We start from the raw sequence: 121971 nt of genomic DNA on the forward strand, positions 1-121971 counted from the left end.
AAACGATGTGAGATAATAATGTTCATTGTTTTGAGCTGCTATGTTTTGGGGTAACTTGTTATGCAGCAATAGATCATCAATACAGATAGTTAGTCTCTTTCCTGTGTGCCCTTCCTGTTCCTGATTACTACTCCTCACATCAAGAGATGAAGTTTAGGGGCACTTGGGTGGCTCAGTTGGTTAAGTGCCTGACTTTGGCTCAGGTCATGATCTCACAGTCCATGAGTTCAGTCCCTGCATCGGGCTCTGTGCTGACAGTTCACAGCCTGGAGTCTGCTTCAGATTCTGTCTCTCTCTAATTCTGTCTCTCTCCTGCTGGTGCTCTGTCTCTCCCTCAAGAGTAAATTAAACATTAAAAAAGAGAGAGGGAGAGGGAGAGAGAGAGAGAGAGAGAGAGAGAGAGAGAGAGAGAGAGAGAGATGAAGTTTATTTTTCCTCCACTTAAATCTGAGCTGGCCCTGGGACTGATTTGAGCAATAGAAGGCTGCAGGAGTGACATTCTGGAATTTCCTAGCAGCTTCCACTTCCCACCACTTGGAACTCAGACACACGCAGTGAGCAACCAAAGCCACATGGAACGCACATGTGGAGGAGAGCTGAGGTGCTCTGTTTGGCATTCCCAGTTGAGCTTCTAGCCAACAGCCAGCATTGACCGTGTACCACGTCTTGGACATCCTACCCAATTGAGCCCTCCAGATGACTGCAGCACCCCCCCCCCCCATGCCATGTGAAACAAAACTGTCCAGTCAACTGAAAGAATTGTGAAAAATAATAAATTGTTTTTGTTTTTTTAAGTTACTAATTTTAGGGGTAGTTTTTATGCAGCAATCGATAACCAGAACATACTGTCTTAGGCTATTAAATTTATTCTTTAATGACTGTATTCTGAGCATCAGTCCATAAGTGAAGTATAGATGTCTGTCCAGAGAACCTTTCTAGGCAAAGAATTCATGCCATGTAACATAGTCCTGCACCTTGTATCTCCTTCACACATCTCATGATGTGGGTATCCACCAGAAGCCCACTTAGGCTTTTTACATTGGCTCTCTGGATTTCATTCCAGCTTCGAGTAACTACTTGAATAGCTACCACTTTCTGAGCTCTGCTAGGCCCTAGCACTCTCCTAACTACTTTTCTTAATTTATTAAATTATTATAGCAATTCTAAGAGCTAGGTCCTATTGTTAGCTCCATTCTCCAGATGGGGAAACTGGGACTCCAAGAGGTAAAGAGCTTGCCCACAAGCTCACACAGAAATAATACACAGTGGAACCAGCAGTGAGATCTGGACAGTCCACCTCCATATCCACACTCCTAACCACTATCCCGTACCCCCATCCGTTCTATGAGGTAAGGTAGATGCTTTTATTACCTCTATTTTAGGTACAAGGACCTGAGGCTTAAAGACAGTGAGTCCCTGCCACAAAGTTCACACAGTTAATACAGGGAAAAGCTAGAAGGAAAACTTCCTCTAACACCCATGTTCTTACATATAACTGTGTTCTGCGCTCCTATGTTTGGAGAATGTGCAGATTGTAGCAAGGTCTGGCCCAGTCACATAATCTCAACTCTTAGAGACTCTACCTTATCAGGTATTTTAAGAACAAGGTCAGTGAATCACGTATCTGCAGAGTAAACTTGGTAGCTCCTTAATCCTCCCTACCTTCCTTTTGGAGGAGATCCTCAGAACTTAGCAACATTCCCTTGAGTTCTTTAAATACTCTGAAAACAGCTGGCTCATTTTCAGGGACTCAGAAGAACTCACCATATTTAGAAGTTCTGAGAGAAGAAAAAAAAAAAGAGCAAACTCACAGATCTGCAAGAGAGAAGTATTCCCTCTGTTACTACTCTCATCCTGAAAACCCTTTTGCGCTCTTTTCATTTTAAATATGAACATCCTGAAACCCCTTTTGCTCTGCCTTTGTTTTAACTATGAACATCTCTATCCAGGAAATTTTCCACATCTACACCCTACAAACAGTGAGAAAATTAAAAGAAAACAAAATTTCCCCTACACTATTTCATCTGAGGTTCATAAGCTTCTTTTAATAGCTAAAGGTATTTTAACATACATAGCCTGATGATTTCTTGAGAATTTACTGCAGAATAATAATCTACTGAGATATTTCTGTGTCCATTTCTCCTTTGTCTATCAGGAAGGAATGAGTGGTATTTACCCCTTCCCAAAGGGCCTTTGTTCCAGGACCAAAAAGGAAAGCTGCTTGAGATGGGTGGAAGGGGGAAGGCCCTGATTACAACCCCAAATCAGACTTGTAAGTCCTGGAGGCCTTGTTCAGGGTCAGGAGAGACAGGCTCTTTCTAACAGAGCTGTAAATACTCAGCCGGCTTCCCAGAGGAGATTTGGGAAAAACAGTCTTGAAGCAAGTAGTTTGCAACTAACTAGGTTGATCCAGAGTGGAGAGGAATAGTAGGTTACTTGGTCCTTTGATGCTTTGAGGGTAATCTGAGGTAAGACTCCTCAGGCTTGTGGGTGGAAGATAAGGAAGAGTTGACCCTCTCCATACCTAGGGCCTGTGAGGTACAGGACTGGCATGGCCTCAGGGACCTCAGCAGCAATCTGTTCATCTTTGGGTGATACTTTAATAGAGGTCAATGCAAAGTATCTTGGGGAGCTCCACTAGATTTTAAAAGGTCCCGTATACATGGTTTATAACTGCCATCTATATAAAGTTGAGGGTTCATGTTGCAAATAAAAACTATTCAAGCTGTATTTGGTCAAAAATAAGATTTTTTTTATAGAATAACAGGATGTTGGTTTCTTCTCTATCAGTCAGACTTCAATCAGATAACAGAACAACTATCAATATTATAGAATGGGAAATGTATTAGTATAGAAATGATATTTGCACAATTGTGGGAGTTGCTGGGGAAGAAAAGGTCTGAGAAGACCAACTAGAGGATCAGGAAAGTCACTACCTTCCCTGAAGCCTAGCCTGGGGGGACAAGCTGGGACAGTGGGAGGCAATGAGGGTACCATAAAGCGTATGCCTACTAATGTCTACTTGACATTGCCTGTTATATCTCTTCTCCTCTTGTAAGGGTCCCACTTGTACCCATCGAAAGAATAGAAATGTACTCCAAAATTCTACCGTTTGGAGGAGTCATGACGCTATGGCTTACATTGGAGTGAAAAGGGTCCTCATTCAAACTCCTCATTTTCATGCCTGTATGTACAAAGTGACTACACTATTTTATTTCTCTGCAGGAGTCCTTGTCTCACTCAGAATAGGTGTTCAAGTCTCAGCTTAATTGATTTTGACTTTATTGATTTCACAAAACTTCCAGAACAGTGAATGGGTGAGTGATGGTTTTGAAACATGTTTGCAGGTTCTCCCACAAAATGTGGAATCGAATTCAACCTCCCCTTGATTATGCACTGACCCCCGATAAGTGGCCTCTTCAAAGGGACAGAGTGCAGCAGAAGTGATGCCATGAGACTTGGGAGGTTAAAAAATAAAAAGCAATATAACTTCTACTTGGCTTTTTCTCTCTCCTTAGAACACGTACCCCTGGGGCTCTGCACCATTGTGTATGAATTCCAATTACCCTGAAGCCACCATGCTAGAGAGATTACACAGACCTTGCAGAGCTAGAAAGAGATGTCAGAGGAACCCTGGTTTATCCAGCCCCCAGCTGTTCAAGATTCCTAGCCTAGGCAAGGAGTAGCTTTCAGATGCTTCCCCTCTCCCGCTGCCAAGTTGCTCCGGCCCACACCAAGGAGAGAAGAAATGAGCTTTCTCCGCCATGCCCTGTTCAAAATACAGATGTGTGAGCAAAATAAATGTTGTTGAGAGGTAAGTCATAAGTTTTGAGGTGGTTTGTTATGTAGCCATTTTCACTGAAAGAGGACGCAAAGCAATTTTCCAAATAAGCTATAGAGTTCTAACTTAGAATAGCATCAAGTAAGTAGAGCTGCCAAAGATAAAACTGCATATATCCCAATACATCACTATGGAAGTGCATTCATCTGAGTCACTAATCTCTCCATCCAACAAATGTGTATGAACTGTCTGTGTGCTAAGGACTAAGCAGCAAAGACAGAAGTGGTCTCTGCCTTGATGGAGCTTTCAGACTAATGTGGATTAAAGAGACATTGAAGGAGTAATTTATGAGTGTCACAAAAGGGGAAGCCCAGGAAGCTCTGTAAGATAAGTCACATGTCTTTTCTGGAAACTTCTTGAGGATATTTTCCCATTAATTAGGAAGAATCCTTTAGATACTGGCAATGTTCCAGACATAGAGAGCAAAAGAAATCAATTTACAAGTTCAACAAATGCAGGCTACCTGTGTTACAAAGGTTTATGATGGCTGCTTTTGACTATGGCAATCAGCTGTCCTTTCTCTAAATCAAACATACATAAGCAAGATGTTGATTGTATGCTCTTTTCTGAGCCTACTTCGAAATTATTTATAATGATGAAACTCTAAGATCATCTTGTCTAAGAAACACTGCTATGCAGAGTGGCCATAGTTTGGTTGCAAATCGAAATCATGCATAAGATCTATATTAGAAGCTAAAAGCTTTCTCATCAGGCTTCTGATAATGAAGTTTGCTAACCATTCTAGTGCATAAAGTAGAATTATGAAAACTGATTCAGTCTAATTATCAAAGGGTCGGAGTTTTTCCGCTATTCTCAAAATGTAGCCATTGAAGCGGCTTGGAAACTCGTTGTCCGGAATTTAAATTGCCTATTGCCAAGGCTCACTGACTGTTCCAGGAATGAACAAAAGTACTTAAAATCTCCGGACTGTTTGATTACAGGTACCTATCTGCCGTTTGCTCGGTCATGTACAACTGTGCAATTAAAACAAATGGTGGCACATAAAAGGCTGACTGAGGTAGATTTAGCCTGTGGGCAGAGTGCCAGTCTGTTAGAAAGAAGTGCCAAGCATGGTGGGGAAAACAATGAACAGAAGATACAGGGGCCCCCATGCAACATACCCTCTTGGGGCTTACAGTCTAGTCGGGGAGAAAGACAAGTAAATGGCATCAATAGGACAGTGTATAACAGCAGTGTATAACTGCTTGCAAAGGAGCAGTTGAGTGTGGTGAGGGATGAAAGAAAGCTAACTAAGGAAGCAACCTCTAAGCTGAAGGTTGTATAGAAGTCAGCAAGGCCAAGGTGTGGAGGAAAGGAGAAGAAGGCATGGTTCAGGCTGAGTCAGGTACAAGCTATGACACTGGAAAGAATCAGAATGTCAGAGAAACTAAAAAAAAAAATCAGAATGGTTGGAAGATTAGGAGACAAAATGGGGAGAGATAAGGCTGCACAAGTAGGGAAAAGGGCCGGCTGGGTCATGAAGGGCCTTGTAAGCCATTTTAAAGAGGTTCAACTTACTGTGCCTTAGATTTCATTCCTAACACGAAAAAGACAAGGTTAGCTAGCATCTCAGAATTGTTCTTTAAAAAGAGATTCACTTTTATGAGGATCTCTAAAGATCAAGTAAATGGAAGAATCTGTTCTTCTTTGGTCTTAGGTCAAGACTTCAGAGAACATGGAGTTAACGTTCTCATGCTCACATTTTTGTCTTCCCAAGACTGGGAGCTATTTACTCCTTTACCTACTCAGGCCTGACCTCTCTCTGCCCAGCAGATTAGAGAGGAAGGCTACAGAATGAAGTCTGAAAGATTAGAAAATATAATTTTCTGTTCTTAAGAAGGAATCATGCAGCAAAAAGGATAAGGATTACTTGTTTCAGATAAGCACAAGACTAAGTAAATACTGAGAGTTTAGAATTGTCAAAGATTTTACTTTTCGTGTGAGGAAGACTCCTGCATAGAACATTTATGCCTTTTATCTGGGTCTCAGAAAAATCATGTATCTTATGGTTTAGTACACAGAACGTGTGAATACACTACTACCACTTGGTAATCAACCATTTTTACTGTAGGCAAAGTGATTACACACTTGTAAATTTACTCAGTTATGGAATGACCACCTCTCCTGAATGCTGCTTGGTTTGCAGAAAGGACCTGAGCCAAGTGCAGGATGCCTGTCTGTTTGAGTGCTAGACATTTAGTGTACCTAGCTAGCATGGTACTAAGGGGAAGAAAATAAGAGATGAATTAAATACAGCCACCGTCCATTGGAAGTCCAGGCACAGGCTTGATGACATGGGGCAGGCAGGTCTTCCAGAGCAAATCAAAGTCTGAGTTCTGCAAAAACTTTACACTCTCCTGTTTCCTGGACCAACCAGAGTAAACTAACAATAAAGAAACCCCTTAACACTGAACATAAAGACAAGTGTATTAGTTCTCTACTGCTGCCATAACAAATTACCACAATTTAGTGTCTTAAAACAACACAAATTACCTTATAGTTCTAAAGATCAGAAGTCCAAAATGAGTCTAATGGGCTGAAGCCAAGGTGTCAAGAAAGCTGTGTTCCTTCTGGAGGCATTAGGAGAAGAGCCATTCCTCTCCTTTTCCTGTTTCTAGAGGCTGCCTACATTCCTTGGCTCATGGCCCCCTTCTCATCACTCTGTCCTGTTATCTCATCTCCTTTTCTGACTCTGCTGCCTCCCTCTTTCCCTTATAAAAATCTTTGGAATTAGATTGGGCCCACCCAGATAATCCAGGATAATCTCCCCATTTCAAGATCCTTATCTTACATCCATGTTTTTCTTCTTCTTTTTTTTAACCTCAATATAAATATAAAAAGGTGGGGGAGGAAGATCTGTAACTTAATCACATCTCAAAATCCCTCCTGTCATGTAAAGCAATATAGTCACAAGCTCCGGGGATTAAGACATGGACATCTTTAGAGGGCTATTATTCTGCCTGCCACAACAAGAAGGGAACAATCTGTGAGATATGAAAGAGTGAGATTCTGTCTGGTTTGTTTGACATCATCCCCAGCATAGTACCTGGGCTCATCATCAGTAATCAGTGTATACCTATTGAGCAACTGAATAAATGAATAAGGAAAAAGAAAACATGTGCTACTTCCTGCATTAACCCCTCATGTGAATAAGTAATAGAAGTTTCCAAAATCTGTAACTTGTGTCTCTTAAAAATTTGAAGGACTGAATGGGTACTTAGTGTCAGTTTGGAAAGATGAAAAAGTTCTGGAGATGGATGGTGGTGACGGTTGTACAACAAGATGAATGTATTTAATGGCACTTTAAAATGGCTAAAATGGTCAATGTTATGTTATGTATATTTTACCACAATAAAAGAATATGAAGAAGTCAAGAAAAAAAACATACAATGGGCCTTAACAAAAACAGTAACTGACTTGGATATCCCTCTTACAATAATTTCTGGAAAGAAAGTGTGGAATATCCTCAATCCTTGGGCCAAATTTCCTTCTTATCATCTTGTTTTCCTCCTAAAGCATTAGAATTTGTGACAGGTCATGTTCATTATGCCAAAATGTTTTCCATTTGCTTTTGGAGTTACACTAATGTAGGAGAGATCAGTCAAGCGAGCACATTTTTATTTGGGCCTTTGGTTAGTTTACTTTTCTAAGTATCTTCATGTGTCTGCATCACAGTTTTAAACTCATACTCATCCATACACTTCCTCTAACACATAAACACAGTTACATACACACACATAAACCTGCGCAAGAAGTTAGTGTTGCTCAGACCCAACGAGTCTGTGAAGTGAATTTTTCACTGATTTATCAGTTCATTTGAGCAAACTGCAGACACAGCCTCAGAAAGACCATTCTCAGAATAGATGATCAACTTTTATCCCAGAGCAACAACTAGGAACCAATTAGAGCCATTCTCTTCAATGGGGCTTATTATTAGTGTTAATCTGTGAATAGAAGAGTCCAATTGTGAGGAAGGTTAGCAACCCCAAATAACATGCCAGTAAGGTTTATTAGGCTTCCGCCAACACCTTTAGGCTGCCTTAATTGTTTCTTCAGGGCTGGTTTCACACAGAGAATGGAGTCATTTCCAGTGCTCCAGCCTAGTTTCTCAGCTTCAGGTGCAAAAGGCAGGGAAGAGCCCAGAAAACTTGGGTCTCTCTACTAAACCTATCAGAGAGGTATTTTAAGGCACATACACAATGTTGCACATCTAAAATCAGTAGAATAGAACCTGGAGCCCAAATCTGTCTTACTCGAAGTCTATTACATTTATACTACATCACACACTGACCCACTGCTGAAGAGTCAGTCCTCAGAAAAAGACCAAGCCAATGTATGCCTTCAACAACTCTTCTTCAGTCCTTCCCCTATATCCTGGCCCCCTTCCAGCAGCCCTCCCTCTCATTCTTTTACAGGAGCCTAGTCCCCTGCCATACACACCCATTAAGGAATAAGGCAGTCAACCTCAAGCCAACCTTTCAAGCCAACCTCATCTAGAACTAACTGGGTGCTTTACTTTGGGCCTGAACCTGTGTTAAATGTCTCACATATGTTATGAAAAATATTTTGTAAAATCTTATTCTTGGATATGATTGGTGATGCTGAGGTCTGAGAAGTCATCAGCAAAACCAGAGCCTGAATTTATGACACCAGACCAAGTTCCAGGCCTTTCTATTCTACCACATTGCCCTTGGGGCCAAAACTTACAACTCCATCTTCCTTACCACAGTGAATGTCAGTAAGTGGAGTATAATATTGACTTTGTCATATAAACAAAGCAGGCAAGGGAGAGAATGGAGACGGCAGAGAAACAAGGAGCCCTTAGCCAAGGGAAGAAAGGACTTTTCTATAAACAAAGCTCTCTTACATTTTGCTTTCAAAGAATTTCTTTATAGCCGCAAGGACTCTATGAAATACATTTGTGTTGGAAAGCACAAGAATGTATCAATATTTCTTCTGTGTTTTCTATGCCTTGGGTTGAAGGAGCTTGGCAAAAATTGTTCCTTCCAGCAGGAAGCTGACCCTGATCCCAGCAGATAAATAAGGTAAGATGGATCCAGAGCCAGTCTTGATAGTGTCCCAAAGCCCTCTCGCTCCTCTGACCAATATCTTAGAAAACGAGATCAGACGTTTCCCAAGAGATTTGCCCACAGAGGCTCATTATTCTTTGAATCAGTCTGGAGTAAAAATCCCTCTGTGAAAACAGCCTTCCCTTGGAGAGCTTAATGTTATTTCCTGTCTCAAGATCGCCAGGGCTGAGAGTACTCACTCATGAGCACCCCTTTGCAAAGTTGGGAGCGGTGTGGTGTGCAGGGAAAGACTTTTTATAGAGATTCAGGTCAAGGAGCAAGAGAAGATTCAAGCTGGATCTTGATTTTTCTTTTCTTTTCTTTTCTTTTTCTCAGCCAATAAAACTATCCAAGAAATTGCTTCCACAGACCAACAAACTGAAGGTTTGAAAGGAGGGATTCTAAGCTCTTAAATCTTTTTCTCTGAAATTAAACACAAAAGCAAACTAACACTACCAAACAGGTAGTAAACAACTTTGATGAAAACTAATCAGTCAAATCAGTGTGGCAGGGATATTTGGTCTCCTTTGAAAGTGCCAGAAAATCATACAGTTATCAGACAGTAAGTCTCTAGCCTGCAACCCAGGACAATGGAGGAAACTTGCCGTGGATGAAATTGATACACAGAAATCCCTCCCTGGGCAGCATGTACTTACCAGGGAAGTTGGTGCCTGAGCTTGGGAAGAATCAGAGTCAAATGTAACAAACAGTTCCAGGGCAGAGCTAAGCTGACCAACAACATGTGTTTTGTTTGTTTGTTTGTTTGTTTGTTTTTGCCTATTTTACAAACTCGAGTTTGTAAAACTTATGTTACAAACATAGTTTGTAACTATGTTACAAACTCGAGTTTGTAAAATTTAAAGAGTTGAAGAGAAGAGTTAAATCTTCCACTGACAAGTCTCCTGGAGAGCTTGTTTCTATTCTCTTGCTGGTTATGGCATTTGAAAACCCCAAGCCAAGTGGTCCTCCTCGTGGAATGTGCAAGGAAAATTCCACTTCATCTGACTGACACCACACTAGAGTCAAATTGTAAAGCTGGCCGAAGCCTCATGATATACGCGGAAAACAAAATGCCTTGGGTTCCCATACTGGCCTTGCCACCATGTCCATGGGAGATCAATGCGAGACCTTATTTTTCTCCTCTGCAAAATGAGGCTTTGGATTAGATCATCTCTAGCATTCCTTTAAGCCTTCACAATCTAGATTTCTAAATTTGTCTCTGGTCCTTTTTATTTCCCTCTATTCCAAGTCCTTCTCCCCAAGTTTTGTCACTTGCCTACTACATTCTAAGGCAAAGGACAAACCCAGACATTTCTGTAAATGGTAATGTCTGTAAATATTATGATTTAAAATACACACACACACACACACACACACACACACAAAAGGATAAAGGTTTTGTGATCTTTGTTTTGCGGATGCAGAAGCTGAGAGAGATTAAAGCACTCGCCCAAGGTCAAAGGTCAAGGAGAGGGTTGTGTCTGAATTTGAATTCAGGACCATCAAACTCTGAAGTTCACATTCTCTTCGCTATACCCTGCAGTCTCCCTCTGTGGCCCTGGACCTTTTCTAAGAGTCCCAGGGCAAATGGCTCTTTTTTTTCTCAACTTGAAATTCCTAAGGAACAAACCTCTGTTCCCCATCAAAGCTTATATGTCCTATCTCTCACTTCCTCAAATGCTTATCAGTTTTGCACACATTTTCTTTGTAACTGAGATAGAATAACCTATTCTGATAACTTATTCCAACCCATTTATAAAAAAGAGGAAGAAACTGAAGCCCAGACAGGAAGCATTTTGCTCATACTCACAGAGTATTTACACATAAGACCCAAATATAGCCCATCAAACAAGCCCAGCAGTCACATTTTAAACTTTTTAAAGCTTTAATTTGTCACACAGCCATGACTACTAAAATGTCACTGAATTACCTCAATTAACATATTAACTCTCATAGGTAATATTTTTTTATAAATAAGATATGTTCTCTTTCATAATAAAAATAATACATGTTTATTTTTGACAATCTGGAAATTAAAGCAAAATAGGACAAGAAAGAAATCCATGTACAAATCACCCAAAAAAGAGGAAAGTTAATTTTACCAAATTTACTTCCAGTACTTTCTCTTTCTTTTCTTTGGCATCATTTCAGTTTTATTTTTTATAAAACTTTTTTTTCTGATTTTAAAAATATGTGGTCCACAAAGAGACACCACTGCACCCCCATCAGAAGGACTAAAACTTAAAAAAAAAATTTTTTTTAAAAGACTGACACCATCAAATATTGGCAAGGATATGGAGCAACCAGAACTTGCTTATATTGTTGGCAAGAGTATAAAATGATACAACCACTCTGAGAATGGGCCTGGCAGTTTCTTACAAAACTAAATATATACCTACTCTATGACCCAGAACTTCACCCAGGTACCTACCCAAGAGAAAAACATATGTCCATAAGTGACTGTATAAGAATGTTCATAACAGCTTTATTTATAATAGCCCCAAACCGAAAACGGACTAGGTGTCCGTCAATAGGAAAACGGAAATACCAAAAGTGATACATTCATACCACCCTCACAACAGAGAACAACAAGCCTCTGGTACATGCAATAGCATGGTTGAATCTCAAAACATGACGTTGAATAAAAGAAGCTTTACACAAAAGACTATATACTATACGAATCTATTTACATGAACTTCTGTAACAGGCAAAACTAATCTATGCTGGAAAAAAGGAGAACAGAAGTTGCTTTGGGGAAAGGGATTGACTGGAGGTGAAGGAATTTTCCAAGGTGATGTCAATGTTCTGTGTCTCGCTGCGGATTTGTCAAGTGGATGTATTTTCAGAACCCACTGAATGGTACATAGAATCTGTGCATTTTATCACAAGTAAATACTACCCCCTAAGGGAAAAAAAAAGTACCCAAACAAATTCTTAATTTTAAAAAATGCATAATGAAGTATTTGGGCAAATGTATAGAGGCCAACGATGTTATCTTGAAACGCATCAGAAAATAAAATGGATAAACAGAGAAATGGATAGATCAGTGATAAAACAAATATAGTAAAATGTTAATTGTAGAATCTAGGTTGTGGGTATATGGGTATTCACTGTAATTCTTCCATATTTTCTGTATGTGTGAGAACTATCATAATAAAATGTCTGGGGGAGGGGCGCCTGGGTGACTCAGTTGGTTAAGTGTCCGACTTCAGCTCAGGTCATGATTTCGTGGTTCATGAGTTCGAGCCCCACGTTGGGTTCTGTGCTGATGGCTCAGAGCCTGGAGCCTGCTTCAAATTCTGGGTCTCCCTCTCTCTCTGCCCCTCCCCAGCTTTCACTCTGTCTCTCTCTCTCTCTCTCAAAAAATAAATAAACGTTAAAAAAAATTTTTTTTAATGTCTGGGGGAAAACTTAAAAAAAAAAAGTAGAATATATGGGAAACTCAAAAAGTTCAAAGAAAATAAGCCTCTCCCAAAACACTAATGCCCAACAACAATATTGAAAACAACAGTGAATTGCCTTCCATCCTTTTCTTCTGGATTTATGGGTTAGGTGGGTGTTTTTACAAAATTAGTATCAAGCAGATATAAATCTTCCTAGTATGAAGTAGCAATTTATGAATGACACTTTCCCAGATCATTAAATACTCTTCAAAAATATTGTATTATAATTTATTTAAATTTATTTTGAATATTTTAGGTTAATTTTCCACTACTATAAATAACACTTTCATGAACATAGACCAGTAAATATGCATTTTGTCTAGGGCCTTACAGCCACCCCACGCTATTACCAAAAGGAAATACTTTTCAAAACAATATAGCATTGTTGTTTAACAGGTGGAAATATGTCTACCTCCACCACCTACTAAACGGAAATGTGCTAAGTCTCCCTAGGTCTATTTCTTCTTCTGGGTTCCAAGGTAGTTATTACTGGAAGTGCCTAGCACTGTGCCTGGCACATAACTAACTCCCAATAAATGGCAGCTATTATATTTCACCCAGTCATGTTACTTGTGCACTGTGACAGCTAGTTGAGAATATTTCTGACAAAGGAAATATTTGGGGAAACACTGCAAGAACCATAGACATAACAAAAGCCTGTCTGATTTGACTTAGTATCACCACATCTCGCACAGTTTCAATCCTATAAGAGGTACTCAATAAATATAAGCTAAATAAATTAGTAATGAACGAATGCATAAATAAAGGGCAGCTACCTGACTTTATTTCACCTAGGTGTGATGGCAGCCTCAACTTCCCCTGTAAGTTTTTTTCTGCCTCTGTCCCTCTGGAAGCAGCTGAACACATCTATCCTTTGTTAGCTGAAATTGTATGACATGCCTCAACCGGGAGACCAGAGTTCAAAGTCTGGTTCTATCTCAAACTAGCCACGTGTCTTTGGACTGCTAAAAACATACCCATTTTTCTATTTGACTATTACAATAGTCTGTAATGAGGGAGGGGTAGAGAGCATGTCATTATTCCCCTTGTTCAGATGTGGAAACTGAGGCCCAGAGAAGTGAAATGATTTGTCCAAATTCCCTCCTCTCCTCCAGACCAGGAGGCAGTCAGGTAAACAATTTCCACAGGCCTTTCTGGCTGTAAGGGGCTTAGGCTGCATTGTTTCCTTTTGACCACTGCCTGGTTGCAAATAGATCCCCCCATCTACTGTTCTTCATGCTACATCCTCTTGTGTTCCCTCTCCCTGCTCCCTTTCCCACAGCCAGCTGTGTCAGGTTGCGCTAGGGATTTTTGACAACAGAGGGGGCTGCTGAGCCAAACTGGGCTTTCTCCAAATAAGGAAGAAGAGCTTGCCTGCCTGCTTAGATGTAGCCTGAGTTCCTCATTCCATCCTGAGTTCTGTGAAGCCTCTTAGGTCACAGTAGCACAAAATATTCTAGGGATTTGTGGTACAAAATATAATCCACGAAGAACATGTGCTCTGGTCCTAGCTCTGCTAGTAACAACTTGTCACCGCAGGAAAGTCCCTTCATAGAAATGTAAAAAAAGTCCTAGCGCAGGGGCTCTTAAACCTGGCTGCACATCAGAATCTCGCAGGCTGCTTACTGAAACACACAACCCTGGCAGATGCCCACACTACCCAGCTATGGTCATCCCCTCTGTGTTCTTAGACATTGTCAGGCATGGTGAACCCTTGGGCCATTACTCCTTCGAGCTGTTTGCAAACAAAGCTCTAAAGACAGCAGAAACCATTTATACTCTGAGCACCTGGAAGAAAGAATTTGGAGAAGGAATTACAGAGTTATTCTGGGATTTCTGTGCCAGGATGGTGACTTCACATGCTTTATTGGCACTGGTGGCACGTCCTTCTATGGGGAAAAATCTAATGGTGAGAATTTCATCCTGAAGCATATGGTCCTCAAATCTTGTCCATGGCAAATGCTGGATCCCACACAGAGTTCCCAGTTTTTCATCTGCACTGTGAAGATTTAATGGATGAATGGCAAGCATGTGGTCTTTGGCAAGGTAAAAGAGGGCACGACTTTTGTGAAAGCTAATGGAGCACTTTGGGTCCAGGAATGGCAAGACCAGCAAGACGATCACCATTGCTGACCATGAACAAATCTAATAAATTTGACTTGTGTTTTATCTTAACCATCAGACCATTCCTTCTGTAGTTCACAAAAGTACCCCTTCACCCTCATCTGCTCAAAATAACCTATAATCTTTGTGATCTCACTGCAAAGAATATGGGTTCCATATTTTTCTTATCCCCCTCCAAGTCTAGCTGGATTGGAGCGTTAAGTTTATTATTATGAAATAAAAACTAAACACAAGAAAAGGAAGAAAATACACAATCCAGGGCCCCATCTCAGACCTATTAACCAGAATCGCCAAGAGTGGAACCTGGAAATCTCTAATTTTATAATTTCAGATCCCAGGACTTTCTGATACAGAGACATGTTTGGGAACCACTAAATTACATAAACTCAAGCTCTTTTTTTTCATTCTAGATGTAAACTCGAAATGTCAACCTCTCTTCTGCTCCCCAAAAAATACAACTCCTTTAATTTCTGGTTTATTGGTCATTGAATGCCTAAAGAACTGTCTTAATAATGATTTGAAGGCAGCATTATACAGTGGAAACAGAACATGAGCCACAAATGTGAGCCACATTTATAATTTTACATTTTCTAGCAGCCATCAAAAAACAATGTTAAAAGAAATAGGTAAAAGTAAGTTTAATAGCATATTTTAATTATTATATGCAAAATATTATTTCAACTTGCAACAGATATAAAATTATTGAGATATTTTACATTTTTTTCTTTTGTGGTGTCTCCATGATCATTATGTATTTTACTTGTACAACATTCATCCATTTGGACTAGGCACATTTCAAATGCTCTGTAGCCACATGTACCCAGTGGTTCCCCATTGTAGGGCTGGTAAGCTGCATCAATAGCGGATAGGGCAATAATCAATTAGCAGTATCCATGATGAGCAGGATATTGCAGGCGAGACACATGTGCCCTATAGTTGTCATCACTGGGTAGTAAACACCAAATGACCTAATTTCCAGTTCTCTAGAGATCAGGCAAAAGGACAAAGGTCAAAGAAGACTCCGCCTACGACTCATTCATGATGAGGAGACAGGAAATCCACACTAGCGGTTAGTGGTTAGAAGCACTGCAATAGAGTGTAACAAATATTAAAATAAGTAAGACAAAGACTTAGCCAGGAGTGGGTAGAATAGCCCAAGCACTAGCACTTGAGAATATATGATCTTCCTAACTCAGGGTCAGTATAATGTGCCTATTGAAGGGCTATTGATTGATTTATACGGAACATTCCAGTGTGGTTGAATATCCACTATGAGAGATAGCCAGCTGATACATTGCAGAAAAAGGAGGGGAGGAAGGTACCTAGGCCACGAAAATAATAACATAATCAGTAATAACAATAGATCACATTGAAAAATTATAATTTTAAAAAGCACTTTATTATCCATTTTCATTTGTTCTTTATGACATGGGCAGGCAGATGAGATGTATGTGCCCATTTTAGACTGGGGAACTGAGGTTCAGAGAGGTATGTGTTTGCCTAAGTCTCAATAGCCAGGGAGTAAATAGCATAGTTTCTCCACATGAAGCTCTCTGGTCCATATAGGAATTCAATCCTGGTCTCATTATCAGTGAACTCTGGCCAACTACTTACCTGATGCAGCTATAAATATCATTAATTCACTTTTCAAAGGCCTTTCTTCTTCTAATAGATTAAGTCCTGTTAGCTTCCTATCCACTCCCTCCTCTGTGCCTGCGTCTGCCACCTCCTCTGCCCCTCTGCTGTCTCTAATCATTCATCTCCCTGGAAGGTGTAAATGCCTTTGCCTGGGGCAAGGATGTCTTTTCTACAGCACCACGTGGAGCTGACAGCCCACTGGTAATACAGAAAGCAGCACTTTCCTCTGCTGGCTGAGCCCAGATAACAACTTGCAAAGTCACTCGCGGAGGCATGGGAAGGTTTTGAGCATGTGATGAAATGAGCCGATGTGTAAGGCAGACGAACAGTTGAAGTGGAAAGAGGAAGAACCAGAAATAAAAAGAGGAAGAAGGAAGGAATAGTAATAGTCAATATTGGTTCTTTTTCCCATTCAGCTCTTAGCTTCTATTAGTTCCTCAGAGAGGCCTTACCTGTATAGGCTACCCATCACGTCACTCTCTATCAGATGATCATCCTTTGGTTCTGCACAGCATCTGTCACTCTCAGATGTCTTTGTTATTACCTGTCCCCACCCCAGATTGACTATAAAGTCCATGAATACACAAATCATATCTGTTTTGTTCACTGTTCTATCTGCAGATATTAAAACCACACCTAGACCATAGTAAACGCTCATTAAATATTATTTTAATGAGTGAATGAGAGGTTGGGCTAAGTACTTAACACCATTTACAAGTCATATCATTGAGCCCTCACCTTAATCCAAGGAATGAAGTATTAACCATCTGCATTTTACATGTTCCAATAATCTAAGCATGAGGTGATAAGAGTTTATAACCTATATACTGTAAAGTCACTAGTAATTTCCTAATCCCTCAAATCCAAGCCCTTTTCTCAAAGAAACCTTTTCTCATTCATCCCAGCCTTGTTTTAACATTGGGAGACTGTTGACCTTGGGTTCCTCCTAGAAAATCTCTTTTGGATTCCACACATTCAGTCATTTAACAAAAGTTTATTAAGCACTGACTATGTGCCAATCGCTGTTACAAGGGTTGAGGGTGCAAAGTTTTGGCCAAGTAGAAATTAAGAAGGGACCTAATACAATAATGCTAGTTTTCTCTCCATCATTTCTTCTCAACTTCCTCCACTTTCAGGTCCCCATTTTTCCTCAATCTCTCACATGTGAGTATCCCCAAGGTCCAGCTGTAGGCCTCTTTTTATGCACATTCCCACCTGAAAGAAAATGGTGATTTCAATCTACCATTGCCTCTTAAGCAGTCACCTATATGCAAATGCCTTCGAAATCAATAATCTCCAATGCAAACCTTTCTCCTAAACTCCAAATCTACATCTCTTTTCTACCAGGACATCCCATAATCACCTCTTCTCAACTCTACAACCTGCAAATGGAATCCATCAAGTACCCTGCCCTCCCAAACTGGCCTGAATTCCTGGCATCTATTACTACAGAGAGGTCACAAGGAAGAAACCAAAGAGACCCAACGATTTTTAGCTCCAATTAAGTTTATTATCAGCAATAGAAGCATCTGCTCCCTACCAGGTCTCTAACCCTGCCCTCCACCTCTCCAAATGTCATGGCAACCAAAAAAGAAAAAAAAAGGTAAGTTTTCCATGGCTCAGCATGAGGAAGAGTATCCATAATGCACTGAGTCAGTCCAGTGGTCTGAAATAACTGAAATAGCAAACTAGTAGTAGGAGAGCTGGCCTCATAAGGTGACATACAGATTGGGAGAGTGGTCAAGTGCACTAGAAGTCAGGGCTGTAAGTACAATGGACGCATTTTCAGCTGCACTGTAGAGTCAGCAGAGGGCCCAAGGCCTTAGGCTTCAAGGTAGGAGGTGGGAACAGGGGCTCTACAAGAATGTTAAAATCCTTGAAGTTAAGTCATTATGTACTATTTAAAGGCTCTATTACACTGAGTCCACTTTGACCCCCATGCAGGGATGTGCTAGAGTCAAAAATGCACATAGAATTTGAGTTGCAAAACAAGTGGAAAATCCTTGGCTTAGCAGATTCTGGTGTAAGGAATGAAAAGTTGACAGACTTTAGCATTAGAAAAACTTTTGCAAGTTAACTCAACCCCTTGGAGGAATTCTCTCTACTGCAGAAAAGGTAAACTGAGTTTGAGGACCACCAGTAATAAGTAGTATTAAATAAACAGGACCACTGCTAATAAATAAATAAATAAATTATAAATAAATAAATAAATAAATAAATAAATAGTATCTATGTATACATTCTTTGAGAAAGAATGGCATGATTGATGATTTCTGCCATAACAAGGAATGAGAGGCAAGGTAATAACAGGATTATCCCACCTATTTGCCATCCCAAATGGTCAGGCATTTTTAGATGTATTCTGCTAATCATAGTCAATAAACAACAACATTTTATTTTTTTTACTACACAAAAATGTGGATTTAACTTAACAAAATACATTTTATTTGAATCAAGTTAAGGAACAGTTGCTAACATTCCATATTGCTCAGGACAAAGCCATGGGTTCAGTCTCTGAGGGCTAGTTAACTTTGCTCTGTCAAGCAATACCTGATTTCATCCCTTAAAAAGTCATAGATTTACTTATAAATATGTACTATTCCATATGGGAAAAACAGATCAAAATGAAATGCACTGTCAATATTAAGATGTCAACTCTTCCCAAATTCATCTACAGTTTCAGTGCAATCTCAGTCCAAAATCCAAGCAAGAAATTTATTATTTAAATTTCTATTCAATTCTAGAAATTGACAAACTGATTTTAAAATTTGTGTTAAAATGCAGATAGGCCAAATAATTTTTTAAGGAACAAAGTAAGGGAGCTCACACTACCTGATTTCAGGAATTACTATAAAGTTATTACAAACAATAAATATGATATTGATGAAAAGACATACTTATAGATCAGTAGAACAAAATAGAGAGCTCAGAAACAGATCCACACATACAAGTTCAACTCCTTTATAACAAAGATGTCAAGTCAGTCCAATGAGAGAAAGGATAATCTTTTCAACAAATGGTACACCAAAATTAACCACACCCTTACATTATACTACACACAAAAATAACTCAAAATGAATCAAAGAGCCAAATGTAAGAATCCAAACAATAAAACTTCTAGAAGAAATCATACAGGCTTTGGAGTAGTCTTAAATCAAAACATGAATTTAATAAGTTGGACATCATCAAAATGAAATTTTTTTGCTATATAAAAACCACTATTAAGAAAATGAAGGCAAGCAAGCCCCATACTAGGAGAGAAGATCAGCAAAATAGATTGAGAAGGATTGTAAACATATATAAAGAATACTTACAACTCGGTGATTATTAATAAGAAAAACCAATTAGAGCCTAAATAAAATATTTGAACAATCATTTCACCAAAAAAATACATACACACACACACACACACACACACACACACACAGATGGCAAACAGGCACACAAAAATGTGCTGATCATTATTAGTAATTAGGGGAATGCAAATTAAATGACAATGAGATATCATTACAATTCTTAAAACGGTTAAATAAAAAAACGGACTATACCAAGGGTTGATGAACACATAACTGAAACTTTCATACACTGCTAGTGAAAATGCATAATGACAGAACCACTTTGAACAGTTTGGCAGTTTCTTAAAAGTCAAAAATACACAGGGTGCTTGGGTGGCTCAGTCAGTTAAGCTTCCGACTTTGGCTCAGCTCATGATCTCACGGTTTGTGAGTTCGAGCCCCGTGTCGGGCTCTGTGCTGACAGCTCAGAGCCTGGAGCCTGCTTCGGATTCTGTGTCTCCTCTCTCTGCCCCTCCCCAACTTGTGCTCTGTCTCTCAAAAAAGAAATAAATGTAAAAAAAAAAAAAAAGAAAGTCAAAAATACATCTGCCATACCATTCAGGCATCCCTCTCCTAGGTATATACCCAAAGAAAAAGAAAGCATATATACATACAAAGACTTGTATGTGAATGTTCATAATGGCTTTAACTGTAATAGCCCCAAATTGGAAAAACTCAAATATTCATCAATATGTCAATGGATAAAGAAATCAGAAATCCATACAATGGAATACAACTCAACAGTAGAAATGAACAGATTATTAATACACACAACAGGGATAAACTTCAAAATAATTACGATGAATGAAATAAATCAGACAAAAAACACTACATACATGTTTGATTCCATTTATATGTAATTCTAGAAATGCAAAAATAATTTACAGTAGCATAAAACAGATAAATAGCTGTTGGAGAATATGGTTGGGGAGAGAAGAAGGAATTTTTTTGAATTTTTTTAAAGTTTATTTATTTATTTTGAGAGAGGGAGAGAGAGAATCTCAAGCAGACTGCACGCTGACAGCACAGAGTTTGAGGTGGGGCCTGAACTCAGGAACCATGACTGAGTCGAAATGAAGAGTTGGTCGCTTAACCAACTGAGCCTCCCAGGTGCCCCAAGAAGAAGGAATTATAGTGAAACTAAAGAAACTTTTGAGAGGTATGTGTTCATTACACTGATTTTGGTGATGGTTCACAAGTATAGAAATACATCTACACTCATCAAATTGAACACTTTACATACATGCAGTTTATTTTATGGTTTTTATATTTCACAAAGCAGTTTTAAACATTTTTTTAACGTTTATTTATTTTTGGGACAGAGAGAGACAGAGCATGAACGGGGGAGGGACAGAGAGAGAGAGGGAGACACAGAATCGGAAGCAGGCTCCAGGCTCTGAGCCATCAGCCCAGAGCCTGACGCGGGGCTCGAACTCACGGACCACGAGATCGTGACCGGAGCTGAGGTCAGACGCTTAACTGACTGAGCCACCCAGGTGCCTCTCACAAAGCAGTTTTAAAAGCATGAGTAAAGACTAGAAATTTAAATAAACTAAAATGTTTAAAAAATTATATTTTATTATTGAAGTACGGATATCATGTATTTTATACATATTTCCTTTGCTCTATTTGCATTTTCCAAAATTGTAATACACTATTTTTAAGTGTTTTTCTTTTTTCTCAAATATACCTTTGTATTTGCTCTTTAAAAAAAATTTTTTTTAATATTTATTTATTTTTGAGGGAGAATCAGAGCATGAGCAGGGAAAGGCAGAGAAAGAGGGAGACACAGAATCCGAAGCAGGCTCCAGGCTCTGAGCTGTCAGCACAGAACCTGATGTGGGGCTCAAACTCATGAGCTGTGAGATCATGACCTGAGCCAAAGTGGATGCTTAACCGACTGAGTCACCCAGTCACCTCTGTATTTGCTCTTTATAACAAGGATAAACAACAAAGAAGTTTAAAAGGCAAAATCTACTTACCATACTCATCATCACTGTCAAATCCCAATTCCAAATTAACCACCATTAACAATTTCATGTGGGGCTTTCCAGGGTTTTATCCATGAATATAAACTGACAGAAATTGTGTGTGTGTGTGTGTGTGTGTGTGTGTGTGTGTGTGTGTGTGTTAGTTTGGCAGTAGGATTTGGTGGTGGTAGTGAGTAATGGCCCCTCTTAACTTAAACCTTCCCAATCTCACAAAGCTCCTCTTTTGGCCAGCTTTAACATAGGATCATACAGGGAAGGGAACTCTGGGAAACAATTCTTAGCTGAACCAAGCAGACCCAGTATAATCTAACACATATAATACAGTATATCATGCTTTATTTCTTTATTCCTTTATTGATTATATGTATTTAAGTTGATTCTATGTGTTTGCTGTTTAAAATTGCTATTGGGGAGCCTTGCTGGCTCAGAAGACCATGCAGCTTTTGATCTGGGAGTTGTGAGTTCAAGCCCCACCTTGAGCGTAGCGATTACTAAGTTAATTAATTAATTAACTTAAAAAAAATAAAACAAAATTGCTACAATAAATGCCCTTGAGTATTTCTATTTTTGTACCAGCGTTCTTTTGTAAGATAAATTCCTAGAAGCGAAATTGCTAGGTCAAAGGATATGTGCACTTAAAGTATTTATAGATAAGTCCAAATTGTCCTCCAAAATGGTTGTGGTAGTTTACTTCCTTTTCTATATTGCTTCTTTGTCAACACTGGATATTACTTACCAATATGATAGAGGGAAACAGTACCCTGTTTCATTTTGCATTGCTTAGCATATTAAAAATGATTTATGTTTCATATGTTTAACAGGTTTATTTTTCTCCTTTGGGTTGCCTGTTGATATTCTTTGCTCTTTTTTTATATATGGAATTGTCATTTTCCTGTTTTCTTGCTGTTCTATTGTGCTTGGCTTTTGTTTTATTTTGTTTTGGTTAGGGTCATATCAACTTATTTTATAATAAAAAAAAATTGTAATGTGTGCTGAAGGACTAAGTCATTTAAGTATGGTTCTATTAGTGTAAGGATTCTCCACTTCTAGAAAAACCAGAGATATGCAGATTCTGTTGGTGGCAGGTCAGATGCTAAGCCATCTCAAATGAAGCAAAGAATTACAGTTGACCCTTGAACAACATGGGGGTTAGAGGTAACCCCCCATACAGTAAAAAATCCACATATAACTTTGGACTCCCCAGACACTTAACTGCTAATAGCCTACTGTTGACCTACAGCTTTACCAATAACATAAACAGTTGATTCACATATTTTATGTTATATGTTTTATATATTATATACTGCACTCTTAAAGTAAGCTAGAGAAAAGAAAATGTTATTAAGAAAATAAGGAAGAGAAAATACATTTACAGCACTGTACTATATTTATCCAAGAAAAAATTTGTATAAAACTGAGCCCACAGAGTTCAAATCCTATTCAAATCATGTTATTCCATAGGTCAACTGTAGAGCTATTCTGCACTGAGCAACCCAACTATCATTTTGGGGAAATCCACAGAATTCTAACTCCAAATATAGATACTCTCTCTGAATGTTTAACCAATATTCACATTGTCTGAGAACTCTGCTTGGAATTTTTCAGAGCCTATTCAACCAAGGAATACTAAGAATGAGGCATCCATACTATCATCACCACCATCCCCTTTTTGCACTCATGGTAGACCTTGCTAATTGATCACTCTTTCTTCCAGAGCTCAGATGTAGCCTAAAAAGCTTTCTCTATGGGTGCCTCGCTGGCTCCTTAAGCATGTGACTCTTGATCCTAGGGTTGCGAACTGGAGCCCCACATTGGGTGTAGAGATTACTTAAAAATAAAATCTTAAAAAATAAAAAGCTTTCTCTATGCAACATCCCAGGGAGCTGCTACCAATCAATCAGAATTGGTGTTTAAGATAAAACTTGTTTTGCTGCCCTGGTTCTAGTTCAAACTTCTGTTTTTTAGAGAAAGAAATGAAGACCCAGGGTGGGGGTGTGACATACACAAAAACACGCAGCAAGTTACTTGCAAAGCCAGAACTCAAAACTAGCCTTCTGCTTCCCAGCTGAATGCTTCTTCCCTGGCACCATTGTGTCCTATCTCTTCTGCTACCACCAGGGAAAGCCTTTTCATGGAGCATTTGGTGAAGAAGACCCTTTTACAGAGTGACTAATACATGCAAATGGTTTGATCACACATTTGTGTCAACAATATCCTGATAGGCTTACAGCTGGATTAAGAAGGGGACTAGTAGGGCAATCAAGAATCTATTAAGGGGCACTGAAAAAGAGGGGCAAATGTAAGAAAGTGGAGAACTCGTCTCAGCAAGACATCCTATGGAATTGAATGAAATATCAAATACATTGTGGTGGAAGTGGGGAGCTAGGGTCCCCTCAAAGAGCAGTCTCAGTAGCAACAGATGGTCTCTAACCAGTAGTCTGATTAACTTATTTTGCAGAGTCGAGCAATAACAAATCCTTGGGGACAATAAAGAAAAGAATAAAGACGGACAAAAGCTAGCCTTCTTCTCTCTACTTCCTCCATGCATGCTCCTCTACACTAATATTGAACAAATATCTGACTATCAATTTAAAGGAACACTATATTTTTGGTGTGCTCTGAGCATCAAATCATTGATCCTCAAGGTGCAGTCATATGTCTCCAACCACCTTTGTTCCCTTACCCCCACCCCAACTCCACCCATCCTTCCATCTTACCTGCTCTGCAAAGGCTTCCCTAATTTGCACACTGCCCGTGGTTATGGGTTTCTCCTTGGGAGTATCATCTGCATTTTAATTAGGCCTTGGGAGCACACCACCTGTTATCAGCAAGTATCTCTGTATGGAAGGACAACCTGCTTCTTCTCTATCAGGCACAAACTGTGCCTTTTCTTATTTGTATGCCATATAGCACCTGGTTGATTTTGCCACTGCTCAAAAAGTATTTGGTGACTAAATGGCAGAAGGAAAAACTCCCGTTAACTTCTGGGTTTCACTTTCAAAGGGTCCATGGAGATCTTGGCAGCACACAGAATTTCCTTTCCTCAAAGGCCTATCTGATTGGGTCCTGTGTCAGTCATGCAAGGATTCTGCTTGGAGAGGCATGATTTTGGCTTGCCAAAATTCTTTCGTTCTTTCTTTCTTTCTTTCTTTCTTTCTTTCTTTCTTTTGTTATTTTTTTTTTGTGACTGACTCTCATTTTATCATAGTATCATAAAAATTTGTTTCTACTTTCTCTCATGCCTAGGCTAACAACAGTTTATGGTGAGGCCTACAATGTAATTTATTTTACCCTTTATCTGAAGGCCAGATATAGAGAGAAAGAGGAAAAAGAAAGAAAAGGGGAGCAGGAATGAGAGAAGTATGAGAATAATGTGAGTTCAATGATAAATGCAAATCTTTATCTAGAATAGTGGTTCTTAAGTAGGGGGAGAGTCTGTCCCCCAGATAGGTGCCAGATTAAATATAGTACCCCCAGTTAAACTTATACATTCTAAAATTTATTCATTATTTCTCTGAAATTCAAATTTAACTAGGCATCCTGTATTTTTATTTGCTAAATTCAGCAATCCTATCCCAGGGGACACGTGGCAATGTCTAGAGGAATTTTTGATTGTCATGACTTGGGGGTTGTTAAAAGATAAACTGAGACATATTAAAATTATTAAGAGTTTGAGCAAAAATTGATTCAAATCTGTAGCACCCAACTATAAGTGGCTAGAAGCATTCCTCCAACAAGCTCTAGTGGCAAGACTTTTATGGAGAATACATGCAAGAAATGCAAGGATTGATTGGCTGTAGCTTGAGCTGTTACCTTATTTGGGAAAACCTAGTTGGCTATTTATGGTTGGTTGTCCTCAGGTTTTGATTTCTTAACCTTGAGGCATTTATAGGCTTAGGTTTTGGTTTGCTTATGTAGGCTGCTAAGGTTTTAGAAACACCTCAGTCTAATGGCCTCCTTGTTTAATCAATTTAACAGGGTGCTACTGGCAACTAGTAGGTAGAGGCCAGGGATATTGCTGAACGCTCTATAATACCCAGGACAATCCCCCCACAACAAAGAATGATGTGGTCCAAAATGCCAATAGCACCACTGTTGAGAAGCTTTGGGTAACTTTTATGTCTGAAAAGCACGCAGTCTGGCTAAAATGGCATCGTAGGAAAACAGTACTCATGCGGGTATGGATAAGCATATATTTTTCCTCCAGAAAACTATTTGCAAAGTTTCTTTCTTTTAAATCTACGTACTATGATAATCTAGAGTTTCATAAACATAATTTCTCCAATTTCTCCCTGGGGAAATGTGACAAAATTCAGATCACATTTGGGGGGAAAAATACTCAGAAATATTAAGTGATTTTCCAGGACCCCACAGAGCCCAAGGAAAATAGAATTAAAACTCAAAACTGCTAAACACATCGCTCATTGCAATAAAGCCACCCTATCTCACTTCTCCTCCATTCTCACCAGACTCCGAATAAGGCAATTGCAACAGAGTTTTAGTTTTCAAGAGGAGATCAAAAGTTTTCACAACTGATTAGCATCCATCCAGAAAGCAATAGCTTCCCTTAACCTTGAGATGCAAATAGCCAAAGATTGTCAAGGGATCTGAAGGGCTGGAGGATTTGATGGAAGATCAAATTCCCGACATTTCCAGGGCAATTAGTTTCACATGCAAAGTCACAGGAAGGTCCTGCCTACTCTCCAGGAGCAGTAAAGCTGTAATAAGACCCTGCCTGAGCTTTACAAACTTGGACTAATTGGCCTGCATCTACCCAGCAGAATACATTATCGTTATCCCCATTTCATAGAACACAGAAGGTGGGTAGAAATCTTTTTATGCCACCACCACTAGGCACAGGCTTCTTTAATATTTCCCACTATGGATCACTATACATAAACTCTGGGTACTGGGACTGCTTAGCTAATTATTCATAGTAGTGGAAAGGAAAGACCTGAAATTAAGTCAAATCTCTTTGCAGGTGCCTCTTAAAATTCCACTTGAAGGTGAATCCTGGCCTCAAAAGGGTTTAAAACAGTTTAACATTTTTATCTGATAGTTAAGGAAACCATGGAGGAAGTTGTCAGTTACAGCCAGGACTTTGGAGCATGAGCTAAATTGATTTTGAAAGATCTGATTACTGAACCACTTCCCTCACACTGGCGGCCAGGGCTGGAGCCACGGCTGACTTCTCCGGACGTGCTGTGGCAGTCAAGATCCAGCCAGGTGGCCGCATCCATTTGGTGACTCAAATGCAGCCTGTTGTCATGATGGATTTTCTGCTCACAAATGTACAGTTATGTCTGCACGTCTTTTTGTTACCGCCATGGTTCTCTCAAGGACAGCATGTTCGCTTCCTCCAGGGCCATTTAATGACTGGGGAATCTTCCACTGGGTGACCCTGCCTGACTGACAAGGGATATGACAACCCCAAATTCTCTAGGGCTTTCACCTTGATGCTTCTTTTCCTCTAGCACTGATGAGGCTTCACCTTATGCAAGCTGGCAGCCTGCTTTCTCAAATCAGCCAAAGGACACTGGTTGCAAAGACTTGCCCAGAGAGAATGTGGCCAGCCAAAGATGCTGGTGGAATCCTTGCTGGCAAGACTGACTCCTGACTGAACATCTTAACATTGAACTACCTTTCATGAGACAGGTAGGGCTGATAACAGGAGGTCTAGGTCCTACAAAAGTTTCTGGCTTCTTTACCTCTCAAGGATGCTGAGTCAGGTGTTATGGTTAAGAACAGGGTGCAGTCTCTGACATTTTACTAGCTTTGTAACCTTACACAAGTTATTTTTTAACTACAGTTTCCTCATCTATAAACATTGGATAATTGGGACATCTGGGTGGCTCAGTTAAGTGTCCAACTCTTGATTTTGGCTCAGGTCATCATCTCAAGCTCATGAGTTTGAGCCCTGCATTTGGCTCCACTCTGGACTGTGAGTCAGCTTAAGATTCTCTCTTTCCATCTCCCTCTGCCTCTTTCCTTCCTTAAAAAAATGTGAGATAATGATACTGAGACTGCAAAGAGTTGTAGGGAGCAATAAATGAACCACTGGCACATGGTAAGAGCTCAATAAATATGACCTTATATTTATTAGTGGTGGTGGTAGTGATGGTGTTAGTTTGGGCTTCCACTATAAATCAAAGGTACAGGCAAATTCAAGCCTTCAGGTCCACTCTATAGCACCCACAAAAATGAAAGAAAAGAAAAGAGAAAAGAAAGAATGAGTCATAAAGGGGATTAAAAAAAAAAAAAAACCAAAAACCTCCAAGTTGCTGCATTTCCTTATTGCCTGTTGCATTCTAAAACCTCTCTCTACCTCCACCCAGTCCCAGTGCCCTCCTCCTGCCCTGTTTTTACCAGAAATCTATACCACCCATTGACCTTTACTTAGCCCTCTGACATGTGCCCTGGCACACATTAAACTCCTGCTGTCCATAACATCAAAGCTCCCACTAGCTCATTGCTCGGGTCTCTGCCATCACAGTATGCTCACTGGAACAGCATTGCATACTGGCAAATAACAATGCTACCTTCAAAGGGTGACCTGAGGAGTGCCAGGAGGCCATGCTTGCCCAAGAACCTCCCTGTACTGGTATGCAGTAGACCTTCCTTTTGTCCTTACTGGCCTGAAATGTCCAGTGTGAAATTTCCAGTTTAGGCAACATCATCCCGTGGACTACTACAGAGAGAAATCATTTATTACATTAGAGAAAAGCCACTTCCCTTTCTAAGTACTCAGTAACACACTGGTTCACAAGAATTGAGCTGATTAGAGAGTCGAGTGAGACCTGGGCCACAGGATGAGGAAGTTTTGATGGTATCTTAGAGAGAAAACATTTTACTGCAAGAAAAGCAGGCAGCTCTGGAGACCATAATTACTGGGGGAAGAATAAGGGCTTGATATCCAGGAACTTAGAAGGTAAGATGCCCAACATTGTAGGGCAGATATATAGGAAAGGTCACCTTCTCCCACTTTTCGTAGATGCGTCTTGTCTCCCTGAACAAGAAGGTAATGCTGTCTGGCTGCGTATGCATATTCATGGCCCCACATTGCTGCAGATAGAAAGGCATGAATATCTTAAATCTATGCTTTCTGTTTCTGTCATGAGTGTGGAAACTTTTGCAATCACATTGTGGAAGGCAGGAGGTTTGAGGGGAGAAATCAATTACCTTTTGAGCTTTAAGAGCAATAAACTTTTTCACCTGCAGGGTCTGTTGGGTAACTGATATCAAAAAAAAGGGGGAGGAAGTGGAGAGGGGTGCTCCATGTGGGGCTTTTATCATGTCCCTGTAGTGGGTCACTTTATATGGGAAAAGGACCTAAGGTAGAAAGAGCAGTAATAAATGCAGACCAGAACAGTCCAGACTTCTAAAGTATCTCAATTTATAAAGTCATTACTTTGGGTTACCTGAAGCACCTGAATTATCAAATGTAATTTTTATTGGCTTGCATAGATGCCATTAACGTTTGGCACCTAACTCTTCCATGCCTGCACGCTTAAAAAAAACAATCAAAGAGGGGGAAAAAAGGCAGGCAGATGTATGAGGATAACACCTCTCCCCACAAAATCTCAGTGATTTGAGAGATAAAGGCTTATTTCTCATTCTCATCACAGTCCAATGTGAGATGCAGTCCCTCGGGTACCCAGATCCTTCCAGTGGATTCCCTCTTTGGAATGGGTCAAGAAGGAAGAAGGAGAGAGCACAAAGAAGGCTTCTCTGTGCTTAACCAGCTCAGCCCAGAGGCAACTTACATCATTTCAGCTTATATCACATTTGTGAGAACCAGTCAGATGCCCCAGATTTAATGCAAAGTGCTGGAGAAACAGAGTCTAGTATGTGCCCAGGCAAAAGAGAAAATGGATTGGTGAGCACTTAGTCTCTACCATAGCAAGTGACATTAATTTTAGCACCAAGCCAGTTTAACATTTGGTTTTCCCTTCATTAACACAATATATAATGCAGATATGACTGGGCTGAGCAAGATTCAAATTCACAGTAGCTGAATCAGAGAAATAAATCATCTTTCCCTAGATTGGCACGTCTTTGGAAGACTTACTGTCACTTCCTATTTCCTGACCATGGCAGACATAGCTAATTAATTATGAAGTTCTCCCCTATAACTCTGGTCACAGCCTCATAATCGCCTCAGTATAGAACTGCAGATGTTCACAACCAAGGGGTCAGAGTCAACATACAAAACAAAACCTATTTTTGTCCCTGATTCTTTCCACCCCTCATATTTTATAAAGGATGAAACTGAAACTTGGGAAAGTAGAATAACTTCATTTATTCATAGACAGAGTTCTATTTTGTCCCTACTATATACTAGACATTATGTTAATCTTAGACAATATTCCTTCAAACAAGATGCAGGCCTGCCCTCAGGAACTTAAAGGAGACTAGGAAGTCAGATGAGAAGACAGGTAATTACAATACAGTATGACTACTGCCATGAAGGGGGTAAGGGCAGAACACTATGGGAGAACACGGCAGCGACAGCTAACCTACTCTTGATGAGGTTAAGGGCAATCTTGCTAGCTGTCTAGCATTCATGAAAAACGAATAGACTTTAGCCAAGTAAAGGGTGATGCTGAAGGGCAAGAACCAGCCTGTGCAAAGACCAAAAGTAAAGATGAAGATGGCATATATAGAAAACTGGAAGAAATTTATCCTGACTGGAGCCATAGTGCAGAGAGACAGAATTAAGGGTGTATCAATTAGTCATCGCTGCGTAACAAACCATCCCAAAACTCAGCGGTTTAAAATAAAGAGCATTATTACTGCTCATGAGTCTGTTGGTCAGCTGAGTGGTTCTTCTAGCCTCAGCTGGGCTCATACACATATGAGCAGTCAGCTGAGAATAGGGCAGATAGCTCTCTCTCGCATGTGTGGGCATTAGCTGGCTGTAGCCTGGTTTCTGATAGCCCTGGCTATCACAACTGGGCTCTCCTCCAAGTAGTCTCTCATTTCCCAGCAGGCTAGCTGGCTTTGTCCACACAACAGTGGCAGGATTCCATAAAAAAGAGCAGAAGCACTCTAAGCCTCTGCTGCCCAGACTCAGAATTGACTCAGTGCCACTTCCAGTGCATTCAGTAAGCCAAAGCAATTCACAAGGACAGCCCAGAGTCAAGAGGTAAGGAACCAGACTCCACCTCTTGATAGGAGAAGCTGCAGTCTTTTTGCAAAGCATATGGATATAGGGAGGGAGAATTTAGGCCATTTCTTAAAATCAATCTACTACAGAAGGAAAACAGTGGCAAGAAGTAAACCTGCAAAGAACATAAAATGGGCTGTTTTCCAAACTCAGGTGCTTAGAGAGACAATAGAGAGCCATGGAAGAGTGAGATGTTCAGATACAAACTCTACAAAAGCATTGCTTTTTTATTTTTTATTTTTTATTTGAGAGAGAGAGAGCGTGCGCACACACAAGTGGGGTGGGGGAGAGGGAGAAGGAGTGGGAGGGGGAGAAAGAGAGAGATTGTTCAGGCTCCACACTCAGCACAAGGTGAGGCTCGATCCCACAATCCTGGAATCATGACCTGAACCAAGATCAAGAGTGGGATGCTCAACTGACTGAGCCACCAAGGCACCTCAAATCCAAAAGACAGTTGATAAAGGACTAGATCATGGCAGGAAAGATGCACTGCATAGTGGTTAGGTTCAAGAGAAATTATAGATACTACCTATTGTGGGGGTTAAAAGAAAGAGAAGCCTCTACAATTACATAGCTGGTGAAAGAGCTAAAATTAAAGCCAGATCTTCTACATCCCAAACTGATGTTATTGCCATTCTACCCTAGGTACAATATGTTAACTTCAGAAAAATTTCCACTACTCCCCTACCAGTTACAGTGTTTCCTTAACTTCTTTCTGAATCCATCACCAGAAAACAGGGACACCAAGGTCATTCTAAGAAGTAAAACTCATTGAGATATGAAGCCCTGCTTATCACACTAACGGTCAGTAACAGAAAGCTTTTAGAGATAGAGAAATAACAATAGACCCTAATAACTAGCATGTCTACTAGGTGTGGTTTAAAGAATCATTAACCATTGTTAGATAAATAAATGAAGGCGGTTACTTACCCAGAAGCATGCTTCTCAGAGTTGCTTATGTGAGAAGAATCTCAGTTGCAAATCAACACTTGCTATACATCCACCCTTTTGACCTTCAATTTAGGGCTCCCATTGAAACCAGTTTACTTTCTCTGCCCACACCATCTCCATCCCTTGGCATGTCTCTCCCAGCCAGCAGCCTGCAGGCCTCAGTTTAGCATCAACTGCACTAGAGAATGACTTCTCCCGAGCTCCTCACCGTGAATCACATGCATGCCAAATAAATATTGCCTATATTTTGTCTAATCATTGCAAACCTACCCTCCAAATCTGATTAAGTCTATCTAATCGATTTTGTGGGTCATGTGATAATAGAAACTACCTCTGTTTATGTTTCATGGATACTTGCCCCTGTCCTCTCACTGTACACTGCACTTTTCTGCCAAGGGGATCAAAACATTTTGTGAATGTTGTTTCATTTGACATTAGATCTTTGGGGTTAGGCTCACATCAGCTGTCATTACTCCTTTTCTTCCCCCAGGTCCAGTGTGACAGTTGATTGCAAAGATGACCTCAGTAATTCTGCCCATCCCTTATACTGCACACCCATCAGCAGCAACTCCCACCAAAAGGTGGAGTCTCTGTCCCCACCTCTTGCATCTGGTTTGGCTTTATCATTTGCTTGAACCAATAGAAGTTGGCATATGTGACACTGGGCAACTCAACAGGCCCTGTAGCTTCTGGTGTGTCTCTCCTGGAGCTGAGGCCATGGTAATTAACAAGAGGCTGCCAGACAGCCTGCCAAGCTACGTTGCTAGAGGATTAAACAAGAGGATGTGTGCTGGGTCCCCAGCACATACTTGGTGTTACAGTCTGTGTGAGTTTCTTGCCTCATTTTCTATAGTAATCAGTTTCTATCCAGGTAAAGCTTGAATTAAATTAGTCATTTTTGCAACCTTTCTTTTTAAGAGTAGGAGAATAGTTTCCCCCTCTTCCTTGCTCGGAAATGTACTAAGGACCTGGTGTGATGATGGCCAGTTGGTATGTCAAATATGATTACAATCTGAAGGACAGAGGCAAAGCTCTTCAAAAACCTTCTGCCCCTTACTGAGAGAAAGGGTTCACTTTGTAATATGTTCTCAAGCAATGAGCACAAAGAGGACTTTGAGTTCTGAATACTAAGTATAGTTCAAACATCCAACTCATTGGAAGCAGAAAGGAAAATCACAGGCTTTACAACAAAGTCACTCTTCAGGTTCTCAGAATCACTTGAAAAGACCAATTTTACTGTTTGCCTGCCAAACCTGAGTTTTTTGTCCTATGGCTGCTAACCATGTAGGTCTCCGTGGGTCACCAAGGCCTCAGAAGCAGAAAGACTGGGCTGTGTGCGGTAGCAAGAAAAACCAGTCAAACTGGTGGAGGGCAGAGCAGCAGGAGGCAACTTGCTCCTTCCTTGGAGTTCTTTGAGGTTTACAGGAGAAAGGGGTGTGGTGGGCAGATGGGGGCAGTGGAGAGGGTGGTCTGGCAGTGTCTTGCCAAGACTGTATGTGTGAGGGCAGCAGCAGCAGAGCTGATAACGGTCTAAAGCCATTAACAGAAAAAGATACAGTGCCTGCTAAAATATCCAGACCACCAACAGGAAATACAATGAACCAGGGTCAGCCGTCTCCAGAAGCACCCACCCAATGCTCCCATACATGTTCCTCCCAGCACATAGGTACTGTGGGCACTAGGGACAGAAAATGGAGAAGGAGAGAACGGAGAAAATCAATAGCCCCCACAATGAGATGTTTTTGTTGGGGTGGTAGGGTGGAGAAGGCTACTCTTATGCCAGTTTTCTTTGGCATCTGAGTTGATGCTTGCCAATACTTGCAATGAATTGAAGTCTGTATGAAAGTTATTTTAATGAGTAGAAATTGTGACTCAATACTCCATTTTTGAGCAATGTCATATGTTTTTATTTTTCTAAACTACACAGAATCCACCTTCCTGCACCATGCAATCAGGTCAGTGAAAAGACTGGTATCTGTCATTTTTGTGGCTTCCTCTCTCTGCCTTGGTTTGTGTCAGAATATGGGGAAAAATGGAGATAAGAGCTCTAGTTCAGTCCCCATCGGTCACTGTCATCACACTAAGCCCTCTAATATGCACACATGGCTGACAGCTGTTCCGTCCATTTATTTGTTGGCACTTGCTTCTCTGCCTCTTCCTTCATCCTTCCTCTCCCTAGGTCCTCAGGCCACAGAGGCTGAGACACTCTTCCCAAGAGCACAGCATCCACACAACCACCTGCTGGCCAAGGGCCTGCCATTTTTGAAGGGCTTTGAGCAAGAGGCAGCCTAGAATTCAGACACCCTACACAGAAGTTTATAATCCCTATCCCTGCCAATCCCCAGGACAGAACTTCATCACAGCCCTCCTGGCTGGAAAATGAAGAAAGTTGTCAATGCACCTTTGGATCAGGGAACCTAAAATTCAAGTCTGTCTGCCCTTCCTCAGATGTGAATGGAAAATTTACCTATTCATTCTTTGTCTCTGAGTTTACCACAATGAATAAAACAGAGCATAAGCTAAATAATAACTTTTAATGCTTATTTATTTTTGAGAGAGCACAAGCAGGGGAGGGGGTAGAGAGAGGGAGACAGAGGATCTGACAGTCTGACAGCAGCAAGCCCAATGTGGGGCTTGAACTCACGAACCATGAGATCATGACCTGAGCTGAAGATGGATGCTCAACTGACTAAGCCACCCAGGTGCCCCAAGTTAAATAATTATTAGTGACAGCCTGCTTGATGTCAAACCAGGGTAATTTCTCTGCCCTCCCACTTTGGGTAAATAATAGTAAACCTTCATTGATAAGCATAGAAATGCAAAGTTGCTTACACAACTTGTTCATGCTTTCTTTGTTCAAGTTAGTACCGTCTCTAAGACAGTAAATTCCCTGGGAGTCATCATCAGATCTTTACTTTTCAGTATAATGACAATATGATGCACAACTAGGCAGCTATTTATGATAAACCCTTCTAATGATAGTTGTCATCATCATTATTGTCATATAGTTCCACTTACTGGGAGCATATTTTGCAATAAACAGTACAACAAGAGTTATACATGCATTACCCCATATTTCATCCTCAGAACAAATCATACAAGTAGGCATTATTATCCCCATTTCATAGCTGTGAGAATTAAAGCTCAGAAGAATTACATTGCCCATGATCACTAGCTAATACATATAAGAACTGGGATCAAGGACACAAGGTCTGACTTAAAAGCCCAAGCATTGAACCTCTGTGATATGTAGTCTTCCTACCACATACAGGACATGTCCAAGTGTGGCTCACAAAGTTCCTGCCCACATTTCCAGATTTATGGACAGCCACACATCATATTTCAGGTCTATTAGAGAACACTCAGACTCTGAACACACTCTGCTGTTTGACACATTGGAGCCTGGTTCATATGGGTCCCTCTGGTAGGATCACTTGCTTCCCACTCATTTTGATCATTCATCTCACAAAAATCAGCTGAGACATAGGGTCCCTAGAAAACCTTCCCCAATCCTTTCCCCAGGCTGAGTTTGTGTCTTCACTCTGTTGTCCCCTAGTACCAAAGGCATTCCTCTGTCACTGTCCTTACCACACAGTATTGTAGTATTATATTTCCTGTTTATTTGTCCTACTAGACTTTAAGTTCCTTAAAAAATAGGAGATGTGTGTATATATTAGATACACACACATATATATACACACACATATACATATCCTTTTATACATAAATGCATTTCTTATTATATATAATATATATCCTATTACCTATAAAATATATTTAGGTATATTTCATATATTCATAATATACACATAGTTTTAATCTCCAACACTTAATATATTCTTTATTATGTATCAGATACTCAATAAATATTTTCTGACTTGCATTGTCAACAACGTTCAGTGATTTTCCAATGCTTATCTAAAAGTATTACCCACAGCTTTGGAACAATAGGTAAAAAGTGATCACCTTTTAATTCAACCAATATTTATCACAAAATCACTTATGAAAAGAGCATGAAGGGACTTTGGAGAAAATTTAGTTCCAAATGGTATATAGATGAAAGACTCTGAAACGGGAAACAAGGAACTGAGTTCAAGTCCCTCAGAGCTACTTTCCAGCCCAGGCAAACTTGTGACTGCTCTACATTTTGGGTTGCTTATCTATGGAATAGTTAGATTAAGTTAGATTAAGTAACTTGCCTAAGATTCTCCCTAGACTGTAAACTCACTGACAGCAGAAGGTTTTCGTTTTGGTTTTTTGTTTTTGGGTTTTTTTTATCCCCAGCTTCTATCACAGTGCCTGGCCCATGGTAGGTGCTCTGTGAATGTTTATGGAAGGAAGAAAGGAAAAGAGGAAAGGAGGAATGTCATACAACTAGTAGTAACTGAAAGCCCCAGAGTGCTGATTCTCAAGTCATAGGTTTTTCCACTTGATCATGGCAAGAGGTGCTGTAGGTCAGTGGTTCTCAGTGTGGTCCTGAGAATCAGCAGAATCAGCATTACTTGAGACCTGAGAAATGCAAATTCTCAGGCTCCATCTCACACTTGCTGAATCAGAAACTCTGGGGGTGGAGTAGAGCAATCTGGGTTTGAAGAAGACTTCCAGGTGGTTCTGATGCGTGCCAAAGTTTGACAACCATTGCTGGAGGAGAAACTCTTCATTATCTGCCTATATTTGAGAATAAATGGACAGAAAAAAGGTGAATTTATTTATAGCTTTTAAATAATTTATCCTAGAAATCTAATGCACATTATTTTCATTGTCATTTCCTACTAACTTGACACACTTATGATACAAGGGGGAAACATTTCTGGAAAGATTACATCAATAATGCAATACATTTGTGGTTAAAAATAACATTTAGTAAATTGTTTTCTAAGCATAGAAGACTACATAATCATGGTTAATAATATGGATAAAAATGAAAATTGTAATGACACTTATATAGAGCTTACTGTGTACCAGGCACTAGTCTGAATCTTATTACTCAGAACAATTCCATGAGACAGGTACAGTCTTTATCATCCCCATTTTATAGGGAGGAAATTGAGACATAATGTAGAAGTTATGTAACTTGCCAAAGGTCACATGGCCTCATAGATCCAGGATTTTTATCCATGCAGACCAGCTCCAGGGTCCAATAGATTAACCACTATGCTATACAATAAATCATCCATAATTGAGAGATCATCACTGACTATTATCAGTTACGGAAAATTTGGTATTTTCCTTCAGCTTAGTAGATGTGTGTGTGTATGTGTGAGTGTGTGTGTGTGTGTGTGTGTGTGTGTGTGTGTATACATCTGTGCATATACAAATGTATATATGCTATATTGGTAAATATATTTATTTATAATTGCTATATTTACATGTAAATAATTTTAACATAGTTTTTTACATTTTTAACATTTTAAAAATATTAACATATTTATTACAATTTAAAAAATGAAATCAGGTCATCTGCTACTGTAAGCTAATTCCTTTATTTAATAATACATTGTAGAGGTGCCTGGGTGGCTCAGTGGGTTAAGCATCCGACTCTTGATTTTGGCTCAGCTCATGATCTCATGGTCCATGGGTTTGGCCCCACGTGGAGCTTGGGCTCCATGCTATTAGCAAAGGGATTCTCTCTCTCTCCCTCTCTCTCTGCCCCTCCCCTGCTCTCAAGTGCATGCACACACTGAGTTGTTTTCCAAGTGCTCACACAAGCACAGGCATACTTGCTCAAAAATAAATAAACTTAAAAAATGATATAATGTAAATAAATACATTCCAATATTATAATTCTAAAACAATTGTAATGCTGTACTTAATTCTCTTCTATGATTTAATCAATTCTCTAGCAGTGGATAATAAGATCATATCCAATGTTTTGTATGATAAATAACATGTTAATGAACATCTCTGAACTCAAAGTGTGATGATTATGCACTTCATTTTTGAATCTCTGAATAAGACTCCAATGTAGGCTCACACAAATAATGAAAGATAACTCTCTCCAAATAGTGCATATGGTCCTTAAGCTTTCTTACTTAAAAACTTTATGATAAAAAAAAAAGGGGGCGACTGGGTGGCTCAGTCGGTTAAGCGTCCAACTTTGGCTCAGGTCATGATCTCACAGTTCGTGAGTTCGAGCCCCGCGTCGGGCTCTGTGCTGACAGCTTAGAGCCTGGAGCCTGCTTCCAATTCTATGTCTCCCTCATTCTCTGCTCTTCCCCTGCTCATGCTCTGTCTCTCTCACCTTCAAAAATAAATAAAAACATTAAAAAAAAAACCTTTATGATAGCAAAATTGAATTATACCCCAGATCCTAGCAACTAGACTATCTGATAATTATATTGGTCATTTAAAAATACTCTGAATGACAATTTCATTAGCTTTATGTTAAAGAAACCACAGATACTGTATCATCAGAAATTCAGAGATGCAGTGATGGAAGAACTGAATAGCAGTCAAAGGTCAAAATATTTGTGAAGGATATAAGAGCTCTCCTTGCATGTAGATTCATCACATGGTGAAACAGTATCTAGAACATAGCAAATGTTTTATAGCTGAATGAATATTAAGGCCTAGTAAATAGATGAAAACGTGAGGGAAACTATAGACCAGGAGAAGAACATAGGCCCTCTCTCCTGACTTCTCTGAAAAAGCTATTCATTACACTGTGGCAAATAACTTCAATATTATTCACATACCAACACTATAGAGAAATATAAATAGCAAAGCATTTCGTTTACATACAACCACATTCCTGGTACAGACTTCTAAGGCCTCAGCAAGTTTGGGTTTGGCCTGAGGTCTCCCAAAACCAATTTCCCGAGGAGTTTGAAGAAAACCAAAATACTTAAGCCAAACTGGAGGGACCCAGAATGTATGCTACAGGCCCCAAAATTAGGATTTCTGTGTTCACACTTATTACAGTAGGAAGGAGAGGCATGATTCTGCTAGACTTAACATGATTCTCCAGACTTAACTAGTGGGTCAGTGCTGGGGAAATACATGGGGAGGAGAAAGGCTGATAATGCCAAAATTTTCAGGAAAGCCCCTCTTTCTTTGCTGTGGGAGTGGGGGGGGCGGGTAGCAATCTGGATAATGAAATACCCCAAAATTCCCAAAGTCAAAATGATGCTGTCGTACAGGACTAGGGCTTATACTCAGAGTAGATATTATACATGAAATGGGAGAAGAAAAAAGTCATTGTTAAAATAAAGATATATACCGCCAGAAGAAAGCAGGTTATTTTGGTGTCAGAACCTAAGGAGACCTTTTTCCCCTTAATTATCTCATTCACTTTTGCAATCCAGAGAGATGGGTTCTTCCAGTATAACTGATCTTCTTGGATCATGTAACTTTTAAAGGCGTGCCCTTGATGTAAATGTTTGAGAATCCTTAAATACTGAAATTGGAAGGACTTTCATATTCAACAAATCTCATTCTAATATTTCTCAAATGAGAAAATTAAGGCCTAAAGGGATGAAGTAGCTTTTCCAGAATCGCAGAGCAAGTCCAGAGCAGAGCCAGGATGAGGTTCACAATCTTGATTGCCACTCCTACACCACATGGCCACTGCCCCATGTCTGTGGTCTTAGCCTAATTATATTACTTCCCTCAGACCATCAGCCAACAGATATTATTTTAGCCGAATGCTGCTTAATTCCTTTGCATTCCTTATTCAACACCTATTTCTGAGTACTTTCTACATATCAGTGTCCTAAAGGCAGGTGAGAAATTAGCAAGATAGGGCAAGCATTCACAGAGTAGGGAAATAAACAGGCAATAAGCAGGTAAACATATAAAGAAGATAATTTCAGGTCATAATAAATGTTATGAAGACGACATAATAGATTAACATGGCAAAGGGTGTCAGGGATTGGAAGAGGCTACGTGAGACAGAGTGGTCAGGACAGGCTTCTCTGAGCAGGTGACATTTGTGGTAAAACCTGAAATATGAGTAGGAGTTGGTCAATTAAAGATCTAGTTGAACAGCATTTCAAGCAGAGAAGAAAATAAGTGCAGAATCCCCGAGGCAGGGGTTCCAGTTCCAGGTGCGATGCAGTAAGCACATTCCACTCTATCTCTCCCTCCCACTACACATAGCTAGACACCAGGGTAGCTGTCTTAATTTAAACAGCAGAAGGCAAATTGAAGAAGACTAGAATTTAAAGCACCACCAGGCTAGCTATTAATTTCCTTTTCTTCTTTTCTGGTGTCCCAACCTGATTTCAAGGTATTTTGATATCTGGAGCTGGGCACTGAGCACAGAAAAAGGTCCAGAGGAAGCCCTCCAGCTCTGGCCTCAGGAGACAAAGGGGAACTCCTAAGGCTAAAGGAGACTGTTAAAATTGTTTGGAATTGTTCTGTTCTCTGTCCTCTCATGCACCAGCCCCCAGGTCATCCCATGGTGGCAACGAAAAAACAGTTTGACAGTAACAGCAGCCAGGGACTACAGATGCCTAACCTTGTGAGGAGAAGTGCCTTCCTCTCTGATCAGAGAGGCAGTGGTCCCAGGGAGGTGGAGAGAACACCTGTTGCTTCTTTTGTCTCTCACTGTCCTCCCACCATGTGGCCCCGACATAGGGGAAGCTGCAGGAGTCCAGCACTGAGTGTTGTACCTAAAGGCCTGATGACTGAACAGGCAAGCACCAGGAACCTGGAAAGTACTGGAGATTATGGAAAGGGAGGAGCCAGAAAGAATCCTCCCTTCATAAAAAAAAAAAAAAAAAAAAAGAAATGCAAATGATTCAAACATACAAAAAAGATGCTCCATCTTGCTTATAGTGAGAGAAATGTGAATTAAAACAATGCTGAGGGGCACCTGGGTGGCTCAGTTGGTTGAGCGTCCGACTTGGGCTCAGGTCATGATCTCGTAGTTTGTGAGTTCGAGCCCCACGTCAGGCTCTGTGCTGACAGCTCAGAGCCTGGAGCCTGCTTTAGATTCTGTGTCTCCCTCTCTCTCTGCCCCTTCCCTGCCCGTGCTCTGTCTCTCTCTGTCTCTCAAAAATAAATGAATATTAAAAAAAATTTTTTTAAACTGCTGAGATACATTTCTCACATATCTTTTGCCACCTATTTGGCAAAAAATCTAAAAGATGAATGACATATTCTGTACAGATACTTGGGGGAAACAGATTCTTTTATTCCTTGATAATGGGAAGGCAAAATGATACAACCTCTATAGAGGTGAATTAGCAATATATTGAAAGTTTTCATTTTCTCTTTAACCCAGAAATCCCACTTCCAAGTATCTATCCCAAAATAACACTTATGAAGTATGAAAAATTGTATGCATATTTTGCCAAGTGTAAACTGGCATTATTTGGAATAGCAAAAAAATGGAAACAACCCAAAAGTTCACCAGTAGGGAGCTGGCTGCATAAATAATAGTACGTGCCTGCAGTGGAGTTCCCTAAGCTGTGAAAATGCTGTGAAGTGATCTCCAAAGTATAACAATGAGTAAGAAAGCAAAGCAGAGAAAACTTCTTTTAGTAAACTCCTGTTCAAATACATACATACTTACACAGACACTATGTCTATGTATAATGCTTATATACATTTAAAACACATTGTTACCTATTTAGGAGGGACAAAACAGGGTAGAGGTGATAGATGACAAACTAGACTTCCAAATATAATTTGTTTTGTAGATTTGACTTTCAACCATATAAATATCAAATGATTAACTAACAAAAATAAAAATAAAAGCACTCCCAAAGAAACAGAAACAAATAAAACAAAAGCTAACCATATATTGAAAAATTATTTCACGTGACTTAAAACATAGTAATTTGACCATATATCCCTGGTGGAGAAAAAGAACTGCAAATACTTCCTTCAACTATTTTTAAAAATCATATTGTTAGCAATAATATTGCTATGATTATCCTGAAACTATTATACTCATGGTAGAATAAAGCAAACACATAACTGTTGATAGGAACCAAGATTTTCAGAATAAGAGAAAAGAAAATCAAATATATAAACCAAAGAAGTTAAGTAATATGCTGTAATAATAAACTTTGAATTATTATGAACTCATAATGTCTTTCTTCTTTAAACAAAAAGTATTTCCAAGCTCTTTCCATTGAAAAGTCCTAGAAACAATAAATCCAATAGTAATGAGTACTTCCAATCTTCAGATTGTGGCCTCTAAATATCATCTCCTTAAAAAAATGGCCAAATCCAGGTTGGGATGGGAAATATAAAAGATACCCTGCATAACTTGTCATAATAAAAAACAAGGAAGCAACAACAAAAAAAGTCTAGCATGAAGTCAAAATGACTCAGAAACCATAGTGAAAAAACTCCCCCTGGCCAAAGTTGGGATAATTTGAACATCAAAATGAATGGTAACAATAGTAACTGATTAAAATAAGTCAAATGTATTAAACTCCAGGAGTTCATTTTTAAAAATTAAAAAAAGAAAAGGTGGGGGGGGCGCCTGAGTGGCTCAGTATGTTGAGCATCCAACCCTGGCTCAGGTCATGATCTTGTGGTTGGAGGGTTCAAGCCCTGCATCAGGCTCTGTGCTGACAGCTTGGAGCCCGCTTCAGATTATGGGTCTCCCTTCTATGCTTCTCCCCCACTTGCACTCTGTCTCCATCTCTCTCAAAAATAAATAAATATTAGTAAAAACAATTTTTTTAAGGCTTCTTATTTTTGAAAGATGCTAGGGAATGAACTTATTCTTCTCATCACTGGTGAATAGAGAGTATCAAGCATTTATCCTTGTTCTCAGAGTTTCCAAATAGTTGATGAGAGAAAAATTTCTCTTTAGAAAAGAATTCCAGTTAAATGGAGAAAGAATGATAGAATTAGACCATGACCATCTTTGCCAACCCTAAATGAAATAATGGATCTAGGCAGTAATCATCAATGGCAGCTAGTATTACCATGGAAGAAGACAACCTCTCACTATATGCCTCTCAATGGAAATTCCCAACACCACCTATATTAGTTTTCTAGGGATGTCACAATAAAGTACCACAAACTGGCTGGCTTAAAAACAGAAATGTATTTTCTAACAGATCTAGAGGCTAGAAGGGTGAAATCACAGTGTCAGCAGGTTTGGTTTCTTCTAAAGCCCCTCTCTCATCTTGGCCTGTAGATAGCCATCTTCTTATATCTTCACATCGCCTTCCCTCTGTAACTGTGTCCAAATTTCCTCCTTTTACAAGAACAGCAGTCATAGGTTAGGGCCCACCCTAATAGCTTTATTTTATTTCATTTTTCCTTATTATTTCTTTAATGTGTACATTTTTAAATGAAATTTATTGTCAAATTGGTTTCCATACAATACCCAGTGCTCATCCCAACAGGTGCCCTCCTCAATACCCATCACCCCCCCTCCCTTCCCTCCCACCCCCCATTAACCCTCAGTTTGTTCTCAGTTTTTAAGAGTCTCTTATGTTTTGGCTCTCTCCCTCTCTAACTTTTTTTTTCCCTTCCCCTCCCCCATGGTCTTCTGTTAAGTTTCTCAGGATCCACATAGGAGTGAAAACATATGGTATCTGTTTTTTTCCCTGTATGACTTATTTCACTTAGCATAACACTCTCCAGTTCCATCCACATTGCTACAAAAGGCCATATTTCATTCTTTCTCATTGCCACGTAGTATTCCATTGTGTATATAAACCACAATTTCTTTATCCATTCATCAGTTGATGGGCATTTAGGCTCTTTCCATAATTTGGCTATTGTTGAAAGTGCTGCTATAAACATTGGGTACAAGAGCCCCTAGGCATCAGCACTCCTGTATCCCTTGGGTAAATTTGTAGCAGTGTTATTGCTGGGTCATAGAGTAGATCTATTTTTAATTTTTTGAGGAACCTCCACACTGTTTTCCAGAGTGGCTGCACCAGTTTGCATTCCCACCAATGCAAGAGGGTTCCTGTTTCTCCACATCCTCGCCAGCATCTATAGTCTCCTGATTTGCTCATTTTGGCCACTCTGACTGGCGTGAGGTGGTGTCTGAGTGTGGTTTTGATTTGTATTTCCCTGATGAAAAGCGACGTTGAGCATCTTTTCATGCGCCTGTTGGCCCTAATAGCCTCATTTTAAATAAATTACCTCTTTAGAGACCCTGTATCCAAATACAGTCACATTCTGAGGTACTGGGGATTATGACTTCCACACAGGGATTTGGGGGAGACAGGTTAGCCCATAATATCACTCATTAAATATTCTTGCCAAAAACTAGAATCCAAATCACATCAAGTCTCCAGAACTAAATATCAGTTTACAGAGAACACAGGGAGAAGAGAAACATGTCATACAACACAATAAAAATCCAATCAGCAAAAACCAGAATTTGGAAAACTCCAAACTTTCCAGACAATTGACGGATGTGTTTCTGCAAAAAATACACTGCAAAAACAAAAGAAATTGGGGAGCACCTGGGTGGCTCAGTCAGTTAAGCCACCGACTCTTGATTTCAGCTCAAGTCATGATCTCATGGTTTGTGGGATTGAGCTGCAGGTGGGGCTCCATGTTAACAGTGCAGAGCTAGCTTAGGATTCTCTTTCTCTCTCTCTCTCTCTCTCTCTCTCTCTCTCTCTCTCTTTCTGCCCTTCTTCTGCTCTCTCTCTCAAAATAAAGACATAAACTTAAAAAAAAAAAGAGGGGCTCAGTCCAACAAGCGTCCAACTTCGGCTCAGGTCATGATCTCACAATTTGTGAGTTTGAGCCCAGCTTCAGGCTCTGGGCTGACAGCTCAGAGCCTAGAGCCTGCTTCAGATTCCGTGTCTTCTTCCCTCTCTGTCCCTCCCCTGCTTGCAGTCTGTCTCTGTCTCTCTCTTAAAAATAAACATTAAAAAAAAGAAATAAAGAGGGAAGGGGGTTACCTACAGGTTACCAGAGACTTAAGAAATTATGAATCAAAGCTGTCTATGCACCTCATATGGATCCTAACAACTTTTTAATGACAATTTTTTAAAGATGAATTTATGAGATAATTGGGAAATTTGAACATTGACTGATTCTGAATATTTTTACAATATTAAGGAATTATTATTATTTTTAGGTGTGATAATAGTATTGTGGGTATGGTTTTTTAAAACAATCTTTGTCTTTTATTATTTTTTTTTTCAACGTTTATTTATTTTTGGGACAGAGAGAGACAGAGCATGAATGGGGGAGGGGCAGAGAGAGAGGGAGACACAGAATCGGAAACAGGCTCCAGGCTCTGAGCCATCAGTCCAGAGCCTGACGCGGGGCTCGAACTCACGGACCGCGAGATCGTGACCTGGCTGAAGTCGGACGCTTAACTGACTGCGCCACCCAGGCGCCCCAATCTTTGTCTTTTAAAGATACATATTGAAATACTTACAAATGGGTGATATGAAATCAGGGATTTATTTCAAAATAATACAGTGGAGAAGGAGGCTAAGAGAGTATAAATGAAACAAGAGTGGCAATGAACTAATGATTATATCTGAGTGGTAGGTACACTGGGCTTTATTATATCATGCTCTTTATTTTGGGGTATGTTTGAAGTTTTCCATAATGAAAATAAATAAATGAATGAATGGATAAGTGGTCATACCAGGCATCCTACTGGGCAAGAGCAAACCAACTGGGATGAAAATAGGTAACACTAATGTACTAAAGGAAGTAATTGGAAGTAAAATGTGATTAATGAACAATTGCAGCTGCCCTTTGTAAAATGTTAGCTAGACTCCACAAAAGAAACATTATCTGTCTGTATGTAAAATCACAAATCTCGACTGTTTTTCCTCTTTATAACATATCTGGAGCAGGGGGGAAATTGGGTTATTTCACAAATAGAGAACTTAAGACTCAAAGATGCCTGAAACCACAAGCTGGTGAGGACCTGAGACAAACCATGACTTTGGGCTACAACTGGTTGCACTTTTCCTTTACCACTTACCCTACTCTGCCTCTCCGGTCCAAACAAAATGAGAGAGGGACAGCCACTTGAGTCCATAGAATTTTCTTTCTTTGTTCTTAAGGAAAGCTGTTTTAACAGTTTACCTTGCTTTGTCCTCTATTAGTGCTATTTATTTTTTTTAAAGGTATTTAAAATAGTCCTTATCTAACAGAAATGTTTGTAGTCACATTTCTTCACTTCTACAGTAATGAATATAAAATCTCTCCTTTATGCCCATGGTGACATAGTTTGAACTATGACAACAACAGGGAGAATATGAAGGAAACAGAGATCATATGGAAAATACTCCTGCACTACTGATCTTCTGCTGTGAGTTTCAGGTATTCCTCCATGGCAAAATGATACTCCTCAGACATGACTCACATGCACAGTATCTCAAACAAAATGGCACCCACCTTTCTCATTTGGAGAGGTTTTATTTCCATTTTTTAAATTTTTATTACACTCTTCTTAATAATGTGGGGAGGTAGACTCCATTTCAGAAAGATTTCCATCAAGACAGATAAAAATGAAAGGTTCACCAGAAACAGACTCTTAACCATAGAGAACAAACTGATGGCTATCAGAGGGGAGGGGATAGGGGATGGGTTAAATCGGTCATGGGAATTAAGGAAGGTGCTTGCTGTGATGAGCACTGGCTGTTGTACAGAAGTGTTAAATTATTGTATTTTATACCTGAAACTAATATTACACTGTATGTTAACTAACTGGAATTAAAATAAGAACTGGAAAAAAAAAAAAAAAAGGTTTAGCCCATGAAGCTGAAGCCTGTCTTCCCTGGCTTGCCTGGCTACAACCAGGCATTACTCAAGCTATGAATGTCACCTTCTCTCTCTCCCCAGATTTTTAACTCCCTCTGAATATCAGGAAAAGAGCTGAGGTGGGCATTAGTGATTTGTCCTTTTTGGAATCACCCTCTTGACACTGCTCTTTCAAGCTACTTGTTCTCTGGCCACTTCTCTCTCCACAAAGGTGGTGGGGGGAGGTCTGGAGAGAGGGGCCCTTACTTCCCTTTATGAATCCACCTAAAGCCCAAAGGACTGGGGATAGAGGGGTGCGAAAGGGCCTTTTGATTTGGTCTCCCATTCATGAAAGGACTAAAATTTGTCTTTAAAGTTATTTCCAAATGAGGTCATCTATAAAGATAGAAAGATAGGCTGGCAGGACTGGAAGATACTGATGCTCGCCTTGCAGATTTAGGCTCGTGTCCTAACCTCCATGTACTGTGTAATTACCCTGTGAAGAGAACAGTTTTATTGCTCACATTTGTGTGTATGTTGCAAAGCATTAATTTGTTGTATGTAAATGTTTAAAGCATACCACAATATTTTGCAAACACATTTTGTAATTTCCTTATTTATTAATACACCAGTGGCCTCAAAAAATGAAAGTGGCCCTGGCCTCCCTTGATGTTTGAAGGGCCTTGAGAAGGGAAAGAGGAAGACAAGGTGTGGTAATAATAGTCACAACAGTTAACATATACTGAGCACTTTTATGTGCTAGGCACTGCCAGGAGTCCTAATTTAATTTACATTAACTAGCACATTAATTGACATGTACTAATTCTTTTAATCCTCACCTATGAGGTAGGTATTATCTTCATTGAACAATAAGAAAATTAAGGCACAGTTGATAATTAGCTGTGTATCAAACTTCACTGAAGGGTTAAAAGAAGCAAAAGGGAATTAAAGAGTATGAAGAAAATAGTGTAAAACTATATATACTAAGTATGACTTTTTGTGGTTAAAGGGGAAAGCACCTAAGAGATTAAATCCTTCATAAAGGGAGCTTTCTTTCTGGAAGCTCCCAGATCCTCACCTTGTTTCTGGATCCCCGTATTCTCAGATGAGAGCACCGTCTTCCTCTCTACTCTGGAAAATTTCACTCATCCTCACAAGGGCTATTCTTGCCCCTAGGGTCATCCCTCTTCCTCAACCAGGTGATGTGTTCACCATAGGTGAAATATCTCAAAGTCTGAATTACTAAGTCTAGAATAACACTCAGAAATTTGTCCAGAGGTGGGTAGTAGAGGGGGGAGTTGTTGGTACTCCAAGTGTCCTGTCCTCTTTGGTGTCTCTCTGACACAATAGGTGACAGTTAAAGATCTTTATTCTATCTTGGCCTGTCAATAACTGTTGTATCTACTTGTATCTTCCAAATATTGGCATTAATTGTCAGAAGCAGTTAAGTATAAACCAAACCATAGGGATATACAGCATCATCTCTAAACACTTCATAATTTACAAATACATCTTTCTCAGCAAGGGAGTCAGTGCTTTAGATTACTATGTTTTGTTTGTTTGGTTCACTGACCCCTCCAATCAAATTGGGTTCCCCTGGGCATAAATGCCTGGGAGAGATGGTCAGTGAGTGGGTGAGGGTACACAGGCTTAGGTCTTCCAGCTCCACCACAATATCAATAAGGTTGTCTTTTTTAACACACTTCCTCTACATTCTAAGTGACCAATAAAAGACTGTGGTTGATAGTCTTTGGTCACATTTTACCCTAGCACCAAAAGCATTCACTAAGAGTTCCCTGAGGGCCTGGCTGTTATTAAACATTGTATAACTACTTTCTTTGAGCCAAGTACCAGGGCCTGGCCCTCACCCAGCTAAGCGGTGAGAAATCTCATGTTAATGTTTCATTATGGTAAACACTACTTGGAGCTGACCCAAGCAAAGGGAGAAATGGGTACTATAAACAATTCAAAGTCATTTTTAGAATGAAAGCAAGCAATTCTCTGTGAATTGTTCCCAATGCCCAGAATAACAAGTTAAGTTCTCCAAAGCACTTTTATACCTGCTACATTGTTTCAATCTCACAATTATGCAGAAAGGTTGTTAGATTTGGCTTGACTACCTACATTCAATAGACCAGGAAATTGAGACTTGTGAGTTTAAGTGATTGGGCAAAGTCACCCAGCTAATTAATCATAAAGCAAAGCTTGTTTCCTGACAACCTAGTCCAACTCTTGCCAAAGCACTGACATTTACCCTCTTTGTATCTGTAAAGTATTTCACAGTTATTGCTCCTGTACATTTCCATAGCCATCTTTTTCTTTTTAATTTTTTAATGTTTATTTATTTTTCAGAGACAGAGAAAGACAAATAATGAGCAGGAGAGGGGCAGAGAGAGAGGGAGACAGAGAATCCGAAGCAGGCTCCGGGCTCTGAGCTGTCAGCACAGAGTCCGACGCGGGGCTCAAACCCACAAACTGTGAGATCATGACCTAAGCCAAAGTCAGACACTTAACCGACTGAACCACCCCGGAGATCCTCTATAGGCATCTTTTTAAACTCATTTAATCCCTGTGATAATTAATTTTATGTGTCAACCTGACTGGGCTAAAGGAGGCCCACCACAGCTGGTAAAACACTATTTCTGAGTGTGTCTGTGAGGATGTTTCCAAAAGAGATTAGCATTTGAACTGGTGAATGGGTAAGCAGATGGCCCTCCCCAATGTGGGTGGATATCATCCAATCCACTGAGGGCTCAAATAGAATAAAAAGGTGGAAAAAGGGCAGATTTACTCTTCCTCCTTGTGAGCCATGATATCTGTTTTACCGGGCCCTTGGACATCAGCACTCCTTCCTGGATCTCGGGCCTTCAGACTTGAACTTTTAAACTGGGAATTACACCCTCACCCTCCCTCTGCCACCTCCTTTGGTAGGTTCAGTGTTGTTTTAATCAAGAATACAAGTTTGAGACACTGGAATGATCTCTGAAACAAAAGTGCTCGAATGGAAGGAGACAAAAGTTCTTCATGTAAACCAGGAGCCAGCAATAATTCTAGTCATTGTTATTAACTTAGATATAACATGAAAATCACATGTAACCAAAGAAAAAAAATGATAAATTGGATTTCATCAAAACAAAAAATTTTTGTGCGTCAAAGGGCACTATCAAAAAAATGAAAAGACAAATCACAGAATAGGAGAAAATAATTGCAAATCATTTACCTGATAAGAGACATAAATGAAATATATAAAGAACTGTTACAACTCAACAATAAAAAGACAATTCAATTAAAGTATGACTTGAATAGACAATTCCCAAAGAAGATACATGAATGGCATACAAGCACACAAAAAGATGTTCAACATCATTAGCCATCAGGGAAACACAAATCAAAGCCACAATGAGATACCACTACATACCTATTGGAATGGCTGTAATCAAATGCTAACAAGGATATGAAGAAATTTGAACCCCTCATACATTTCTGCTGGGAACGTAAAATGGTGCAACCACTTTGGAAGACATTCTGGCAGTTCCTCTAAAAGTTAAACATAGAATTACCATATGACCTCATAATTCCACTCCTAGCTATATACTCAAGAGAATTGAAAACATATCCACACAGAAGTTTGTACACAAATGTTCATAGCAACATGACTCAAAGTAGACAAAATGTGGAAAGAATGTACATCAACTGATGCATAAATAAAATATGGTATATCCATATAATGGAATAATAGCCTTAAAGGAGGAATGAAATACTAATATATACTACAAATGGACGAACCTTGAAAACATCATGTGTAGCTTAAGAAGCAGACACAGAAAGCCACATATTGTATGATTCTATGTATATTAAATGTCCACAATAGGCAAATTTATAGAGAGGAAAGTACATTAGTGGTTGTTAGGAGCTAGAAGGAGATGGTGACAGAAGGTAAGTGAGTGCTAATGACTGTGGATTTGGGGTGGGAGGAGGGACTGATGATAATGTTCTGAAATTAGATAGTGGCTTGTTTGCATACCTTGTGAATTTATGAAAAATCACTGAATTCACACCTTAAAAGAGTGGATACATACCATGTGAGTTATATGTCAATTTTTTTAAAAAGCGTAACTTCTGGCTTCTTGTGGTACTACATTAAAGGAAACAAATAAATCACTTAATTCAGGGCACCTAAGCCCATCATCAGGGAGCCAAGTGAGAAAAGAACAATGTTCATAAAGTCACCAGGGAGATCAGACTGGGTGTTATGACTCCAAACATATTCTAGTAGCAGTCCATGTCAGTCTCTAGGGAATTTGCATTCATGCTTCATACCATGACTAGCCCCAAAGTAAAACTGTGGCCTTAAGATCAAGGTGATCTCATTTGTCATTTAACCTCCATCTTGCCATCTTTCAGATGTTTCTTCTTCAATATCAGAAAGAATGAAGATCAAGTTTATGACTCTTCCTCAGATAACTGAACTCAAGTCAATTTAACACATTGTACTGAGTACCTGGGAAGTGGCAGACTCTTGCTAGCCCCAGGGAATCAGGATGGATGTTCCCCTCCCTTGATGAACTTTAAATTCTGATGTAAGAAACAGATAATAAAAAAATATTCTGGTTCTTCTTCAATGGTCCAATCCATTCCCAGTCCATTCAGTGGCCTTTTCCAGCCTTCTTTGCTTTCTGGAGAGGTGGGGTTGACCTCTGAATTACCTTAACCAGGCTGCCATGTACTAGTAGGAAAGAGATCAGGGTATTTCTTCTGTACTTCTCCCCCTGCCTCAGCCCCATGGTTCTGGCAGTATATTTCAATTACTGTATCTCCTGTAGGACAGATCTTCCTCCACAGTGCCAGATCTCATTAGAAATTCTATTTTTTCCCTTCGTCTTTTTGTACTGAAGCATATGTAGTAGATTATCTGCAAAGACAGCTACTAGTGATTCATCTCAACTCTGTATGCACATGCTCTCCTCCCCTTAAAAGGTAGTATCTATTTCACCTTCCCTTCAAGCTGCATTTGCCTCACAACTTGCTTTGACCAGTAGAATGTAGCAAATGGGATGTTTGGTCAAGTTCTTAAAAGGCCTGGTAGCTTCCATTTTGACTTTCTTGGGATCTAGCCACCTATTAACAGCTCAGGCTAATTATGAAATGAGAGACTCCATGGAAAGAGAGCCAAGCCCAGCTCACCCCATACCATTCCAGTCACTCTAGCACAGGTACCAGCTATGTAAGTGAACCCATCCTGGATCCTCACCCAGCACCACTTGAGTTGCCCCAGAGAACTCCACCAAGTGCAGAGTGGATAAGCCATTTCCACCAAGCCCTGTGCAAATTGAAGAACTATGAGAAAACAAATGGTGATTGTTTTTTTAAGACACTAACTTGTGTGGCAATTTGCCACACAGCAATAAATAATTGAAACTGATGGTAATGGCTCTTCACCACTGCAAGTTCCAAGTGCTTTGACATCCTTATTAATACACTTAACCCTGATCTTGACTCCATAAATGGTCTGTTTGCTTCATTCTTTTCAATTAAACCTTTTCAAGTTAAGTTCTGTTTTCTGTTCTAAGTTCTGTGGCCCTGCCTAATACAAGCAAATAAATAGACAATCACAGATTCTTGTTGACACCAAGATGAAAATAAGCAGGCTGCTGTGACAGGGGATGACAGAATAGAGAATTCTTCCTATTAGGCTGAGTGTTTGAGTTGGAAAAGAAACAAACAATGGGAATAGCACTCTTGGCCATGCCTGCCTTCTATCTTCCAATATACTTGAAAGTGCAGTTTTGAGGGATGTGAGCCATACTGACCTAGAAAAACAGGACTGAAAAATGGGGGAAATGTTAAAAGAGACTTTTATACAAGGTATGAAAGTATAGGTTTATCTCAGTTAGAACTACTTTGAAATTAAGGCAACATGTTTTTATCAATCTAATGGACAAACATTCAAAGGAGCAGCAGAATCTCGTGCTATGAGGATGTGACAAAATAGGCTTTTCAATATGTTGCTCAGTGAGAGTGAGAACTGCTATAATCTCTTTGGTATACAATCTGCCAATATCCAATTAAATAAAAAAAAAAACACTTATCTTTCCCTACTCCCACTTTTTTTTTTAAAGTTTATTTTATTTTGAGAGAGAGATTGCACAGAGGAGAGGGGCAGAGAAAGAGGGAGAGAGAGGGTCCACACTGTCAGCTCAGAATGTGATTCAGGGCTTGAATTCATGGAACCTTGAGATCACAACCTGAGCTGAAATCAAGAGTCAGAGGCTCAACTGACTGAGCCACCCAGGTGCCCCCCTGTTCCCACTTTTGAGACTCTCTTCTAAACACCATATGTAAAGATAGAAGTACAAAGATATATTTTATTGTAACATTGTTTACAATGGCAAAAACAAAAAATAGAAACAACCTACCTACCCATCACCAGGAAAATGGTTTAATGAATTTTGGTGCATTCACATTAAGGAATTATACCAATATTTAAAAGAACGAGTTAGATCTGTATTTATTGAGCTAGAAGGATATCCATAATGTATTATTAAGCAGATATTTTAAAAAGCAAGCACTATGTATAGCATGATCCTAAGGCAAAACCTGCATCTATTCACATGTAATTGTTTATATCGTAAGCAAGGGAAGAGTGTGAAAAAGTACATATCAGGCTTTTAACAGGATTACCATAGTGGGGTGAAAATAAATGGTAAAGGATTAACTTTTCCTTATGTATTTTTGGATTGCTTCACTTGTTGAAATGAGGGTTTATAACTTTTGTCTTTAATTCTCCTGTTTCCACCCCCGTCCTTCCACCTCAAGCAACAACAGCTCTCATTTATTTCACTTTCGATTAATTTTGCCTGTTCTAGAATTTTATATAAATGGAGCCATAACTTTTGTGCCTGCCTGTGCCTTTTTGCTGTTATGTCTGTGAGGTTCATCCAGGCTGTTGTATATATTCATAGATCATTCCCTTCTATCACTAAATCATATTCCATTCAAATGACACATCACAACTTGCTTGTCCATATCCTATTGATGGACACTTGGATTGTTTCTAGATTTTGGCTATTGTGAATAAAGCTGCTATGAACACTCTTGCACAAGAATTTTGACATAATTTCCATTTCCCTTGGATAATTACCTAGGAATTGAATTGCTGGGTCAAGGAATAGATACATGAGGATGTATGAACATATTTTACTTTTCTAATTTAAACAACCTAATAAAAACATTTCAAAAAAATTGAAGAAAGAGAATGAATCTGTATTTTAAAAAGGTAATAATACTTGCTATCTTTTTTCCACTCCTTTCCCTCCCAATTGGTGTTTGGGTCTGTCAGATTTTAGGCTTCCCAGGCCAGGTCAGTGACCCACCACTCTTCGGGGTGAATCATCAAAGATGGGGAAATTCTAATGTTATACCTTCCCAACAAGAACTGTGTTTAGAGGGGTACCTGGGTGGCTCAGGTGGTTAAGCTTCCAACTTCAGCTCAGGTCAGGATCTCAGGGCTTGTGAGTTCAAGCCCCTCATTGGGCTCTAGGCTTACACTTCAGAGCCTCGACCCTGCTTCAGATTCTGTGTCTCCCTCTGTCTCTGCCCCTTCCCTGTTTGCACTCTGTCTCTCTCTCTCAAAATAAATAAATAAATAAATAAATAAATAAATAAATAAATAAAATAAAATAAAAAAAGAATTGTTTAGATACCACCCACTAGAAACCATAAAACTCACGTGGTAATTCAAGAAAACTGCTAACACACACACAGGAAAGGCAGCTTCCACACTTGGAAACCACTTGCAAACAAAACAAAAGAAAACTCATGGCACTCCTTTTCTATAACAAGGCGTCACCAGAATAGGTATTTCACGTTAAAAAGAAGAAAAAGAAAAGAGTATGTTCTGAAACTAATCAAATAAACATATCAACAATGAGAGTAGAAGTAACCTCAGCACAAGGAAAGGATTTATAAACAAATTGTGAACCAAACCTTAGTCACTTCCAGATCTAAACTGAAAGTCCAAGATGCTACAATAATCCACTCACTACCATGAAGACCTACCCTTAGGAAGCACTGGCTGGAATATACCTATATTTTTAAATGTTTAAAAGAAATAATACTGCAACACTGCCAATGACAGATTTTAGGGATACCTGCAGGGCCCATGGCCACCACCACCTCCCTTTTTCCTCAGAACTGGCCTTGGGTCATAGCCCACATGAGGGTGACCGTATCCATCTTCCTCCAGGATAACAACTGTTTGGACCAGGGATCGACCCCTGATAGGTTAAGTTTGGATTCTAACTGTCATGAAAAGCAATTGAAGTATTTTGTGCAAGTGGTAACATGGTCCAATTTATGATTTGAAAAGATGATGGGGGGACAAATTAGGAAACATTTAGTTCGTAAGAGATGATTATGGCTGGCATTGGCAATAGAAAAGGAGAAAGGTAAGTTCTAGAGAGCCCCGCAACATCCACAAGCTGGGGAGAGGAACAAAATGTTTCTAATGAACCCAAAATGTAGGAAAGACAAGAAGTCTGTGGGGTCGTGAAAGCTAAGAGAGCAGGAAGTTTTGAGAAGGAAGAATTGATCAACCGTGGCTTGAGAGGTAACAAAGAAGAGCCTGTTTGTGAAGACGACAGCCTTCCTGTTAAGAAGAGATGAGAAGCAGGTTGTAGCTGTAAGAGGATGATGTGGCAAGAGAGTAACTATACCATGTTTGTAGCTTCCCACTGCACTTCAAATAAAAATCTGAAAGACCAGGTCCTATCTGGACATACAAGTCACCCCATGACACCCGCAGTGCCCACAGAGGGACTGGGCTCCTGCCAGAATCATATCGCTGAAGCAGGAAGGAAAGGGAAGAAAATAATATCAGGACCTAGCTCTCCATCATGTTCTGCTCTGCCCTCACAACACTGGCAGAGCCCAACCAGAAGCCAGAAGCATGAGAATGTAGGTGATGGAGTCCAGAGAGGGAGGTTAGGAGGCACAGGGCAAGGCAGAGCAGGCTGGAGAGTGCACTGGGCAGGCAAATAAGCTCATCCTTGTTCACCTCCCCCTCTCATCTTTGATCATTTTCCCCATCTCCCTCCAGCCTCACTGGGCCTTCTTTCATGTCCCGGAACATACCAAGCTGCATCCTACCTTGGGCCTTGGCACAAAGTGTTCTTTCTATCTGGAATACTCTTCCTCTCTCTACCTCATTAACTCAGAATCGTCTTTCTACCTTCACCTTAAATGTCACTTTCCCAGAGAGGCCTCTCCCGAGAATGAAATATGAATAAAGTATCATTGCCACATTCTCCCATAGCACCCCATTCTTTTCTTCTTACAGCTTTCATCATTGTTTGAAATGATAGATTTGTGAAGTCTTATTTGCTCTACACCCATCTCCTCCCTCAGACTGCAAACTTCACGAGAACAGGAATGGTATCTGTTTTTCACAGTACAATTCTTGGCAATGGAATAACTTTCCAAATATATACTTCTTGAAAGATTTAATGAACCTATTCTAACACCCTATGCCATATCGCCCATGATCTGTGGACGATAACAGATGTTATTTAATGGGTCCTTGTTATATGTCAAGCAATTTAGTGTCATCTCATTCATTCTTCACAGCAATGCTATGAGTCAGGGACTCTTATCAATCCTGTTTTCCCAACAAGGGATCCAAGACCCAAGAGGTCCAGTAATTTAGCCGAAGTCCCAGAGCTACATGGTATGAACCAAGGTCCTGCTGATACCACAGCCAGGGCTCTGACCTCTCCCCCATGTTACACTGCCTCCTTAAATATCTTGCTGTGGTTTTTCTTTGTTTATATGCCTATCTTCCATATTAGACTTTAAGTTCTGTGGGTAAGAACAGGGTTGAGTTATCTATTTAATCCCATTGCACATTGCAGGTGCCCAACAAATGTTGAATGCTGACTCTTTCTCACCAAGAAAACATGCCTTGTACTGACAGACCTCCCCCTCGCCCACCCCTCCAGTCTTTAGTCACATTCATTTTGCTTATTGAAAAGCAGTGGTCTCTCCATCAGACTCCTTTGATGTCCACTGCAGTGAGCTCTTCCCCTAAAGCACAATTCTTTTGATGAACTGATGAAGTCCAAGGACTAGCAGAGCCTCTGTGTGAACTCTGGACACCTGTGGACTTTCCCAAGACACTTGACCTTATCCAGAAAAACCTTGCCTCAGAAACCCGCCAGCACATCCTTTCTGACATCTGCACCATTCACCCCTGAATGTGACTTGACAATGCAGGATCAGTTCCCACAGTCACAAGCTGCCTCATTGCTTCAATGACTGTACCTTGGCTTCTTGTGAATAGAGTTTTCAGAGACCTAGACAGTAGGCGCAGCAACATCCACTCTGAGTTTGCCTATGGTCCAGAGACAGGAGACAGAGCATCCCAGGAGGCAGGGAGATGATTCCAAAGCACTTGTACCTACATCTCTCCTCCTGCCAGTGCCTGCATGTTCTTGCAGAAGGACTGCAAATGTATTAGCCCTTTGGAGCACCTACCAGGCTTTCTGAGTAGGCCCACCTGAGCCCTGCTGACAGCCCTGAAAGGAGACGGAATTTCAGCCAAAAAGAGCCCAACTGTCAGCAGAACAGAGTTAGCAAGAGGGTGCCCTGCCACCAGCTTACCTGCTGCACAATGCAGGGATCCTCTTAACTCCTTCCTTCTTCATTGCTTCTTTTTCCTATTATCACCCATGGTATTCTTTTCTTTTGCTGTCCCCAACTCAATTTTGTGTAATTTAGACCCTAAAAAAAGAGAGGGGAGAAAAGGTGTCAGAGTTACAAAGGACGTCATCTAACTCAGGGCATCCCAAACCCTGGAAAAATCATTTAAGAGGTTGTTTGTTTGTTTTTTTAAATACAGATTCATACACCCTACTTTAGATCTACAGTTGTAAACAACTCTTGCTTTCTCTGCCAAGGCATGGCTTTCTTCAGGGTCTCTTCAGAGCACTCTCTTTTTCCCCACTCCATGTGGTTCTCCTAGGGTCACTGATTCCGTAATAAACACCTCTCTAGAGATGATTGGTCCCACAATTGGTACATAATCCAAACTGGGCTAGTCAGAGTCCTTCCCTGTGTTCTTAGACTCACTGGATAAAAGACAAAAGTGTCTCTTCCTCTTTGGTTGCCTAACTGAAAAAAATAGAACCCATTCTCCACAAAGTAGTAGCCCGAGTTCCTGCCAACTAAGAGAAACCTATCTGCAATAGAGGAAAATGAGAATCAGAGAGAGTTCTGACAGTATATGCTAAGTTCCTGAGGCAAATTTTATCTCTGAATTCCCCAGTCTCCTGTGTCAAAAAACTCCCTTGTTCTGCTTAACATAGCTTCAAGTTTCTGTCACAAGTGACAGAAAGTATAGAAAATAATATACTAGTGAATCAGGAACTCATGGGGCAGGATTAAAAAACCTGAAATTTTTAAAGATGTCCAGGAATTTCTGATGTATGGCTAGGTTTAGGATACTCTGATAGAACAGCCTATCAGTTTATAAGGAAAAAAGCTGAGATCCACATAAGATAAGTGGCTTGATAATAACAGTAAGGTAGAATCTAGTGAGCACTTTACTATATGTAGGACCCAGTGTGAAGTGAGTCACATATATGATTTCATTTGTTCTTCAGCAGTCTGCTTTAAGTTTACTATGTCTAGCACATCTATTTGCTGCATACTCTGTTGGTTTTATCTACAGTTATATATCCACCACCTAGCACAGTACCTAGAACATAGTAGGAACTTACTAAATACCTGTTGACTATTGAATACATTTTACAGATTAATACAATTACTACTAGTAGTAGTAGTAATAATAGTAGTAGCAGCAGCACTGCTAACATTTACTGAGTGTGTTATGTATGTTACAGATTCTTTTTAAACATTACCTTATTTGATTGTCTAAAAAAGCCTTTATAAGGTAGGTTTCTACTACTCCCCATTATGATGGGAAAACTGAGCCACAGAGGTGTGAAATAATTTCCCCAAGGACACACAGCTAATAAGTAGCAAAATTAAGATTCAAACCCAGGAAATCAGGCTCCAGAGTCCAGTTCATAATCACTGTCTTATACTGGTTTAATTAATGTATCCAAAATGACCAAGCCACTGAATAGCAAGCAGATGCAGTGTTTGAGCCTAGGTTTGTCTGAGTCCAGAATCTACTCTCTTTAACTGCTCTTTATATTTCTTCTCTGTGGTTAATTATCTGGCAGTTCATGGTGGTCCACGTAAATGGTGGCCCTTGTTTTGTGCAATATATAATATGCATGGCTCTCGTGGCAACTCTCACAATATGATTAGAAACCAACTATCTCAACTTCTACAGAGGAATAGTCAGGTGTGATCAAAAACAGGACTCAATGGGCCAAATACTGAAACCAAGGTACAACTCTTTGCCTGTTGTGTCAATTTGGTTACTACAGGAAGCAGAAGCCAAAATGGAATTAGAAGTGTAAGAGATTTATTGGGGGAAACATCTATGAAGAAGAAAGGGGAGAGGAAACAACAGTAGGTGGAGACAGCCTCAGACCACAAGGAAGTTCTGACACCTGTTAAGGGCGAAAGAGGAGGAAGGAAGATTGGGTAGGAAGACTGCCTGATTGCAACGAAACTGGAAACTTGGAGGTAATCTGGGCGAGGCTGATGGGAAGTCCAGGGCAATGCTTGCCCGGTAGAGAAGTCTTGCACTGGGGAGAAATGGCCTGGCTCCAACATACTCAATCCCCGCCTGAGAGTAGCCCAGTGAGAGCAGGGCTTTGGTGTCAGTGCTGTGGTTGATTCCTGAGGAGCGGCTGCTGCAAGCTGTCAGCCATCCACACTCCTTGCAACTGGTTCTCTTGGAGAGAGACTTAGGCTGTGCCTTCCCATAGCTGCCACACCTATGTACCATGAATTAAATCTTCAGAAGGAAACACCAGGGAGCCACCCACAGAAGATAAGCAGTCAGGGCCTACAACAGCACCTCACATATCTGAGTACATTTGCTTTCAAACCTTGTGTTGGTTTGGCCTTACTAAAAGTGTCAGCTCATTTAGTGAAAAATGTATGTTTTCCTGAAGAGGGGTGAGTGGGACGTTTTCTCATTTATTTTTCGACAATGGACACATTTAAATTGCCACAAAGAAGTTACTATGGAAACTGCTCACAAACTTGCAAGATAAAAGGTAAAAATGGAACACTTTGTTGACATGCAAATGATTAGTCTTTGGAGACCACTTTTGAACACAGTCTTCTTGTCTGGTTCTTCTGAGTCCATTAGAATCAAAGGTAGACAGGCAAGTTTTTTGGTGTTACATTCTAGATGCCCCTGGTGTGATAACTCTGGAGTAAGTCTAGACACTTCCAAACTTGGTGTTGAAACAAGCAAAGTAGACAATGACATTGTACTCTCTAGGTAATTCTGGGAAGGCTGACTACGAATTGCTATGAATGTGCAAACAGGCCCAGGGCAGGGAAGGTGGTTGTTTTTATGCCAGGCCCATTCTTCTGATGTACTCTGGACCTGCTTGGTTGAAACTGAACTTGCTGAGCTCTTATTTATGCAAGGTAGTTTCTCTTTCTTATCTTCTCTGGCCACATTCCATCCTTTGAATCTTGGACCAGACAGCCTTTTCAACAGAAAACAAACTTCTCATCTGAAAGCACCATTTGTCTACCTATCTCTGCTCCTCTTTCCCTGCCTCTTCCCACCCACCAATCCAATTCACTTTATGTCTGCCTAAGCATTCCTATCTTGACAAAGCTTTGAGATAGCTTTGTCCCGATTTCTGCTTTTTCTATCTGGCAATTCTTTCAACTTGCTTCTCTCAGACCTTAATCCCAAAAGCTGTATTGAAACTCTTTTCAAAGCTGCTTCCAATAATTAAGTGGATGCAATGTGAAGAGGTGACTTGACCTGAGGAACTAGGGGTCAGAGGTTCAGGGTTCTTGATTTAGGACCATTGTTAACAAGCTTCGCAACTAGCAGCAATCAATTTCACTTCTCCCTTGTGAATCAGTCTTCATCTGTTCCCTCCACCAGGTATTTTTTCTGGCAGATCTTTCTTTCTTTCTTTCTTTCTTTCTTTCTTTCTTTCTTTCTTTCTTTCTTTCTTTCTTTCTTTCTTTCTTTCTTTCTTTCTTTCTTTCTTTCTTTCTTTCTTTCTTTTTTTAATGTCCAGCTCCTTTTCATCATTCAAGTTTTAGCTTAATTATAGAGTCCTCAAAGAGGCCCTAAATACTCTGTATTGTTACTTTCCTCTAACACCATTCTCTTCAACATTATCTTCTGTTTTCTTCAACAATTTTCTATCTGCAATTATCTTAAATGTTTCCTTGATTATTATATTTGCTCCAAAGACCTGTAAGATCCAAGAGAGCTGAGGCCTTGTTGGTCTTGTTCCCAGCTGTATTCCCTACTCCTGGCACACAGAAGATTTCTGCTCAATACATTCGTGTAGAATGAAAAGCACTGTAAAATTCAAGCAGTTGGGCCAAATGAATTTTAATGTTTCTTTTGCACTTCTAACATGACCATTGTTAAAAATGAATAAGCAAGAAAATGAAGTCACAGCAACCATTGCAATAAAACACTGAGTGCAGTGTGTATTTGTACTTACGCTTAAGAATATAAACCTGCCAAGTTCTTGCATGTGTTACAGTGTTGTCTTTCTAGTTTCCCATAGAGTGTGAACTAAGTTTCTGAGCTTGAAGATAAAGTATCTAAGGAGGATATTAGGGAGCTGTCTAAATATAAAACCACTGTATCACAGAATTAGAGTGCAATAGGTTTTATTTTTTTTCTTTCTAATTTTTAATTTAAATTCTACTTAGTTACCATACACTGCAATACTGGTTTCAGGAGCAGAATACAGTGATTCATCACTCATACAACACCAAGTGCTCATCACAACAAGTGCCCTCCTTAATGCCCATCACCCATCCAGTCCATCCCTCACTCACCTCTCACCATCAACCCTCAGTTTGTTCTCTATCTTTAAGAGTCTCTCGTGGTTTGATTTGTATTTCCCTGATGATGAGTGATGTTGAGCATTTTTTCATGTGTCTGTTAGCCATCCGGATGTCTTCTTTGGAGAAGTGTCTTTTCATGTCTTTGGCCTTTTATTTCCTTGTGTTGTCTGATTGCTGAGGCTAGGACTTCCAATACCATGTCGAATAACAGTGGCGAGAGTGGACATCCCTGTGGCGTTCCTGACCTTGGGGGGAAAGCTCTCAGTTTTCCCCCTTTGAGGATATTAGCGGGGGGGTCTTTCCTATCTCAAATAATTTTTTTTAATCTTTTATTTTTGAGAGAGAGAGACAGAGAGAGCAGGGGAGGGGCAGAAAGAGGGAGACACAGAATCCAAAGCAGGGTCCAGGCTCTGAGTTGTCAGCACAGAGCCTGATGTGGGGCTTGAACCCACCAACAGTGAGGCCCTGACCTGAGCCAAAGTCAGATGCTCAACTGACTGAGCCACCCAGGTGCCCCTCAGGTACTATTTTAACAAGACTTATTTCACAAGAAAATCCTTTCAATGAGGTATTCGAAGACTCAAAATCATAGCACGCTGTGGTATTTTGTTACACATTCAGGACTGTTTCTAGGGAGAAACAATACTTACTATTTGGAAAATGTGTCTGAGGGCTGCTTGATCCTATACCAGTGCTTCTGACACTTGAGCACGGAGGACTCCGTAAAGCACAGATTCCTGGTCCCCACCCCAGAGTTTCTGGTTTTGAAGGTCAGAGGCATGGGGAAGGGTGCGTAGGACCGGAGAGTCTAACAGAAATACTACCAAGCTTACCACACTAACTCTCTCAGCTTAACCTGTCCGCTAGGCCGGGGGAGAACTACAAGTCCCGGCGTGCCCCGCGCGCAGAGGGCGGAAAGTCGGGCACTTCCGCTCCACGCAGCGCCTCTGCCCCCGCGTCTCGACGTGTCACCGGCGGCGCCGCGGCTGTGGCAAGAGAAGGACCTAACTGGGGGAGTTCGAGGAGGCGGGCGGCGGCGGTGACCCCGGCCAGGATCTGCCCCGGCGCAGAAGTGTTCCGGGGTCTGTGGGGAGCAGGGGAGGGAGCCGGCGGCTCGGCCCGCGTGGGGCACGATGTTGAACATGTGGAAGGTGCGGGAGCTGGTGGACAAAGCGTGAGTATCGGGGGTCAGTTGTGGCCAAGGCCCACGCAGAGGAGGGGAGGAAGGGGGAAGGGGAGCTGGCCCTGCGCCCGGGGCTGCCCGCGTCACGCCCCCCGGCTTGGCCAGTCCCATCATGGCGGCGACCGGCTCTCTCTCCGACCCGGAGCAGGTCCCGACCCGCGAGGGTGAGAAGGGACCCTTCCTCGTTTCAAAACATCCTGTTAGCCCCCTCCTCTCCTGTGCAGGCCTTCCTCACCTTGCCCCCACCCCCATCCCTCTAGGCACAGACCCTTTGGTCAGGGGAGGGGGCGGGGTTGTCCAGAGCTGGGTCACTGCCCTGGTTGGAGGACTGTCTTGGCCCCAGGCTGTGGGTTTTGCCTCCGGGGCAGCGGGGAAGGCTTGGAGGTGGGGGACGCAATGCACTGACCCTCTGTGTTCTCAGGGTGTGGTGCGGAGACTTAGGCCTGGTCGGGTTGCTTACTGGGTTTCTTTTAATTCCTAATGAACCTGAAGTGTTGGAGTGGGTGGTAGGTGTAACAAGTGGCCATTGTGGTCAGGCTGAAGTTACTCAAGAGGAGATTCATCCTTTGCTTTTCTAACACTAGTGAAAGTAGATCAGCACATTACTTACTGTGATTCTTCTTTTCCTCTGTTTCCTTTTCCACTACATTTCATTTTTGGAGGGTCACTTGTTCCATTGGGCTTAGTTAACAAGTCATTAAGAAATTTACCCTGAAGAAGGAAACAACCCGGGTTTATATCCCGTTGATCTGCTTTTAGCTTCCCTGACAGGTAAAATGACTAATGCATAGATGATTTCCTATAAGAGTTAGGTTATAACTTTAGTGTCTCACTACACCAGAAAAACCTTCACACTTAACAGACGTAACATTAAGGACTTCTAGGCCAGCAGGAAATAAAGTTTAAGAATTTAACCAGTCCTCTTCCTTTGGCTTCTAGTGATTGTGCAATACGTGTGGTGACAGAACATTGGTGATACCGACCCAACCTAAAATCAGGAAGTGTTGATGGCAAACTTTTGAGTTTTTCTTGACACCAAAAAAAAAAAAAAAAAAAAACCACACCAAAAACCAAAAAACACAATTTATAGTGGCTTGGATAATCATCAGATGGAACTTAGAATTTGACCATATTTCCAGTTTGCTGTGCTACCAAGAAGGCAGTAGAGCACCAAAGGGACATGGGTTTTAGAGCCTTCAGAGCTGGGTTCAAGCTCTGTAACCTTGGCAAGTTAAGTAACTTTAGGTGCTCCAGCTTTCTTAGGTGCAGTATGAAAATAATGATAGATACCTACCTTACAACGTTGTAAAGCTTAAGGACTAAGGACTTTACATATAAAGCTCTTGCCACAGTATATTTAGATCAGTATACTTTGGATGACTGTAGCAGATGTTCTGCATTGAGAGGGAGATAAACATTAAAAGAGAAACTCCACGTTTGAGAAATGGTTTGCTTTAATAATTTTCCTTTATCAGCTGTTCATTTGATCATTAAGTCCTCAGACATTTATTTTGGGTTTGTTTTGCTATTTATATGCCCTTTGCTTCCTAAAGATAAAATCATGGTTCTTTTCCAGATACAGGTTCATTAGTTTTTTATATTTTTAATTTTTTTCCAGTGGACACCGTGCATGCCTTATTGGATCACTGGTTGTTTATCCAAGTGTAAAGACTTGGATACTAGCTTAAATAGTTTTGGAAGTCCAAAAGTCTCTACAAAACTCTTTATTTCTAAGCCAGAGAGCAGCAAAAGGGATCTAAGAGAAACCTTGTTATCTTAGAGAACTAAGTTTGTGGTACTCACAAATTTGCAGAAGCTATATACGTTTTTCAGGAGACAGAAATCAAGGCAACGTTCCTGCTGATGTTGTATGTTTGCTATTGTTTGTCTTTATCACTCATGTTACCAATCTTCAAGTGTTCAGGTGAAATTTGGCACAAAAGTAGTTATCAAGTCATCTAATGGAAGAACTGTTGTTGAAAAAGAACTTCTGTCTTCCTTTTTACTACCCATTTTAAAATGGAGACTTGAACCAAGTTCAGGAACGTGTAAGAATTCTGCCACCAAGGACTTTTTAAAGTTTTTGTGGGTGTCTGACACATGATATTAAGATTAGAATGTGAGGTTATTTTACTGAATACTTAGAATTTAATTTTCATCTTTCATTGGCAGGAGAGAAAAAAATTCTTCCCTCAAAATGTAAGCATCTTACAAAACCAGTACCTGTGGCACAGTGTCCAGTTAGATTCTTCACCTTAAAATGCCATAATGGAGGAGAAGCCAATCTGTAGAATGGCTGCTTTGATTATTAGAGGAATAAGGTATTGAGGGAACTTGGAAATGAAGAAACGAAGTGATTAAGGACTGCTCGGAGAGTTTGGATTAATAGAATGAGGTCTTATGTATTAGGAAGGGCACAAGTTAGGGGTTTTAGAGAGCTGGGTTCAGATTCTGATACTTCCTTTTAAGCTAGCCATATGTATAATTTTGCAGAGAATCACATAAATATCCAAATGATAGATTCCTTATCAGTAAAATGAGAGGATGAGGGTAGACAAAGTCTGTTTTCAACTTTACTGGCTATTTGGAGACATGAATTTCCATTGCGTGGGCAGGGGGAAGATATGGAACTGGTATTTCATAATGGCACATAGATTTTGGAAAGTCATTCTCCAGCGACAGTTTTGGCTGAAAAAGGATTTTTTTTTTAAGTGGTAATCAATAATTGTTATATTTAAATGCTTTATGCAGTAAATAAATGCAACCAATGACTCAGGAAAACTAGGACTTTTATTTAGCATATATCCCTACCCAGCGAGGTTTACCTGAGAAAGAAAAATGTTTTCTTTCAAAATGTGTTCCCTAGAGCTGCAGTTAGATCAAGTATGGTGGCAGTTCTGAAGTATAACGATGTATTTCATATATTGGCTTTTGAGAGCTTGAAGACATGGAGGGTGAGGAGATACTTTCCACAATTGTTGACCTCCTGGTAGTATTAAATGGCTTGGTGTGCAGAATACTGTGGAACTGAGGAAAAGCAGATAAAGTCATAGGCCAGCCAGAGCTTAGAGTACCGGTTTCCTCCCACTTGTACTCAAGTTGCATGAAAGGCAGCTGTGGCAGGAAGGGATAAGTGGCACCACTCCCACCAACTAGGACTAGCTTGACCATTATCATCGTGTGACCTGCCTTCTTGTAATGAAGTTGGATTCTTTGATATTTTGTTATCCCACACATGGTATAAATTAAAAGTTGCTACAGTTCTGTTCTGTTTTTTCTCCAAACTTTGGGAATGTAATCAACGTGACAGATAGTGGTAGATCAAAATGGCTACTTATTATTCAAGCCCAGTTAATCCTTCTCTTCCATTGCACAGAGTAGTACTAGTGGTAAATCTATTTCATCGGTGGCCCTTACTCTTTTTATGATAGTGATTCAAATAGTGCTGGCCAGCTACTATTGGTGGGCAACTGCTATTGGTAGTCCTTTCTTATTTTCTTAAGCATAGCTTGCGTTTTCCCTTATAAGTTGATTTTTGTTGGTGTTAACATGCAGTTTTATCCCCTAAATGTTTGTAGAGCTATAGAAACTACTGTTGCCTAGTCTAGACTCCAGAAGGAGAACCTTTTACTTTTTAAGAAAATATTTCATTCAGTTATTTCAACAGATAATACATTTTTTTTTTTGGAGTAGTACTGTATTTTCTGAACTTGAAAAGTACAATACAGGTACCCTGCCTTCAAGAAACTTGCCATTACAATTACACTATATTTTGAACTTACTGTCAGTTTTGCTTTTTAGTCACCAGATGGTTTCCCCCTTATTTTCCCTGTCTTCCCAGTAAATCTCTGTTCCGTTTGCTTCTTAGAATTTGAAAGCAGACATGATTGTCAGCTTTTTAGTCTTCCCCTATCAACTTTTTTGGGAACCAATAATAGATCATTGTTATTAGTGAAATAATTAATTATCTGCCCTCTCTTATGGTAAGTGGATATAAGAAGATATTAAGAATTTAATTCCAAAGACAGAAGAGTTTAATTTATCTTCTGCCAATATTTCTGTAGTTTAAATTAGCCAATTTAGTACTACTGTCAAAATGCTTTTAAAAATCACTTAGTTGTCTCTTATGTTTTTCTGTGCCCTGTAGTGTTAGTTTACAAGTAGTTTTTTGCTTGTTTACTGATATATCCACTGAAAGTACTTGTGTGTGTGTGTGTTTTTTTTTTTTAATTTAATTTTAAGTACCACTTATTTAGTTAATACTTCTGGTTTTTACAGTATGGCTCCACAGTTGAACCTTTTTGTGTGCTCTTAAATTATTTCTTATTTCATTTTTTTTTAAACAAATTAGTTTTTTTTTTCAACCTTTTTTTAATTTATTTTTGGGACAGAGAAAGACAGAGCATGAACAGGGGAGGGGCAGAGAGAGAGGGAGACACAGAATCGGAAACAGGCTCCAGGCTCTGAGCCATCAGCCCAGAGCCCGACGCGGGGCTCGAACTCACGGACCGCGAGATCGTGACCTGGCTGAAGTCGGACACTTAACCGACTGCGCCACCCAGGCGCCCCTAAACAAATTAGTTTTTAATGTTTATTTATTTAGAGAGAGAGAAAGTGCCATCAGGGGAGGGGCCGAGAGAGAGGGAGAGAGAGAATCCCAAGGAGGCTCTGTGCTATCAGCACAGACCCCGACATGGGGCTTGATCCCAGGAACCATGACATCATGACCTGAGCTGAAATCAAGAGTTAGATGCTCAGCCGAGCCACCCAGGCGCCCCTCTTACTTATTTCTAGTGTTTACTTAATAATTCTTTTAAGAAAAAATAAAGAGTAAAGGCAGATTTTTTTTTCTTAATTTTTTTTTTAACATTTATTTATTTTTGAGAGAGAGAGAAAGAGCGTGCGCAAACAGGGGAGGGTCAGAGAGAGACAAAGACATAGAATCTGAAGCAGGCTCCAGGCTCTAAGCTGTCAGCACAGAGCCTGATGCGGGGCTCGAACCCACAGACTGTGAGATCATGACCTGAGCTGAAGTCAGATGTTTAACCGACTAAGCTACCCAAGTGACCCAAGAGTATAGGCAGTTTAAATAACATTTTAATCTTGAAGAAATTTTATTGTTTTATCTTTCATATTAAGATATATCTAGCTGTGAAAAAGTACTTTTTTAGTATTTGTAATAGCTCTTATGTGCAAAAAGTTAACTCCTTTTAACCTCAACTGACATTACTTAACATTCTTGGACAATGTATTTAAACTGTTTATTCTTTTATGCCTTTTTTTATTGTTTGTTTTTTGAGAGAGAGTGTGTGTGTGCAAGCAGGGGAGGGGCAGAGAGAGGGGGAGACACAGAATCCAAAGTAAACTCCGGGCTCTGAGCTCTCAGCACAGAGCCTGATGTGGGACTCAAACCCTCGAGTTGTGAGATCATGACCTGAACCGAAGTCGGATGCTTAACTGACTGAGCCACCCAGGTGCCCCCTCTTTTATGCTTTTTAAGGTGTCACTTCATGAGCTTTCCTTGTTTGGTCTAATTACATATGTTTATCTATATGTTTTTATAGTAATTTGCTAGCAAAACACATTCTTCTACTATACCTCCAGGTGATGTTTAATGGATCTAGGAAGCAGTTTGGTTCAGAGATCAGAACTGAATCGAAATCTGAGGTCTACTATGAAGAAACAGTGGTCTTGGGCGTTGGAACAACATCTCTTAAATTTTTCTGTCTGGAAAATGGAGATGATACTTATTTTACAGGGTTCTTGTGAGGATTAGGTTCATGTGAAACACTTAGCATATTACCTGACATAAACTCTTGAAATACCTATTGTTATTATGTAATGCAGAAAATCATTTATAACATCTAAAAAAACAAAGGAATATAGTGTTTAAAAGAATAAAGAAAATATTGTTGTTAGATTAGATTATTTACAAGTATGTAAGGACTGTGTCTTAATCCATGCATCATTATTTTCAGTGAGCACTCTTTCATAAAACTCTTCACCTGAATGGACATCTTAACCTACATATAGGAAAACTCATATAAATATCTCTGATGTGTATGCCATGTGTTGTTTTCACCAAGTCATAAATGCTTTTACTTTAATATTGAAAACATGTTACAGAAGTAGAAGTAATTCTTTAAGAAGATATGTTGAGGAATAAAGTCTTTGGGGAGACATATTGCAATTTCTATCTGCTAATCTTTGTTCAGTTTGTTTTGTAGTTTCTAAAGATATTAAAGATAGTACTAATGTAAAACATTCTCCTAAAATGTAAAAAGATTTATTTTTTGAACTTGACAGTTAATTCTTTTTTTAAGTTTATTTTTTTGAGAGAGAGCATGAATGCAGGGGTCAGGGGTAGGGATTGAGGGGGAAGAGACAGAGAGAGAGGGAGAGAATCCCAAGGAGGCTTCATGCTGTTAGCATGGAGCCCGATGTGGGGCTTGATCTCCTGAACCACGGGATCATAACCTGAGCCGAGACCAAGAGTTGGACACTTAACTGACCGAACCACCCAGACATCCCCTAATTCTTAAAGAAACTGAACAGTATCAAGAAAAAGAACCCTCTAAGTAATCAAATTTGCTATCTCTGACAATAGATGAGCAATATATACAGGGAACGCACATTGCAGAAAGAGCTTTCCGATTATTCAGCCCGTTCTCCCAAGTTGGCAAGAAATTCTTTTGGCTTACCAGAGTTCTTTAGCCTGAAAATTAAACACAGGTAAAAGAACATAATGTATTCCCGTGTTGGAACTAATTTATAGCTAATTATGATTTGTGGATAAATTTAGCTAATGAATTATTAGTTGGAGTAATTTTGTTAATGCGTAACAATAGGTATGTTTTGTATTTAAGTGAGTTTGCCAATTGTTTTAGAATGTCTTTTGACATGCAAATTTGTTTAGTTTCAAAATTCTTAGGAAAGTATTTAAGTTCTACATAATTCAAACATCAATAATTTTTTTCAATTTCCACATAAATACACCATTCACCATTATGTGGTAAATGTGTATGCATGCTTCTGAAATGTTTCACTCAAAAATTCTCATTCAGATAGCCTTAAATTTTTAAAATAGCAAAAATATATGCATTGAAAATTCAGTTTCCTGGGTTTTTTTTACTTTTGTTTTCATGTATTTTTAGAAGATCGTTAAAGAACAATGCAAATAAATATACTGAGGATTTTTTTCTATTGATTTTTCTCATATTTGTTCTTCAGCTTAGGGTTGTTGATTAAAACTGTTTTTATTTGCAGCTAAACCACAATGGTTAAGTAACATCCTTAGTTTGATGTGTTTGCCTTATATTTAGAAGTTTGGTACTGAATGGGCTTTTGAAGTGTGGCTCATTTCTCATGAAGCCAAATAAAAATTTTAACCCTGCAGTCTGCTCTCCACACAGCAATGATTGATTCTTGAAAAATACTAAATCAGATCTGTCTCAGCTTTTCAAGTCACTTCTCATCTCCCTGCCTCTCAGCCTGTACTCGATCTGGCTCTCTGCTGCCCCCTCTGACCCCATCTTCCATTACTCTCTGATTCTCTGTTCACTTTCTGTTTAAAATAGCATGCATCCACCTAAGTCACTCATTTCCACCTCTGCTTCTTTTATTTACATGTATTCTGCTGCTGCCTCTAGGATGTGAACTCCTTGAAGGCAGGGACTTCGTCTTGTTTACTGCTGTATTACTAACTCTTAGAACAGTGTATGTTATATAGTAGGTGCTCAATAAATATCTTTGACTATGTTATGTTTGATAAGCTGATTTATATTACTGAAGAAATCTTCTAAGTCCATGTATTTCTAATAAAAGCTAATAGTTATTTAATATCTCCCATGTGCCAATAAGAATTATGACAACATTGTTACATCTTCAATTTATTGATGAGCAAATAGGCCACAGAGAAGTCCAGGAACTTGCTGAAAGTAACACATCTAGAAAATAGAGTCTAGATTTAAATATAGATGTTTACTTTCAGAACATATATTTAACAGTTTTTGCTAACTTTTACAAGACATAATTATCAAAAAAATATTTTACTATAATAAAGGTGAGTTGCCAGTGTATACTTTATACTAATTAAAAATTACTTGGAGAAATGTTCATAATATTTAAAATTTCTGCACCAAATTCATTGAGTGTTTATTCTTTTTTTCCCCCCATATGTACCTGTCATAAAAGAAAAATTTTCTGGACCCCTGATGTACTTTGAATAATGTCTATATGTTAGATGCCCCTCAACAGAAGGAAAGCAAACAGATGTTTATGTAGGTACAAAAGAAAATCTTTAGCTATTGTAATGAAGGTATTCACTACTTAATCCTAAAATTTGTGACATTTATGGGGCGCCTGGGTGGCTCAGTTGGTTGAACATCCAACTTTGACATAGGTTGTGACCTCGCAGTTCATGAGTTTCATCCCTGCATCGGGCTCACTGACTGAGCCTGCTTTGGATCCTCTTTCCCCCACTCTCTCTGCTCCTCCCCTGCTTGTGCTTTCTCTGTCTCAAAAAAATATATATATATATTATATATTTTATATATATTTATATATATTATATATATTATATTATATATATATATAATTTTTTTTTAATGTGACATTTATAAACATTATGTGCTTCAGAATTAGTAGTCCTCTGTAACCAGCTTCCACAACTTATTAAAGTTTCAGATAGTTTTTGATTGTGGTCTTTGCTGTGCCCTTAGTGCTGTGTCATATTAATCTGTAATTTATGCCCAACTTTTCTCAGTTTTCTTCAGACTGAGCATTTAGAAATAATTTTTCTTAGTCCATTATATACTTATCCAAGTACTGTATTTTTGGCATAGATTGTTAAGTATTAAAATGTTATGCAGTAACTGAAAATATATTACTGATATCCTTACTAATCTTGGCCATACCTCATAAAGGTCCTTCAATGAGTGCTCATGTAACATCTACCATGAGCCCTGTAGGGTACTATGAGAGACAGACCTTATGGTTCCAGTGGCATTTATGATTCTGTCAAGCAGATGCACTTGAAAAACACATGAACAAGAAATAGAGAGTAATACAAGATGGTATGATATCTGAATTTAGGGTACAGGATGTAAATATTTTTGAAATTCAGAGAATAAAAAGAACAGGACAGAGCAAAAATTCATGAAAGAGATACATCCTGAGACACTTTTTTTTAAGTGTTTATTTTTGAGAGAGAGAGAGAGAGAGAGTGTGTGAGCAGGGGAGGAGCAGAGAGAGGGAGACACAGAATCTGAAGCAGGCTCCAGGCTCTGAGTTGTCGGCACAGAACCCAAGGCAGGGCTCCAACCTACTAGGAAGATCATGACCTGAGCCGAAGTCAGACACTTAACCAACTGAGCCACCCAGGCGCCCCCTGCCCCCGTTTTTTTTTTTTTTTTTTTTTAAAGCATATTTACCTGAAAGGAAGATGAGGCTGAATAAGGTATCAAACATGAAGTGCAAAATCTGAAACAGGTGAAATAATGATGTAGATTCACTGATAAGAACCTGCACCCAGATGGTTGTGAACATAGGGTGACATCAGTGAATACTCTGAGAAGATGTCCCATTGCAAAAGGAAGTCCCCTTTCTGTTCCAATCAAATAGTCCAAATTAAATAATTTGAAGTATAGTTACTTGGGTTTTTTTAGAGCTTGAGGGGGAATAAATTATAAAGGTCTCAAAATTTTGATAGGTTCTAGAAGTAATTTCCTTTATATCAGAAAAGTTGAATCTAGTTTTCAGGATTTGGAAGTACATTTGGATAAATCCATGTTTAATCAATCAAGGATGAAAATGAAAAACTATTAATTTAAATGAAATATCAAAGTATTTGACATCATATGGAGGTAGTTTTATAAACTTATCATTGTTGAGGTAGGTGCAGGATTTCTCGTTTTAGCATTGTTGATAGGATTTTTTAGTTACATACTTTTGGTTAGTGTTTGATATTTGGCAGTGTTTCTGAACTTAATCAGATAGAAAAAAAAATCTGTTAGTCATGTAATCACACTGTAAATATCAGGCATTTGTGTCTACAAAGATATAATTTTCATATGTTGTCCCAGTGCAGAATATCTCATCAATTTATCATTCTCTCAGAAGAGTTTTATGCTTTTTCTTTTTTTAAGGTTAACTAATTTCAGTACTTCCTTTTAGATTTTTTTCCTGAGGGAGTTAGGCAATATGTTTAATAAAATTATCTTAATAGGGTATTTTAAGCAGAAGTAGGGTGCCACATATTTGAAAAAATAAATGGTCTTGAGTGTGTCCAAGTTGAGCAGATTGCTTTGGATTTCAACTTTATTTATTTATTTAAAAAATTCTTTTAATGTTTATTTATTTTTGAGAGAGAATGAGCAGGGGAGGAGCAGAGAGAGAGAGAGGGAGACCTAGAATCCAAAGCAGGCTCCAGGCTCCGAGTTGTCAGCACAGAGCCCGACTCAGAGCCCAAACCCACGAACCATGAGATCATGATACGAAGTGAAGGTGGACACTTAACCGACTGAGTCACGCAGGTGCCCCTCAATTTTATTTTTAAATGAGTGGTGGAAGGGGGATTGAAGGGGAGACCTGATAAATTAAGAGATTTTGTCCACTTCTACTGTATAAAACAGGATAAGGTCAACTTTCCAGGACTGTTAAGAGAATTAAATGAGTTAATGTATTGTGGAAATGTTACCTGTGAGTTGTCAATACATTCTTGTTTATTGCTTTCATTTTGTTTATTTAGTTTTGTCATTGTGAGACAGCTTTAAAAAGTGATAACCCAAAATTAAAAGATAGAGATGAACAAAGACTGTTCTATTAGAATTAAGTAGAGTAACAATTCCTTAGATTAGTTCCAGTTAATAGAAATTTAGAAGTTGGCAGAAATTTTTTAATAAACTTTTAAACCCCTTTAACAGTAAAATTTTACTATTAAAAGTATTTTAGTGGCTATTCTATCCATACCTGTAAAAAGCTAGAACACAAATAAAATTCTTAACACTATACTTATTTTTAAGTACCTTAGATATTTGATCTGTTTGTGAAACCATATGATAGCTCCTGACAAGAAAAAGATCACATTGTCCTTTCTTTATAAAAAAAATTTTTGATTTACTAACTAACTAGTGTAAGAGGCCTTAAACAACTGTCATCAATAGGGAAAGATTTGTTTCACCATTAACACACAAAACAATGCAAGTCTAAAGCTTCTTTAAATAGAGTAGGAGTGGTTTTGGTTGTTGAATAGGAATAATATTCCATACTTCAAAAAAAAAAAAAAAGAGGACCTTGAGAGATTAGGCTTTTAAATTTTATTACCTTGGAAGCTTAGATTTTTAAAATTCATTAGAAATTGCACTTGAGGAACTTGTACCTGAATTGATAATGTGTACCACAGGATATACAATTGAATTTGTAATCACTGGTATTTCCACAACTTCCCAATAAACATTTTATGCTAAATATTTGACTAAAAGTTTTTCTAGCAAGTGGGAATGGGCGTCCTAGTTATTTAGAGTCATGAATATTCTATCACTATTGTATCTAAATATAACATTTTGCTAGCTTTTATTAACTTGCCATTAAATATGGTAATAGGTTACTGTGATACGTGGAAACTTTGGAATTAGAACAGTCCTGAGAGTTTCATTGAGGGTGTTTTTGTCCTATTTATTAGTTGAGTAAAATGTTTAACTGTGAGGATTTTTTTTTAATTTTTTTTTTCAACATTTATTTATTTTTGGGACAGAGAGAGACAGAGCATGAATGGGGGAGGGGCAGAGAGAGAGGGAGACACAGAATCGGAAACAAGCTCCAGGCTCTGAGCCATCAGCCCAGAGCCTGACGCGGGGCTCGAACTCACGGAGCGCGAGATCGTGACCTGGCTGAAGTCGGACGCTTAACCGAATGCGCCACCCAGGCGCCCCTCGGGTTTTTTTACTCATATCAATACTTAAGACTGCTTGACATGCTAACATGGTTTGACACAGGAGATGTGGTGTTTGGTTTACCTAAAGGATAAAATTTGTGTAAGTTACATTACTAATTGTTCCTTCACTATAACTTAAATATAAAATGACATTAATTATAAAGATCTGGTAAGCCTCAATTTCATTATGTGTTTTAACTCTGATAAACTTTAACAATTAAACTTAATGCATTTTGTATCTAAAAGCATAATGGACACTCTGTATCTAAACTCTTTGATGCTTTAATGGAAGAGTGATTGGGCTTGAGAAAGCTAGTTCTTGCCTAGTTCAAGACTGAAATGTATGATCTCCAAATTGTAGAATCAAGAAAATGATAGCTCAAAATGAAAAGGAAATAAGCCCAACCAATGATTTTCATGAAGTTTGACTTCGTTCCAAGTTATGTATGTTACCTAGAGAGATAAATTAAAAAAAAAAAAAAAATGATTGAGGTAAGAGTCACAACATTAACCATTTTAAAATGCTGAATTCAGTGACATTTAGTATATTCACAATATTGTGCAATTAGGCAGATTTTTAAATAAACTTTTATTCTGAAATTTAAATTTTAACAATAGTAAGGAAAACACCTGTATATCCTTTACCCACATTCACCAATTTTTAAGATTTTGCCATATTTGCTCGACATTCGCTCTTCCTCTTCCACTCTGCATGCGCATGCACACACACTCACTCACACACACACTTTCCTGATTCCTTTAAAAGTAGGTTACATGCCCCCTTTGCCTCCAGAGTTCAGTGTGCATTTCCTAAGAACAAAGATGATTCTCTCACATGGCCATAGTATGGATATTAGATTCAGAAAACTTAACATTGAAACAGTAATTTTATCTCTTTGTAGTCCATATTCTAATTGTGTCAGTTGTCTCATTCCAGTGCACAATTCTGTCTAGAATCATGTATTTAATTGTCATGACTCTTTAAGTCTCCTTTAATGAAGAGTTCTTTAATCTTTCTTTGCCTTTCATGATGTTGGTATTTTTGAACATAATAGGCCAGTTATTTTATAGAATATTCCTCAATTTAAGGTTAGCTGGTGTTTCCTCAGGTATGTATTCTGAGCTGGAATATTACATTAAGTAATAATATGTCCTTTTCAGGAGGAAAACAAGATGTGTATGCTCTTTTAATTTTGAGCACTCAGTTAAAGGCGTTGTCTGGTTTCTCCATTATGTAGTTGTTTTTCTCATTGCAACTAATAAATAGTCTGTGGGGAGATACTTTAATATCTCTCCTCATCAAACTCTGTCCCCCCCCCAATTTAGCATCTCCTGATGCTTCTTCCTTGATGTGATAGTTAAAAATGATGACTCCTCCCTCTTCAACCACCTTCCCCCACAATCCATCCTTCAATATATAATTACCAGTTTACTGTAAGGAAGAGCTCTCATTTCCCCCCCTCTGTATATCCCTCCTTTGTGGATTTTCATTTTATTCAGTGCCTTGTAATCCCTACTGTCCTTATTTATTTCAGTACTCAAATTGTCACAGATTTGGTCAACAGGAGCCTTGTAAAGTTGGCTTATGTCCTTTTGGCACTTTTCTTTTTTTAAGCATTTTCTCACTTTCTGGCACAAGATGTGTGAACCTTTTTCTGTACTTTTACTCCCTCATCCATGGAGTGAGCCATTTCTCCAAGGACCCTTGGTTTTGATTACTTTTAGTGGTGAGGCAGATTTTTAGAATGAAGATTATATCGTAGATTATATGTAGAGATTTTTGTTGTAATTAAGATGTTGCTAGAATTTCTTAGTATGTAGAAACACCTATAGTACAAAGAGTTGGCACATGGGACAAAGAGGTTTTTTGAAGTGTGGTGGTGATTTTCTTTTGGATAATTAAGGTTTTATTTTCAAATTGAAACTTTAACGGAATTGCTGTTCTCTCCATGCTTTTCCCACTTACAGCAATGTAATTTGCTTTCCATAAATCAATGAAGTATGAAAAGACAAAAATCGCAGCATGTGCTTTACAAGTGTATATATTGTAGATAATCTGATTATGTCAATAAAATGCTCCCGTAGAATGTATTCTTCCAGTGGTATTCCCTGTTACAGCCATCTACCTGTAATTCATATACTTCTCTCCTGTGATAACTTGTTTGGATTTTGAATTGTTTATGCTAGATGCTGATTACTGAGTAATTTAAGTCTCAATTATGGCAGCACTATTCTAATTAGAATGCTGGATGTTGGCACTTAATTTAGCAAACAAGTGTAAAATGTCTGTGTGACATTTGTAGAAATAAGTATTGAGGATTAATTTTCTGTAGATAATCTTAGGATGTATATCTTAAGTATAGACTTATGCTTACTTTATCTGCAAACCAAATACATAACTCATTTGGAATATGAAATCCTTTTGACTTAAATTGGAAAAAAATGGCTATAGTTGAGAGTGGCATTTTTCCAACAATTACAAAAAACATTGTGTGTGTGAAGCAGCAGCAAAATTACACAAGTTTAAATAATTAAAACAAATACAAGTAATTGGCACATTGAGAGTAGAAGAGTTTGAGAAAATTAATGGAGATGCAACATTGGTGTTTGATTTCAACATAGGTAGTATCCCTTTGGCCATGTTGGAATTTATGAGGAGTAATTTGAAAATAACATACCCACACTCCTTTTAGACTGATAACATTTTTTCAGATAGAGGTGTTTTTTGTTTTTTGTTTTTATAATATATGATGGTAATCCTCTTTTAGTGAATGAATTAAAATGTATTCTTAATGTTTATATAATCTCTGATAAAAAGACTGAAATTACAGGCATGCTTCTCATGTGAGATGGCCAAATGACAGAGGATGAGGTGTTGTACTAAGGATTGCAGGAAGCCACAGGATGACCTACTTTATTTTTTTCACGAATATTTATTGGTTATTTGGAACTCTTTAAGATACTCGAAGTGTAGTTATAAACAAGTTTTGGTGGGGAGAGACAAATAAAAACAAATAAATAAAATAATCACATTTTTTAAGTGTTATGAAGGAAAGGGACTGAAGTAGAATGATGAATGGGAGGGACTGTTTTAAGTAGGATTGGAGAAGGAGACCTTTCTGAGGACATGGCATTTATGTTAAGACTTAAAAGATTTTAAAGTATAGCACAGAGAGTAAAGGAAAGTATCCCAGAGAGAAGATGCTGTGGAGCAAGCAAAGTGGAGAAAGAGCTGGTGAGAAAGAGAACAGTGTGGCAAGAACATGGAAGAAGGTAGTCTCAGGGAATGTTTGGCCATTGCATGGAATTTGGATTTATTTTAAGTATAATAAAAAGCTGGTGAGGAATTTTGATAAGCAAGAACGTGAAATGATTCCACTTATGTAGCTACTCTTGGTGCCGAGTTGGATAATGGATCAGAGGGGGACAAGTAGAAAGAGGCAGTGGTTAAAATTGTGATTTTATCATAAGAGGTTAGGATCAGAATCTCTGAACTTCATTTGTGGATTCAGACTACCTAGGTTGAAATCCTAAGCATACCACATTTATCTCTGGATTCATACTACCTGTGTTAAAATCCTAAGCATACCACTTAATAGTTGTATTAAGCAAGATACTTAACCTCTTTGTGCCTCGGTTTCCTTATCTGTGAATGGGAATGGTGATGTTAACTGCCCCATAAAGTTGATAGATCAGATGAATTGTTTGTAAAGGGCTTAGGACCTTGCCTGGGCCATAGAGTTAGGTAAGGCCTAACTCTTTTGCACAGCTCTTCTTTAGTAACAGATCGTGTAAAGCAAAGACATGGTTCCAGTATGTACCAGTTTCAGTTAACAGGGCGCCATGCAAAATGAGGGCTGTTTATATGAGAAGTACAGCAGCTGTAGTCACCCTTGATGACTCCTAAATCGATAGTTGACACTGAGCATAAGTAAGAGATTTAAAGTTTTTGAAGTATTTTTTTAGCCTTTGATTTCAATGTTTTAGCTCTACACATGTTTCTGTGGACATAGAATTCTGCCAACATGTCTTAACATTTTAAGTCTTTGCTAGGGGTTACTAAGTTAACTTTAGGGGATATAGCAAATTAACAAGTCTTTATGGCCATGCCTTCAGAAGACCTGAGATTGAAACTTTATTCCAGGATAGCCTCATTTCTTTTCTTTTCTTTTTTTTTTTTTAAGTAGGCTCCACACCCAACATGTGGCTTGAACTCACGACTCTTGAGATCCAGTCGCAAGCTCTACTGACTGAGACAGCCAGGTGCCCCACCATGATGGCCTTTTTAAAAATTTTTTGAGAAAGTGATATTTTTCACGTCATTCTCTTGTATGTTTGTTGGTCAGAGATTGTTTATTTTAGCCCCCTCTATTCGTATCTTAATCTCCGTTTGTTGGTTTGTTTCTTTGTTTGTTTTTGTCTTTGTCTTCCATCACCCTCTCTCTTACCAAGAGATTATAGCTTTCATTTGTGTATTCACTGGTCAGTTATTAAATACCCATTTTATATGAGACATTCATGGTTAGGTACTAAGAGGGGAATAAAAATGCATAGTATATGCTATAGTCAATTCTTTTTATTTGAGGTGCGTAGGTTCTACCAGAGTCACTACAAAAACTGAATTAGCAAATGCCGAACCATTGTTCCCAGGTTAGATTCCTTTGGGCCTCTAGTCACATTTCATCATCCAGTCAGTGCATAACCATGTTTTGTGTCTGTTTCTGTATGAAGATGTCTCAATATACATACTGTTTTCAGTGACACTGAGCTCAGGGCCCAACAACACATTACAAAGCTTATCTGACAGGTATTTTTTCTGTAAGGCACGTTACAGCATACTTACACATAGAAACTCTAGACAGCACTTCAGCACCAGGCTTAGAGATCATTAAACAGTGAAATCACCAACAAAAAGCACAAAGATGTGAAAAATAATGGCATTGCATAAACCAGGGAACAGACACTTGTTTATGGCATGAGAACTAAAGGCAGAACATCGCCTTTTGGCCTCACCTGAGAATGTGCCCAACAGATGAGTCAAATCTTTCACTCCTCTGCACATATTCACAAATGACCATGAAAGTGCTGTGAATATTGATTTTAGTCTTACAAAATTTTAGTAATGCTAAAATTTTAGTAGTGCTCATTTTAGTGAGCACATTCACAAATACAGAATCCTCAAATAAGGAAGATCAACTATACTTGTTTTTTTAAAAACTTACAGTGTTTTAAGGGGGAATTAAGATATGTTCATACATAGCTATTACATAGGGTACAATATAATTCATAAAAGTTATAAATGTAATGTTTATTTACCATAGGAAGGGGAGGTTATGGGTTGGCAGGAATCAGGAGGACTTTACTTTTGCATCTTTGTTAAAAACTAGGTTCGAGTTCTACTGAAAGGAGATAATTCTGGGAGTGAACAGTTACTGAGGTAAGAAAGGGCATGTTTAAATTTCAGTTGTTATCCCGTAAAGGAAATAAAACAGAAACAGTGGGAAGAAAGGCTAGGCAGGTAGATTGAAGCCAGATCAGGTAGGTCCTGAACACCAGAACTTTTTGAGTCAAAGGGAAGAAGCTATTTAACCTATTTGCTCAATTACTTAATAAATATTATGGAACATCTGCTATCACCAAGTCTGTTACAGACACTGGGGATCTTTATTTATTTATTTTTTATTTATTTTTGAGACAGAGAGAGACAGAGCATGAGCAGGGGAGGGGCAGAGAGAGAGGGAGACACAGAATCCGAAACAGGCTCCAGGCTCTGAGCTGTCAGCACAGAGCCCCCGACGCGGGGCTAGAACTCACGGACCGCGAGATCATGACCTGAGCTGAAGTCGGGCGCTCAACCGACTGAGCCACGAGACACTGGGGATCTTCAAAGTGAGAGACAGGGGTGCCTGGCTGGCTCAGTCAGTTAAGTGTCTGACTCTTGATTTCGGCTCAGATTATGATCTCACAGTTTGTGAGATGGAGCTCCACGTCAGGCTCTGTGTTGACAACACAAGACTGCTTGGGATACTGTCTGTTCCTTCCTTCCTTCCTTCCTTCCTTCCTTCCTTCCTTCCTTCCTTCCTTTCTTTCTTTCTTCTTTCTTTCTTTCTTTCTTTCTTTCTTTCTTTCTTTCTTTCTTTCTTTCTTTCTTTCCCTCCCTCCCTCCCTCCCTCCCTCCCTCCCTCCCTCTCTCCCTCCCTCTCTCTCTCTCCCCTTCTCTCTCCCCCTCTCTCTCTCTCTCTGCCCCTCTGCTGCTCATGCTGTCTCTCTCTCAAAATAAATAAACAAAAATTAAAAATAAAGATAGAGACAGCTTGTGTCCTCTGGATGTTTTCAGTCCAGAGGGGGAGACAAGAAAACAAATGTGCCTGTTATAGTACACTAGTTTTAGTTTTAGTTCAAGATAAAGAGCAGGGTGCTATGAAGAGCATATAGGCAGATCCCCAGAGTTAAAGGAAGGTTTCTTGGAGGAAGTGGCATTTAAACTAAACCCTGATGATAAGGTGAAGTGAGGCTGGTGACAGGGCTGGGTGAGTAGAGGACTTACAGACAGGAAACAATTCATGCAAAGGCCTTGAGGTGAGAATGATGGTGATGGGACTGAAAGAATAAATTGATATCCCACATGAAAGACTTTTTGTCATGTTAAGGAATTTGGACTTCATCTTGAAGGCTTCCAACGGAAGCCTTTGTTGGATTTAAAAAATGGGGGCTCAGTTACATAGGATTTGTATTTCAGCAAGAGTTCACTTTGGCTCTGGTCTGGTGGGAGATAGAGGAAAAACAGAGACACTAGTTATAAGATTGTTGGCAATAATCTGGGTGGGAAATGGTCGTGACCCTGTGCTGAGGTAGTGGCAACGTGGGTAGGGAGAAGTAGATGGACATATTAGAGACACTTAGGAACCACTGTAGGTAGAAAAGTCCAGGAAAATGGACTTTTAATGCTGAATAGGAGGGGAGGGAAGTAATGAATTATGATGTTGAAGCCGTAACTCTGGATGGTACTGTCCACTGATAACACAAAGAGGAAAATACTTGGGGAAGGTGGTGATGAATTTGTGGTGGACCACATGGCCAATGGTAAATATATTAGGAAGCTGAATCTAGTCACGGTTTGAAGGATAAGTGGAGAACACACCGCAAATGGAGACATTGTTAAATGTTGGAGCCTAGACTAGAGATGTAGTCTCTGAGGGAAAAGGCTCCCAAAGATGACTCCAAACACCCAGCACCTGCATGCAGCCTGCCTGGCCTTACCATGTACCCTGCAGATCATGTTTCACCCTGAGAAATCGTGAAGCCGCCTGAATGTTGCTCCTTCTCAAATACATGAAAACTAATAATTTTATTGTTAAAAAGCATCTTTAATCTGGAAGAAGAAGAATTTTATCACCCCTTGGGACTTAATAAAGCTAATCTCATTTTGAGTATCTCATATACGTGTTTCATTGATCCTTGTGAAAAATGTTACCCCTGCATCGGGAGGGCCAGAAAAACAGCAGTAAGTGTGAGAGTTAGGGACTGTGAGAAGAGCCAATTCCTCTCTTTTCTTGAGCTCTTTGTGCTGTTTCTGTTCATTCAGTGATGTGTTATAAAATGTAAAATAAGTAAAACATGCAAGAAAAAAGGAAAGACGTTATTAAATGAGGATTGAGAACTTAAAGCTAAAAATAGAGAACTTTGAAGAGGTTGGAATAAAGTTTAAAAGTTTTTAAAAACTCAGTGGAAAAAAAGGGCCCAAAAGTAATACTGATGAGACTTAAAATAAACAAGATAGGAAACTGAAATCAACAGTAAAGATCAATCAAGTTTTTTTTTTTAATAGGTTAAAAATAAGTGAGATGTAAAGCAAGATAAAAGGCCTAAAACCAGCCATCAGATAAGAATTTAAAAACATAAAAGGTTAAAAGGAAAAGCTATCCATTAAAAAAGAACAAGAAATAACAGATACTAAAAACAAGAGTGGTAAGATTAAAGGTATAGACATTTTTGTGAGTCTAATATTAAGGGAAGTTTTAAAAAATAGTGTAAAAACCCCAAAGTGGGTTTTTTGGAACACTTAGAAAATGCTCCAGGGAGAAGGAATGTTATCACCAAAATTTTAGCCATGTTTAATATGATCCCCTCTTTGAGATTCTCAAAGCATGTTAGAATATAGTCTCTGGGAAGTGCTGTAGTAATAAAATTGCCTTAGTTTTACATAACATCTCCAAAATTTTACCATGTTTCACAAAATACTAGAGTACTGTTTTAGAAGAAAGTAAAAATGGAAATCTTAAAAATTACAGAGATAGAGGATAAAGAAAAAATCAGCTGGAAGTAGAAAATAGAATTGGGTTGGGGCTAGCATTCCTACGGAATAGTCTCCAACACTGTTTTGCAGCTAGCCAAGAGAAGAAGGCAACTTGACACCCTTACCTCTGGTCCTTTATCCAAAGCGGGTCTTCAGAAAGCTTTTATCTGTGCGGATAGGGCACTGATATAACATAAAGAGGCTGCTGAGCCAAGAGAGTGGAAACTGATCCTCAGCAGAATTAAATCAGCTCAGCTGTGGGACACTGCCCTAACAAGTGAAGAGAAGTTTTATACACAAGTGCTGTTTTTCTTTTCTTTAAAAGTGATCGATTTTTTTTCATCGTATAAATAAAATTGTAAACTAATGTGTCCCTGTCCACATACAGTTTTTCACGTTTTTTTTTTCCTTCTAGATTTTGTCCACATGTACATGTGTTTTTATATAGTTGATAGTAGTTACTGTTCATCAGATTTGTGTTGTGGGAACTGTTTTTCTATGGCAGTGAAAGGAAAAGAATTTTCTAGTGTGTAGCCTCTGCCTGTTTGATTGTTATATTGTCCCATGTACCATTGCTGCCACGTTTTAGAAACAACTTATCTTACTTTCCTGAACCACATAACAAATACCTTCTTTTGCCAGCCATAGAACATCCCTTCCCCAAATGTTAATTGGCACCAGAAAATTTCTCTGGAAAAAAAATAACTCTTTAGCATCATGGGACTAGCCAGTGGTTGGGACAGCTTTTTTTAAGTTTGTCATCTGCTACCCAGCTCATGGTAGCAGCAGCACCTATGCTAGAGGGAGAGTAGAAGGGTTTCTACATAAACCATCAAGATCCATGAACATCCAGACATTTCTTCATTTAATGATTTGTGCTCTTGCAAAGGAAGCAGGATATAGAAACCAGGTATTGTGGCCCTTCTAAAATGCTTTCTTCAGACAGCCACCTCATGGAATGAATTATATGACCTTATTTTGGGCATTTTGAAAGCTCAGAATTCTGCAGTTTCTGATAATGCTAGATAATTTCCCTTCTTATAATAGCTTAAAAGTCTTTGTTTTTGCTTTAATTTTGCTTTGGGATGTGCAACTCCATCAGTAGATGTGAATGAGTTTAGTGAATCCAAAAAAAAGGGACTTTTTATTTATTTGATCAGATGATGTCAGGTTACCACTAAAAAAGAAATTGCTACTTTATGTAAAATAAAACTGTAGCTCAAGATTAGTAAGAATAAACTTCAAAATAAAAACTCTGTTAAGCATGAAATAGTTGTTCTCTGCCAGGGCTTGCATTAATAGTATTACTACTGTAATATTATATTATTAGTATTATTAGTGTTACTAATTTCTTAGTAATACTCATTTCCAGGTCTTTGGCCACTTCTTAATAATAATTGTTTTTGCCTTGCCTATATACTTAACATTTTCAAGATCTACATTTCAGTATCTATGCTTTGGGTCAGATAGGCTGCTAGTTACCATGACTGTAAAGTTCTGCAACAATGAATGAGATGTAAGTAATAAGAATTAGTTTACTCTAAGGGACCATATAAAGAATATCTTCAAACTAAAAATAAATATTGGCAGAAAAATGACCATGTGTGCTAAATGGTACCCTTAACCATTTCATTTAATCTCTGTTATACATAGGAACTGTCTTTCAGATGAGGAAACTTGAGACACAGAGTGGTTGATTTGTCCAGGAGTCCGCGACAAAATTCAGGCCATATTAATCTCTAATTATTGGTCAATTAATGTACATATTACTTTGCTTTCCTACAAAATAGCCATAAAAGATGAAGCAGATTATGAAAATACATAAATTTGCAGTATTTTCCTTTAGGGTGGGCTTGTGTTTGGAACAGTTCCTAGAGCCCAGGCCCATTTTAAATGTTTGGAAATGGGTTGCTATCAAACAGGTTATTTTATTTCGTATTGCTAACCACTGAAGTTGTAAGGAAGGGGAAATAATTTTATAGTTTCTTCCTCCCACAGGTCATAATTTAGTTGTGGACATCAGGATGTTTTTCTTGGCTTATCTCATTCATGTAATTTTTTTTGCACATCTGTTACATAAATTACTAAAACTCTTTCCTTGAAAAATTGCCAGTTTAAGTCACACTTAATAGTGATCAAGAGGTCGGTAACTTTTGGAAAAAAGAATTCAATGACAGACTTCGAGGGGCAGAAATCCAACTACCATCCTGGTTTAAGTATTTTTTGTTTTGGATCAATTCCTTAATTTTTTGAGTCGTTGGAATAATTATGTGTGGCTTCTAATCTTTCCCTGAAGACTTTATGTTGGACTATAAACATTTAACATATAAACTTTTATATAGAAAAGTATTTTAGTCATTGCTTCCATAAGTTTGTATCTTTTAGTGATCAATTTATGTATACATTCTAATCTGGCACATAGTTTGGCATGAGAAACTAAACTTGGAGTATTGACTTCTTTAAGGCTTACCGATTTTATGTAACCTTTCCTAACCCTGAATTCTACATAAACTGCAAAATAATGATTTTCTGTGGGTTTTTTTTTTGTTTTTTGGAAAAAAGTTCATAAGACATTACTTCTGCTAGTTGCATTTTAGAACAGCTTTATTATACTTAAGTGATAAACATATCAGTTGTTAGAAATCTCAGATATTTTAGATGTAAGTTGTTAGTTTAGGCTCATGTAAACTGATATTGAGTCAGTACTGGAAATTTTCCTGGAATGTTAGGTAAACTCTTCCTTAAGCAAGGGACCAACTATTTATTTAACACACAATTTGAAATTATATGGATTTGGAATGCTAGGTTTTAAGCTTGAAATCTTTAGATAATGATATCATTTGGACAGTACTAATCATCTGTAATGGGTATATTTAGAGATTAGAAAATATGTGATAAATCGGTTAATGTCAGTTACTGATAAAAGTTCTTTTTTTTTGTTTTTGTTTTAATTTTTTTTCAACGTTTATTTATTTTTGGGACAGAGAGAGACAGAGCATGAACGGGCGAGGGGCAGAGAGAGAGGGAGACACAGAATCGGAAACAGGCTCCAGGCTCTGAGCCCTCAGCCCAGAGCCCGACGCGGGGCTCGAACTCACGGACCGCGAGATCGTGACCTGAGCTGAAGTCGGCCGCTTAACCGACTGCGCCACCCAGGCGCCCCTGATAAAAGTTCTTAAATATTTTTTTGTATTACATTTCCTACTGTGTAACCATCCTCCTTTCTAAAATGTAGTAGATTTTTGGGGCGCCTGGGTGGCTCAGTCGGTTAAGCGTCCGACTTCGGCTCAGGTCACGATCTCACAGTTCGTGAGTTCGAGCCCCACGTCGGGCTCTGTGCTGACGGCTCAGAGCCTGGAGCCTGTTTCAGATTCTGTGTCTCCCTCTCTCTGACCCTCCCCCCGTTCATGCTCTGTCTCTCTCTGTCTCAAAAATAAATAAACGTTAAAAAATAAATAAATAAATAAATAAATAAAATGTAGTAGATTTTTGTTCAGTTTTGACTTTGTAAAACAGATCTAGATTTGTTAACAGGAAATAATGTACAATTTTATTATGATCCAAATCTGATTTGCAGCTGTGGGGACAAGTCACTTAGCCAAGCCTTTCATTGGCTTGGGCAGCTCAGCTTTGTTATGTTACAGCTCTGGGGCTGTTGTAACTTAATTTCTTTGTGAACAAATCAAGAAAGCCAACCTCCAGTACTGGTAGTGAATGTGGCAGAGCCTGAGAAAATTATTATTAACAGAAAATAGTAGCTTTACAAAGGGTATTTAGAGAAGAACACATTGGGTTTGGTAGTACCTTGGATTAATGACACAATCACATCATACAGAATCACTAAAAAAAAAAAAAATTATGAAAAGTGTTCTGCCATGCGTAAGTTTCCTACCTAAGAAAGAAAACTTGATGACTCTAACTATTTTTACCATGTGTTGGGGAAGTATAATAAGTACAGGGTACTTTAAAGTCTTGATCGAATCTGGGAGATTGTCAGGAGTCTGTACAACCATTTTTGTCTTCGTAATTTTTAAGATAAAGGTTTTCTGTTAATCGTTCATGAATGTTAGAGGTTTATTCTTAGTCATTTCTACGTGCAGAATATGTTCAGTGTTTAATTTGTTCCCCATTGTCCTCTGCAAAAAAACTGAAAATATACTTTTTATATCTTTTTATCTTTCTACTATATCTGTAAATAGTACAAACACAGCCTAAAGTTTTGAGTTAAGCTTACAAGAATATCAAGCCATATTAATCAACAATGTTCAGTAATAGGAAAACATCAGGGGTGGTTAAATTTTGAACTCCCAATTCTCCATCCCCATGGACTAAACTATTACTGGAATTGAAGGCCAACATCAATCAGAATGGATCAAAGAATTTGTTAGTAGTATTGTGGAAGAATAACTTTTGCCTTAGAAAAGAGTAGATACACCTTAATTTTCTTACATCTTAAAACAATTAGAATTTCAGTTAAGAGTTACATCAGCTAGAGGTGCTTTTCTCTTGTCATATGTGGGGAATGAACAACTCAAGTGATGTTTTTGAACGTTAATACATTTTCTGCGGTTTTCATGTCGTAAGCAGGCAGCTTGTGTTTGGACTTCAGCAGTTTTTCTGTCTGTACTGTTTTTAAAATGTTTTAGGTATCCGGTTATAGTATCTAACTTGATCTTTGAGTATCCAGAATATTCTAAAAGTAGAAGCTTTAAAAAGAACTATGGGAGTCCCCTCCTCCCTCAGTAAAACCTGGCAGTAAACTGTTCTTTAATATTTATTTGGTGTTAATTTTTTTTTTACTGTGATAGCTAAAGCATGAAGTATAGTATTTCAGTGCAAATTCTTGATGGTTATTTTAAAAAGCAGAAAGTCTCATGTTTCAGCATTTAGTATTTTAATGTTCCCTCTTGAAAAGTAAAGAGGAAAACAGAAGGTACATAATCCAGCATAGTCCTCTGTGTAAATAGGTGAAGTCATAAATAATATGCACATGAGCATCCCACATATTTATGATGTAAATAGATTGAAATAGGGTATATGTTTTTTAAATAACCAGGTTATTCTTCTGAAGTCTTGTTACTATAGAAGAATGGATAAGAGAGCCTGAGATTTTAGAGGTCTTCAATTTCAGTTTTTCCCTATTCAAAATGTTTTTTTTTTTTTTTACCTTGCTTTTAAGAGTATTTGTGTTTAAGAGGGGGAGGACTACATTGGTTTTCTCCTTTCCACTTGGATAGTTCATTATTTAATATTTAGTAAAACCAAAGAAAATATAATTTCCATAACTGGGAATATATTTCTTTAAAGATTATTTCAGCATTTCTTTTAGTAGCACAGTTTGTGATGTCATCTTAATTTATTAACTAAGAAGCTTTTTCTTTTAGGTCGGATGATATTACTAATTCTCTGATTTTAGGGCATTGTGGTATAATATGGGCTTTAGAATTAGAAAACCCAGCAGTTTAAACATCAGCTGCTTACTAGTCTTGTGATAATACAAGTGAGCTTATTTAATTTCTCTACCAAGGAGTTGCTATTAAATATTACTATATTCCTATTAAATATTGCTATAATACTATTATATTGCTATTAAATATATTAAATATACTTTTCCTCTCTACTCACTCATTTTCTTTCTGTTTGGTAGAAGGGGCCGCTGCTGCTAATGATGGCATGGCAGCTCTAGAGAGAAAGTGGCCAGCAGTAGGTTTGTTGTATTTGTTTTTTTCTCTACTTTCCAATATTTATTATATTAGTTTTCTTCTGGTGTGGAGGGAACACTGTAATTTATTCCTTATATTAGCACTGTAGCTATTTTATAACTAAGATACTTTATAATCAAATATGATAATATTTGCTTTAGCAATATTAATTCTACTGAACCAGTCCTTTTGTTAAGACATTTTTCGGGACACCTGGGTGGCTCAGTCATTTAAGCGTCTGACTTCGGCTCAGGTCATGATCTCACAGTTCATCAATTCGAGCCCCATATTGGGCTCTGTGCTAACAGCTCAGAGCCTGGAGCCTACAGCCTGCTTCTGAGTCTGTGTCGCCCTCCCTGTCTCTCTGCCCTTCTCCTGCTCATGCTATGTCTCTCTCCCTCTCTCAAAAATAAATAAATCTTAAAAAAATTTTTAAAAAGACATTTTTCATTGCTTTGTATTTTACTTTCAGGTCAAGAAAATACTTTTTTTTTCCCATGGGTAGCAAATATCCAGCCAAGTAGATGAATCAGTTTTTCCACCTCCCCACACCATTTCTGTACAGCCTCAGATTTTCTGCTGACAGTGAAACTTATGTATTTATTGAATTTAGAAGTGGTAGACTTCTTGGTTGTTGATCATAAATATGATTCTGTTCACAGGATTGTAATTACCATGTACTTGGTTTTAAAATGAGTATTGAACCTATAAAATGTTTAGCTTGCAAATAAGGGTAATGTGGTAAAGGCGGTCCCCTGATGAAAACAATATCAAATGGTCTATATCATACTTTTAGAGCAAGTATTCTTAAAACTATTTTCCTAATGTTTTGGCCAGAAGCTTAAAAAAAAAAAAAAAAAAAAAAAGGAACAAGCATTAAAAGAAGGAATTTGTTACCTGAGAAAACTTTCTTTTTCAGTGTTTATTTTATGGGTGTTTTATTATTTTTAAAAAGTTATTTAAAGATTGATACTTTATTAATGGGAGCATAATAGTTTTACCTGTGTCATAAAAGTATCTTCTGAAATCTTTGTGGCATTAAGAGGTGAGTTTTTAGTGTAAGTTTTAATGTTCAAGAATTATTCTTTCCTAAAAGTTTCTTAAAAACATGTTAATTTTAATATTAGGTACTTAAATTGATCCCTGTAGTTTTACACATATAGCACTTGGTATACATATTTTAGTATGTATACATATACATTAGTTACTAGTTTGCTGCACTTATTAGCCTGATAAAAACAAGATGTTGGAATTACAAATAATACATATGTGGGCTACCATGATGCTTATTTGCTGATGAAAGTTAAAAGGTTGCTAATGATGATACTGTACTTGATTTCTATTTTTAATGGCATTTAAAAGTTTTTCCTTGGTTAAAGTTCATGGGAGGAAATTTGGAAAATACAGGAAAGTATAAAGAAAGAAATACTGTTATTTAAAACCATTACTTTGAATGTTGTGTCTCTGTCTCTTGCTGCCTGTTTTCCTGTTAGTGAGACGCTCTCTAAGTGTGGATGTATGTGTGCATGCATAGAATAAAATACAAATTTAAAGGTCTAAGAGAAAATACTGCTAAATATTTTCCTGATCTCAGAGTGAATGAAGGCTTTATATAGTAAGTTTAAAACAGAAAGAAGAAAACATGAAAAATATGACTTTTTTTTTTTAAGGAGGTAAAATTAAAAGGACAAGCTGGGAAAAAATACTTTCTACTCCATCAGTCTGTTTCAGTTTCCTTAATCCTTTGCTGGTAGTTAGAACTGAATTGTACCTAAGCTTTACCTTTTCTCTTGGTATACAGTTTTTTTTTTTAACAAAGCATATTCCTGAACTTTTGACAGGAAAATATATCAGTAAGAACTATTCAAATGTTTTCTTGTCAGTTATTTTACTGATTATTCTTAATGCAGATTAGAAGAAGCATTGGCCATCTATAAGTAAAAGTCCCACGTTAGCTCACTTTCAACCAATATTGCCTCTAAAACCTGTTCCCAAACTGTTACTAAGTAAAATAATTTGGTATTCTATCAGTAGTGAGCAGTGCAATAAACAGAAAATGAGGAATAAAGAACAGAGCCAAATGAACACTAATAATTTACAAATTGAATAGTCAGCCCTTGAATAATTGAACATTGGCCATGTGAATACAGTCACAGAAGTATGTGTACAGAAGTTGAGGGCAGTAACTTTTAGTCTTTGGGCATTAAAGATCCAATGAGTGAGTGGTGCTGGGTTGTCGAGGGTTAAGTACTCTCACTGGATCTCCCTTAGTCCTGTCCTGCCTGTTAGGGTGTTGTGAGGGGCAAATGTGAAAGGATGAAAAGGACTGTAGATGCAGTGAAGTCTTACTGATAACAAACAATAGTGAGTGTGGTTCAATACTGCTTTAAGGTAAAATCTTCAGAACATGAGCAGATTCTTAATATTCTTCACTTTTTGGTTATTTCACGGTAATTTCCTAGAATTTTATTTGCAGAACACATCCTAGACCTTTGTCTGAATTTGGTGCTTTAAAAAACTGTTGAGAGAGCCCCCTCTAGTGTCTGAATTATCCATTCTTAAAACATTTTTGTCAATCATAGGAAGTTTTAAGAATTAAACTAGCTATTTTTTCCTTTCACATCTGGATGTAATTTCTTTTTAACTTTTTTTTTTTTTGGTGGGGGTTGGGAAGAGGTTATTTTCCTTTTTAAAAAAGGTCACTGGAATTATGGGTAGGGTGTGGATTGAGGGCAACTGAAAACATGGGAAAGGAAGGATCAAAATGCCATTTCTACCTTTTTAGAAATAGTTATTTTTAAATGACCTGGAGTAAGGCCAAACTATACAGTAGTGTGTTGTTTTGTTTTAGTTTACATTTGTTTCTGAATTAGGTGCAGCTTAAAAATACTTTATTTTGGAATTCTTTATAGCCAGCGGATCTCATCTTCAGAGTTCTTTGCAGTTTCTGAAAGCAACAGTTTCACTGGAAAAATGGCTTTAAAATAGAGCCATTCTCTTCATGGAAGTGTTCTAACTTTATTATTTTTTGTTATTGTTGCCATATTTTGTGGATGTACTTTGTGTACTTTGTAACTATATTGTAAGTGTGTTTTAATGGTAAGTTGTCATTTTATATAGTTCCCATTGTTTTTCAACCAAGGAAATAAGGAGATTCTTAAATTATTGGCTGTCTGCCACCTCTTCCTGTAAACACACAGCACTCAAACACACAGGCCTTCAGCTAAGAATCTTGTGAAGGGTTAGAGAAACAGGACCTTTCTCATTTGACCCATGGGCTTTTGTAGCTTGAACAAGGAAAGTAGTGTTCTGAAAGCTACAGCATTTATGAAGGCTCTAGTAAAAATATTTCATGTGCATGGACTAGAGATTAACTCCTTTCATCTTGTTCTCTTGAAATTAAACAATGCAAACAGATTTTAAGTGCATTCTTGCTAATGAAATGCTTGGGTGAATTATAATCCTAATTGCTATTGTTCATTCCCACAGCTGCATGTTGACACTTATAACTGCCTAAGCCACGCATTCTTCAGCCAGTAGGATAAACAAAAGCATTTTGAAATCCATCATTCTGTGGCATCTTAAATTGCAAATCTGTCATTGACTGCCTTGATTTTATTTTGTTTCCATTGTTGAAAAAAATTGGAAAAAATGTTACTCCTTTGTATCTATACATAAAATTATTGTCAAGAGGATCATTACTGGGTTTTTAGGAAAATTCATTCATTAACCGTCTCAGTTGGTAAAGGAGGCATTGGAAACTATGTACCAGGGAAACAATTTATACTTATGTTATCAAACTAGTTGATACTTTAGGAGGCAGCTTTCGCCAAGATTTGAAAGAAAGTGATAGGATTTCACTGTCCTTCCTTAGTAGAACAGTATTCTGAATGTAAATCTAGAAGCCAAATTTATTCTGTGATTTGGCAAGTTATATATGTGTAATGGTCCCTTTCAAATTTTACCCCAAACCATTTATTAGTCTTTTTAAGTAAAGAAAGAGAAAGGTTTGCAATGAATTTGAAATTTGTATTTCTTTATATTTGAGAAACAGATTTGAATACAAATTATATCCATACCTTCCTTCCTTTAAAAAATAGAACTTTCTGATAACTGAAAAACCATACAGCAAGAGTGAGATGTATGGAAGTCATAGTTACCAAATTCTGATTTTTCTGTATTTCTAAGCCTTGATTTTAAGTGAAAGATTTGAATGATCGTATTCATAGGCATCTGTTACAATAATTGCTCAGTAATAATTGGAGTTTTAGATGTCAAATGGATACAACTATAGTCACTTTTTCACAGTATTTCTTTCTCAGAATGTCATTGAATTCTTAAATCCATATGAGTATGTAAATTCTATTTTAATAACCAAACATTTTGCTATCTTTTATCTTAAGGGACTCTTCAAAGTCCTTTCTTATAAAAATATTAAGTAATATTTTTATTACTCCTAATAAGTGTTTATTATCTTTCTTAATAATAATGACAGCTGGCCTGTATTGAGCAATTTCTGTGTGTCAGGCACTATGCTACTAATAGATTTCATTTGAGATGCCACCCTTTTAGGTAGTATTCTTTCTTACTCCCATTTTGCATTTGAGGAAACTAAAATTAAGATAATTAGAATAATTTTGCTAAAAGTCACAAAGTAACGGAAGTCAGATCTTTCTGATTCCTAGAACCCATGTTCTTCATCACTGTTGAAGGCTTAAGTGAAAGTTAAATGTTATACAGACTCCTGATGGAATATTATATAGCCATCAAGAGTGAGGGTTATGGTGACTAGTGACACGGAAAACCTATATGATGTAATAAGTGAAAAGAGACCAAGGGATTACAGTTTAAATGTTCATAGTGATTGTAAACATTTTTAATGTTACCTTTGGCTTGTCATTGCTTCTTGAAAATGCAATATAAATAATGTGTAGCTCTTCTGTAATTTTGCTGATAAATTTACAGAAATTCTGTAAGGAAACAAGAGTGCATGTAAACTAGATCTGGTTAGGAAACAGACAACTTAGTTTTATAATAGACTCTAGTGTGTTCAATTTCCTTTTCAATTTGACCCAAAGCCATTTTTGTGCTGGACTTAGGCCAGCTCTAATGTAATCAGTCTCTCATCTGTTTTCTGGAAGGCTAATGGAATAGTAAAATTTTCTTAAATATAACTTAAATGTGCTATATAGTACTCTCGAAGTAGCTTATGCACAAAAGATGTTTTCTTTCCCACCCTGTAGAGGTATCTCATTAGGACACCCAGTAGTGTCATTATTAAGTTTTCATGTGTTTCTCAGTTTTGATGCTAATCTTTGTGTGTGTGCGTGTGTTTTTTTTCCTCTGCAGCACCAATGTGGTTATGAATTATTCAGAGATCGAGTCTAAGGTTCGAGAAGCAACGAATGACGATCCTTGGGGACCTTCTGGGCAACTCATGGGAGAGATTGCCAAGTAAGTGATAATTTGACTCAGCAGTGCAGAAAGAATCCAACTATCTTTACATAGAAATATGAAATTTGCTTTCAGTTTTAAACAGTTTAGCTGCCAGACAGAAATTCTGCATAATCATTCAGATATTAGTGGAGGAAGTTCTACACACAGTCCATTTCCCCTTAAAAATTAGCTCAAAAAAGTAAAACTATTTTTCAGTGAAGTTTAGAGACTTACGTAGCTTATCATAGAATTTTGACAAATGTGTGTAAAATAACTTGAAATAAAGTTAGGAAAATTTTTTTTGATGAGCATCTCGACCAGTATGCTGGTAAATAAAGGGCTTGTAAAAGATGATATTAATTAGTGGGGCTTACACACGTGCTAGATATTACACAGACCATGAGAAAAATATTTTTATGGAAGCATATCTAAATGTTTTGAATTAAGCTTATATTTTTTAAGCTTTTTGGCAAAGCACCGTAACTTAGAACAAGCATGCCATCTACTGTCAAAATTAATGTATTACAGAGTCTTGAGGAAAATTATTCTTTTTTCAGGGCTACATTTATGTATGAACAATTTCCCGAACTTATGAACATGCTTTGGTCACGAATGTTAAAAGACAACAAAAAAAATTGGAGAAGAGTTTATAAGGTATGGGCATCAGTTTTTATTATTTGACATGTTGGAAACAAATGCTTGAAATTTTAACGTATACATACATAAGTGGTTATGAAGAACATTAAATCCCAGAATAGAATATTCTTACACAGATGGAAGAAGTAGATTTGCTACTTGCGTTCTGTTTTCTCGTCACCATAAACAGCTATTCTGAATCTAAAATGTTTAAAATTAATATAAATAATACTTCTAAATATTTTAATATTAAAATTTTTCTTGCTTAAAATATATTTGTGCATATCAAAGTAATGAATCTGCAGTTGGATGCATATTTAGTGTATGAGCGATTAAAACGAAAACCAGTCTAATATGTTTTCTCATCTCTACATAAAAATTTGCTTAATTTATAATAGTATTAACACTGCCGCACCAAAAATGTTACTTTAAAACCTAGTTAGAGATTCTAAAACATACTAAAATTCTAACATTTTAAATTCCCAAATATGTACTTTTTTACCAGATTCTTTTTATTTAGTTCTGATTTCATCATATAACGTAGAATTCTAAAACAAGGTAGTCCTGTTTTCCAAACCCACCGTATTTTTTTGCTATCGGAGTAAGTTTTCCTATGCTTTCAAAATGGCATATAATATTTATATTTGGAACTTTGAAAGCATCATTTTAGCTTTCAGGATTGAAGAGCAGTCCTGTATTTATTTCTGTGGTTTTGATGTTGTTTCTGAAAACATTCACTGTCAGTCCCTCAGCTTGTATAATATTTGTGATGAAATAGCATTTCTTTATGTGAGGTTTGTTCCAAGCAAAGGTAAGTTCAAAATGCATTAATTCAGTGGTTTTTAGTATATTCACAAAGATGTACGTCAGTCACCACTACTTAATACCAGAATGTTTTCATCACCTCAAAAAGAAATCCCTTAAATGTTTTTTTTTTCTCTTTTATTTGTTGGCTGCAAGGTTTTGAAACAAAAGTCACATCCTTCCAAATTTAATTTCATATGCAGAAAACACTATGGGATCATATAATTACCAAATAATTGCTCTGTTTAAACCGATGTTTCTAACAATTTACAGTTCCATACTGCCCAAATGAAAAGTGAAAACCGAGCCAGCTTTCTAAAAGCTTAACGTTCTTTTGTATCATACATTCAGGTATTTTTTAACATCAGAACTATTTTTTTTTAATCTTTTGACACATGGTGTCCAATGGACAGTTTATAATTACTTACTATGCTTGGTTATAAGAGGAGTTTCAAATTGATAATATAAGTTATACTATGTATTTAAAGTCCAGTATAAGGTAAAGAGACTCTCTCTGCCTCTCCCCTACCCCCACGAAGATTATTTATTTGCTAATGTTGGAATTATTTTTTTTAACCACTTACCAAAGCTCTACCAGAATTTATTTTGTTAAATCATTTGGTGCCTTGTATTTTTACAGTCATTGCTGCTTCTAGCTTACCTCATAAGGAATGGATCAGAGCGTGTGGTTACGAGTGCCAGAGAACACATTTATGATTTGCGATCCCTGGAAAATTACCACTTTGTAGGTGAGCAATAGAAAAACCTTATAAGCAAATTAAAACAGTAGTTGGAGTTGTCAGTCACCTGAACCAGCTTAGAAGCTTCTCCGCTCTAATTAGAATGTGACTATTGCTGGTTGTGTGACGAGTGCAGAATCCAAGACGTGGGGCCCTAGAGTATTAATTAGTGAAGACAAGAACTTGCAGAAAAGACTGGCTAATAACAACAGAACCAACACAACATGAGTGTTCGGGTTTATATTAAAATATGCACTGGAGACTGGTCCCCTGTGGTGTCCATAAAGGAATAGCTTTAATCATATGGGAAGAAAAGGTTAGAGCTCCAAAACACACACATCTGTTTGAAGCTGGGTTTTTTTTTTTCCTCCCACCAAATAATATTTACTGTGCAAAGGCAGCAGGGCCAGAGTGTGTTTTGAATGTGAACGAGGATACAGAATAAACCACATTTCATTTTGTAGTGTACCCCAGTTGAAAGCACTTTAAAAATTCAGTTTTTCAGCTACACTAAATCCTGGTAATTAGTGTTTCCAAACTTGTATTGGGGACACCAAAGCATTTGGGTGCATTGTAGTCATTAAAATGGTAAAGTGGATTTTTTTGTTGTTGTTGTTAAAATACTATAGGAAAAGAAAACATTTATGGATATAAGTCTTTTTCGTATAGTCATCATTAGTAATGCTTTTTAGTAGATTTTTCATTGATCTTGCATGGCACCAATATCTGTGGTCCTTGTTAATTCATCTTTATTTGCTCTTACAAGCCAGAATTGAATCTCAAGACTTAGAATTTGCTGATGAGAAAATGACAAAATTTAGTAGCATTATTTGTCTTTTTCTTTAATTTTAAATATTAAAGTTGGTTTTTTATATTGAAATTTTCATGTCTGTTTTTTGTGTTAAAGGGCTTGATTGACTGAATTCTTAAGGTTTTGTTTCTCCCTTACCATCCTCACAGATGAGCATGGCAAGGATCAAGGTATAAATATTCGCCAGAAGGTGAAAGAATTGGTTGAATTTGCCCAGGATGACGACAGGCTTCGTGAGGAGCGAAAGAAAGCAAAGAAGAACAAAGACAAATATGTTGGGGTTTCCTCAGACAGTGTTGGAGGATTCAGATACAGTGAGTATCAAAGACAGACTGACACCTAAGCATCAGTCTAGCTTCCTGGGTGTATTTTAAGAATCACTGAAATACGAAAGAACAAAGTACCATTTTTTTTTCTAGAAATAGAATGCTAAAGTATATGAAGTACTCATTTTGGCTCCTATTATATGGGTATTAGGAATCATCTTTTCTGTTTATATGATTTGAACCATTAATTGTTAATTAAGTGACTACGAACTTTGAGTTGACAGAGAATAAAACGTATATGCCCTTCCATCTTGGAATTAATATTTAAAAGAAAAAAAAAAGATTTCTCTACCTCACCATTTAGAACATAAAAATATAAAGTTTGATAGAGAGCTTCATCTTCCCAATCCGAAACTAAATTAGCTCTATTTTGGGCCAAAAATAGGTAAGCTTCCTATAAGTTAGTCCTGCCTCAGTCTCTTCCCATAATTAATTTGACGTAGAAAAAAGGTGACTGGTAATACTGTCAGTTTTTCACCTAGGCCTATCACTTTTTTGTTTCTAACACATTTAAGAACATTGTCGCTCATGTGTATTTTTAATGTAATAATATAGTTTCCCTAAAACAGATCATTAGGTACTTGAAACAGGAACAGAAAATAACTCTCTGTTACAGACATGTCCCTTTGGACTCATTCTGTCTTCTCTAAGCTCTGACCGTCCCCTGGTCATTTTGTGTATACACAGACAGGCTAGTGTTATGTGTACTTAGCTACATATGGGGGCTCCCCAGTGCCCCCAACCCATATCTGAGGTAGTTTATATTTGGATTATACTGGGATCTCAGAACTCCTGCATTGGAACCGTGTAAAGATTTTCTATTTCTTACCTTGTGATTATTACAAAATAATATCTTCACCCTTTTGCTTCTTTGCTTCCTTGCTCTCAAAGAAAAAATACTGTATGTACTTAATTAACTATAAAGGATGCTTTTAACAGGAAAATTTCTTTCTTTTATGTCTAAGCATCACATAAAAGTCAGTTCTTGAATTAAGCAAAGATGTTTCTCTTAAACAATGTTAAATATGTTTTGGAGTTTTTATTTGTTTAGGGGAGTAAGAAGTTTTTGGATTATTTGCCTACGTAGTTATTTTATTCTTTAGCTTTTTTAAAGTAGCTAGAGCAATTTAATGTGTTTTTGAAAAGAAATTGCTATTTGCAGCTCATTTTCTCATTCCGATTGCTTGTAACCCTCTTTTTACCAGCACAATATGTAATTAGATAAATTTAGAAAATTGAATAAGTTCTCAGACTCAGTCACTGTGAACTAATTGCAGCATCTGCATTAGAGAGTTGAACATCCTGTGTATTTGCATCACATTCTTGTAAAATTAGTTTTAATGTTATATATATTATTCAAAGACTTAACTGACCAACGTTAACTATTTTATGTCTTTTCATTCTGACCTTAGATGGTGCCTTGCCAGTAAACCAGTATTTTTGGTATTCATTCAGCAGGATGTCCATCACACTAATCAGTTTAGTTTCGTCTACTGTACTTTTTACTATAAATTTGTCTTTTCAGAGTCTTATCATGCTTTTATTGAAATGTACATTCACATTATTGGAAAACCACTCATTTTTATAAAGCCATCTGGTTAAAATTTTGTCATGTTCTCTTTAAGTTGGTGGTCACTTTCAAGTCTAGTAGACATATTTTGAAATCTTCTTACAGAAAATTTTGGCTTTGTAGTTTTTGCAGGCATTTCTGCAAAATAGTTTTGTTCAATCTCCAAAGGGCTTTTTGCCACCAGAATTTGTTCACCAAAGGTCAACACAAAGGCTCAGGCACCTTTTGATTATTTTGTTACTTTTCATTGCACTTTCTCCTTTCTCTCCAGCCTGTCTTAATTTTCATTGTTTTCTTCTTTTTGACCTCATGTTATTTCTCTGTACCTTCTACTCTTGTCTTTTTAGTTGTGTTTGGGCACAGAAATGGAGAGGTTCTATTTGGTGCTTACAGTTTTTCTCCATGTGTTAGGTCCCTATGGTCAAGGACTAAAACAAATCTTGACATTTTGGGGTCTTTGTTTACTGCCATGATCTATTCTTTTTATTCTCAAATTCACACAGAGTCTCCCCAGGTTTTGCCAGTCCCAGCATATGTTTGGACTTGGTGTTTGAATAGATCATCGCTGTTCTGAACTGCGTGAGCATATTTCATGATTCTTGTCTATGTACTTTCAGATAGTTAGAATATCCTTTTCTCTTTACAGTAATTAAAAGATGCTTTCATATGCTATGAAATCCATTGAGTTATTTTTCTAGTATGACATTAAAGATCGACAGTTATTTTCAGCATATTTACAGCATATGGGACATGTAGCATTCAGAGTGGTGTCTCTTAGAGTTGGTATTTTTCAAGAGACTATTGCTGTTCAATACTTTTTCTGATAATTGAAGAACCATTAAGAGACAGGAATGAAATATAATGTCTTATGTGACTTTTGTAAAAACAAAAAGATTTCCATTTCTCTTTGGCTTATATAGCCTGTGTTGGTTTTTGTGTTTTCCTCTACTCTTTTAAGAACTTCCTGATGTGCTGTGCTGTGCATTAAGGTTGTGTAAGTTTTCATAAACAAAAGCTTTTGAATCTGCATTCCTGCCACTTAATGACTGGCACTACATGCTGTGCCTTGCTGTAATTGTGTTGATTCAGCACTGTGGGAGCTTTCTGTTTTCCTTTGAAAACTATTTTATTATGAGGAAAAGCTTCAGAAATAAGGACTATAGACACCTTTTGAATTTAATGCCCTTAGAGTTGCCTTTCCTTTTAATGCTTTATATAGGTGAAAGATATGATCCTGAACCCAAATCAAAATGGGATGAAGAGTGGGATAAAAACAAGAGTGCTTTTCCATTCAGTGATAAATTAGGTGAACTGAGTGATAAAATTGGAAGCACAATTGATGACACCATCAGCAAGTTCCGGAGGAAAGATAGAGAAGACTCTCCAGAAAGATGCAGGTAGTAACACTTTGTCTCCTGGGTCTCTTGGAAAGGGTGCTAAATTTATGTAGCTGGGTTTTTGTTTATCTGAAGTTTAGTTGTTGTTGTTGTTTTTTTTCCTCTTAAAAGATTTTAATTTTTAGAGCAGTTTTAGGTTCACAGAAAAATTGTACACAAAGTAACAGGGTTGCCATGTTAACCTCCCATGTTGCACACGCACATGCACACACACAATTTCTCTTGTTATTAACATCTTGTATTAGTGTGGTACATTTATCATAACAGTTGAAAACCAATATTGATATACTGTTAATAACTAAAATCTATTGTTTGCATTAGGCTTCACTGTGGTGTGTAGTTCAGAAATGCATTATATCCGCCGTTATTGAACCGTACAGGCCTAGTTTCACTGCCCTAAAAATGCCCTGTGTAGAAACACGGAATGATTCGTGAATTTGCATGCCATTCCTGCATCGGGACCATGATAATCTTCTCTGCATTGTTTCAGTTTTACATTTGCTGCTGATATGAGCACTGTGCAACTATTTTTCAGATGCTAGGTCAAACATTGTTTGTAATTAGTATCAATACACTGTATTGTTGTCTGTGTCCATTTATTTCTAAAGTTGATCACATTTTCTGTATGTTTTTCTTCAGGCTCTTTATTGAAATTTTTTTTCCCCAGTGAGAGCTTTCACAGCTTATTTTGCATTTGGGCATCAGATGACCCAGCCATCTAAGTTATTGCTGAGGGATAGTGAAGCATATAAGTTTAAACAAAAGTTCAAGTGTTTGAAATATAACTCTGTGACATTTTATTAGGACTCCATGCCAGTGTATACAGGAAAAAAATCTAAATGATTTTTTAAGCTAAAATGTTTTCGAGTCAGATCTGTATTAGGGTATTTGTATTTAGTTTTATGTAGAACAATATTTGGAACTTTTCAACATTCACTTTTTGTTTTTTGTTTTTGAGGGAAATGAGGGCTCCATTTCACTATATAAAAGTGAAAAAGGTAATATATATAGCATTTCATTTGTAAAGCAATTTTTACTAGTTCTTTGTCATTTGTGCCTTACAGTATTTCTGTTAGATAGGCTAGATCAAGAACTTTACCTTTATTTTTTAGAAGTAAAACCTGAAGCCTAATCAGACTATGGAACTTGCCTTAAGTAAGTTTGTGATGGAACTGTTTGTTCAAGTGATTACCTGTAACTAAATACCATCTTTTTTTTTCCCCTTAAAAAAAAAAAAAATCTTACCAGTTCAGATTTAGGGGTCATTAAAAAGAAGTAAGTATAAAAGCATAATTTTGAAACAGTTTTGAAATACGTAGTGTCTTTGGTATGTTTATATATTAAATCTCTGAAATGCCTGTCTTTTTCAAGACTGTTTCTGGAATATGATCTTTGAAGAGCCAGAATTTACTTTTAGTACTTTAAGTATATCCATTTTACAACTACATTTCTGGCTCTGTTATACTGAAGAGTATGCATATAATAGTAAATACTAAACTTGGAAAGCTGTGTCTATTTAAGTATTCTGTGGATATTCTACTTTTTTCTCTCATTAATGTTCTTGTGGCCTCTGTATTTACATTTTTAGTTTGGTTTAGAAAACATAGTGGCCATATATTCAGTTGCTGTTTCCTAAAGAGATGTGGAGATCAGGTAGGTAGGCTGGTTAGAGATCTGTCTGTGCATTCTTATGTTGTTACTTTCTCTCCTTTGCCCTTCTGTCCTCAGTTTTTCTTTCTTTGCTTTGTCTTTTTTTTTTTCTTTCTTCTCCCTTGATTTTCTTTTCTTTTTTTTTTTTTTTTTTTATGTTGCCTCTAAGACAAGATCTTCTAGAGTCCCTAAATCTTTCATATAGAGTATTTGGGTTTAAAAGAGTAAAAATAGAGTGTGTATTATTTATCATAGTAACTGAGGAGCACACCAGGGACTTTACATCTTTGAGTATTTGTGAGGGAAGAGTAGATTTTGAGACAAAGTTGCATGTGACCTCTCTGGCATGTTACCAGAATGTCAGACTTACTAGTTCATTATTAAATTCAGGAATTCATGAACATTGATCAGATATTAAGTTTCCATTTCACTGGGTACTAGTCAGTTTTATATTTTTAACATATACCTTCCACTGAAATCAAATTGGACATCAAAAAGGTAAGAAATTTTAGTGGCAATCTGTAGGTCATTTGTTGCTGTGAGAAATTGGTAAGGGACAGGGGCTTTTGAACACTTAATCAGAACTTGTAGATTCCTGAAAATGCTTATAGATAAAAATACAGTTAACATTTGTACTCTGTGGGAAGCTGTTCTTGATCCTTGATTTATACAGGTTCCAAATTGGTTTATATTTAAGTAGTAATTGCTTTAGATTTGTGTGGGTTAAATTAGTATAGTTTTAAGGAGAATTTTAAGTGTTTCATTTCAGAATATTCATAAATTAAACCATCTACTCCAAAATTAAGTAATGTAGATAATGGAACGTATTTTAGGTAATTCCTCTGTCCTGCTTACACTAGGAAAAAAAAACCCAATTGCTTTATTACTGAAAAACAGATTAATGCTGATGTTTGTAATTCATGGCATATGAAAATACCCAGTTTTTTTTCTTATTGTGTATGTTTTTCTTTTGCCCTATTAAGATAAAAAAAATCATTTTGAATATGCCTAAAAAGGAATTATTTCAAAGCATTTTAAATATACTTTTTTCCTCTAAAGCAGTTTTCATAGTTATGTAAAAGTTTGTTTCCTCATGCTATAGTAAAATAGAGCACTGTTGTACTGTGCAATACCTCCTTTTGTTTTTTACATTTACAGATGAGAATTTAATCATTTGGATATAGTTAGGATAGTGGTTGAAAAGGTATCCATTGGAATTGTAATAATTTATTATGTATTTGTATTAGTATGTAAGAGTCAGTGACAGAATTGTTATTTAAGTAGGACTGTAGTTTGCACACAATCCATTTCAAGAAAGTGGTTGTCAAATGCAGATGTTTAAGCTCGCAGTCTCATCAGTTGATTCTGATATGGTAATAATCCTACCATTTTATTTTTTAATTAAGCTTTAAATCTATAATGCATAAACATTTGAATAATTTCAGGCTTTTTTTATTTGTACACGTTTATGTAAATATGTTTTTTTAGCAGTGTTTTAGACTTACCTAGGGAATTGAGTGGGTTCCCATTTCCCCTCCCCAACACATATGTAACATTATTCAGATAGCTTAGATAATATTCTATTGATCTCTGTCAAATAGTCCAAGTATGGAATTTTGGAGTTACTGCATTTGAAATTCTTTAGCTCAAATCACTGAGGGCTCCATTTTAAAATAATCCCTCATCTTATTATTTTGCTTCATTTTTAATATCTTTTAGCGACAGTGATGAGGAAAAGAAAGCAAGAAGAGGCAGATCTCCCAAAGGTGAATTCAAAGATGAAGAGGAGACTGTGACGACAAAGCATATCCATATCACACAGGCCACAGAGACCACCACAACCAGACACAAGCGCACAGCAAATCCTTCTAAAACCATTGATCTTGGAGCAGCAGCACATTACACAGGGGACAAAGCAAGTCCAGATCAGAATACTTCAACTCATACACCTCAGTCTTCACTGAAGGTGGGAATGGCATGAGCTTACACATTGAACACAGTTTTATTCTTATGAATTACTTTTAGAATTACTGAGTTAGTAGGGTTGGGCGTTTGTAGGCAGTCATATTAATTATAGATCATTTGGCCTGTATTACTCAGAGTCATTAATAAAAAGAAATCTCTTTGGGGAAAAAAACCTGTCCAATTGCTGAATGATTGTGCACTTTCTGTGAAAGTAGAAATGACACTTTTGGTTCATTTGGGAAGGGTGGTGAATCAGAATGTAGCGCATTTGTTCCTTTCTAAGAACATCACTGGTTGCCAAACACAGTAAGATTCACTAACGAAAATGGGAGTATTATAGAAGATGTAAGAAATGACAAAAGAGGACCAAGTAGATATACAGAGGAGACAGTCCCATTTAATACAGAGTCATTGCCTATAAAGAGAGGCTTATTTGCCTGGTGGTCACTACTGATCAGTGGCAGCACTGCCTTCTTCTACCTTCTTCATTTATTTTTTATTCACCCACAGAAAATGAAATCTACTTAGTAGATACCTGGCCACAAGCTAGTGTTTTGTCTGTCTCCCCCCCACTAGTGTTTACCTGGCTTTGCATCAGAAGCAGCTAAAAACTAGGGAAGACATTTTTCTAATGTATCCTGCAAATTGTAGTTAACTTTTGCCAAATATCTTCTTTGTATAATTTCACCCATCTTTTTAGTTTTGATGAAAATCTCAGAATTAGAACTCAACTTTAGTTGTAGTTAAAAAGAGGAAATGGCTCTTTTAGTGTTTTGTGGTCCTTTCCCCTGCTGTGGAGACAGTTCGCTTACTCATGGCCATATTCAGGATGTGGTAGATCGTTATAATTAAAACCTGATACATAATGGCTGTTATAAGGAAAATTCATGTAAGCCTACATGGGGAAAATCATCCAAACTGTATAACTTTTTTAATGATAAATTAAGACTTGTATCTTAAAGGATTTTAAATATCAGTTTGTAGTATAGACTAAATACATGTCACTCTGCCATAAATATTTTATATTTATAGTGTAAGCTTTATGATTTTTTTTAATACAAAAAAACATCAAGGAGGCCAGAGTTTTTGGAAAGTTATTCAATTGCTTGGATCTCTTTTAATCTCAAAACCTTTTTGAACCAGCATATAGTACTTCAGGGCTCAAATTAACATACCTAGAAACTTACAGTGTTTCCCTATTGCCTGGCGTTTCTGTTCTAATTTGTCATATACGTATTGAACACACAGGACATACACATCAAGGTGCTTAGGACTATAGGGAAGAGGAAAAATAGTATTATAAACTCCAGCCCCACATTTTAGTTTGGGAACTAAATGTGAAGCAATTAGATGTGAAGGTATATTAAACAACATAGAATGACTTGTGTGGTATACAAACAGTAATCAAAGAATCATCGAATCTAAAATCATAGAATTTTAAAGCTGGATAGGATCTTGGTCTCTAATCTAGTGGATCTCAGACCTTCTTATGCCTTAGAATTCTCAAGCGAGCTTTGTCAGACTTGTATAGGCCAAGATCCCACCCTGGGCAGTTATGACTCAATATGTTCTGATGGGCTGGGGCATAAGTATTTTCTAATGCTTCTTAAATGATTCTGATATATAGCATTAAGATTTCAGTGGGATCTGGAAGGTATATTTTCCATAGTGAAATGCAGTTAAGAAAAGAAGTGAGTTTGGGAAAACAGTGTAGAGGTTAGGGATTTTACGTTGCTGTGGATAGAATTACTTAAAAATAACTATCTCTCCATAAGGATTCAAGGTCACATCTCTTTCTTCAGAAATCTAAATGTACCTTTATTAAGATATTACAGGTATTACAGAATTAGAGATGAATAGAGCAGATTTAGGATAAATAGTATAAATTATTTTCTGAACTTACTAAGTTCTGTGTGTGTTTTCAGACTTCAGTGCCTAGCAGTAAGTCATCTGGTGACCTTGTTGATCTGTTTGATGGCACCAGCCAGTCAACAGGTAAGCTTCCACATTGGCTTCTTTCTTCTTAGTAGTCTCGATTTCAGAATAATTTTTCAAAATGCCATATAAATGATAAAATGAAAAATAAAATTCTTTGCATTGGATTTATTTTTAATGTGAGATTAGTGAGCTTTGAGCATTGTTTGGGGAAAATTGTTTATTGCCTACAATAGAGAAGTGTGCTTAAATATTTGACCAATAATTCAGTAATATCTGTCTCCTTAATTTCTTAGTGCTGAGTATTTGGGGTCCTTTGCTTTCTCTATAAGCAAAATGTACTGTGCTCTGCCCATTTTACTCTTTCCTTAAATCTTAATTCTGGCTCTCAACATCAGCTATGGTAGTTCATTTCAACTTTCGTTCAGTTATGCAATAAGTATTTATTGAACCAGACACTGGTCTCAGCGCTTGAGGTATAATGTTTAGTGAAACAAACTTCTTGCCCTCGTGGGAAGGTCAGGTGGAGGAAGTAATCATTAATCAAAGAGTCACACATAGTTATCCAGTGATAAACATGCTGAGAGCTTTGGAGGAAAGGGGCATTCTATGAAAGTAGGTAACTACCTACCTGACATATTTTAAGGGGGCGGTAGCAAAAGAATACTTTCTTTACCAAGATTTTCTTATAGTTGGGATTAGTGATTTCTTCAATTAGATTTTCAGTAAATGCCAGATTTTGAGTTATTACCTACATATTGTTTTCAAGAAAGTTGATATTTTAGGTTGCATTTAATGATTATGTAGTTCTAACAAAGTCCTATGCTGCAAGTCAAAACAGCTTGAGAAATACAACTTTTGTTCAAAGACCATCTTTCCCAATCTGTTTAAAGTTTATTTCACATTAAAACGTAAATGGCAAGATTGGTGTATAAGCAAAGTAAATCTATTTTTCCTTGATATGTGTAGTGATTTTTCAAAAATGAATTGTTTTGAAATTTACATTAGTGTTTGAGTGGAGGTCTGTGATGGAAATTACTTTTCATTGATAGTTAAAGACATGTAATTAATAGAAAATCTTCTGTTATTATCTTCGCCTTGTTCATTATTGTAAAATTCTTGGACTCAGAGTGAACTTCATGGGGCATCTGGTTCAACCAAGTTTCTGAGCTTCAGTTCCTATTCCCTTTTTTCTATAACTCTAACTCTTTCTAAAATTATACTGTAAACTCTATTGAACTGTCATGCCAAAGGTTACAAACAACTACATCAGTGGTTTAACAATTTATGTGCTATCTTTCTGTATGTTTAAAATTTTAACTGTAGTATTAACTGTTAGTTAGCATGTGGTCATATAATTCAGACATAGTGTCACAGAATATCAACTATTTTGGACTCCCTGGCATGAAATATTAAGGACCCCTTTTCATGCATTTGTGGAAAGTTTTAATGGAGCAATCAGAGAAAAATTAACTAGGAAGGGCAGATAAGTGATGTAACTTTTTTCCTCCGTGATACCAAGATTGCTTTGAACAGAGAGAATTATTAAATACCAACATGCTTCCTTTGCTTGGCAAGAAACTGTTGAGTGGTTTTTCTTCTCCAGTGCAAACAGTAGGTTGACTAATTAAATAGAAGTAGTGATTAATATTAATACAATAATTGAGACAAAACTTGAATGAAATCTGGAAGGCTTCTTGCCTTAAATGTTTGTTTTATCATAGCATTCTCTAAAAACAAGCTGAATGTGGGTTGACGTCAGAATTATTTTTTTAAAGTTATTTGAAATAGTATGTTTAACCAGTTTGTGTAGACCCCCCCCCAAGTCAGCACATAAATTTTGTTACTCCAAATCTCTATTTAAATACTTTAGTAATATATTTTATTTTTGTTTTGTTTTTAAGTTTATTTATTTTGAGAGAGAGAGCTTGCATATGCACGTGTGCAGGTGGGGGAGGGGCAGGGAGAGAGGGAGAAAGAGAATCCCAAGTAGGCTCTGCACCATCAGCACAGGGCCTGATGCAGGGCTCAATCTCATGAACCATGAGATCATGACCTGAGCCCTATATCAAAAATTGGACACTGAGCCACCTACTTAACCACCCAAGTGCCCCTTTAGTAATATATTTTAAATTGAATTCAGCAGTGGAAAAAATATTGGATATTAAATCTTTAGACATCTTTACACATGAAAAAGTCTAAGAATCAACCATATTAGCATTGCTGTTCGGCATGCCATTTGGGTGTCGTTTACCAGATGTGCCTATACTTACGATATTACTATCATGCAAGTAATATGGGCATGAACTGTAAACCTAAGCAGATATGGCGGCATCTGTACCTCTCACCAGATAAATACCTCCTTTGAGAATATGCTCAGGTTTTCTTTTTTTTATGTGTTACTACATCCTTTTTGTTAACATCTTCAAAAGCATGTGTGGTAAAATGATTGTAGAATATCTACCAAGTTTTAAAATACACATGTGAAACCCATTCACCAAGATTTATTTGAGACTGTCTTGATACATATCCCACTATGGTGATGTTCTTATAAAATCTGCACTGAAAGGATATTTTGGTGACTTTTACATATAGTACATTTCTAAGTAAACATTTTTAAAAATGAATAATTCAAAGTATTTAGAAAATAAACCAACTAGAATGCCAAAAACATCCCATTTCATTTTTTAGTATATCTCATCTCTTTAAAAGTCTGCATCGTCTCCTTTGTTCCTTTCTAATTAAGGAATTTAAGTCTTGATTAACGTACTATTCTGTAAGTTAATAAATAAGGTTGAAGAGAAAATACGCCATACTCCGCAAATAGAAAGACATTACCTGACTTGCAGTATGTTTTGAATTCTTTTTTTTTTAGTTTTAAAGTTTTTTTAAAGATTGAAGTATGTCAAATTTAAAATTTTTATTACATTTGTATTTGAACCTGTTGCCTTGTACCTAGTAATCACAAAAATTAGTTGAGGATATTCACTTGAATATGAACCATGTTGTTATATATTCAGTACACCAATTTATGTATTAGAATTTCCATGGGAGTTATCTGTAGTTTAAGCCAAGCTTACTAAAAATAAAAAGGTTTAACATTCTCTTCACTAATTGAAAGTAATGCATGCTCATTTTAGAAATTTGATAGAAGACAAGTGATTCGCCATGACTTGGATACATAAACTGTTAATAATTTGGGTGAATACTCTTTTTTTAAATATACTTTCTATGTATTCAGTCAATATATTTGTTTAAACATTTATTATGTGGCAAAATGTTTTCAGGCTTTTGGATAAGGGTTTTTTTTGTTGTTGTTTTTCTTTTTCCCCTGTGAACTGCTTTTCACCTGAAATCTCATGACTGTTTCCCTATGATCGTTGGTATTCCTTTACAGATTTTTAACTGCCTTATATCTTAATCCTGTATGGATATACTGTAATTTATTTAACCAATCAGTTTCTTATTTGGGGAGTGTTAGGTTTTGGGTGGTTTTTGTCCAAATTTTTCTCTATTATAGTAGTGGAATCATATCTTTCAGAACCATCCAGTTTGGTAAGGAGAAAATAACATTTCATTTAATTTTGCATTTGTTTGGTGAGTTTGAAAACTTCCCATGTTTTTATAGACCAGTTGTAACCTGTGTATTCATATTCCTTTGTCCATGTCTTTGAGTGGGAGTATTTATCCTTATTGTTTTATATTTAAACTTCTTACGTATATGTATTAATCTTTGTCATAGATTTATAATTTTTTGCATTTTGTCATTTTAATTTTGTACTTAACTAGAATTCTTCTTGCAGAAGTTTGCTTTTTATATTGTAATCTGGATTAAGTTCTTTGTTGAAGAAAATTTCCATTTGTAGCTTAAGCACTGTCTAGTTCAGCTATATTTTTCCTGTTCACAGTATTGCTTTGGAAAATACATGTTCCCAGCTGGTGATTGTAAATAACCTCCTTGCTGTCCTGAAAAGGCAGATGGAAATGGTTCATTTATAATGACAGCTCTCATGTGGGAATCTTGAAGAATAGCTCTTGTTGTGAAATTTAGCAGTCTTCCACATGCAGCAGTTTTTGGTGCACTCTTTTATTTAAATTCCCTTAGATAGAAATTATCTGGGAAAATGGTTCAGTATAGAAAATTTGTGTTGAATTTAAGATATTGATATGAATAACATCATACATCTAGGTAGGGACAGTCCTCCCTAGAGAGAGAAACTTTTCCTAAAAGAAATAAAGAGATTTTGAATTGTTGAGATAGTTTTCAGAGTTGAAGGTCACATTGTGTAAAACCTATGTAGAACCATAATTTGTGGCACTTCAAAAGATTAGAGAAAATTTTAAGCCCTTTTCAAGAAAAGGTGACTTCCTTTTGTAAAATATTTATGTGTGTTTCCATTCTTTACTTGCAGTGTTTGTAAATTGGTTATGTTGAAACTAGACTCCCTATAGTATGAAGAGGTAGAATATTTGCTATAGATAAGTTATAAGTACAGTATAATTTCAGTTTAGATGTTAGAATGTAGGACGGTGGAATAACCAAAGTAGGTAATTATCTGAAATATCAAATTAGGATATGACAAAAATAAAACATCTTACCCAGTCTGCAGTTAGGATCCTGTAGTATTCAGATGCCTTTTTCTGCATCATGCATTTTCTTTGTAGCCCAGACTGGAAAAGATTTGAAAATCCCTAGCTGTTTTACCATAATAAATTACATATTGATGTTTATTCACTGTCAGATGAAGCAAATTAAAATAATCTCCAATTTTCAAATCCCTTAATGTTACCATAAATGATTAACTGTCATTCTGTTACCTAACAGTATACTTTGATCAATATTTTTAACATGAAGGAACAATACAGAAGACAAATTTATGAATATAAAGCAGCAGCCGTTTGCAACATTCATTTCCCTGCTAGCTTTTATTAATATATATCCTTGTTTATATAGTTTAAAAATATAGCTCATGGATTTTTTATGCCCCTCCCCTCATTTTATCATGATGTATGTATCTTCAAAGAAGAGAAAAACAAATCACTGTATTATTATCCTTTGGATAAAGCAAAAGTAGCTAGATGAGCTGTAGTGTTGGTAAGAGCGGAGAAACTTGGCCTTGGTAGGAGTTAGTTCATGGTGAGTAAGGATATATGTGAATATGTGCATCTGTAATGAGGTAAAAAAATGAGAAATGTTTATGCCTGCTGATAGTTGCCTACAGTAAATGTGCATTAAAAAGAAATACCAGGTACGCATGTATAAGAAACTGATTTGTTCCTTGTATTACTGCTGGCCATTTATTAAGAAGGGGAGATGGTTCTAGTTTAATTAACCCAGTTGAGTGTAGCAGATGGGGCAGAATGTCTTGCAGCGATAAGACAATTCAGAAATGGCACCAGATGTTGGAAGCTGTCCCCGGTGGTATTTGAGTGCAGCCCAGATGTTCCAGTCCCACCTGGCTAGTTTCTAAGCACTGCAGGCTAAGCAGCTGTGATGTAACCTATATAATGTTCGCATAACACTAAAAGCACCATAATTGAACTGCCGCTCTAAACTTCTAAGGTTGTGACTCTTAAGAGGTGAAATCTTTAAGGACAAAGAAAAATAAGGACAGGTATTTAAGGTTTTAGATCCTTTGGCTATTGCTATTCCATTGATAACTGAATTGACAGAAATGGAATATTAAAATTGAGTTTAATATTACTGTTCAATTTGTAGGTGAAAGTAAATATTTGTAACCACATAGTGTTTACAAATTAAAAAAATTTTTTTTTAATTTTTTTAACATTTATTCATTTTTGAGAGACAGAGAGAGACAGAGTGTGAGTTGGGGAGGGGCAGAGAGAGAGAGGGAGACACAGAATCCAAAGCATGCTCCGGGCTCTGAGCAGTCAGCACAGAGCCAGACGCGGGGCTTGAACTCAGGGACTGCGAGATCATGACCTGAGCCGAAGTCAGACGCTCAACTGACTTGAGCCACCCAAGCACCCCACAAATAAAAATTTTTATCAGAATGTGATGTTATGCACACAGAGATTGATTTGCAGCCTTTGGATCTCATTTCAAACCTACAGAAAATTTGCCACATTTTCTTTATCTCTCTCTAGATCTTTTGTTTTTAATTTGCTGTATACCATTTGTTTATTGTGTACCATTTGAGAGAAAATTGGAAATACCAGGACATTCTGCCCCCAGGATACTTCAGCATATAACTTCTTACAACAAGGGCATTCTTCTTTACAATAATTACAGTACAGTTATCATACTTGGGAAGTTTAACATTTAAACAGTATTGTCTAGTATACAGACCATATTCAAATTTTCCTGATGTCTCAATTATGTCACTTCAGGATAGCACTTTTTTAAAAATCCATAATCCAATCAGGGATCATGCATTTCATGTACTTGTCATGTTTCCTTAGACTCCTTTAATCTCTAGTAGTCCCAGCCTTTTTTGTCTTTTATGATGTTGACATTTTCTGAAGAATCTGGAGAGTTGTTTTGCAAAATGTCACTCACTTTGTAATTTGTGTGATTCATTCCTTATGATTAGATTCAGGTTAAATATTTTTGGTGGGAATTCTTAACACAGGTGATGATCTCCTTTTGAGTTCCTTGCATTAGAGAGCCCATGAATACTATTTTATCTGATTACTAGTGACATTAAATTTAATCAGTTGTTTAGGATGATATCCATTCAGTTTGTCCAGTGTAAAAGTAGTTTCATTCCTTTGTATTTACCGAGTAGTCTGTGGGATGATGTTTAGCGATTATGTATCTTATTCCCTAGCAACATTTTACCCAGGTTTTAGCATCCACTGAAGATTCTTACAAAGAGCATAATTGACTGGATAAACCACAGGTCCACACTATGTTCAGGCAGTGTAAGTGAGGGATAACTTTAATCACAAATGTGGTGTCAATTACTTACAAGATAAAGAACTGAGGAATGTAAGAGTTTGTGGTAGTTTAAAAGGAACATGGTGATATGAAAACCTAGATCTACAAACTAGCTTTTCTAATGGCTCTGGAGCCTCTAATATTGGGTAGTTTATAAGTGTGGTGCTAAAATGGCTTCCTGAAATTGCTGTCAGTGGTTCTGTGGTTTTATCAGTTTAACTTTTCTTCATGCTTAATTTCTAGGAGGATCAGCTGATTTATTTGGAGGATTTGCTGATTTTGGCTCAGCTGCTGCATCAGGCAGTTTCCCCTCCCAAGGTATGATACAATTTGGTCAGAAATCTAGAGGTTATCAAAACCAAGTAACTCCCTTCCCCACCAGATCAGCTTCATTTTGGTATTTTACTCCTTGTAGCATTTATCGTTCACAAAAGTATTTTACTGGGTCAGTGTCTTAATGTGCCAAATGGATTAATGTGGTTGTAAACAACTCAGGCAGGCACACCTAAATAAAATTGCCCTTATTCATAAGTGACTCTTGTTTAGTTTTGGGGGGCGGGGCAGTTTGGGTGGGGAGTGTGAATAAGTGTAAATAATCTCAGTTTAGTGGGATGAATATTATGGTTTATGTTTAGCTTATATGTTATGATCCCAAGGATGGGATTAGGCAGACTATCTTAGTAAAATTTATTTCTTTGTGATTTAAATATATTAAGAGGATTTCTGTAAAAAAATAAACTTCATTTTGACACATCCTTAAATAGTGAGCAATTGGACCTCAGGCAAAACTTCTCTTCATGTCAGATTAGAAATTTTAAAAATGCCCTAGACTTATCGTAGTGGTCATTTTGCAGTATATTCAGATATCAAATCTTTATGTTGTATACCTGTAACTAACAACGTAGGTTTAAACATCAGGGATTGAAATGAAGCGCTTGTCTTTTTTTTCCCTTTCTTCGTTACTATTTTTTACCTTACTGTCCCTGCCATATACTGTGGTAGCTGTTTAACTTTGGAAAAGCTTCTGAGCCTCCCAACTTTAGAATCAGGAACATCACTTGACATGGTTCTTTATAAGGACAGAGTAATGTCTATAAAAGTGTATAGAAAGGGACTAAGTTCATTAAGTGTCCTTTCTTCTTTAAGTTATAAAGGAGTTGGCTGTAAGGTTTTTTGTATAAAATCTTATCAGTCTGAAGTTTGAGAGAGAGTATGAAAATTTAGTTATAACTTTTAAACATGAAGTGAGGCAGGGAGAAAAATGTGTAATTTAGCTGAATGAGCCTTACTTATTTCAGGTACAGTAACCATTCGATTAATGGAATTAAAATTTATATTTACTAATGCCTGATTGAGGTTTGCGAGGATTTAGGAAGAAAGATGCATAGGTTTTAATCATCTGGGGTTTTGATAGCCTACTTGTGTAAATTCTGAGTATTTCCCAGAAACCAGAATTGTGGAGTAATTAACTTCATTTCAAAAGCGTGGTTATGCCCTCTAAGGGTTAATAACTTACTTTAGGCAAGTCAAGTGGAAGATAAACATTGCCCTAATTTTACAGACTGTCTGTGTAATTCTCAAAAGTTTTTATGTATATAAACTTGCCTACTATGCAAATAATTCGAATATGTTAATGTTGCTAAGTGATACATCTCTTCATCTGTATGCATGTGATTAATATAACCTGATCACCATTACGCAAGGGGCTGAAACTGTTGCAACAATGATTAATCATTTCTGAACAATATATGCCCTACTAGAAATCTCTTCTTCCTATGATTAATCATCTCAGATAAAGTTTTCGGATGGGGCAACACATTTCACCCCAGTTTCCATTCTTACTCTGTTTTATAGATCAAGCAAATAGAAAATCATCATAAAGTACCTTTATCCAGCAGTCTTTCTTAAATTAGTTTAAATTGTTTAATATATAGAACTAATTGTAAAACTCTTAATTCAGTCTCTTTTTTGTAAGGAAGATCAAAGACATGTTTTATAGTAAAACCCTGAGGTAATGAAGATTAGCCCAGTTCTTGTATTAAATTGTTGGTAGAGTGTGGATTTTCTAAGTGACTTATTTTCTTTTGAAGGGGCTTACATTTTAATATGGTAATAGAAGAAAATAATTTTAAAGACTTAATGTTATTGTTCTCTTTAGATATTTAGCATAGTGAGAGACAGTATTGCAATGGCTGGTTACCTTTAGGCTAGACAAAATATATTTCCAAGTTGTAAGTGAACATGGAGTACAGAGTGACGGTGTTTTTCACTTGGTAGTATATACTGTTCTCTTTCAGATGACAGTTTATGTGTAGCTCTGTCTTCACCTTTGCTTTTTCAACTTCCATTAATTCTTATTTACTTGTCCCTTTCTTAAGGAAAGGTTTATTTACTTAGAATCATGCATAGTCTACTTAAAAAAGAACATTTTTAAGTATCAATTGCCTTTATATTTATTGTGTTCCAAATAGTAGATGTATTGCAGAATTTATAGAAGCGTGACTTACACTTTTTTCTGGCATACCTAAACGAAAGAGATTGCGGTACCTTTGGTCCTCCCCTGTGTTTTCACAATTAATCCATAGTAACAATAACAAACTATAAATGGCACTTACTATATATTATTTAATCTTTACAACTTAGATTTTTTTACAAAGTGAGACACAGAGAGGGTTATGTAACTTGCCCAGGGTCACTTAGCTAGTAAGGTACAAAGTCCATGCTGTTAAGCATTGTAGTCCATCCGTCAATTAACCTCTTAACAACTTTTACATTATTGAATGCATTAAATCTTAAACTTGTTGTAATTATCTTTGTAGTATTGAGGGTTTTTCCCTTTTTTTTTTTTAATTTTTTTAATGTTTATTTATTTTTGGGAGACAGAGACAGAACATGAGCAGGGGAGAGAGGGGGAGACACAGAATCCGAAACAGGCTCCAGGCTCCAAGGTGTCAGCACAGGGCTTGAACTTAGGAATCATGAGATCATGACCTGAGCCGAAGTCAGACTCCCAACCGACTAAGCCACCCAGACGCCCCTTCCCTTTGTTTTAAATATTAGCATTGAGTTCCCCTCTTAAGACTATACCCTGCTTTTTATTTAAATAAATAAATTGAGGGGCGCCTGGATGGCTTAGCTGGTTAAGCGTCTGACTTTTGGTTTCAGCTCAGGTCATGATCTCACAGTTGGTGAGTTTGAGCCCCGCATCAGGCTCCACTCTGATAGCATGGAACCTGCTTGGGATTCTTTCTCTCCCTCTGTCTCTGCCCCTCCCCTGTTTGCTCTATCTCAAAATAAATAAACTTAAAAAATGTTTAAATAAATGGATAGACTAGATTAGATAGGTAGGTAGATGAAAGAGAGAGAGAGAGAGAGAACGGTCCCACTGGAAGCAAGCACTGTGCTAGGGTTATACCGTGGCTATCTATAGCCCTTGTGTTGTCAATGGAAGCATGGCCAAAAGAGTGAGAACTTCTTGCAGAAATTTACTAACCCTACTCTTAATTTTACTGAGTCCTTTTCTCTGTGCTTTTTTTTTTTTCATTTTTTTATAAATTTAATGTCATGAATTTGGGTTTTTATTTACTTGAGACCATGTAAGTCATAGTTTGATTTCTCTTTGAACCTTTCCAAGTAATGAATGGGTGAAATGAGTTGAATTCTCTAATTTTGTTGAGTGTCTCTTCACATGAGGATTCTCGATCTCCCCAAAAAAACTTTTACCAGGTAAGTTTTCTTTTTCCTTTTCATATTTGTTGAGCTGGCAGCATATTTAATATGCAAACTCAGGTTGAAGAAACTTTTGATTGTAATTTCTACGTATCACCCCAGACCTGCTATGAGGTGAATTTTACTTTATATGTGGATTTTTTTTCCTTTCCCACCTTGTTAACATTTATGGAATATTCGTGAGAAAAAATAATGTCCAGATGGAGATGGTATATGCAGATGTTAATCTGGGTGGACACAGATCGGCTCTAATTTGTTTCAGTTCGTAGACTGTTCTATTTGTTCTGTGCATTTCAGAAAGTTTCTTACCCCTGTTGTCCTTTCTTTCTCAGTTACAGCAACAAGTGGGAATGGAGACTTTGGTGACTGGAGTGCCTTCAATCAAGCCCCATCAGGTCCTGTTGCCTCCAGCGGTGAGCTCTTTGGCAATGCCTCACAGCCAGCTGTGGAACTTGTCAGTGGCTCACAATCAGCTTTAGGCCCGCCTCCAGCTGCCTCAAATTCTTCAGACCTATTTGATCTTATGGGCTCGTCCCAGGCAACCATGACATCTTCCCAGAGTATGAATTTCTCCATGATGAGCACTAATACTGTAGGCCTGGGGTTGCCCATGTCAAGATCACAGGTAAGTTGTCTGTGTCCCTTGCAGATTCCTCATCTTTGAGATTCCGTAACTGATGTAATGATAAACTAACATGAAATAGAAAAATAAGCCATACATAGGTTGTTTTGGCACATTGCATTTACCTTACATTTTTTTCCCCCTACTATAGTCATTCAGGTTCTAGAGGGCAAGGCCTCTCACCCATCTTGTAGGCCATGCAAAGCGAAGTGTGATGCCTTACACAGAGGAGTCACTTCATAAAAATTTATTGAATTAATAAATAATTTTGTATTTAATAGTTTAATAAAAACTATTTTTAAGAAGGAATAGAGCTATTGCTTCACCCGTGGCCTATATTCACTCAGTAAAATCTCTGATCCTTAAAGAGGTGTCACTCAATGGTTATAGGCAATCGTTTCTAATATAGAAAATCAGTCTCTAAAATGACGAATACTCTTCCCTATTTTGTGCCTGTTCTACATTATGTAATCTTTATATAGGCTCTTCTTTCAACTCTCATTTTCATACAGGAAAACCACTAAGTGGGAATTTTTTAATTCACTTTTTTACAGTTAAATCTAAATTACCTAGTATTAATTTGGAATTCAGACAAACACAGGGTTAGAATATATGTCCCTGAGTTATACCAGGAGCTTGCTGTTTTTGATTCGAGCAATTCTGAATATTTTTTATGATACTAATTACTCATTTTAATATGTAGATTCTCCTCTTTGGGTGTTGGGATGGAGGAAGAGAAGAAAGAAGCAGAAAGGTGACTGTTGTGCATAACAAGTTGGACCTAATATTAAGAAAAGGACATGAAGGGCACACCAGTACCATTAAATTGAACGGTGCACCACTAAATAAGCCCAAGCCAGTTGATTCTTTGAGAGTCTTTCATGTGGTCTAAGTGTAAAGCCAGTCTACTTACTTGCAGTCTTAATTGCAACTGTGTTGTAATTCTTTGCATTGGTACATTTTAAATTATTTTTCCTATTCCTTTTCATTTCCCTTCGTCTGCCCTTTTCATCGTTATCCTTAGTAACTACCAGGCATCCCTGCTTCTTTCTCCTGAATTTCTCCTTTCTTCTGAACTGGTCCACATATATCAAGTTCCGCTAGTGTTGCTCACTTTAGCCGATAGAAGTGTACATGGAGCAGGAACATGTCAGTCAAGATTTGTGCAATATAACTCGCCGCTTTGATGGTTTTGCTTTTTATAACATGAGAAATCATGTCCTAAATTCTATCTTGTAAGAATAAATTTCCACTTGTATATTTCCTTAAAGCTGTACTAACCTGAAGTTGGCAATGGCCCTGGGATGGTGGCTTCTAGACTTTGGGTGATGGGAGGGTAATTGTTCGTGTAAATATGTTGGGTTTTTTTTTCACCCCAAACATGATTGGGGATTCAGAGGAACATTCTGGGGAAGGTAGTGATTCAGCTTGAAGAATTTAGCCTAGAACATTTGGGGTTCTTTTGGTTTCAAGAGTTTATTACTAAGTCTCATGTATATCTGGAGTTACTGTGATTAAATTGCCATTTGATAACCTTTATTGAGCAAATGTTTAATTTTTAGAGCATTTTTTTATTTTCCAGCCTTTGCAAAATGTTAGCACAGTGCTGCAGAAGCCTAATCCTCTCTATAATCAGAATACAGATATGGTCCAGAAGTCGGTCAGCAAAACCCTGCCCTCTACTTGGTCTGACCCCAGTGTGAACATCAGCCTAGACAACTTACTACCCGGTATGCAGCCTTCCAAACCCCAGCAGCCATCGCTCAATACAATGATTCAACAGCAGAGTAAGTTACCATGAGACACCTTGCTTCTTTGTGCACTTGTAATCTTTACCCTTGTGCCAAGACTAGTGTAAGCCATGAAATAAAAATACATGGCATTGATTGTACTAAAGGCAACTGTGTATCGCTTAGGATTCCCCCCCCCTCCCCCGTGATACTTGATTGATGTACACCCTGTACACCCTGGCATATTCAGATTACTTTGTATCCTGCTCTTGGCATGATAACATGATTATGTATTTTGGTGAGTTTTGGGAGTCTGATCACTAAAATAAAAATATTTGTTGTAGAAAATGTTTTAAATATAACTAAATATGACCAGAAACAAAAATCATCTCACCTCCGTAATCCAGGGATAATCGCTATTAATTCGTATTTTCTATCTTTTCTAACCATATTCCATATTTTTAATACTCGAAATCACTCTGTGTATATTGTTTTGTTTCTTGCAGCTGTCATTCAGCATTAAATTATCATTTTCCTGTATTTAATATTTTTAAGAAAAAATGATTTTTAGATATTTATAGTTATGTGTCATACCAGTGTTGAATTTCTTTATTGTTGGTTATTTCTGTTGTTCCTGGCTTTTTGCTATTGTAAATAACTCCATGATTTTATATAAATCTTTGTACTTGTGTTTTTCTTCCTTAGTGTAATGTTCTAAAAATAGAGTGAGTCAAAGGGTATAAACTTTTTTAAGGCTTTTGATACACAACAGCTCCTGACAACTTGTTAGGTCAGGTTGGATTCAACACTAAATTCTGTCAGAATGATATCAAAGTGCCTCGTGTTTTCCCCCAGCCCACTCTTAACTGTTTCTGCATCTTTGGGAAACCAGAGTTAACAGTCACAGAGTATGTTTCTAGAGCAAATAGTGCAAGTTAATTGACTTACCTTGTAAAATCACCATAAAAGAATTTTAGGAGTTACAAGTGTTGATGGTCAAGAAGATTGTTTTATTCTTCTGCTTGATGAATCTAATGTGAAGTTCTTTTGTCTCTTTTTTTCTGGTAGATATGCAACAACCTATGAATGTGATGACTCAAAGTTTTGGAGCTGTGAACCTCAGTTCTCCATCAAACATACTTCCTGTCCGGCCCCAAACTAACCCTTTGATGGGGGGACCCATGCCTATGAGCATGCCTGGTGTGATGACTGGCACAATGGGAATGGCCCCTCTTGGAAATACTCCAATGATGAACCAGAGTATGATGGGCATGAACATGAACATAGGGATGTCAACTGCTGGGATGGGCCTGACAGGCACAATGGGAATGGGCATGCCCAACTTAGCCATGACTTCTGGAACTGTGCAACCCAAGCAAGATGCCTTTGCAAATTTCGCCAACTTTAGCAAATGAGAGATTGTAAAGGAGCAGATTGAATGAAGGATTTTTAGTGGTGAAGATAGGTGATGTTGGGATGGAAAATGCTAATCAACTCCCCTTTCTTTTATCAATTGATTAAGATTTAAACCTACATAAAGAACCAAAAAAAGGCTGTTTTATAAAAGTGAAGTATCTAGTATTTCAGATGGACAGGCAAGGGCACTTCAGATGAGGCAGTCAAAATCATTTTTCCCAGTAAGAATAGACCACACATGGGGTAGTGAGACCTGGAAAGCCTTTATAAATCGAAGAGCCCATTTTAACATCATGATTTGTGGGAAGTCTGGAATAGGGCTGAATAAATGTGTTTGAATCTCTAATTTTATACCTTTCTTTTCCTGAGGAACTTGATTTTTCTGTCCCTGAATCGCCTTGTCATAATTGGGTCTGTTCCTTTTACTACCACTCTTGAGTCCATAAATGAAATCATTAAAGTTGGATGATCAGTTTTTTATAAAAATATATATTTTTGTCCAAAAAAGGCATACATATGTGATTATGGCTAAATCAAAGGTAACTGGAATGTATATACTTTTGCTAATGTTCCAGCAACACTGCTATTACTGTTATACTATCCAAATTTTTATTGTAACAAAACCTCTTTAAGCGATTGGTGATAGCTGTGGGACTTTTCCCATGTCTTCTGCTATAATTATCCTTTGCAGAACTAGGAAAAATATTTTTTTCAGGACTGCTCTATGGTTTCCTTTAAAAGAGAAAAAAAAAAAAACCCTCCAGAGTTTTTGTTTGTTTTTAGCAGTCATTATTTACAATTTGCAGTGGTTAACTTGGTGAGGCTTCCTTCCGTGTTTATCCCTGTAGCCACCATTTATCAGTCAGGAACAGTCAAAAGAGAAAAATATTTATTTTTATTTTTTTTGGTGTCTTTTCAAAAAATTGAAAAGGTAAAAATTCTTAAAACCTTAAGTTAAATATAAATGTTAGAATTCAACGATGTTGGCTTTTAGATTTTATACAATATTTGTTTTGTTTTGGATTTGAGTGTATATAATATGGCATTAGCAATATGGTTCCAATAGAGAGGAGTTAAATATATATTATTAAAGGAGACCTGTAGCAGTCAAAGATTTTATTGATTTAATGGCAAATAAAGGAAATTAATTAAAGTGTTTTTGTTTTCCTGCTGTAATTCTGCGTTAAGCTCACATGAAAATCATGATTCTAGAGTTTGGAATGCAAAATTAATTGTTTTCACCCTCAAGCTGGGAATATTTTTAAAAATAAATACTATAATATAGGTATCAAATTGTTACCTCCCCACTTTGTGTTGAAATTTTTTTTATTGATAAAACTTTGTTTCCATTGTATTCATAATGTTCTGTTCTACATAACATTAAAATGTTCATTAAAATCAATGTTGAACTGCTTTTTCTTTCATTCTGTTAGACATTTGAGACCGTTTGGGGAAAAAATAATTATAATTTGGGCAAAGTAATTTTTATAAATAATTTAAAATTATTTAATGACTTCTCTCTTCTTTCCTCTCAGACTCTACTGTTAGGAATTAAAAATGAAGCAGCAAAGATATCCTGACCCGCTCCATTCTTGCTAATGTTCCATCTACAACATTTCTAATTAGGCAGAAATTCATGTACTTCAGCTAAGTGGTAATGAAAAGTGATTCATTTGCTGAATAAGAGATGAGAGAGAGTGTAATTAGCTGGCTGTGGTTTTTAATCTTTCAACAATTCAATGTGTTTAAATTGGTTTCAAAGAATAGGAGCTTTCAAGTGTAGTTAGTTCAGAGCAGTCAAGCCAGGCTCTGGTGGCAGCACGGAGGAGATCTTCACTCATACTTAAAACCCGTAATCTTCAATGAATGTTCTCATTAAACAGAGAGGTGTAGCATCGCCTTTTCAGATACATACGATTCTTGGAGCAAATAAATACTGTTTCCAAACTTTTGTGTTTAAAGATGCTTTTCTAATAAAATAAGATTTATCTCTAAAGCATTTCCTGT

At 37.6% G+C, this 121971-nt stretch overlaps 1 protein-coding gene, 1 non-coding gene and 1 pseudogene across 3 annotated transcripts; 2 read left to right on the forward strand and 1 right to left on the reverse strand.

The window, feature by feature from the left end:
* The first annotated feature begins 13885 nt into the window (after positions 1–13885).
* Positions 13886–14545, forward strand: LOC122476299 (annotated as a pseudogene).
* A 47547-nt stretch (positions 14546–62092) lies between these two features.
* Positions 62093–121366, forward strand: CLINT1 (clathrin interactor 1). Of its 2 annotated transcripts, none has more exons than XM_043597158.1 (12): positions 62093–62357; positions 93646–93750; positions 94290–94386; positions 95813–95921; positions 96873–97037; positions 99839–100016; positions 103386–103632; positions 105557–105626; positions 112711–112785; positions 116529–116821; positions 118455–118605; positions 119617–121366. In XM_043597158.1, exons 1-12 carry the CDS (start codon positions 62317–62319, stop codon positions 119961–119963), a joined length of 1878 nt encoding a protein of 625 aa, XP_043453093.1. In that variant the 5' UTR covers positions 62093–62316; the 3' UTR covers positions 119964–121366. The 2 variants fall into 2 exon arrangements, with proteins under 2 accessions (XP_043453093.1, XP_043453085.1); XM_043597150.1 differs by having other exon boundaries at positions 62102–62357; positions 118401–118605.
* On the reverse strand, positions 100430–100533 carry LOC122496604. The gene has a single exon (XR_006300875.1). It is a non-coding gene; the product is annotated as a U6 spliceosomal RNA (small nuclear RNA).
* Positions 121367–121971: the final 605 nt, after the last annotated feature.

The sequence above is a fragment of the Prionailurus bengalensis genome, chromosome A1 (genome assembly GCF_016509475.1).
Source record: "Prionailurus bengalensis isolate Pbe53 chromosome A1, Fcat_Pben_1.1_paternal_pri, whole genome shotgun sequence".
NCBI classification, from domain to species: domain Eukaryota; kingdom Metazoa; phylum Chordata; class Mammalia; order Carnivora; family Felidae; genus Prionailurus; species Prionailurus bengalensis.

Excerpts from the sequence above, each read along its gene's own strand:
- CLINT1 (XM_043597150.1), top strand. The coding sequence starts at position 62,317 with ATGTTGAACATGTGGAAGGTGCGGGAGCTGGTGGACAAAGC. Across the intron at positions 100,017-103,385 it reads GACTCTCCAGAAAGATGCAG|CGACAGTGATGAGGAAAAGA; the intron begins GTAGTAACACTT and ends AATATCTTTTAG. Across the intron at positions 118,606-119,616 it reads TACAATGATTCAACAGCAGA|ATATGCAACAACCTATGAAT; the intron begins GTAAGTTACCAT and ends TTTTTCTGGTAG.